Raw genomic sequence first — 144,179 nt, forward strand, 5'->3', positions numbered from 1 at the left:
TATGTGACAGGAGTTTATGAGAGCGCTGCTTAACGCTGCTTGACGGCAGCTTGAGTTTTCCTTTAATGTAGCAAATCAGACGCCCTTTCACAGCGCTTGGGTTACTGTCTCCCATCCTCTCTCACTTTAGGCTCGGCGGCAGAGGCGCACTGGGTGAAAAAAGATCTTTATTGAATTAGCTCCTGACTGTAAAGTTAACTGCCATCAAGCTAGAAGCGTTTTCTCTCAGGTCTCAGGCCAGGAGGGCTCTGTTGACGGGCTGGGAGTCCAGACCTCTGCCCTGTCACCGTGCGGTGCTGGTGTGTGCAGTCACACAAAGGTAAATGAGGCATTCAACTTCGGTAAATCGTACAATTAAATCAAATAAACAAGATTAAACAATATTACATCAGCAAGATCATACAATAATAAATGCTGAGTCCTGAGGCAAATTACTTTAAGAGCCAAATACAGACTCCTGAACATTTTGAATGTGTTGTATTCACCGACACAAACGCAAAAGAACACAGAAATTACAGAACATGCAAATCGCTTGCATACTGTAAATAAAAGGAGTCTGTATTTTGCTCTGTGCTAACTCGCTCATTAAAGACCTGTGTGGCCTCTGCGCAGGTCTACCTAACTTGACGTCATAGGTCTCCCACTAAATAGGAGGCACATGGGCGTTAGGAGGGGGGGTTATTTTGAAAACCCCATCGCCAGACTGGGGAAGGTTTGTATGATTTGGGTTAGACCTCACATGGTCACCACACCACTCGGTTGAAATACCCTGGTGTGCGAGTGGCTATCACAGCTCCTAGTGGCAGCGAGACTCCTAAATGCAGGTTTCAGTGAAAGGCAAAGCCATAATGGCACCTCATTTCCACTCAGCCAGAACGTTCCCTCACTGGCATCTGGCAATGTAGGTTATGGTGACATGAGGAAAATCCTTCACTGGTATTAGCAACAAAAAAAAAACAACACTCCTCTCACAGTCTGACTATGATAGATGTCTTTCAACATGACTGCACGGTGAGTAAATTATCAGAAATTGACAAGTACGATTTTGTGCAATAGGTGTTTTTCATCGGAGGTTCGGCCTCACCTAAAGCTGCTTATTTCCCCCGAGCCACTCTCGATATACAGCTGCTTTTGGGGCTAAATCTAAGATAAACTTTGCTCACGAGTATCGTATCGGTCGTTCCTGAAGACGGAAAGTGTTTTTCAAAATGTTTCTGACACGGATTTATTTCTGTCCTTCCAGAGTTTAAACCTGCAAATCCCAGACATACACCTGCTACACTCAGCCTCCAGCCTTTAGCAATTCGTTATACATTTTATCACAATAAAAATGCCATATATCAAAAATGCTTCCAGCATTTATAATGTATTAAAAAAAAAATTAATCAATGAATCAGATCTTGACTGTAGAGCCCATATTCACATATCACGATTTTCCTCACAGGTCTAAACAAGATGCAACATCCTCTGACCATAACCCTCAACGAGAGTAAGGAAAAACTACCAAAAAAAAAACTATTAACAGGAAAAAAGGTAGAAACCTCAGAGAGAAACATGTGAGGATCTCTCTCTCAAGATGGACAGGAGTGCAACAGATGCTGCTTGTAGCTGAACAAATCAACTTAATGACAATATTCACGACATTGATTAGAAGAAACAGTTTTTAACACAATGAAATGTGTGTCAATGTTCAAAGTATTTATACATAAGAAAATGTCCAATAGAAATAAATAGAGCAGCAGTTGCCAGTGATGGTGGAATATGTGAGAAGGCATATTGTATATCAAGCAGTCTTGTTGTAATCATTTGTGGTAGAATTAAAAAAGACAAGTGGACTGAAAGACCCCACCTCCTCAATCAATCACTCAACTAATCTACAAACATAATACTCTGGTTAACTATTGATTACAATTATAATTAGCTGACAGCAACCAGAATGTAGAAAATCAATCTCAGAAAAATGTAAACCCAGTTTTATTTAATACTTAAATGTAAAATATATGCGAGAAGTAGCAAATATGATTATTTATCAATAAATTGGGTTATATATTTGCAAATCAAAATTACCTCATGGGGTTTAACAATCTGTTCAAGGTGCAACATCCTCTGTCTTCAACAGTGGCCCCAAAGGTTCATTTTAAGTACTAGTATAAAGTTACGTTTATAAACAAGCATCCTCATTCTTTTTAATGAGGCATTGCTCTGGGCCAATAATCAAATGTCCGCATACTTACGTTCTTCTATTTTAATTTTTATATGATTTTTGTTTTTAGCCCTTTGCTGTTTTTGGTGAGAGAACACCAGCTCCAAATACTCAGGTTTAATTTTTATTTTTATATCACTTCACAAGAGTGACTTTTAATAACTGATTTTCATTACTCAATAAAAACACAGCTAAACTACCGCGTCCAAGAGCCTTTGCTTGTTGACTCATTTTCAGCAGCTCTTGGTTCGGAACATTAGCTCGATGCCCTCAAACCCTTCACCGAGCCTTTGAATTTCCTTTGTGGTCGTCCTGACACACATTCCTCGTTGTTTTTCACAGGAGTGAAGTAGTGACCTCACGTGGAGCATCTGCGGCTCTGGAGTTTAACTTCAGCTGATTCCGGGTTACATCACGTCCTGCGTGCAAGTTGGTCCTCAGACGTTTCAGTAGGAGTGATCTTTAAAGTGTTCGTCACACGGAGTAGGAAGCTGTTTTTCGTTCGTAGGTGAAGTAATTATATTACACCGCTGTTGTCTCGGCTTGCTCAATTTGTTTTCTGCTTAAACGCTGCTGTGTTGAATGGAACTTTTTCATTGGTGCTTGGGAATCAAATCAACTCACTTGTTTCCCACAAGATTTGCCATCTTTTTGATCTCCTGTGACAGACAGCAGTCTATGAGTGTACTTGTATGTACCTTGCATCACACCAATGATTATAGGATTGGGTTTCAGTGGAATGGTGCTAGTTGAGCATTGGATTCTGTTGAGCGCAGTTAAAATGACATATTTTACATCCTCATGACTCACGGCGAGTTTTAAAATAAATTACTCATAGATTCGATTTTTTGGGGAAGTACTGTTCTCAATAAAAAAAAATAATAATTAGGGAAACAGTGTGTTGTACTGTGTTTGTGTGGCAGCGTTGGATCTGCAAAAAAAGGACACTTCACTCGCAGTCAAGCAAATTATTTGAAACCTTGATCCAAGATTATATATCTGCGATGAAATGTCCTGTTTCCATGTGGTTTTGTCGAGGCTTGTGCCACCCAAACCCCAAACATGCGTTTTTCCACATGGGTTGAGAAAGACAAGTGACACACCAGTGTTAGAGTGGCTTAGAAAAACATTTCTGCCACCAAGTATGTGTGGCAACGGCTGTGAACGCTGGAATAAATGCTCTTTAAAACAGTCTGTATATATCCACTTTTATGATTTGAATAGTAATGGTAACTTTGGCCGTGTAATAATAACAGGGGAAATTTTAATCTATGAAAAATTATCATGATGATTGAAGCTATTTATAAAAAAGAAAGATGCCATTAGGAGAAACATGCTGTCACACCGTTATCATTGGCTCAGTATTTAGCGATGTTAGCAATTTGCGTGTATGTGCCATCGCAGTCATTTCAGCTGCAAAACACAAACCCAGTAAAATAAGAGCCAGACAGCATCTCTTGTGGTGCAGAAAACAAAAAATCTACAAGAATAGCCTCTGACCTAAGAGCGTCTTTCATATATTCTTTCTTTGTGCCTCCGGATCGGAATGTTTTTCCAAATGAGGCAACATGACATGAGAGCAGAAACATGACACACAGGAAAGAATCTGTGGATTTTTTGGTCAAATGAGTTAAAAAATATGTTATAATCTGTATATTACATGGCGTAAAAGTGTTAAGTCATTACAGGTAGAGCAGTATTTCTCTAAATTAAAATCTTCAAACTTTTCAGGTTTTCTTGGAATTCAGGGACGATTTTCACCTGCATTCCAGCTGTTTTATGAGAATATGAGATCTTACGTCTGCACAGACAATTTAAAGACAACTGATTTAACTTTTTCCGCTTTTTAATCATCTCAGCGTCTGCTCCAAAGTCATCGTTATATTTTGGTTATGGAATTACAATAAAGCAAAACACAAGCTTATGTTCTGGAGACGCAATAAAACTGTATTTTTTTCATGTGACTATTCCACTTGTGGCTTCTTTGTCCTTTGTGTTTGGTTTCATGCATGAGCAACACTGAACAATGTTTTGGAGGGTTCCACTGGTCTGATGAAGAGTCATCTGCCAGACTGTTGCACCTGCGACTTATAACTGACTGGGCGTCTTAATATCCATCCAAGAAAATATGTAGAACTGTGGGTTTACAACGACGAAGTGCAGTTAATTCCTAAATTAAGGCCTGAAGATCTCCAGGCGTCCTTGTGTGATTCATTGGGGTCCTTGGCAACTACCAGTGATCGTGACTTTCATAAGAGTTCCTTCGAGTTTATTGTCCTGGTTGCGAAGAAAAGTGACTCTGACCTTAGAAGATATTGCAACAGAAAATACTGAGCCACAGAAAGACTATCGGGAAAGAAGAGGAGGTTAAAATCTGTGGTATCATCAATTATATCCAACAGAGGATAACCAAATCTGAAAGTGAGAAGAGAAAGAAATGTGTCAATATAGCTGCTTTCAGTCACTTACTCAGGACACTTTCTAGAGCTGTTCCCAGCGTCTCTCCAGTAAAAAATCTAGAAAATATCTGAGTGAGACTGCAGGAGAATACAGCAAGACAATCTCTGAAAGTTCTCAAAAGAGGTGCACCTTTTTTCCAATTCAAATGGATAAACTGCAAAAAAAAAGATTTGTGCATGTGAGGGTTGTTGTATTCATCCACTGAGAAAAACACAGGATATGTGACTCTCAGCACTGGTGAGAATTAAAATTTTATGTAATTTTTCACAACCTTCCAAGGAGAAACTAAGCCAAAAAGAATCTGTGTCTGTGTGTGGCTTCAAAGTCTTACTGCAGACAACACATATCCAAATTTAAGCTCATCATATTCCCAAATAAGACGTTTACTGCACTTAAACCAGTTTTGCACCTGAGATATCCAGTCAAATTGTTTTTTACTGCACGAAACCTAATTTGTATCTGTTAATCTTACATGAAAATCTAATTTGTGCTCTTCTTCCACTCAAAGTAAAACAAATACAACATTTGTTTGCTCGTTTAATCACGAACAAAGTTCAATATGACCCTGGTATGTGTGAATACACGAGTCTTGAGTAACTGTCCCTCGCCACTGAAAGCAAGTCCATAGTTGGCACTCAAGAAAGCCTTCAGAGCACTTGTGTAAAAAGCATTAAAATTCCCCATGCAATAAAACTGTTATTTATAGGACCGTAACAGCCTTGTAGTTTGTCTTACACTAACCCCAGAGAAGAAACCAAGACACTCAATCCTCCCATAGACACTCACATCGAGGGCTACTGCAACACACGGCCACTCCACTGGTTTGTACGGCTTCCTGATGCAAACCAGTCGACGTGCTTCATTCTTTCTCTCGGCCACATGAAAGCTAAAAAAGTTTATTGAAAATTAAGCGGATAAGACGTTGCGGCGAAGGCAGAGCGAGCGAGGGAGGAAACAAAAGGACAGAGCAAAATAGGTGCTCTCAGTAACCCGTGTGATGTCATCGGGAAAAGTGCGTAACATTGTTAAACGGCCCTAAAAAAGACAAACATGTGACACAACACTTGCGGCATTAAGGAAGAATGTGTCACTCGTTAAAAATCAAAATAAAGGGATTAGCAATAAGAAAGAAATGCTCGTCACAGACTCGAGGTCAGCAGGGTTCGCCAGCTCCACGTTGTTGCCACTGTGAAAGTGAAGTTTACTGCACAAATAAGTGAGATATGAAGCGGTTCTCCCATCGGAGGCAGCATCCTCTACTCCCTCTCACTACAGGTACTTCAGTGTGTGAGTGAGATTTTCCAGCTGCAGTTGCTGAAAGGGACAACCCCTCAATTAGTTCTTAGAAAGAGGTCAATGAGGCTTCCTTTCGCCTTAAGTATGGGAAACAAAAGCATCTCTCCTGATGATAGCTGGCACCGCAGCACTGCACTGCCACAAAAAGCTGCAAAAGAGCACGGAGCCTGTCATTTTTGGCCGAATTCTCGATGACAGGGCAAGTCCAGGTCTGGAAAACTGCACAAGAACATGTCAGAATCTTTCATTGGGCTTTTGCATCTAACTTTCCCAGCTCACTAGCAAACATATCGTAAGCATGTCAGTAAGTAACTACTGTACAGGGGTGTAATATGGTGATTTTGATGTGTGTCCATAAACCATATTCTTGCACAAAAGAGAAACTAGCTTCCATATAGAGCTACTGCACAATTTAAAAGATTTTAGATTGTGTGCGACCTGTCTCTGCTTCCTCACGTTTTACAAAATGTCAGCTAAAATGTCCTGGATTCAGGTGTCGTCTTGCCATCTTGAGCTTTTGACATCATTTGGCACCAGGGTCTGCACAGCAGTGATCCTGGTAAGAATCTTTGGTATCAAAGCTCCGCCTATACATTCACTTGACCAATCACGAGTCAGTTTCAGTTGTCAATCATGGCGTTTCACCCCATTTTTGTCGCATCAAATGACTAAATAAAACCAAACTTGGCAGAAACATGGTTAGAGGGTTTGAGGCAAAACACCTTAATTTTACTCTATGGCAGGAAAATGTACAGTTGCAGATTGAGGTAAAAGACACTTTTTGTCACAATCCACATCTCAGAGAATCCCTTCTGGATGTAGTTGTTTCTCTTTTTTCCTTTTTCTGAGATAGAACACACACAAGAGCTCAATGGCAATGATAAAACATTCATCAGACTCAAACTTAAGTTATTTTGCAGACAAAAATGTAAAATGTGTCTCTTACCCCAAGTAAATGAGCGGAGCTGTTATTCAGAAAGCCACAGGTTTGCTTGGTTTAGGGCTGCTGGCTTCTTATCACAGTAGATATCAGATATTGTCCAGTTGAGTTTATGATGTTTGTCCATCAAGAGTCACTCAGCAGAAAATAGACCAAAAAATGACATAAATAGATTTTAAAACCCTGTCAACTTATCCACATTCATTGAAGTAAGGTTTTTGAGGCGCTAGAAGATACTCGCCTGACTTTCAATACGATATAACTTTCATAAAACATTCAATAAGATCACACTTATCGTAACTTGGAAGACAGTAGGGGACAATTTTCCTCATCACGCATGCCCTGGTGGTGCAACCAAAGCAAGATGGCAGTGATGATGTGACGATTGATTGAGATCAGTATATTGGCCTCAACATACAAACATCACCTATGAATGAAAATAATATGCAGTAAACTTTCTATAATCAAGATTTAATACCGTTAAAACTGTGGAGGTAACATATACGACAAATCATCAGAGCATTATGGATTTATAGATTTTCTATCAAACAATTAAAGAGCCCTAATCTTCATATACTCGTGATCAACTGTGAGCAATGACTTCTTTTTACAGGCTGGAACTGAGCCAGTAAGCAGGCGACTATACGAGGGGTATTTTCTTTTCAGCACAGCAAATACTGCCACTCTGTGTTCCAACACAGACGGTGCTGCCTGCGACTGCAGCTCCGCTCTGCAGCACCCAGACATCAGTCCACACTGCAAAAAGTGGCCGCTGTAAAAAGACAGTCTGCTTTGACTCACAGGGATCACATCACAAGTTGATCAATCTGAGGCTGATGATCTACTGACACCAGTTAGATGTTCTGTATTTATACAGCTCAATAATGTGCAACTTATTTGAACACATTCCTCCTCTAAATAAAGCTGTGATTGTGGCATGAATTAGACAAATTCAAGTGCCCGTACCTAATGTCATATAATATAATAAGAGATTATTATATTAATACTTTAGATTAACACCTTCCTGTCATAATATAATTGAGAATCAAAGTGAAAGCTGTATCAGACTGTGGGACTTTAGAGTTCTACCCTCTTGGTTTCACTGTGAAAAAACTAAAAACATCTACACAGTGAAATCTCTTCTGTTCAGGTGCTACGAAAAAGATTTTTCTTAAGTTTTTATCATCACTGAAATGAAAAATTGTGGCTTTTGTGTTGCTATACAAAACTTTGGAAAAAGGTTGAGACTCTTTGGATCTTTAGCCTTTTACTACAAAATTAAGTCTTTCTTAGATATTTCTTTCGAGCACCAAAAAAAAAGGTAATTTCATACCACCAGGCTTCAAAGAGCTCTTATATAATGTGTTCTTTAGTTTAAATCATGCTTCTTTGTGTGTGTGACTGTATGGAGAGAGACACACGCACACACACACACAAACACACATACATCTGAGGCGACCCCAGTCAAAACACTCAGCCTGATCTGCAGCATAGGTCTGTTTTGTTCTGTGGTTCCACTTAGCACATTGTGTGATGCAGGTCTCACTGCAGTGAAAACCAAAGAACTCCCAAGATCCACAAAACCAGACAGAAATCCCAGATGAACTTATTCCATCATCCATCCAGACACATTAGCATTTCTTTATGATGAGGCTTCTTGCTCAATGTGACTCACTTCTGTGGTACAAACCATCACATCCAGTATTGTGGGGACCTGGTGGTTTATGAGTTGTTTGTTCAAAAAAGTGTTTAAGATTAAGAAAACTTAATATAATCGTATATAGTGCATTCCTGGAACCTCTTTGAAAATGAGCTAAATTATTTAATTCCACTATTTGAAATACTCACTATCAAGAAAAGAACATGTCATCCTCGCTATAGCACAGAAGAGAGAATCTGACTTGTTCAGATGTTTCGCAGGGCAGGCGGCTGGCATCTTCAGGAGTCCCGGCTGTGCCAAAGTCACTCTTCAGCTCTTTACGCACAAGCCTTTGAAACCTCAGCCAGAGGTCTGAAGGTTGGAGGAGAAAAGACACATAAGAGACGGTGCGTTTTGATCGCTCATAGCCTATCTTGTTTCCTCCGAAACCCCGATGACCGGAGCTTGTATCATTTAATTAATCCCTGGCATGACGCGCTCAGAGGCAGGTAGAGAAAACAGCGGCTGGCGAGGAAGGAGGACCATTACGCAGGTTGTCATGACATCACCATGGGCTGGCTATAAAGGGCTGAGGACCAATACACAGGGTTAGAGGAGCACTTGAGCAGCTTTGGAGTAAAGGACGGACTGAAGCCTCTTATTTTGAACAGCTGACTGGCTGCTGTTCCGAACTTCAGCGCAGAGGAATCTCTTAGAGAATACCAGACCTGTCAGAATGAACTTGTCGTACTTGGTAGCTTGTGGACTTATGGTCACGCTGCTTTCAGTAAGGATGGGCGCAAAACCTTTATCTCAGGCGCAGCAGAAGGTAAGAAGAAGTTTCTTATGGTCTTATTAATGAGAACTGAGGCTTCACACTGTTAGCTGATGGGAGATTGGGTTGGTAGTGAGCGGCTGTTACGTGGTTCCATTTCTTTTACGCATCATTTTTCCAGATTTATGTCAATTTCCTCACTTTCTCTTGGTCTAAAACTTTGACGATCTTTTTTTTATAATCTTGGAATTTACTTTGCAGTGTTTCATAGTGTTTTTTCTCTCCAGCATCATTTGTTAGTTTTTGCATTTTAGCGCGCATTGAAATACAGTGGCAAGCCTAAGACATACAATACGTTAAAGCCTGTTAAAAGTGAGGTATTATAAAATAAGATAAATGTTTTAGCAACTTTCATGAGCAACTTTCTAGGATGGAACTGTTCAGGTTCAGCTTGGACTGGATCTTTTCCAATTTGGGTCAAAAGCTGAACGTCTTGTGCGTAAAAGTCCACAGAATCGACTAAATAACACAAAGACTTCAGAACTAAGTATTTCAATTATAGGTTTAGTTACATGACTACAGTTTGGGATGACAGCAAGTTGATGCTTCAGTGTTCAGACCAGAGGAGCCCAGTTTTCACGCACCTGTGCCTATTCAATGACGGCAACAGCGATGTCTGAAGTAACAGAGCCGATCCGTGCACATATAGTAGAATGAAGGTTCAAACCCCTCTGGGGAAGTAAACCGCTTTAAGAAATTACTCTCAGGTTTGATTCGAAATTTCCTTTGGGTCGGATAGAGCCATCAGGTACTCCTGCGGTCCCGTGCGTAAAATGGCACAAACAAATTAACTCCGGTTCCCTTTTGGTCACTGCACACGATGTTTGGAGGTGCGCAAACATGCACAAGGCTCAGGTTTAAAAGAATCTAACTCTATGCAAACTGCTCTGTTCAAACAAGCACAAGGCGCGTATTGCAATTTGATCAAAAGCGTACATCATTGCGCAACCCATTGCCCAAAGGGATACATCATTTTATTCATTATGTCTTTTTCAATTTGTGTTCCAGTCTCTTAGAAGTTTGCTGGGCGAGGAGCTGGCGGACTTTATGGAGTCGGAGGAGAGGGAGAGGCGGCTAGATGCTGTGCGCTCTCGGATATTGCGAGATTTACGCACGGACACCCGGGCCAGAGGGATGTGGGCTCGCCTGCTCAACGACCAACCCGCACCGAGGAGACACAAGTCGGGGAACAAGAAAGGGGGCTCCACGTCGCGGAGTGGCTGCTTCGGACACAAGATGGACAGGATAGGGACCATCAGCGGCATGGGCTGCTAGGAGAGTGATGGTGAGTTCATAACACTGCAAGTCTCACTGTGACCTGATATGTTGATAAATGAACAGAAGCAGGATGGCTAAAAGGAAGTTAGAATGTCAAGAAATGGATGAATGAATGGTTGGAAAATGGGAATAAGAAATGAGTGGGAAGGGTTCTACAAAAGAATGAGACAGAAGAAAGAATGAAAGAGGGATTTGAGTAAAGAAAGAAGGAAAAAAAGGATGGAGAACGTATATGTTCTGTTTATCACTGGTCAAGATTCCTGTATATTGAAGGGATGAATGGATGAAAAGAAAAAAGATGAACTACAGGATGAATTAACGGAGGAAGGCATTGACACTGTTGGTCTGTACGGTCTCCAGACACAGAAAGGGGACCAGTAGATATTAGGGAGGGCGAGAGGGAAAGAGAGAGAAAGCGAAATTAAAGAACAAATGGAGAAAAAAGATGTTCCAGTGAGATTATGGATTTTCTTGACGTCGTCTCAGGACACTGAGCTTTGCCTCCAAAGTTAAAACTAGTTCAGAATAAAAATCCGATCTTAGTGGCGTCATTGTACAGTGCAGCAAGTGGAGAGTGATGACTGTGGTTGGACTGTGTCAAAGGTCGGGTCAAAGGTCGGCTTGGCGGAAGAAATCACATTAAGCACAGGACATTTGTACATTTGGACATATGTCATAAACCTCCCCCTTATCAAAAGAGTTGATTCTTGAGATGAGGTTAAGCTGCGTTTTATGTGTGTGTGTGTGTGTGTGTGTGTGTGTGTGTGTGTGTGTGTGTGTGTGTGTGTGTGTGTGTGTGTGTGTGTGCGTGTGTGTGTGTGTGCGTGTCCTTGGACAGAAACCCCCTTTAGGACAGTTGGATAGCCCACTTAGACTAATGCAGACTGATGTATGAGAAACAGTGCGGGTGTTTAGGAACTCTGTTGTGTTAATGTGCGTCACCATGAATGGTTCCGCCTGCTTCATGCAGGAAACTACAGGGTTACATCAAGTTGAAGGAGAAAAAAGAAGGGGCAGGGAGAGACGGGGGAAGTGGGGATGCAGACGGGCAGACCCCCACACTTTTATATGCACAGCACCCTGTGGTGGCCAGGAGCGTTCAGGAAAACCTTTTCTCTGAAACCAAGGGATTTTGACAAAAACAACAAAAGGGACTGGTGGGGGTGAAATAAGTAATGAGGAAGCTGTGGGTGACGCACAGGCAGTCCTGTGGCTGGAGGCCTTGTTGTGGCTGTGAAGTCCTGATGGGGGAGTGGGATTTTCTGACTAAACTTTAATGAGTATGAGTGTTTTTCATCCGTTTACACCTATCTGTCCTCCGCCGTGCGCCGCAGCGTATCACTCATGTGGAAGTCTGTGTCGGACACATGTTGGTCAGAGGAGAGTCAGGGAGACGAATTGAACTCAGCAACACTTAGAAAGTACATGTGGAGATTTTCAGATGGACCAGAGGCTGATGAACAGGCATTAGATGAAAAATAACTTGTGTTAATTGTATTATCATCTGAAACCTGCGTCTAACCTCGCTTCTCCCTTTTCTTCTCTTTCTCCAGATCTCTGGACGACAGTTTTGGTTCAGTTTGTTCTCAACTGACGAACAAAACCAAGACAAACTCACCAAGTGACAGATTTTCGGTACGAAAGTCAACACGACCAGCATAAAAACAAAGACTGAGATGACAATGCTACAAAACCATCATATAAATATATACATAATAAGTATTCAGTATATATACATCTATACATGTATGTATACCATACAGAGTGGTCAACAGATAAAATTGCAGACGCATACGACAAGATGGCGGGCAAAGGTGTAAAAACTACAAACTGCAAAGCTGTACATTTGTATGCTGCTGCCGCTGTACATTCATGTACTTCATCTTCCCCTGCATAAATGTATTTATGTTTTAAAAACTATTTATATGTTTATAAAAAAGAGATATTTATAAATATGAGTTTTATTTATGTAACATTTTGAAAATGGACGCAAACTGCAGGTCAATTCTGTTTGTAACTTTTCTTTTGTCTCAAATAGTTGTCAATGTTTTCAAAAATGATAAAAAGAACATTCCATGTGCACTTACATGTTTCCTCTCAGGGTTTTATGTTTCAATGGAACTGGTGAATTCTATTAACTGAGCCTTTTGCTGGGAGCAGCATGGTGATGCGATGTGTTTGTGTGGGTTTTCTCCCGATGCTCCAGCTTCCTCCCACAGTTCACAGACATGCAGAATGGGGGTTAGGTCAATTGAAGACTCTAAATTGACCTTAGGTGTGAATTTGAGTGGGAATGATTGTCTGTCTCCACATATCAGCCCTGTAATATGTTGGCAAACTGAGCAAGAAGCTTCTCGTCAAATATCAGATTGGCTCCTGAGATCCTCAAAAGATAAGCGTTATAGATAATGGATGGCTGGATGGAACATATTCTGCACGATACCTGTGGGAAACAGCCTGACCATCCTAATATTTTACTTCGGATTTTTGAAAATATGTTATTGTGGCGTTTCTGCACCAGTATGGGCACAAGTGGCAGAAATATCACTAACCTGAGGGATAGCATCTACTATATGCTATGTGAGTGTCTACAAAACAAATACTCAGAGAGGATTATTCTGTTTAAGGCCGAGTTAGATCACTTTTTCTCTACATTTCACCTGAACCTTCGAGAGTTGGAGCTGAATAGATGACATCATATTTTAAAAGTTTAACACAAGTTACCAAAAAACAAAGAGTTTCAAGCCATTTAAATAATAATCTACTGTCTGAGGCAGATGAAGTTTATAATTTAACGTTGTACCATTACATTTTATAGTAACACAATTACCTAGAATGAGAGCCACACTGTAAAGCTCGGTATAAAAAAATCACCAGTCATGTAATAGTCAGGAATTCAGTGGGCCGGAGTCTCAAAGTCAGACATATCTATGATGACGTGTCTCTCCAGAAGATGAAGCAGAAGAGATGAAGAGATTCTCTGTGCTGTGTCTTCTCAGGATGTGTTGCAGAGATTCTTGGAACTTGGATCCTCTTCATCCTCTTCGTCCTCACACCTCTGCAGTTTAAAGTTTCTTATTTGAATAGAGCCTTAAATAACAACATCCAAAGTAAACAGATTAATACAAATACCATTAAGCAATCTATGAAAACAATGACATGTCAGGTTGAATGACTCAGCTGGGGATTATTTGCATCAAAGAAAAATCTTCGTAATAATACAGCAAGGTTTTCTAAATGAAAATGCAATTCATTATGATCATCATGTTTCTTTTTTAATTAAGCAGTCACTGACAAAATTAGACAATAAACCCCATTTTACACACACACAGGTGATGTGGTTCAATGGGAAAGAGGGACAACAGCAGTGGACCTGCTCATTACAGACTTGTGACAATAGAGGCTACAACTACACTGAGATACACAAAGATAACACACGCCTCGTATAGTTGGTGTACACATTGAACGTGGGTCATAAAAAATCCAGAGAACAGAGAACAAGCAATGTGGGCAATCATGATAACACCCGTCACGCAAGCTTCTTACAAGCTGAAGAGAAGAGCAGCTGAGAAGAAGAGAAGAATCATCACCAGTGCTCCTTGTTTGTAAAGCTGATATTTCTAATATTCATTTAAACATTGGGTCAAAGGCCTTTAAAGATCTGACCTCCCCATTCAAAGACCATTCAAAAGAAACACAAAAAAAACCAGAATGAAACTGAACCCCTCTGCCCCGGACACCACAACACACACCAGAGGTTTTATGGCCCTTCTTGTGTTTCTGGAGTATCTTTATTTGAACCAAATGGGGCTAAATTGGGTAAAAATTAAAAAAATGTGATGCTGTTACCTTATTAAGTTTAAAACCTAACAGTAACTTCATGGTTTGTATGGGTCAGGGAAGAAGCCATTACATTTTGGTGAAGATCCGCATCAGGGGGCAGATAGAGGATGTTTTCCCTTTCTTCAACTTTGCGTTACATTTCTACATTTACCATTTTCCCAAGGGAAGAGTTCATGGATCTTGATGAAAAGAAATTGTGCAACCTGATTGAATGTAGGACGACTGTGGGCCTTTGCAGAGGAATGTTTTCCACTGAGTGCCATTCTAGAGTGTCACAGTTATTTTTTTGCCGACCCAACGTGCCGGCAAGATTACATGATTATAATCATGTAATACAGCTATTCCTTTTGGAATTTCTACTAACTACCCCACATAACTTAGAGTAAGTAAATACACTGGCAATAAATATTGGCAATTTAAGAAACACCACCAAGGATTTACCTCCATATGTATAAATAAATATGCCCTTTCCTGGAATGTAGAAAGTCCCTTCCCACCTAAAATCCCTTGTGTAATCTATTCCACTCTATTACCTTCCTATTCATTAGATTCACTCAATTGATCCCTCCCTGGCAACAGCAGTGAACAACAGGTACAGACAGGATGTAGTTTGAGGAGGAGATTTGCTTTCTTCCATTCTGCTAATTCAGCATAGTTCCATGAAAAAAAACAACAATTAAACGCATGAAGGCGACAGTAATCAATATACACATGTTGTGTCACATAGCCTGAAGGAATTCAAGTCACAATAGGGGTGGATTTTCAAACAAACAAACACTAAAATGTAAGGAAATTTTAATCGTGAAACTCGTCGATGTCGACTATACTGTTTAAATCACATTTGCTGAACCTCCGTAAACAATTTCTGCTGCAACAACCAAATCAACTTGACCCATGAGAAGGTATCTTCCCATCAACCAACCAGTTATTGGATTGAATCACTTTTCTCTTTGAAAGATATCCTGTGCTTGCTTGTGTGTATCATCACGTAAAGAAAGGTTCAATCCACAGCTCATCGTAAATACTTATTCAACAAGAATGAGTCTCAGTAGAGCGCGCATGTCAGCCAAGGTATAAATCCTACACATGGTCGTCAGGTTTTTTAAGTATAGACAAAACAACGAGGGGAAGTGACCTCAAAACCCAAAATAATTTATTTGTCATAAAACACAGTTAGAAAAAGTGAAACAAAATCCTGGATCCGCCCTTCAGTCATCACCAAAGGGCGATTTAGCAACAAATGTCATGGGTTCTTCTTTGGCCCCATCCCTCCATCAAGTTTGGCTGAAATCATCTCTGTAATTTTTGAGTTATCCAAAACAAATAACAACAAACAGACCCAGAAGAACACGTAACCTCCTTAGTGGAGGTAATAATTTGCATTGAAACCTACAAAACACAAGGAAGATAAATACTAAAGTGTTAAGACTTTATGAAAGGATGAGGATCACATACATGTTCTTGAGCAGTTTTATGAGAAGCTTCTTTAACAGAAGGTCAGAGTCGGACAACCCATCTTCACAGAAGACATTTCAACTTGTGATTGAACACAGACAGACACTGATGACTTTGATTCAAATGTCCCACATGAACGAGGAACAATGAACAACACCACATTGAAATACCTGAAAAATACTTATTATACGCACCACTTTATCATCATCAACACTATACATCAATACAATAATAAACTGTTGGTGGGCTTATGTCTGTAAGAGACTCCAGTAATATATGTGCAAAGAGACGTGCTGGTGGAGGTGGGATGGAATCCTCTGCCCAGCGCTCTGTGAAGTAAGTGAGGGATGTAGAATGCAATGCTGCCTCTGTGTGGTGTTGAGGGTTAATTACTCAAATGTGCTGCTCTACTCCCCTGGGAATAAACTGACTGAAGTACTTTCTATTTCATACACACACACAGGCAGTGTCTGCTTTATCACAAATACTGTTCATAAAAAAACAAGTTCATTGTTTTCCTTTGGGCTGGGCAATCAAACAATGTCATTAATTATTGGACCATGATGTAATAAGAAGGCTGTATAACAAAAGTCAAACAAATATACTCCAGAAACAGTTTTTCCTCACTAGGTCGTCAGAACCCTAAACTCCACCACCTCAGTATTTTGATATATTTATGTAAATTGTTTTTAAGGGTTATATCTCTTCTGTGCAGTAACTACAATGTCATCATTTTAGATTAAATTACTCATATGTATTTGTCTGTGTCTTATTGGGATTTTAAAGTTGTTTTTTAAAATAAATTTGCTTTGTTTTTCAGATGTACCACCTCAAACTTTGTTGTTGTACACTGACAATAAAGGATTTCTATCCTACAAAAAAGGTTCACTATATATCTAAGATATCATCAACCTCTGATTTGTAAACTGTTTTGTTTTGCTGTTTGTCATTCACTGCTCATAAAAAAGACTCTGTCACTCACAAGCAAAAATCTTTAAACATAAACTAAATAGGAGCATGACATTCATTGTGAGAATTATCAACACAGACTGATAGGGTTGTATCTTGATTAAATATTTGCCCATATTTCTCTCTTAGAAATATAATTACACAACATCACAAGTGAAGCGTGAACGTATTCTAGCTTTGACACTGTGTCAAAGTATTCTAGCAGTTCAAATTCGAAACTACTTCATAAAAGGTACTTATAATTGCACAGTGAGTGGGTTCAACACATGTTGAACACACTGTTTTGTTTTGCTGTTTGTCATTCACTGCTCATTAAAAAAAGACTCTCACTCACAAGCAAAAATCTTTAATCATAAACTAAATAGAAAACTTGACATTTCCTGAAAATTATCATCATAGACTGATACCAAAATTTGTATCTTGATTAAATATTTGCCCATATTTTCCTGTTAGAAATATAATTACAGAGCAGCACAAGTAAAGTACTGTGTCAAAGTACTCTAGCAGTTCAAATTCGAAAGTACTTCATAAATGGTACTTATACCACTACTATTGGGCAACAGAGTTTACAACGCAGTACTACTCCACGTGGTGAGAGCCACATGTGGTTCACGGCAAATGGCCCAGACCACGTGGTTCACATAAACAGCTGCGAGGGACATAAGGACGCTTTGTGCTGCGAAAACACACAACAAACAACAGCGTAGTCGCTTTTAAATGTTGTTTATCTAACAATAAATATATAATATTCGATAATAAACTACCAAGTGGAGATAAAAGGACTGTGTCTTGTGCTTTTCTACGACACAGGACAAGATGGAGACTGTCCTTTGTGCCTTGGAAGATCTTAGCAGTGTCGGTGCTTTTCATGCGTTTCACGATATTTCACCTGAAACCTCGTGTTTTTTTTTTTATTCCACGAACACGTTTCGTCGTCGCACTTTAACAAAGGCGTGTTTTGTTTTCGTGCCGCGTTCGAACCCCCCCCCCCACGTCGCCTTGTCTCTGAGGGAAGCGAGGGAGGCGCGGGCACGAAGCGCAGACGTCCCCCCCCCAGCCCGGCTCGCTGATTGGTCGGGACGCGGTCGAGTGGGCGGTACCCGCGGGAGCGCGCAGGGCAGGAGAGTAAGAAGCTCGTCTCCGCCTCCGTCTCTCTTTCCTGTCTCATGTCCCAGCGAGTCAGTCGAGCCACGTGCCTGAGATAGACGCTTCCAGGCTACAGAGTTCATTGTGTGCGGCAGAAACACACGACAGCACCATGGTGAAGTTGGCAAAGGTAAGAGAACACACACAGACCACACACACTTTTGCTGTTTGACCCACAACGACGTGTGGGAACCGCGACACACAGGAAGCTGTGTTTTCCGCGCGAGGCCTCCAGTGTCCGGAGGAAAAAAAAACAAAACGAGAAAAAGAAACAAAATGTCTTCTCTGCTCCCGCGGCTCGTCCTTTGATGTGTGTTGAACCCACGCGTTTTGATCGGTTGAATTTTTAAAATGGCGAAATTTTCCACCTCTGCACTCGACGTCTCCTCTCGATGGGGGGAGCAGCCATGTTGGTGATGTTTAGCACACTGTTCTCTGGCCTCCTCCTCCTCACAAAATGGCAAACACATGCGCGATGGCGACCTCACCGCCGAGTCTCCACCACGCACGCAGTTGATGGATTTAATTAATCAAACCATGTGATCGGTGACCCGCGGCCCAGGTGCTGCTCAACACGCACGATCCGCACGAATTAAGCTAACGCGTAGTTGGTAAACTGTTAGCTGCTAGCATTAGCATGGTGGTCAACAGCGCGGAGCGGAAGCGACTCCGAGTCGAGCTGCTGACGCACTTTAAATTAACCCCGCGTTTCTGTTTGTGAAGTTAAAGATGCACATATAGGCCAAGAGCATTTTTTCACTTGATTGGTGGGTTTTTAAAAGCTGGTTTTCCCGGTGCAGGAGGTGGGGATGCTAACCCAACACGTTAGCTTCCCCACCTCCTGGGCTCCACGTGGGCTGTGCGCCTGCTCCGGGTGACACACGAGGTGGACGAACCACAGCAACACATCCACCCCCCCCAACCAGTCAGCCCAGCTCGGCTTATGCCCAACAAACCTGATCAATAACTGTTTAAATTATAAAAAATGTGTTTTTATACCGAAGTGAGAGTTTGTCTAATCTGTGTAACACATGGTGTAGCCTCCACCCCCATGTAAGCAAACACGCTTGATCAACCCCCTGATTACATTATCGTGATTTTACTCAACTGGATTTGTGCTTTTAACTGTTCTTATTCTAATTTGCCTTTTTTTTCTTTTACCATCCAGGCAGCAGCAGCGAAGCAAGGAGTTCAGAAGAAGAAGGCCGCTCCACCCCCCAAAGATGTGGATGAGTCCAGTGAGGAGGAGAGCAGTGAAGAGGAGGAGGTGCGGTATATTTACATTTGCCAGATAAATGTTTTTGAGTGTTTTTCACAATGTATGTAACCTGACCTATTTTCCCTTTCTTCAATTAGGTTGCTCCAGCTAAAGTGGTGAAGAAAGCCACTCCGGCCAAAGCCACACCAGCGAAAAATGGCACTACTGCCAAAAAAGCAGAAAGTGAAGACGATGATGATTCTGGTGAGAAATTGTTATAAACATGTCAATCAATTGCATTGCTCATTTTTTTTCAATTTAACCAGAGTTGAACTACTTGACTTGCATAAGTGTGGATTTGCTCATGTTTTGTAATTGGTTCATTGCTGGCAGGTCTGATAGTAAGACATCCAGAGTTAGCTAAGATGTAGCCTTTGTGATAATTAGGTGACCTGAGGGGGGTGCTGTAAACACTCTACCCTTTTCAGAAATTTCCATAGTCATTGAAAATAAATGTACTTGAGTTTTCTTGGTGGGGATAGTTTAATTAGTGTAGACTGTCCAACTGCATGTTTTAAATAGCAAATCATTACATTCAGAGTGTTTTAATCAATAAGTGTACCAATATGTTGTCTTGACTTGTGGGTTTATCCCGCATCATCAAATTGATTTTAACATTGTGTTCATTCTACAGAGGAGTCTGAAGAGGAGGCCCCCCCACCAAAGAAGACACCTGCAAAAGCCAAGGCCGCCCCTGCCAAGGCCGAGGAGTCTGATGAGGATGGTAAGACCTGCAGTATGGTGTTCTGTGCAATATCAGAATAAACAAGAGTTTGTTTAACCTAGATATATCCACATACCCTCCATTTCTTGACACACATGTGATTGTTAAGTACACATGTGTGATATTACGGAGGAAAAGTGAATACAATGCTATGTCTTCGGTACCGGTGTGTGTTATTGTCTGCCGGTTCTATCCTCAATCGCTGTAACATTCATGCCTCTGTTTGCTGTAGATGCAGTCTGATGAGGTTGTACCTCTTACGATTTGTCTCTAAGAGGAAATGTTGTACACTTTTGTTAAAGTTACTAATATCAATGCATATTGTCTAGACGATGAGTCAGAAGAAGAGGCCCCACCACCCAAAAAGGCAGGAAAGGCTGCAGCTAAACCTGCTGCCAAGGCCCCAGTGAAGGCCGAAGAGTCTGATGAGGATGATGATGAGGAGGAGTCGGAAGAAGAGGCCCCACCTACCAAGAAGGCTGCAAAAGCAGCTGCCAAACCCGCTGCAAAGGCTCCCGCTAAGGAGGAATCTGATGACGATGATGAGGAAGATGGTAAGAACCTTGTAGGATAATCAACAAGGGAGTTATACTGATGTGTGATGTCAAAAGTCTGATTTTGTACTAATGATGTGACTGTCTGTTTTTTAGACTCTGAGGAGGAGATGGACACTGCTCCTGCTCCACCTGCTAAAGCAAAGAAGGCAGGCATGGTCAAGGCCAAGGAGGAATCTGACGAAGAAGAGGATGATGACGATGAAGAAGATGACGAGGATGATGATGAGGGTGAGTTTTGTTTATCGAAATGTCTACAGGCTATTCTACATCTTTGAAAGAAAGACTACAGGATGTATGGACAACCATTATTCCAAAAGAAATTGCCTTACTTAATGTTTTGAAGGCAGGGTTGAGATCTTCTAAGTTTTTTGTGTTTAATTTGAAAACTAGTGCACATATTGTAGATACTCACTGTTCTGAAATAATATCAACCATTGTGCATGTTTGAATTTAATTATGATATCCTCACATTTCCAGATACCCCAGTGGCTTCTGGAAAGAGGAAGGCAGACAGCAAAAAGAACACACCCCCAGCTAAAAAAGCTAAGGCAGAAGGAGGAGAAGGTAAGAGTTTAACCCGCACCGCAATCAAATTTCAACATTTTGTGATGACAAACAAGGGACTTAATACTGAATGAAAGTGATGTCACCTTATTATTCTGAATCTCAGAGAATTTATTAAATCAAGAGAATCTCTCAAAAAGAAACTAACTGAACTTCACTCTCATTTTTTCAGAATTCTGTCTGTTTATCGGAAACTTAAACTCCAACAAAGATTTTGACGAGATCAAAGCAGCCCTGAGGAAGTTCTTCGAAAAGAACGAACTTGAGGTTGCTGATGTGCGGTTAGGTGGATCCAAGTAAGCAACCAATACAACACACTTAAGCTTTAATCTATGTTTACAGTCGGGTCAGAAATGGCATAGGGAACTTCTAAAAAATGTTAAATGATGATGGTAAGACCTGCGGCATGGTGTTCGGTGCATATTAGACTAAACCATTTCACCACCACAGATTGTATTTAACCTAGCTAGATATATCCACATACCCTCCATTTCTTGGCACACATGTGGTTGTTAAGTACCGATGTGTGAAATGTACGGAGGAAAAGTGAATACAATGCTATGTCTTCGGTACCGGTGTGTGTTATCGTCTGCCGGTTCTATCCTCAATCGCTGTGACATTCATGCCTGTGCTTGCATTTATTTAGGTTTACAGATACGGTCAGAAATGGCATAGGAAACTTCTAAAGGTTTAGCAATCACTCCTGGTGGTGATTTATACTTAATCTAGGGTGAGATATACATGCACAGATCAATACTATTGATAGTTGGTGTTGATTTGACTTTTCATAGTTGTCCTGTTATGGAATGGTTGTTTCCCACTGTCATCCCTGAAGTCAGCCAAGGAGTGTAGATTAATAAGCCACGAAATGAGTCTTCTTTCCCTTTTCAAGCAATAAAGTAATTGTTTATGACTTGCCTCACCAGGAAATTTGGCTATGTGGAGTTCAATACTGAGGAGGACATGCAGAAGGCACTGGAGCTCAATGGCAAGAAGGTCATGGGTCAGGAGCTGAAGTTGGACAGGGCCCGCAGCAAAGAGAACTCACAGGAAGGAAAGAAAGGTATGAATCCCATCAGTTTTTGCACATCTGATAAAGCGCTGGTGCACTTCAGGCATTCATTCTTGTCAGTCGATTAACGTTATGAAAGAATATTGATCCAATATTACCGTTGCTGACATTGTCTTATGTCCCACAGAGAGAGATGCACGAACACTGTTTGTGAAGAACCTTCCCTTCTCTGCAACACCTGATGACCTCAAGGAAGTTTTTGCAGATTCAGTTGATGTCAGGTTACCTCCTGGCCAGAATGGTTCAAACAGAGGGTAAGAGCAAGCAATTTCCTGCTAATTAACCTTTTGCTCAAGATTACACCACTAATTTTAAATTAAACAGCAATCTAGTTTTTGCTTGTAGAAATAATCTTTAACTTTCCATGTACAGCATTGCCTACATCGAGTTCAAATCTGAGGCCGAAGCAGAGAAGATGCTGGAGGAGGCCCAGGGAGCTGACGTCCAGGGGAGATCCATCGTCGTTGATTTTGTTGGAGACAAGAGCCAGAAAGGAGCCAAGGCACCAGGTAAATGAGAATTTTTATAAAGCTATGATACCTTTGGATATCAAAGACAGGAGTAATTGAAAGTTGTGCAATTAATTTACCCATAATTCTGGGAGTTGATGTTGAATGCTAATGCACTTATTACACCTAACCGAAGCTAATGGTCATCTCCTCCCTTCTCTCCCTGTAGTAACGGGAGCCTCCAGTAAAACACTGGTCGTGAATAATCTTGCCTTCAGTGCCACAGAGGAAGTCTTGCAAGCATCATTTGAGAAAGCTGTGTCCATAAGGATTCCACAGAAAGATGGCAGGCCCAAAGGGTAAGCATCAGATTATATTAACTCAGGGACTATCTTTCATCCAATAGATTTTTTAAAATTTCTTTAAAAAGTAAATTTCAGAACGCAACCTTCTCAAGAGCTCCTCTTAATCATACCCATGATTTTGTAGGAGTTGCCCGAGAAGCAGATCCAATGCACAGTTAGAAAGGGCTTGCCCTGGTTGCATATGGGTGTTGCCAACAACTAGAAATATAATTTGAGAAATTGTTTGAAACAACAGATGAATATTATTTGTAAGATGTGGACTTTCAACTAATGCAAACCTATCTTCTCAGTTTTGCTTTTGTAGAGTTTGAAACTGCAGAAGAAGCTAAGGAAGCAATGGATACCCTCAACAACTCAGAAATCGAAGGCCGGTCGATCAGACTGGAGTACAGCCAGAACAGTGGTGGCAGAGACGGTGGAAGAGGAAACACAGGTAGGTTGTCATAGTGAAATTCTAGGACAAATCAAATAAAAAAATAGTTTGATGATGATTAGACCTGCAGCATTCTTTGCAGTATTAGACTCAACCATTTCATCACCACAGACTGTTTTTTACCTAGGTGGATATATCCACATACCCTCCATTTCTTGGCACACATGTGGTTGTTAAGTACCCATGTGTGAAATGTACGGAGGAAAAATGAATACAATGCTATGTCTTCGGTACCGGTGTGTGTTATCGTCTGCCGGTTCTATCCTCAATCGCTGTGACATTCATGCCTCTGCTTGCTTTAGATGCAGTCTCAAGTTTTACAATCTGTAGATTAAAATTATTTGCTTCCCTGTTCAGGTCCAACAAAAACCCTCTTCGTCAAGGGTCTCTCTGAGGACACCAACGATCACACCCTTAAAGATTCGTTTGACGGCGCCGTCGCAGCCAGGATAGTCACAGACAGAGACACTGGATCATCTAAAGGGTAAGAGACGACATGTCCCCTCTGACTGTTGACGCTTCTTGTGAAAACTGCTCTGTCCACGAGTGACAGAGTGGATTCACGTGAGAAGTAGAGCAAACTCACAGTTAAACCGACAGCTTCCTCAGTGGAAGGTGCCTATGTCTGATGTGAAATAAAAGCAACACAATAGACCTCTGTGCAGCTAAGGGGAAAAAAATAATCTCTAACAGTGTTAATTTTCTATACTTGCAGCTTTGGCTTTGTTGACTTCGACAATGAAGATGACTGCAAGGCTGCCAAGGAGGCGATGGACAGCGGTGAGATCGATGGCAGCAGAATCACCCTGGACTATGCCAGGCCCAAGGGCGAAGGCGGCTTCCGTGGAGGCCGAGGCGGTGGTGGATTTGGCGGTGGTGGATTTGGCGGAGGTGGATTCGGCGGCCGCGGTGGTGGCGGCAGAGGAGGTCGTGGTGGATTCGGCGGCCGTGGTGGTGGAGGCAGAGGAGGCCGTGGCGGATTCGGAGATCGCGGCCGTGGTGGTGGCGGCAGAGGAGGCCGTGGTGGATTCGGAGGTAAGGGAACATGGTTGCGTTGGAGGGGCGGGGAGCATAGCAAAAGAAATCTCATACTAAAGTAGATAAGTTGGCAGTATGATTTCTGTTTTTGATGAGCAATGATAAACCTGTGTAAAGGTTTAAGTGGCTGACTATTTCACTAAAATCAATCTATTTTCATGACATCAGACTTTGATATAAGTTTGTGCTTGCAGTTGAACTAAGTTGTCTTTTTGTTTCAGGTGGAAGAGGCGGCGGTGGATTCGCCAAACCCCAGGGGAAGAAAATCAAGTTTGATGACTAAATCATTAGTCTATTTTACTTTTTGAATGGACTCTGGTTTCATCAGTTTTCAGAGCTTTTGGACATTCCACAAAGCGTCATTGATAAATATTTAACTGTTTATGGGCATTTTAGCCCTTTATTTAGATCCTGCAACTTTCCCCATCCTTGTGTGCCAGAATGGTACTTTTGACCTTTTCAACTCGAGTAGTACGTGCGAGTACTGAATGTCCCAAATGCAAACTGCACCTCTCGCCCTTATTAGCTTACTTTACCGAAGGAGTAAAACGGAATGGGTCTGGCAAACAAGTTTGCTGTGAAAAAATGAGTGTCAGATACATTGTGTAAATTTAAACAGTTTGTATGATTTCATTTTACCTTTTGTAAAAAAAAATACACTTGTATCCATATGTTTTGTTTTTATTTTGTTTCGTCTTTTAGTTTGCGTTAGGTGCCACGTTTTACTGTATTGTGCAAAGCATATTTTGATAGACTGCAGAGTTGGATATTAAGAACATGGCAAAGCTGTTCATGTCATGTTTGTTTGGTGGGGCGCAGTCTGTGTCCGAGTCAGAGGTTGAACGAACCGTATCTATGTAACATAAAATATTTGTAGTGCATTGACTAATTTTTTCCCATCAGAGAATCTCAAGATTTTCATGTGATTGAATAAAACCTTGTAGGTGGTGATTTTTAAATGTCTGTCATTGCACTCGTCAATGAGCTACTTGCTGCCTCTGCAATACAACATCCTTGAAACCAATTCTGCTTTTGTCAAGATTGTCATCTGAGTCAACTTCAACACTTCTGCAGTTTTTTTTCTACCTGTGAATAACAAATGTGAACCAACCAGGTGGAAATGTATGAACTATAAAGCATGTTTCCATTTTAAACTAATCTACCATTAAGAATTTATTGAAGATGGCCGTGTCTTTTAACCCAAAAAATACACAAGCAACTGATTGGATGAATTTGACATGTTCACTAGGGGGCAGTCTCTGATATCATATTTTGTCAGCCACTTCAGGTTTTGCCCACAAGGGGGTGCTCGGCACTAACTACCTGAATCTAGGTACAGTCATTTCATGTAGGCTGCACTGAAGTGGGTTTTCTCCTTTGGTTTTATCGAAGCAAAACTTCCATTTTCTGAGGCTATCAGCATAACTAAACTGGAATGTGGTCAAATGGCAACTGATTATTGAACATTTCTAACCACCAAAATGTTGGGTTGCAGGCAAATGTTCACACTGGAAATACAGACATTCTAGGCTTCTTTCATTATGCCCTTGGTTCATGCAAATCTCATGTTGAAGTAGAAATGATGATGGACCATGTGCAGATTCAAGCCCTCTAGTATATGTAAATGTGCCCCTAAAGATCAGACATTACCTCATTTCTCAAGCTAGGCAGGCTATTTTAAAATAAATCAATCTTAATCAATTTGTTGGATAGTTGAGACAATCTAAGGAACTTAATTTTATATATAATTCATTTTGAACATTTCTATCCATTTCTCGAATAATAATTAATGGATACAGGTGAGTGATAGAATAAAACAGGAGGACCTGAGTGTTTACTTTTTGGTGTGTGGAGCCATATGTAAGGCGTAGTGAAGTTAAATATGGTTTGGGCTGAGATATGTCATTCCAGTTCCTCTTTGCTGTTAAATACAGGACATGCAGACCTTTTGAGGCAGTGATACCTCCCTGCAGGTATTTTAAAAGAAAGCTTCACATATATAAACAGTCAAAACCTTAAAGGTCAGATTCAGAATAAACTGAAACGATGTTGAATGCTTTAGATGTGACTGTGTATGTTTGCCAACACAGTGACACTTTGATTCCTCACTGGTAAGAGGAGCACATATCAGTGACCACACAGGGGGCGTCAGTCTGCTGTCATCCGGCTGCCCTGCTCTCTCAACAGGGCCCTTTGTTGTGAAGGTGTCTGTGCTAGAGGCCCTGATGATGGCACTACTGAACACCTCTGTTTAGAGAGGAGTCGCCCCCAGACTTGAGCAAGGACAGAGGTCATGCTGTCTTTTCTCTGTGGCGTTTTGTCAGCGCATCATAACGACGCGTGTGTGCTGGCTTTTCGTCGTCTCGTGCTTCAACAGTCAAATCCACAGGGGCGAGCTGGAGAGCTGTGTTATCTTGATGAGCAAGTTCTCTTGTAAATTCAAAATAATTACATGAGGAGCAGGTTCTCAGAAAAATCTATATTTTTTACAGCACAATACAAGAACCAATGCCAGGGTGCGCTACTGTATCCTCTCTCGTTTACTCTTGTTATTCAAGAGTTATTTATATAGGCCTTTGTGTAGTGGCTGGTCTAAAATGAGCTCTCTGTAAATGGCAGTATAATGCTCAGAATTCTCTTCACAATGCTCTTTTGTCGAGCACACGGTGTCCCGTAGCACAGATGTACTATGAAGTCACATTGGCTTTGTCTGTTTTCCGATGTGATGTATGGAGACAGGGTGTGTGCTGTCTTTATCTGCTGAGCGGGTACACAAATAATAATCTATTTCCTGAATAAAGTTAATACAGAACACACTGTGCTGAGTTTGGAGGACAGCTAATGAAAAAATCTTCATTGTTCTGACCTTTAACATTTTGATCACTTACAGTCTCATATTTCACATGAACAAAATCATATATGTCTTTCAAATAGCCACAGTGCCACATTAGAACTTGACTGGAACATGTATGCATCACATGGGGTAAACTAACATTATGTTTGCATACACCATAAGATAATTGTGTTTGTCAAAAGAGGAATAGGAAGTCGGTTTGTTTACGAAGCTCAGTGCAAAGAGTCAAAAGGTCTTCACAGATACAGAAGCCTGGTTCTACCTGATGGTGGTTTCCAGAACTATTAGTGTATGTTGGACACAACCTCACAATTCATTTGTTGTATCAGTTGCAAAACAGTCTCTGTTTATTCATGATGTTTATGATGAATATTTAGTTCTTCAGTCTCAGGTTTTCCAATTGATTTCAGGATGTAAATGATTTGTGAGCTCTTTTAGAAGATAATGTCTTGCTCTTCAGGCATTTGTTACCACACTGTAAAAGATAAAGCTCGACTGCAAAGTTGCTGGATAATTTACATCCATTAAACTATGCTATTTATATTGAGTGTCAGATCTAGTGATATGGAAGTAAAGCAGCTAGGAGCAATCTATGATAGCACTATAAATCATTGGTAATAACTGTCACTACATGCTTTATAAGATGCCTTGTGATTCCTGAGCTTATAAAAAAGCTGTCGTCAGCAGCCTGTAGGTTGAGGAATGTATTTTTTAACCCATGCAACAACGTTCCCATCTCAAACCTAATGATGGTGCTCCGGAGGCCTTGGAGGAAACTCGAGGGCTAGTGTGAAAGCTTGCAGTCCCTTCCAGCTGATCCATTGACCAGGCTGACATCAAAAGCTTCCTCCCATTGGTGTCAACAAATACACAGCTGCTGGTTTGCCGGCAAGTTGGAAAGCTGGGTATCAATTCAGTACCAGTGTTCAAGGCTCATGTGTTACACAAAGGCAGGGCAGGAATTGTGAGTTGTAGTCTTCATTGAGGATTTATTCACCTCTTTAGTTGCAGATTTAGTCTCCAAAGCTTTGAGGAAGTGGTTGAGACTTTTTCCTTCATCGGGTAACGACCCCGGATCTCGAGACTCATATAGTACGCAATGGCAGCAGTAGTAGCAATGGCCATTAAACCTATGACATCCTTCTATAAAACTTCTACATCCTAATGTACCTTTTTAATCTTTATTTGTTCAGGGTGGTCTAACAGGAACACACACAGATGAGTCAAGAGATATCACATTGACTTACTTTAATTTACTGGAATCCTCCTCACCTACTTGACTTCACCCTTGTTGAGATTGCGCGATTTCTTTTACAACACACAGATATCGTTGTATTATCACCTCACAATCTCCTGACATCTTCAGTGGTGTCTTCTGTATGTGCGTCACCGCTTTTTCACCAGGTGATATTCGTTTTCGTCATTTTTGCGTCTGTCACGCCTTACATCATCAAGAAATATTGAGTAAGGTACTGACCTTGACCCATTACAATGGAAAGTACAGCTTATTGGGCTTATCAGCTATGCATGGACTATGTATCAACTCTGTATAAATTATTTGTAATGATTTGTACTTTATTACCATTGCATCAAAGAACGACGGCAACGCACTCATTTTACAACCTTTAAATTTACGACATCATATCTGATGTGAATGTGTAAGATTCAAGTTGCGACACAGTTTCTCACGCGGTAACATCCTCGACTAGATTCTTTTCTTCAAATGTGAAACAGAAGAAGAATTCACATCTTCCCGTGACATACTTGACACCTCAATTTACACCCTTGTGTCGCCAGTAACTGTCCTCCCCCCGCCCACCCCCACCCCATTGAAACCCAGAAAACACAGGAAATAGACCTTTGTCCCACAAGCCATTTTGACATGAAACAGTAGGTGAATGCAGGTGTTGCCAATTGCATCGATAGCTTCCTCTCTATCCAGTTGTTAGGTGTGTGGGCCGAAGACTTCAGAGGCTGAATTGGAAGACTGATGGCGTCACAGTGGTGCGACATGGCCGTCCCATTTCAAAGGCCTCAGCAAAGGGAGTGACAAGTGCGTCCTTCCATCCCTGGAGTGACAAAGGATCCAACAGGTACATCCTCCTCATGCTGAGGATGCAAACGGGAAATCCTCCGTGAAGGTTTGTCTTGTTAGTCCCCCATTGTGATCAGTAACACGTGTTTACCCACTGTTTCATGTCAAAATGGCTACAGTGAAAAAGTTACATGAGAACCAATGAGTTTAAAGCTGTGAATAAAAGATCTCTCTCCTATTGCTGTGTCCACTTGTGTTTTGTTCGTGTCGGATGATCATGTCGCATTAACCAGATTGATCAGTGCACAAAAACGGAGATGATTTCAGCTCTTGTTCAGGATAAGTTTGACTTCGTGTTGGGCAAAGAAGGCTGTTGAAAGAGATAAACCTTCTTAAGCTGTGCTTCTGTGTTGCCGAGTGCGTCCCAGCATGAAACACAATACAGAGCAGATCCTGTTTCTCTATGGGCTTTCTTGTCTCTGTCCTGGGAGAGATTTGTGAGGAACAACGGGAAGGTTTTTGTCTTGCGTTGCCCTCTTTGTCTTTTTGGGCCAACTCAGAGCTCGGAACAATATCCCCCGTGTTACCTGGTGTTATTAGTCCTGCCCGGTGAAAAGACGCACAATATTCGGCAGGGACGCTTAACATAAACAGTGCGAAATGTCACACCCAGTCGGGGTTGATCTCTGAAAATACCAAATATGACCATAGTTCCTGAATCACAGTTCAAATTGAAATTTTAAAAATATCGCAGTTTTGAGAGCACCATTAAGGCTGCCGTGGTTGTTTGTCGCTGCTTTCTTTGCTGTTAAGTTGTGTAACCGATACCCCCATGTCAACACTGGCCACTACTGTTGTGTGTGAGTGACCTGTTATGGATTTTCACATAGATGTTCAATGCTGATAAGGCTCAACACAGAAACAGCCAATCACGGATGGAAAAGACCAGTTTGTCAAGTTGTTTATTTACAAGTGACATTCTCTATACATTTAGATTGTTTTTTACACATATTTACATCACCAAGACATAATCATCCCCCACTACAATAATAATTAATATGCTTTTAAATTAAACATAAGAAACCTCCACGCATGGGGGGGGACGCTGATTAAATTAACATGTCATATGCTCGTACCAGCAGTAGTTTTAGTTCACAGTGTCATTGCAAAACCCCTAAAGACTCCATGTCAAGTATATCAGCACATTCCAATGCACAGACAGCATACATGTAACAGGTTTACACATTTCCAGTAGAAGCCTTTAGGAGAAGAAGAAGTCCAGATCAAGACAGTCACATAACAAACAATCGAGCGAAGGGCCTCTGCCCAATGAAAACGGATTCAAAATGTTCAGGAAGAACGTGTAATGTATTTGCAGATAATGCTAGAATGGTTATTTCAATAAAAAAAGGAAACCAAAGTTGAAAGTTTTTGGACCAAAATCCAAAAATGTCCACACGGACAGTGAGCGTTTAAAAAAAAAAAAAAAGCCAATATAAATACACAATTCTAGGTCAGTCTTTTAAAAAAAATCTATAATTTACTTGGCTTTTAAAAATGAAATTACTGTCCAGGAACAGTGAAATCTAATATTTTACTGCTCCCTCTCCACACAAAGGAGAGTTTACCGGGAAGTTTCCCTCGAGCACTCCACCGCACTTCCCTTTAGTTTCCACCCAGGTGTAGCTCAGCATTGCCTGTGCTGTCCTTACCTGGTGTGCTCGTTCAGCTATAGGATGACCTTCACCTTCTGTGAGCACACCAGGTCACCGGTCACCAGCTTCCACATGTGCATGAGGTCTGATGGGAGCAGTTTGTGCACCACGATCATGCTCTTAAAGAAACAGGGTTCTCGGTTCATCTTGCTGCTCTTATTTCTCACCAACCCGAATGTCTTAAAGGCCGTGTGTTTGATGGGAGTGACCCGAAGCACCTCCAGACACATGCCCAAGAAGACATCGTCGATGGGGTATAGCTCCAGGGTCTCCGCGACCGGGTAAAGCCTCCTCGCCAGGCTCCCGTCCATCAGAAAACCTCCTCCACCTGCATACGGAGGGTATAGTGTCTTATTATACATGGCCTGGGGTATGTAGTATTTACTATCTTTATTACGTATGGGCCTCGCATTTACAATCACGTGCCCCACAAACAGGTCCCTGTCATGCTCGCTGCCCTCCAGGTACTCGATGATGTTGTCCAGGCTGACGAACACGTCGTCGTCCCCTTTGAAGACGTAGCGCACGCCGGGACAGTACGTGTGGAACCACTTGAGGAAGTGAGTCTCTTTCAGTGTGAGGTTGAAGAAGCTGTCCAGGAAATCCCACTGGAGGATATCCCCATAGATTTTGTTCTCATACTCCACAAGCTTCTGGTGGTTCGCCCGCTCCGCCTCGTTGGAGGGTTTACCGAGAAGGAAGAGGGTCTTTATCCTCTTGCCATCCACCACCTGCTGCTTGCCCCAGGTTTTTCGGATGACCTCCCTGCGGTCATGCTGGGTGGCCACTGATTTAATTACCATGAGCAAATAGATCTCCCCTCCACACATCTCTGGGTGGTTGTGGACCATCGGAAAGTAACGGCAGTGGCGATAAAGCATGAACTGCTTGAAATTGTCCTCCAGGCTCCTGAACCAGTCTTGGCCGGAGAGGTTGTGGTTGGCGCTGCAGTTGGAACTGGTTATATCCCAGTTGCCAGTGATTGCTGGTTTGTTCAGTGTGGTCCTGAGGGTTTTGGGCTGTGGGGGGGGTTTAACAGCTTTCCAGAAGTTTTTCCTCCCCAGGGACGAGTCCATCTTCTCCTCCGCTGCAGCTTCAGGCTCCACTCCCCCCATGCGAGCCCGCCTCTGGAGTTCGAAGGGCGCCCCGATGTTGATGCTCCCCCGCTGGACAACGGTCAGCGCCACCGCAGCCAGGAAGAACACCAGGCTCACCCTCTTGTAGACCCTCCAGCGATCCCTGTTATTGAACCTGGGGGAAGACAAGGATCACAGGTGTCAGTCGGATAAGTTGGACACAAATATCTCCCACAGACGCCTCTGGATGGACGGAAAGCCAAAACAAAGCAATTTTATGATTTATTTCATGTTGCACCGTCTGGAGGCAATTCAAATTCACACAATACATTCCTAAAAGTGACTCAAAGTATATCTGATTTATTGAGTTGGAAGTATGTTTAAGAGCAAACAGCCCAAACTTAACAAATGATCCAAGATTCAAGATGTTTATTGTCAAATGCACAGAGATAACATGAAGCAGTCGCTGGCAATGAAATACTTGAGTCACAGGCTCTCTTAAAGCAATGCTCAAGTAATTACAACCAAAAAAATAAAATAAAAATAGAAATAGTATAAAATAGAATAAAATAGAATATCAAAACTTGAAAATATAAAATAAAATATAAAATATATAAATCTAAATATATATCTTGACAGATGAAGAGAAACATAAAACAACAATAGTGCAATTTGTGCAGTAGTGCAAATATTCAAATATGCCACGGTGCTGGTTTGGGTTTTATCCCTGTTCATATAATTTGAATTCCTTCAGTATGGTGTGTTGAAAGAAATAAAGATTTTATAGCTCTATGATACAGCGTTATCTTTTCGGCAGCTGTTGCATCGCAAACATAATAACTAATCATGTAATGTAAAGGTTGCCTCCTCTGAGTTTTCCTGCTTTTACCCTCATGGATAAACATGTGGCTCCTTGAGTTTGTTTTTAAACACGCTCGGATGAAGGAGCGCTTGTCACTTTGACTCAGTCACTGTCACTTCTGGAAGGAGGCTCGGAATGCACTCGGAAAAAATTAGTAAAACCTCCTGCAACTCAAACTCTCACATTTCCATCATGTCATGCCGGGGCTCGTCTTCAGTCACGACCCCGGAGAAGATTCTCCCAGGGGATGGGCCCCTCTACCTTTGAAGGAAAGGTAGAGGGGCCCATCCCCCTCCCCCCCACACACACAATAACCACAAACAAGGTAAATCCACGTCAAAAATCAAGTTGGGTCAAGACGCCTTTAAAAATACTCATCTTGATTAAAATTATTACTTTTATCTGGGACAGTTACTCTAAACATCTTGAGACAAAGTTAGAGCAGCTTTTAAAACCTGCAATATCCTCAAAAATTAAACATATATATTTTCTGATTATTAAAAAGGTTTAGGATATAGCAATCTTCAACAGCTAGTTGAAATTGGACAAAAAAATCATAATGTGCCTGATATTTTTTCCCGTGAAATTCTTGTTCCCTCTTTAAGAGGTTTCACAATCTGCTTTAACAATCATAAGAATCATTGATGTTCTTATGAGACTTTAGTTTGAATTAGATTTTCCAGCTTATTAAAGCATTTTGAGGACTGACTTCCAGTTAAGCTCTGTAGTTGTTCTATACAACCTCAGGATGGAAACTCTTCCAAACAAAGGAGGATGGAACGCGTCGGGTAGAACAAGTCATGTATCTACAATGAAGAAGAAGATGCTACTTACATTTTCTCTTTTCCTCCGACGATCCCGCTCTCAGGCGACAAACCAGCAAATCAATCAATCAATAAATATCGCAGCCTTCTGAAGAGGATCGAGATAAAAGTGACAAAGTGGAAAAAAGAGCTTTCACTTTTTGTTTCTTCTGCTTCTGGACAAAAAGATAAAGATAATCCTTTCCATCGAAACGAGGTGTTGACGGCGTGTGTGTGTGTGTGTGTTTGTGTGTGTGTGTGTGTGTGTGTGATGCAGATGTGAGCTTCTCAGCACTGAACTCACTCCCTCACTCGGATCCTCTTTTAAAACCTCCGCAGACCACACACACACACACACACACACACACACACACACACACACACACACACACACACACACACACACACACACACACGCACACACACACACGCACGCACGCACGCACGCACACTCCCAAGCGCACGCATGCACGCGTACGGGACGAGGATACGCGAATGAACAGGGAGGAGACCATCCGTGTACATACGGTTTCTATACCTGCTCCAACTTCTAATCTTTTCTACATTAACGCTCTTATCATCATTGAACTATTGTATTATATCCTTATTAAGATACATATATATGCGTTTATATTGATTTATTATGCTTATATATAAACTATAAAAAAAAGTCCTAAGTCCTTAAAAAAAAGTCTTTAGGTCCTAAGAAAAGACCTAAAAAAAAGAGATCTTAAAGGTTTGATAATTACATAATATCACAAAATTGGAATAATAATAATAAAATAACTATTTCACCCAAGGAACTCCATCTTTGGTGTATACATCTATGGAAAAAAACAGGATACACCATCTATTTTTTCCCCTTCCTCCAGGAGACAGAATCAAAGCACACAAGACCGAATCCACACTAGGAGTCACAGTTCTCACTGAACTTTGAATAGAGCCGGTGAACAGCCTCAGAGCAGCGGTGGAGACGCTTCAGGCTGAGCTGAGTCCTGCATTAGGTCTGTATGTGCTGCGGCTCAATTACTGCTGGGCACTATGACAGCTTCAGGAAGAAAGCCGCAACCAGCACTAGTACAGGCCAATAATACTTTTAATAATAGTACCTTGCATTTTTATATATTTCAAGGTATCCATAATGCTGCGTCACAAACTGATATCATTTTACTGAATGTGAAGTTTCCTCATATTCACCCAGTTGGCAGAGTTGTGAAATGGGAAATGTGGTGAAATGACCCATCATGGTCACACGTTGATGACTCAGAAGATAAGGCCAGCCTGGGACTTCTTCCCCTCTTCTTTCTTTTCAGGCGAACAGATATGAACGACTGTAGAGGAAACGAAAGTGAACACTTGATGACTGACAATCAGTTGGTGACCAGAAACACGAGTCGCCGTGCTGCAAGTAGGGAAGCAGGAAATACGGTTTCCCATTACAGTGGTCAACTCGTCATCAAAATTGTAAAAATGTCGTTGTATGGAAGTTGGTCTTTATATATAATATAGTAATATATATAAATAAATAAAGGTCTATCATGATTTTGTATAAAACGTGAATACTGAAGCTATTTAAAGATCTAATCCAGCTACTCATACTGCATCTCACTTTGTGTCTAAATTTGAAAATGACTCAGTTCTCTATATTTGCTCAAGCGAAACTTCAGGAAGTGTAATTTAATTTCGATAAGCTGAGTCTGCTTTTGTTATTGGTCCTCAGGGTTAATCCTAAATAAGTAATGGTATCATAATGATTTACTAAACCGTTAATATCACTCAGTCATGTACGGTTAAGGCATATTTCTGACGTCACTGCGGCGGCCTGGTGGTAATAAGTTGTGACAGAGCAAACATTCAAGGTTTTTATCAGCTTGTAAGTCTTTCACAGCCAATGTTTGACAAAGGATTTCATATGTTTGAAGGCCCATAATAGAGCTATGAATGGATTCTGAGGACATGACGCACAAGTGCTTACAGATACTGAAAATCAAAAGGAAAGACAGATTGACGTCCAGTCAGAGAGACAGTGTAGAGTCCTGTCTCTGTCCTGAGTGGGACTGATGTCTCTGCTGGAGAACAGAACAAGGACTGGTGATGGTGGACAAGCTGATTGCACAGCTGTCACAACCACAACCGCACTCAACCCTGGCTGCTGGTGGCAAACTGGGTTCTTCCGTCTCTTTCTGGTCTGCGCAAAGAACAACAAAATGGCTCCCTGTGCTTCTCTCTTTTTTTTTTCCATTTATAACACAGCTGTGGTCCAAAAAATCTCTCCTTCCTCTCCTTCTCTCTCCATTTCCTGGATCCAACCCGCCGTCCTTCTCAGGGCCATGTGCATCCTGTTGCCTGCCGGTCGTGTTTTTTCCCGTTTTGTCCCCCCCCCCCCCCTCTCTCTGTGTGTGGATTCTCGCTCTGAGGAGAGAGAAGCGGTGATGGACGCCACATTCCCTCATGTTTGTGAGGCAACATTTAGTCAGTGGTGAGGAACAGGGGGGAAACAGCCAGGATGAGGTCAGGATATGACCTCTGTTGCTCCAGTGTTGTCGATTGTAATGTTTAATGTTCCTGTACAAATTGCAGGGTTTGCGACTGAAAATTTAAAGTGGCTCTGATCGATATATTCACATTTCAAATTGATCCCATGGGAAAGGCCCCAGTCATCATTATGCACCCACTGAACATCATCATTCCACTCTTCATTTGTCTGCAGCTCTACGGAGTGATTTGGCATCTTTCAGCTCATCATTTTAGTTTAGTCTTTAGACTCTAAATGTTGCTCCCTCTGGCTGATCTTACAACAGGCAACTGTTTGCAAACCTGTTCACTATAACAAGCGGTTGAAATATCAATCTTGTATTAACACCTGATTCTGCTACGCCCAAAGTGACGTATATATATATATATATATATATTTATTATCAATATACCCCTTACCCTTAAATTCAAACTCCCCTTACTCACAAATAAATGTTGCTCGATGCTGCCTCTCTTGAATGTTTTGGACTTTCATTACACAGAGTCATGAATGTTTAGGGTTTCACACGAGGAGGCTGCGTGCAAATTAATCTGCTGAATGTCTCAATTTTATCTTTGCTCGACCGAAGTCTGAGTTTAAAGCATTTTACCCTGAGCAGGATTTTTGTGATGAAAAAACCCAGAAATTATCTTTGTTATTCAATATTAAACATCTATAACTAAGCTAAACAAATAAGCTGTGCCTTCATCCTTCATTCTGAAATCTCCATAGCAGCGTTTCTCATCAAAGAAAAGCTTTAGAATTTTTATGAGTTAGGTGGCACATGTGTACAGCTATAACACAAAGGTCCAAAGATCCTTTCTTATCTAATTTATGACTTTTAATGAATGCATTGCTGGGAAACTGTAGCAGAGTGGGGACATCTTGTCCGTCACAGGTGGAGTGACATAAGTTGACCAATCCTTGTCAAACTCTGACCCCCCCACCCTCTCTATTATGCCATCAGCGACAGTTTTCTCCTTCGCACCTTTAGTGTTGATAAGAAATGGAAAAGAACGTGCACTGCTACTTCAGGCTCAGCGGAAGTCTGCGCTAATCCCCTTGTTGTGCTCTACACACCTGAAGGGAGAGGAACACCTTTGGTCCGTCCCACTCTCGTGAGCGGTCTTGACTGGAATGAATGAGCTCATCCTTCCTCCGTTTGGATAAGTGAGGGGCCCTGAGTGCCACGAAAGAATTTACTGGGGGGGGGGGGTAGAAAGAAGTGGCTCGAGGGGATCTTCATTCCACTCGGCCGTCAACTGAGGACGCTCCTCTCCGAGAAGGCCCAGAGAAGAAAGGAGAAGTGATATGAAGGGTCCCGGTCAGCTGGGTTATAGGTAAACAGCTTTCTGAACTCCCAGAGGCCCTCGTTGGTTTAGTCACACACTCTGGTCACAAGCTGCACAGCTTGATCTGACCTGGACAGAGCGGACACACCTTCCTGTTGCTGACTCCAATACATCACTGATTCACACCCGTTTAATGATGTCAATGATTGGGAAATCCAGAGCTTTAAAACACATCTCATGACCTTCATCAGCTGAGGCTGGTTTGGTCGACTTCTGTTTCCAAAGCCAAAGATGTTGAACTGTCAAGCCGAAACTCAACCCGACTGTCGTGTCTTTCTGTGCATCAGTGTGACGCACTAAGTTGTAACGGGCTAATTACTGGCCGCGGCAATCAAAGAGCAGGAACACCCAGTTACAGTAGGTGATAACAGAGGTCAGATTTATGCTTCACCTTTGGAGTTTTTTTCTACCAAAGAGTTTTATGGTTTTACACAGGAAAAGACTTCAAGGATGACGACTAACAAGGTGTTGTGTCAGACGCTCCTCTGGTTCCCTTCCCGGCCCTAAAGAGCAGCATGCGTTCTCATGCCAGTGAGACTCACTGGAGCGTTTGAACATCTACAGCTTTGAGCTAAATCCAGCAGATGAGGTGAAAAGCTCCAGATCAAGCAAATGAGTGAACTGTCAGTTCCCGAGACGCCTGTGTTGTCCACAGTAGGTCCCCCGAGCTCCGTGCAGATCAGCCCCAGGACGGCGACTTACGCGTTTCGTTGATAGGCTGATTTATTATTATTTATTATATCAATTATTATTAGTATCGGTCATATGTGTCAGTGATTAGTATTTCTTTCAATTACTGAATAAACAGCCTCTGATTGGCATTTTCCATGTCCCACAAAACATTAACCCACTATTTGCACTGGTGTACGTAGAGAGAAGGTGCAGCGGTATTCGCTTCAAAGGTTAATGGGCCGTTTGCGAGGACATTCCTGAGAAGGTCAAAAAAAGTAAAAGGCCAATTGCAAATATGCTTTAGATTTTGCTCTGTTTATTGAGTGGCCTCTTTTTGAAATCATCCAGCGCTTTGACAAGAATGTGCTCCATCAATATGTCATGATGTTGATTTTTAACCGGTGTCTTTAACTTAGTTTAGGGCACCAACCAAAACAGCAGGGCAAAGGAAAAGTCCCACAACTCTAAGTGTTTACAACCAAAGGTCAACCGTGGGGGTCATTTCGATGCCTCTGTTCAAAAGAACCGGTCGGGAGGAAACAGGAGGTTCAGGAGACGGAGACACTGTCTCCTCGTGGTTGGCGTCAATTTTATCAGTTGACCACATGGCTGCCTTCAGATAAACACATCTGAGGAGCGTGTGGGTGATCCTGATGACACTTGGGACTCCTCGGAGGATGCTTTTGTCTCAGCAGATAAATCGTAGAGATGTGGTGCAAAATAGAGCAGACACCTCCATCAAGGCCCAACAGTCACCTTTGAGGAAATCTGTTATATAGATTTTGTGTAATGCTTATGCTGCTGACAAACAAACCAACCAACAAGGCCGAGGTATTTCCTGGGATCTCATCTGTGAAATATGTGTGTGAAATGTCCATGATCCTGGCTGAGATGGCCAAAACTACCAAAGACCAAGGTTTTAAAAAGTACAATTAGATCTGGGGTTGGACTGATGGACAATAAGAGCTGAATTAACTTCCGAGTACCTCTTTTAACCGCCTGTTCCTCTTAACCCTTTTGCAGTTGGTTCAGCTTTGCACTTGGTTTGGGATTTTGTCAGGAACCATTTTCAAGACAGGGTCTCAAAACAAAGTAATATGTCAAACCCACTTTAAAGTTGCAGTGTGTAGAATATGGGTGTGACACTCGACTGCCAACTCTCCCTTTCTGCCAACATTACTGCAACAACGCGGTCCTGTAGATTCATGCTTTACAACATCCGGAGAATACGCCCCCTTCTCACTCAGAAGGCGGTGCAGGTTCTGGTCCAGGCCCTGGTCATCTCACGCCTCGACTACTGTAACTCCCTCCTGGCAGGTCTACCTGCTACTGCCATCCGACCTTTGCAGCTCATCCAGAATGCAGCAGCTCGACTGGTTTTTAACCAACCTAAATTCACTCGCACTACTCCGCTCCTCCGCTCCCTACACTGGCTACCAGTGGCTGCCCGCATCCGGTTCAAAACACTAGTACTCGCATACCATGCTGTAAACAGATCAGGTCCAGTTTACATCCAGGACATGGTCAAACACTACACACCAGCACGTTCTCTCCGCTCTGCTTCAGCTAAACGACTCGTTCCTCCTTCACTGCGAGCTAAACACTCATCAAAATCACGACTGTTTGCTGTCCTAGCTCCTAAATGGTGGAATGAGCTCCCATTCGACATCCGGACATCTGAAAGTTTACACATCTTTCGCCGAAAACTAAAAACACACCTCTTCCGACTGTACCTTGAATAATAAAAAAAAAACAAAAAAAAAACAAAAAAAAAACTAACCACTTTTGAAAACTAACACTTTGGTAGCACTAAAATGGCACTTACTTATAGCACTCTGTAGTTTTGCTTTATTTCGAAGAAATTTTACTGTCTTGATTCTTGTTGTTCTTGGTTTGTACCCTCAGGGTTGAATGCACTTATTGTAAGTCGCTTTGGATAAAAGCGTCAGCTAAATGAAATGTAATAATAAAAAAATGTAATATAGTGACATAAAGTGGTGAAGTTTCATATTGCAGCTGAACACCCCTCGCCTCACCCCTCGCTTCAAAACATGACAGAGAACCTGTGGTAACCTTCAGTTTTCATAAAAACTCAAAGGGTGTTTAGTTTGTCCACTCTGAGATACTACAACAAACATGGCTGCCTCCACAGAGAGGACCCGCCCTGATGTAAATATTAAGTATTAAAACACAAAGGGCCCATTTAGAACACATCACTAGAATTATTTAACATTGAATTTCTGTCAATAGATCCATTTAAACCTAAATCTTACACAATGCACCTCCAAGGCCTCTGAATAATGTAACGTTTTACAGCTCGAGGGAGTTATTAATAAGACTGTAAAGAGCGGATAAAGTCTGAATCATCCGTCTGATAAAAGCCGCATGAACAGTTTGAAATGTCCCATATCTCCGTGGCCCAGTCTTTATCCGCACTCGTGTTTTGATAGCGAGCAGCACTTTCCTCCCTGTCGCAGAGTTAGTTGGACAGGACCAGCACGGCTCCAGCTCGGGGAGGGGGGGTTACACGGCCACCTGGCTGCGAGTGCGTCAGTGTTTCATCTGCAGCCCGTTTCCTCGCATTGTGCTGCTGCTCGCTTGCAGCGTCCACAATATTAATCTCTGAACATGTCATCTCTCCAGGGGCCGAGTGAGAGATAGTGAGACCAGCCGGGCCACAGCCAGTCAGTCCTGCAGCCTTTACACTGCATGTCAGGGGGAAGTCATTGGTGTTAAAAAAGTTGGTTCGAACTTCATGATCACAGGAAGTGAGCTCGACGGGCCTTGTGAAACAGTCTATTAGTGTTGTAGCTTAGCTCAAGTGTGACATGTGAACTACGCCTTTTCATAGTGAATTTTTAGACTTGTTCCAGTAGACGGATAAAAGCACATCAGCAGCAACAACGGCTCTGTTCTATTCACGTGTCCTGGTAAGCCATGATGAAAGTGAAAAGTTCCTTTCATTATTAACACCAGAGAGTTGACAGGAGGGTCAGCACTGAAGCTACAACAAATACAGGGACAGGTCTCACTCCTGGAGGAAGGATGGGACATTGGCAAACACAGAGGCCAATTGGTTGGGATCTGGACAAAGGGGCGGATGTAGGATTGTTTTTTAACACTGCGAAATTGGGTGTTCCTACTTTTTTTCGAATCACATTATTCGGCTCCATCCTGTTGTTCTGTCCAACCTGCTTCTTCACCTCCGCTGGCGGTTTCCAACAAAAACAAACTATATCTGACACACCACTTTCACTATCATGAGGCTCGCTGTGTCGGACCTGTCTGACATGCACAACGGAGATTTGTACAGATATCTGAGTGAGGACACTCATGGGCATAATGCATTCCCTAGCCCCTAAACCTAACCATCCAAACTAAATGCGGCACCTTAACCCTTAACCTATCTAACCTAAACCGAACTCTAACCCTAAAACCAAGTCTTCACCCCCAAACAGTCCATTAAAGGGGGGGTCACACAAGTATTGACCGCCGAAAAAAGTCCTTACTTTCCCAAAATGTCCTCACTCCGTAGGTTGTAGGCTCAAACTGGTCCTCGTAAAGATAGCTGTACAAGAACACACACACACACACACACACACACACACACACACACACACACACACACACACACACACACACACACACACACACACACACACACACACACACACACACACACACACACACACACACACACACACACACACGTCCTACAGCCAATCTTCACATGACTTATGACTTAAGTCTGGTCACAGATTCAGGATTTTAAAACAGAGAAGGGCTTTGTTCCTTCTGCTGTGGAGTCCCAAATAAAACCCATATACCTGTATCACGTAGCCCTGTTGTAACCCAGTGCCCCAGTCCACTTTCTGTCAGAGCTGCCACTACACCAAGCACCACAGTGCAGGAGTAAACAGAGAGGAAGCATGAGGCAGAAACGCCTCAGTGAGGTGGCCCCGGGTGCTGTAGCTTTCAGTTTACAACTCACAACACGAGAGCAGACGTCCTCCTGCTGTGAGACGCCTCGGTGAGTGGAATTAGTTTGTTCCTCCAGGCAGAGGAGGACAAACATGCCAATGACTCTCTGACAGGGATCATATAGACGAAGATGATTTATGATTAAAGACCGAACTGCAGATGGAAGCTGCGAGACAGATCAAAGGCTGCCTCTACAAATGTTACTGAGTATTTGTATAGGATATCATATATGTAATGTATATAGACATACACATCTGAACTCGGGTGACATGACACATTTATTTCAAACCACTGACAACATCAGTCAACAAAATCAGTTTCTCTCAATGCAAATCCACAAATACATGCAGTAGTCAACATAAATATACATCAAGACACCTGCAAAACTGGATTTAGGACATTTACATTATATCAAGTTCCTTGTTAGATGTTGTACTGATGGTAGTTTTCAGTATATCAACAATAACAAGCCGTTTCTATTATCATTTAAAAATATGCACTATAGCCTGACAAGATATGTGAGGACCTGATCTCGTTCTGTAAACATTTCCGGAGCATAAATTAAACACGAGCTACCATGATATGATATGCATTTATCTATACAAGTGGATGGATATGTTTTCATCACAGTCAATTCATACAGAACATGATGGGAATTCAGATGATTATAAATTTGTAGAATCAAGATGATTCTAAACCCCCATAGGTTTTAGAATCGATTAAAAGAAAACAGCTGTGGCTGTTCTTAAATAATTCAACTTTGTGAAAGTCATAGAAAGATTTTGAAACATCCATAAGTCGTTAGAAACATCCAAAAACCAAACTCTCATACAGTCAAGTGACATTATTGGGTTAGAGTTATCCAACTGTGGGGATATTTAGGTGTGACAACCACCGTCTGGATGAGGGAGAGGAGGAACTGGGAGGTTAGCTCGGGCTACAAGGTGAACAGTGCTGCACGGCTGGGGGTTGTGATCGGTGCCCGGCTGCATCTCAGGTTACAGAAGGAAGTCTGCGCTAAAGACGAGGGAGGAGGGAAAACGCAGAGCCACAATCCTTCACATTGTTCCAGCCCCTCCTCCCTCCTTCTCCTCCTCCTTCTCCACCCTCGCTGCCGATCCTCGAACATCTCTGTAGCTCTGACCCTGATCGCAACCGGGGGGTATGGTGTTACAGGAAGCCCGATGCTCGTGGGGAGATAGCGCTACTCCCCGGTGACAGCTCCCTCTTCACCTCCTGCTTGACTGGCTGCCTGGAGGAAGAGAGGGGTGGGCGGGGGGAGGGAGGACAGGAGGGAGGGATGTGTTGGGATTACAGGAGAAGAGAAGGTACAGGATAGTCAAGATTTCAACATATCAGTGAAAAGATCATTTCTTTCTCATATTTTTTTTTTTAAGGCATCTAAAAAGAAACACATCTCGGAATCATTGTTTGCGTATATGTGATGCTGTTTTTTTCCACATCACAGTTCAACTATTTTGTTAAAAGCCCTCAAAGTATTCACTCCAGAGTCTATGGATACGCAAACTGTTTCGATATTAAATTATTAGCTGCTGAACATCCTGATCGTGCCCTGGAGGTTTGATTCCAATTAGTTTCTAAGCTTCCCTACTTATCTGAGGAAAAAAGACAAATCTGGTTTCCTCATCACATGTATCACTCAGGAGCAGCGAGCACTTCCTCCACCTTCTCAACCTCCAAACAACACGGAGCTGTCATCACGTGAGCTCAGTGTTGTCGACGCCACTCGGGTGGAATAATGCAGTTCTCCTTTTCTTTCCATCCTCTCTACAAGACAGGGCAGCAGCAGCAGCTCCCCTCCTGGTTTGTGCCGGCTGCGTGGGTGGCCCCCCCCCCGTCAGCTGCACAAACGCCTCCTCTATCTCTCCTCGGTGAAAAGGAGCGTCTCTGTCAGTCACAGCAGACGCGCTCGCCAAACACGATCCTGCCTCGGCGTGTAGATGTTTCCTCTCAGTCGGCAGAGGCTGCATTCAAGTGCAGTTAAAAAAAATTCTGAGCTTGTAAAGTCATATTTACGTAACTAATTACATCAGTGCTGTGGTGAATATTGGTGTACAAGATACAAAGCAGAAAACAGTGTGTAACTCTGACTCTGATCTAATCCAGGCATATACTAGGAGATCTGTATATATCTCAGAGACTAATTGTATCCACAATTTAAGTACTGCAAGCTAGACTATTATGCAGTTGTAGACACAACACAGGGGGTCCCTGGGCCTGAGAAGGGAAGGAAAGGAGTTAAATGTGGCTATAAGATGGACTATTAAATGTGACTTAAACTAGACAAAAATGAATGAGTTTTCGTCAACTAAAACTAGACTAAAATGTTCTGAGTTTCCATCAACGAAAACTAGACTAAAACTAGGAAGTATAAAAATAGATGCTGCCAATCCTGATGTGCTGGATACACTGATAACCATTCCTAAAAAGCTCCACTCAACCGTCAGTACCAACATCCACTCTGCCCAGGAACACCAGGGGTCTCATTTATAACCGTTGCGTACGCACAAAACGGGGCCTGAAACGTGCGTACGCCACTTCTCACGCCAACGTTGGGATTTATAAAAACAAACTTGACGGGACAATTTGCGTATTTTAACGCAAACTCTGACCCACACGTTTTGGAGGCGGGAAAGTGGCGATGCAGACGTGAGGTGGTGAACTGAAGCCTGACAAAGCTGAACCCCCAATAAAATGTTGAAAAATGAAGTAATTCTTGTGTATATCATTCAACACTACTGATATCATGGGGGTATAATCTGGCCTGAGGGGTATAATTTGGTCTAGGCCATAATATACCCGGGGTATAATCTAGCGTAGGCCCCTTTAACCCCGGGTATAGTCCGGCCGGGGGGTATACAATGGCCTGTTACACCGGCACGGTCGTCAGGGGCGATTTGGGGATTCAGTGTCTTGCCCGAGGACACCTCGGCATGCGGAGTGGAGGAGCTGGGGATTGAACCACTGCAGTTCTCATTAATGGACAACCCGCAACCTGTTCGAGCGTAATAGGATCTTAAGTGAGACACAATCAGACTACACCCTGTAACACGTTTACAGGGATATGAATACAATATTGTATTAGAAACTCATGTCAACATTGTAATCAGACTAATGTCAACAGTCGGTAGATTGCTGTACGTGTGAATACAGTCATTGCCTGAATGATGAAGTGGCTTATCAAGATGGGTGACTGCGTGGCTTCTTCCGCTGACCAGTGTGTTTGCATGTGTTCAACATCATTTCCTGCAGTGTCAAATATAACTAAAACCACTGAGCTTTTTTTTTTTTAACAAATACATCTCTTTTCCACACATGGAGAGACTTCAATTTCTCATGCACATTCATTTTACAGGTTAAAAAAGGCTGATTTACAGTTTCAAGTTATATCTCGACCATGATTAGAGGCCACAGTATGCAGCCGAAAGGAAAAACAAATACAGATGCGTGTCAATAAAATCTTGAGTAGCTCACAGTAAAAGTGGGTTTGACTTTTTGTTCGGTTTGTTGTGCCGTCCATGTCTACTTAATGCCCTTTGAGCCGAGCAACAATTAAGTGACTTCCCGATTAATCAATAGATGCCTGACACTTGCCAGACCTCAAGAGCACAACGCACACAGGCCGAGGATGTGGTGGCTCGGAGTGACCATTAGCCACTATTACGGGCTTTTCTGGTAAGAGCAGCCAGCGTAAGAGCCGGAGGTAATCGCTCATCAAATTCAATTCGGACGCATGAGAGCATCGGGAGATGTTATCACCCGACTCGGAGCCCCAGAGCAGCCGACCAGGCAGTCCTCCCTGCAGTGACTCAACTTCTGTGTCTAGGACGTGAAGCTGACAGCAAATAAATGTGAGACACGGTCATGTTAGTCTGACTTGTGCCTTTGTTGAAAAAAAAAACAACAATTAGCGTTTCATATTTTGTAAAAGATTATTTTTTTGTTAAATGCAAGCATCGAGTGATGGTCGAAATTGTCACGTGTTTCCAATGGATGTTAGCAGACTAAAAATGTATTCTCATTCACTTATTTGACACTTTTTCTAACCCTGAATGAATATAACCACCATATATATCTAGTTCAAACTTGTCCTAGTCTTCTTAGAGCCATCAGGATTCATAGACTCTGCGGCCTAAACAATCAACGTATCTGCTCACGCAACATAAAAATGCCCATTCCTGTATCTACAGTCGGTCTCTGCTCCAGTTCTGTGACTCATCATGCTGCATGTATCATATTCTTCTGGGATTGTAAAGGAGAAAGTCAAAATAATGAGGTGGGAAGAAAACGAAAGGGATCTGTGATCATTTATCCTCTGTCGGTTATATTGTGGAATCTGCTTCTGAATTCAGACCTGGAGTGAACTGTTCTGGTAGAACAGGTTTGAAGCAATGAAGCAAGACTATCAGGATATTATAGGGATGCAAAATAGGTGGTGAGACACATCCGCTTCACATTATCTACCTGATGGTGGACAGGTTCAAGTTTCATGCTTTAAAATGTGACAGGGGACTGATGGGCAGTTAGCTCATCTTCGATTACAACTGGGAGTTTCTTAGCTAACTTGATTTTCTGCAAAAAAACAAACAAACATGGACTTCCAAAGTTATTTTTCACTGCGAGCGTCAGACAAAGAAACAAACTGGGGCCGATATTCACCAACGCAGTCCGCCTCACTTACCTCCACTGTGCGATCTGCCTCCTTCCCCTGGGCTGGCGCTTCCTGTCTGGGAAAACTGAGGGGACAGGTCTGGATGCTGCTGAACGCCGTTTAGGCTTTCCTCCGGGCAATATCGGGGAATTTCATGCCTGCTTGTAAACCCCTTGTTAAAATCCTCACTGTTGACAGATACAGAAGAGTGAGATAGAGAGGAAATAAATTAGGATTTAGGCTTTATAACTTTTACAGCTCACATTTCTGCAGATCTTATTCCACAGACGGTATCACAGCACCGAGGTCATGGATGCCCTGGGTACAGCACAGATCTTGCACAAGCTTCTTGCTTTTGACACTTGACACAATCAGTTTCTCTTGTTTCAGTCAATAGCCCCAGAGCCAGACTATGATATCGATGGCCCTGTAATACCAAGTAGGGGCAGCTACATTCTGTAAGTGTGGACTTATTACGTGTGGCATTTCTATAATATTGTAAATTCATATGATGCGTATAAAATATGTTTAAATGTTGAGAGGCAGCATGTATGCATTTCTGAACTAGAAGGGCCGACATAAGAACACCAACAAGACCCGCTAGTCTCCTTAAATTCAATCAAGCTGCACCGATTTGGACACACTTACATAAATCAAACAGTACCCTAAATATACCAAAAAGGTTTTCATCAAGGTCCAGAATTATTCCCGGAGAAATTGCAAAAAGGCCCATCTCCTAATGATGCCCATCCTTCCACCAAGTTGGTTAGTTAGTGGTAATCCATCTGTGTAATCTTGCTTAAATACCAACCAACAAGGAAACAGACATGGCTGAATACATAACCTCAAATCAAAACTGATTAACTAAGGTCCAACTTTCAAGAGTCCGATGTTTGCTCTTTTGATATTTACTAAGGTGCGCCCGAGTGCTGTTTGCCAAAAAAAATAAAATAAGGAACATTTTTTCCTTTTTTTTCAGATAAAAATTCAGATGGAGCCAGAGCTTCGACCTGACTAGCTTCCAGCGTTTTAGTCAGTGATCAACCTACAGTATGCGCTAAACCTGTATTGTTACAGTAACAACTGTCAAATTCAACATATCTTGAGTTGAATGAACAGAGACTGAGAAATGGAATTAGCCATGAAGCAAAACACTTTTGTACCTGTCACTCTGAATCCGTTGCATGTGAGTGACCTTTGCATGATCTTTTAACTTTGTAAAAAATAAAAACTGCCATCACCTGAATGAGCACATACCTCCCCAATGGTTCATCAGTCCCCTTAAATTCAATCAAGCTTTTTTCATCCAATTAAGATCCATGCACTATTTCTTGGGAAATTCATGTCAAAATGTCACAAAAATCCTCTTACTTCTTAATAGCAAAGAAAAAGAAAACAATTTTTTCCTTTCAAGACAAATACCAAGATTAAATAGGGTCTCTCTTGGCCTATGTCCCCCTCCCCCAGAGTTTTGTGGAAATCTATTCTGTTGTTTCTCTGCTGACAAACAAACCAATGGACGGGATGGGGGACAAATACTCCTCCGTGGAGGTAAATATCGCTTTGAACCACTCAATTCCTTCCCATAAATTCAGCCACCACCAGAGCAACATGGTGACAAGACTCCAGTTTCTAAATGTGACGTCGGGATGGAAACCAGCCTGGACACCCAACGTGTTACTCTGTGGAAGTGAATGTGCTAGAAAATAACAAAATATGTTCATTAACCTCAAAACAAAAGGCCAACATAGACATCTGCCCCTTCAATCATTGCCAACTCGCTGTGTTGCCAAGACTCTATTCCCCTAACCATCAATGATGATCCTGAAATCCCTGTCGTCCCACTATACAAATCTCAGTCTCCAAACTGGGGTGAAATGAGGCGACCGGAGTCGGACTCAGCAAGGCTGTATTGTAGAAGTGTTTTACGTTCCTGGGGGAAGGGGTGGGGGACCACAGAAGTGGTTTCCTGGGACTCATTACTGCTGGGTGGGATTCAGTAATCAAGTTCTCCAGGGATTTTAAGGAGAGGAGAAACAGGGGTAGGTTTTGCTGAATAGGTCTCTTTGTGGGTCCTCGTTTAAACGCATGTCACAGCCTCACAGAGCAGCTTGGCAGTGCTGAGTCACCGATCGGTGTCAAACAACACTCATGCCAAGTCTTCACACACACACACACACACACTAACACACACTAACACACACATCTCAGGGTTTCACGGGAGCCTCGGCTGAGATAGGTTGTTTGTTTATATTTGCATCAGTCCCTGAGCTGATGTCCATTATGATGTTTCTTCCTCTTAATATTCAAAGTTGTGGGTGATTGCTGAACAGTGAAGCAGGAGGCCTCAGTTTCCAACTTCTGTGATTGGAAACCATCGCAGTTTGACAGTGTCAAACTATTCTAAGACATTACAGTCAAATCTAGCTTCCTGGGGAGCACATCGAGACGGGTTTCAGCCATTACCACACAAACAGGCTCATTATGTATGTGTGTTTGGATAACATTTGTGTGTCACTTTACCTGTTAAAGACATTGTGTTCCTCCAGGGGGCGTCCTTTTGTGGCCTGTCCTTCGTACGGGCTGTCCAGCTCTGAATCCTGGGACAACCGGCCACACTGTGAGTCTGAGGGTTTTGCGTTTTTGCAAGGGAGAGGGCGGGAGATATTAGAACATCATTTTGGATTGAGACCAAATCGGTTGGATTTCAAATTTAACCTAAGCTCAAAACAGCAGCTCACAGAATCAGCGAAAACACTGATGCCAACCTGACATTTGTTTTTATGGAAAGCCATTTCGCTGAGTCCTTCTCCCTTGTGCTCTCTGAGGAAGTGTCCTTCTGTTCCTCAGAGACACTTGGCATTCCATCAAATAAATCCAAAACAAACTTAATAAAGAGCAACAGTTGGAAGGGAAAGTAAATACGGTAGGCCGCTGATTTTAACTGCATGCTGTAGGAAGCAGGAGATATCTGACTGAAAATATCTGATGAACAGCCACAACCACACTTTTAGACATGGTCACAGCTGCATTATTTGGTGTTGATGTTCAAAACCAAAGGAGGAAGGACACGAGGCAAAGGCAGAACCAGATCTACCCACCGATGCCTTGACGTAGGGACTCAGAAGTGCTGGGGCGACTGCCGGAGCGCGTAGGAGGTCTGGAGTTGAATCTGGAGGGTACAAGGCTTCCGTCTTCACTCTTCTGTAGACTCAGAGAGTTTTCGCTGTCCCTGCTGACCCCACACCACGGACTACCAGCTCGATAGTCACTACACATGACACACAAACACAAACAACATGACTCAGGTCCTGTAAGATCATTCACTTTCCCAGCGCAATAACTCGGCTCAATTTGCGCAATATCTTAGCATAATTAACTTCTGTAATTTAGGATTGTGGTGCTGTGATGCTGCACTTTTTGTTCAAAATCTTGCGAAATCATTAAGTATGTGATAGACGACATCTACATAAGTCTGAATGTTTTAAATATAAAAATCAATAAAGATCAATATTGCCAGCAGGTTATAAAACCACTGTATCAATAACCTGCTGTGATTTGATGTCTTATCTCGTGGGCGAGGTCATGTGTCGGACACCGATCCCTCATTGCTGTCATATCCATTTGGCTAAAATAACACGGTCTCTTTTAGCCAAAACGTAATTGAACCCTTTCTTGCTGTGACCTACTGCACTAGTTTAACTTTATTATCCATGTGGCCGAAAAAAAAAGGCAGAACGATCGCCATCTATTCGAGCCGATAAAGTCTCGAGAAAAACAAGGCCACTCTCTGGTTTCTTCATGAATATAGAGTTGTGTGGTCAAATATAATAAGTATAATGAACTACTATGTTTTTGTTTGAAGGCAGCGATTTCAAACTAACACGATCTCTGTCCACACAAACATTGAGAATGCTATTATGTGACACTGGGCCTGCACGTGGTGATGTAAACAGGAAGGCATGCGTGTGCCGTTGTACACATTTACTCAAATAACAGCTCATTTCTTACACGTTAGCAGTTGTATCGTTGTGAAATACAGATTTAAACTGCATAACGGCTGCAAACAAAGACAACGAGGTCTGCGGCATAAGAGTGGATGCAGCCTAACTTGAACTGTGCGTGTATTTCACTTACGCGGCGTTGACATTACGATGAGAACCTGGTGTGACCGGGCGCTGTAGTGGTTCGTCAGCACTTGGCTGCGTCATAGGGATGGATTTCCTCTTCACTTTAGCCATGTTGGTCATGATCTACACAAAACAAACACTGGGTCAGTAACTTAACAGCAGCGTAGGTTTGACCCTGCGGTATCATGATGTGAGAAAGCACTATGTCATGGGCTGGACACAAGTACTTTATATGTTTTATTTATGATGTCAAGGAGAAGTACTACAGTACCCACAATCCTCAATTGTAACAGAACATCCTGATTTTTTAACAGATGAGATAAAGAAAGTCTGAAAATCACCCAATGGTTTATGTGATGCCAGGTTTTCTCACTGTAAAATAATTATGTACACAGTCTTGAACCTTTACCTTTTTTTTCGGTTTTCTGAAACGTCAATGGAGAAAATAAAATAAAAGGCAAATTTACTCCCGGAGGAACCACCATTCCAAAAGTGGGAGGTGACTGTTAAGCTCCATTAAAACCCACTGGATAGAACGTCTCCAGTAGAAATTCAGATAGAAAGTTGAAAAGTATGTCTGTGTTTTCAGCTCCTCAAACAGTCCTACAGTAATAATACTCATTGTCACTGCTTATTATGAATTCAGCCTTTTTTGGGGGGGGGGGTATTCTTTCCTTAAGAAAATGAAATGGTCTCGTTCACAAATTCCTCACATCGTCACGTTGATGGAAATATAAGACATTTTATATGCTGATGATTTCGTCCACACTAGTATTTAGCAGCACAGTGTTATGAAACCCAGTACAAACCCTCTCAGTTCCCCTTGTCTGATGTACGGGAAGGAATTGTGAAGCAGACACAATATCCAAACTCTGACAATAGGTATCGTGCAGCGGGTTTGTCAGCAGACTGTCAGCCTTTAGTCAGAAACTGTTGTAAGTTCCTGATGTTAATTGAGGGTTCAACATTATCTGTGTGTAGCTACAATTGGCATCTTTAGTTGAGTTTTATACAGTGCATATACACACATATATGAATATAAATATATAATCACTTACTCCCAGGTACTCGGTGGTGAGCAGACTCTCTCCTGACAGTTCCCTGGGCTGCGGTTTGAGAACTTCCTCTATGTCGCAATAGGTCTCACATATATCCTCCTGTCACAGGATAAAAATAATGAAGCAGTTAAAATGATGTGATTTGTAGGGGGACAACATACAGTGTTTTCGGGAACATATGAAACATAAAGGTCTTAAAAGACATCCTAATTTGAGCAGTTTCAATTATTCAAATTTGTATTATATCTAGATTTGTTGACAGTATAAAATGTAATACAGAAATCAGCCCAGCCAACACAATGGCCTCTGGCTTGTTTCTAAACCAATTGTTAAACACCAAAACGTTTAAGCCCCTGAGGTGCTAACCCTAACCCAACAAGGTTACTCGACAATGGTTCAAATGAACTTGTTCTCAATAACATTGATATGAGGCTACAAAGGTGTTTAAACACAAAAACAATGCTTGGCACCGACAAGAAGTACCAACAAGAGAACATTGTGGTCTATACCCCTGGGACAACTTGAGAGACATTTCTTTCAACTTACTACCGTGTACCTTATCTTGATAACCCACATTCTCACTTAATCTGCCAGGATCATCACCCCCAACACTGACACACACACACACACACAGGTCGGTGACACCCAATATCTGTGTCAGGCTGAGATTGCTATCTACAGTTTTGGGAAAGGTGTCCAAATACGAGGTGTTCTTTTCTTGTCGCGATTCCTCTTACCGGCAGTGTCTCTCTTCCTCAATCTTTTGATTTGTCCGTGGAAACATATTCCTATGGTTCTGCTGAATAACATAATAATGGACGTATGCCATGATGGTGTAAAGCACCAGCTTATCAGTCTCTAATGGGTTGAGAGGTGGACTTACATCATTTTCGTCCTCTTCCCCGTCCTCTTCGTCGTCTGATTCTGGCCCCTCTGCCTCAGCTGGGTGGAAGATAAACAGAGACCAGAAGGAAAAATTCCCCAAAGCAGTCATTTTCGTTCACTGCCTCTCATAGCATTACAATTCCAAAAGGCACATATAATGCAAATTATAATACATAATATATTAATAAAATCTATATTTATTTATATGTAAGAATAGACTTCACTCACTTGAGTTCAGATGTTTGATGATGTATTCAATCTGTCTGTTCAGGTGTGGGTTCTCCCCTTTGCTGTAGAGGCGAAGAATCTCCTCGACACTCTGCTCACGAGAGGGAAACACGTCACAAAGACAAAATGCAAGGACCGGTTTTCTACTTCGCTTCCAGATTAAAGATCAGTGACTGAATGTTCAGAGAATACAAACTCTGATTACATTGAGCTGTGAGCAAACGGGATCATTGGAAAACCATGCAAGTGAGTTCATTGTGATTGACCACGAGCAAAAACCCAGCGGTGTCAGGGTACGGTGACTGTATCTCATGACTGTGAACACCTGTTGTTTCCCCCCCAAACACCGGCTGTGTGATGACATGAGCGAAGACAAACGTGGAGCCAAACACAAACTGCGTCGGTTTCTGTGCTATCTCACCATCTCTCTGGCTGCCTGTCTCACAGAGGGAATGGACAGGATGCTGTACAGGGCTCCGTTCACATATTGTTGAATCTGAGGAAGGCAAAGTGACATCTATCTTTATGGTCTAGAGTGGTATAGACATATGCATTCAACAAGGCTACAGGTGAAACAATTGATGTTTGTGTGTGTATTCTGTGAATCCTGTAGAAACATTAATTATGTTGTTGTCTCAATATGTGTGTGCAAATGTGTTTTTAGGCCTGTGTTTGTTGTATCCATGTTTTACACCCTCTATGAATGTCTGTGCCTGTTGTGTACATGGTGGTTGTACCACATCTATGTGCAAATAATGAGAGATGTGTGCATCACCCTTTGGTTCTCATGTCCGAGGAGGTCAGTTAGAACCTTCAGCACATGCTTGGCGTTCTCTGCACACTTCTTTTTTCCTGTTAAAACACAGCCACCCAACACACATAGACACACACACACACACGATTCAATTTAATAACCTAGAAGTCTTTCCTGCTTGCCAATAAAATCTGATTTAAAATAGGATCTCCTTTCACTCAGATTAATAATTAATGAATCCCTCCAGCCAAGTAGTTTTTTCTTTCTGTGAGTAAAAATAGTAAAACCACTCAAACATGAAATGCACTATCTCACTGTGTATTTTATAGAAAGCAGACCCCAGGGCAACAGAGACAAAATAAAGGAAGTACTGAAAAATAGAGTATATCTTTGTTCACTGCATATGTGCAGTAAAGGGGGCAGAATGGAACTAAGATGTAGATATGAACTAAGAGAAAACTACACTAAAATGCTGCTTTGCATTCAAGCATAAGACGATAATGGCCTTTGCTCTGCCCATAATAAAATCTTCCAAAAGGATCAAAGTGCTTTGAAAGATAATGGCCTATTGCAGTGCCATCCAAATACTGTATAAAGAATAGGATGTTGGATTAAGGTTGTGCCAATCGTACACATATTTACTCTTTCTGGTGATACCGCTCTCAGGCATTGTAAATAGTAGGCTACAGCCAGAAGTTGATAAGCTTAGCTTACCTTAGCCTATCGACTGGAAACAAAGGGAAACAGGAGTCTGGCTCTGTCAAAAGGCTATACAAAATGTCCAGCATCTCTAAATCTCACAATTTAACACGTTTTATCCAGTCAATTTCTTGGATAGGACCAGCTATTTCTTGGAGTCTCCTATGGCTGATTGGAAAATACTCAGATGCAAGCAACAGTCCCCGAATAATAATCTACCCCTTTAATTGGCCTGCACTTTACCTTGTGTGCATTATCCAAAATATATATATAAAAATTGAGGGGGGGGGCTTCTCATTAAGGGTTTGGAGTCTCGTCTTCACCTTTTGTGCGCAGACACAGGTTCATAAGCATAGCTGCAATGAACTCCAGGTTAATGTCATTGAGGCAGTCTGGGTCCTGCAGCTCATCCACCAGCAAGCCAATCAGATTGTCTGCAATCATGGCCATCTGCAGGCTCCTCCTACAAAGACATGATTATGCACAAGGGATATTCACCATCTTCTCCTATATTCATAAAATGAATTAAAACAAAGATACATGTGTTCCTTAACAGAACAATAATTTAGGTAAATTCCTTTAAATGTGCTTTTTTCTGTCTCATCTAATTTTGAGAGACAAAGTATTAAATGAACACATTTTACTGTTTAAATTTAACATTAGAGATTTTAAAAGAATCTGATTTCAAGATAACACTGTAAGGTTCCTAATGGCATGTTTATTGTAGGTTTATTATGACTCTTGTCAAACTACAAGTCAAAATAAATTGAAATGACCATTTTGAGGAGGAAAAAACACTTTCTCTTTGCTCTATGAAAGCATGCAATAAAATTAAACGAGGATTTCAAATGGCCTTAAGTGAAACAAATTAAATATGTCAACTTCTCATTAAGACTTCTTCCTCACTGGTTACGTTTAAAATTTGACCTTAGACTGAGATGAGGTGATGACTGGTCACAGTGTAAGGAAACTGCAATACAAACACTGGTCATTTAAAAATGTACCTGAGGCTGAGTTTGTCCAGGGCAATGACCACGATCTCTCTCACTAGGGAGTCTTTCTCCTCCTGCTTGAAAATCTCTGTCAGAAGTTCCAGAAGAGTGGGGATTTGGGAGAGGTAGACCCGACCTGTAAACATCAAAATGAGATTATAATCCAAAGGAAAGACAAGGACTAGTTTATTTTAATGCTTCATTACACAATATTAAACAAAAAACATATATATACACCATTACTCAACACTGAAAAGGTGGTGGTAATTTTGGTTCCAATGCTAGGGAGTAAAATATTTCTGATGCTGGCAAACATCTAAACATTTTTTTATGAAGACATAAAAACCCTTGTGACAAAAACATGTAGCTGATGCTTGATATTTATCAGATAAACTATAACCTTATCATAAATAACTACAAATACAACCAGATATGTCAAACTTTGAATTAAGAAAAATATGAATGCACATGTTCTGCATTATTTCCCATGTCTGCGTAAGGCTCATATCGGCCAATCTTTATTGCCCGACTGATAAATCGGTTGCACCTTCGACAACACACGAGAATTATCACCTTAACAAAACCAAAAGCAGATATTTCTACCATTCCAATCTCCATTAGTTACTGAGAAGGACTATAGCTCTAAGGAGTCCAGCATTTAGCAGTTTCACATGTTTCCTGAGCAACCACTTCAACTTGTCCTTGTTGTTGACAGTAAATTATAACTGCTGGCTGTAGAAACTAAAGTTATGTCTCAGCACAAATGATACTTGTCTTTACATCATTGCCACTTTACAAGATTTCCTCCACAGCTACTGACATTGTGTTGGAGAGAATCATTAATGGCTTTGTGATAAAAGCCAGGTCGCCCAGGTCAGACCATGAATCAGTACATCTTCCAATGCATCCATTTCAGACACTGACTCATCTTACAAAAGAAAAAAATGCTTAACCAAATGTAATGGCAGCGCAGCACTTACCCTCTGCAAGGGATGCGAATGCATTGATGAGACGAGCCATGTATTGCCGGACAATCTCGTTCTTTGACCTCAATAGATGGACCACGGTTTTCTATGGAGACACAGAATGTGGGGTTGTTTAAGGTGACGTCTAACGGTTAAAGACATAGTAACAATTTATTCTTTTTTTTGAAGAAAATAATGTCACATCTTCTGCCAAATGTCAATCACTCCTCCTTTGTGTCTCCGCAGGTTTATTAAAGTGATTTTTTTAACTGTTTATGTTTATGTTTTTTTCCACATAACGACATTATAGCAGATAGATGACAGATGGAGGGAGATTTGGAAAGTGGAAAATTACTGAAACTAATGCAAAGCTGTGATCACATAGAACTATTTCTACATAAGTTGTGTGGTTGGTTGTGATTTGATAACAAGACAGTGACAGTGGACCACTGTTATTGTGTCTCTCTGCAGTAAATGATTCTAGTGTCATTCAGAGGTGGCTTGGAGCACCCTGGCAAGGACGTAGGCCAAAAACCCATCTGTAAGGTGAGGATCAGTTACTCTGTGTTAAAGGGATTATCTTGAACATCAGGCCCCGGGGCTAAAGGCTAGGTGAGGGGAACGTGAAAGGGAAAAAACAATAAAGTGTGCAAGAAAAAGAACATGTGATTCTAAGTCTGCTTAAAACCTTTTGAGAGGGGGGAAATTTGAATACTATGTTTTGTATTCTGGCCTTTATTCAGTAAAATGGACAATTTGCTCATGAATGAAACTCATCTGTGGCTTGGAACATTTGACTTAAATATCCATAGAGGTTTGGAAAATGCTTTAATTAAATTCTTAGATCAATCATATTTTGGTAAACCGGTTGTCAAAACATCGACTAGGAAAGTCACAGTCTGTAAATCTGTGCAAACATTGGTTTCAGAAATTTATCAAACGATTGATTGTTGTAATATCAAATATTAATCAGGTATTATCAAAGCAATTTCATGTCCTATGAGTTCAGTGCTCTGTTAACAATACATTTTATTTTCTAGGAAATAAGAATTAGAAAGAGCTTCATCTTGCCATCTGTGGTGGATGATCACAACGATCACACAACAGCCACTGGTCGGTGTTTTTACAAGTTTATACCATTGTTCCTTCTTAAGTTATTTTAAATCATATGTCAAAGTTTAAAGTAATAAAATACAGTATCACTTGTACAGTATCCCAGAAGGATATGGGTTACTATCTGAGATGCTATATGCCGTTTGCTCGTCACCCACACGTTGTGGCGTTTCGTTGTGTGCACCAACAAAATGTGCCAATTCACCAGATCAGATCAGCATGAAATTAGAGCCATGGGATTAATTAGATAATGTGGTCGGTGGACGAGAAATTATTTTTTTACTTTGGCTCTGATGGTTGCACCCTAACTATGGAACAGTTCACCTATTGAAATCAGACAGGCAACATTCTTTACTAGCTTTAAATCTCTCATGAAACTTTTTTTAAAAGAAGATTTTGTTTGATTTATTTAATGTTTTTTTTCTTGTATGTAACTTCTTTTTATTCCCCTCTGTTTTATGACCAGAAACTGTTAAGCACTTTGTAACATGTTAAGAAAAGTACTACATAAATATAGTTTGTTGTAGTATAATAGTTGTTATGAAATATAGTTTGGGCCTGGAGATGTGAAGGAAACATCTTAATAGCAAGAAAACCTTCATCTTAGATCCAAAGTCATTTAGGAGAAATGTGCTATAAAATAGATTTTTAGTCATTAGACAAAAAAAACCATACATTACTATAAAGAATATGACAAACACCATGCAATGTGATTAGAATAAAGCTTTAAGTCCCACCTGTTTAGTGCTGTAGCATTCCAGCAGATCATTGCTGATATAGGCCTGAAGCACGGATTCTCTCTGTTCATTATGTAGCGAGCGAGTCAGCCTCTGAAAAAAACGTGAGAAACGAACACAACAATCAAGTCTGGACTCGCAAACTGACTGTGAATGTGACTCTCCTCTCCTTAACTTATTCTTTTCTTCTCCTCTAAACTCTCTAATGAAACTACCTTTCAAAAATAGGACAATATCACATCTACACCTGCTGTAGTACACTAACATTTGTGTTACTATCAGTAGTTCAGTGGATAATATACTGTTTATCTTGAAAGACTAAGTATGATTCATTAAGTCTTCCCTGAGTCTAACTGGAGTCAAATTGCTTGCGTGTGTACATACAACCAAACCGATTGTGATCGTGTCACCCTAATTGCAGAGGCCCCTACCCAAACATGTTGAAAGACATTTTTTTAAATCCACCCTGAATAACTTTGGGCTTTCAATTCAATCAAGTTGCACCAAATTTCACACACTCAGAAATGTAAATCCACTAAACATGGCAAATGTTTTCCATTCGCCCACTAGGTTGCACGATAATTTGTCCATCAGTGTTTGACCAGGAGCAGGGGTTGAAGATATTACAGATAAAAGACTGTGAATGTGTGACACATGCAGTAAGACAAATAGGATTCTGAATCCTCACCCAGCGCAGGGCCTGAAGCAGCAGAGACTGGAGGTTGTCTGCACCTTCAACCAGGTCTTTCTTCAGCTTCTCGTAGTCAAGGGAGGGGAATATCTGACCCTCCTTTGGTCTCCTGGACATTCATGAAAAAAACATGTCATTCATGTTTTATCAAGAAACCGCATACAGAAAAAACCAGATCAATTGTAACACTTACTGTGGAGCGATGGATGCTCGGAGCATTGAGGAGGCCTGCAAGGTAGAGGGAGAAATGGAGAAAAGGACAGTGAGGAGCAGAATGTATTGTAGTATTTCATTATTTCAAACTGCATTTATCACTTTTGTGCTAAATAAAACCCATGTTATATAAAGACGTCCCTTTGGTAGCTCAACTCACCCAGTCGTGTTTTCCATGTAAAACAATCAAGTTAGCTTCTGTCTAAATAAGTCATTTGTGTTTAGGTTTTTTCATGCGTTCATGCTCTCGGTACATGCTGGATCCCCAGGCATACAGTGTTGTACTGTTTGGCAACATCGCCCATGCAGTCAGTGACAAAAAGGTGATGACTCGATAGATAAAACTACCACAGAGGATGGGTTAGTGGAAAACAGTGATCCCTTCTTCTGTAACACCTCAGTTCACTTGTACTGCAAAGCTGTATGTAGTTATTTCAGGAAAAAAGTAAATGCTGGCGAGTATATTATTGTGGTGGGTGGTTGTGTGTGTGTGTGTGTGGGGGTGCCTGTGAAAGACGACCAATTACCACTGTTTTTTAGGATTAAAAGAGGAATTTTAAACCCAACCCGGAGCAGTGAAAGGTCAGGGGAGTGATCTATGTCTGTTGAGGTCTCGGGTGGTTCGGGACACATTTTTTTCTTTGCTGTGCATCAGGTAATATGGAAGAGGAGGAGAACACTGAAACCTGGATTCTTTCCTCTACAAAAAAATGTAGCTGCCCTGAAGAATGCCTTGGGGAATCTCTGACACTGCAGCAGAATGGTATCCAAATTTAGTTTATCACAGATACATACTGCAGAAACAGAATTATTCTCTTTTATCTGTGGTTTTTTAAACAAGAACATTCCTTAAATGTACAACCCCTTCAGTTCAACTTCAGGAGGATTTTAAAAGTTTTTGGTAACAGATTGATTTTTAAGGTCACATATCAGATTTCAGCCACTGACACAAAGCAAAGGCTTGACCTGAATTCTCTGACAAAGCTCAATTTACACAAGAAGTGACTTTACCCTGCTTAGCTCTTAAGCACGTCCTCTCACTATTTACTCCTTTACGACCATGGGGACCACGGGAGGCCACCTATTGTTAGTGTAATTGTCTAAATAGACGGCTCGGCTCCCTGCTCTCATGCAGCTTTATTCCCTTCAGCCTGATAAACTCTAGCACGGGTGCCAAAAAAGATTTGTGACACTTCATTATACATAATATAATCTGATAATTATGGTCAGTTATGGTTTTATGTTGTGATAAGAGGAACGGTTGCTTGTCTATTTGAGAATAAACGGGTAATGACTCAGCTCTCAGCTACAACTGGGACACACATATTATATTCAGATTACCAGAAATGTTCATTCAACATGTCCAACCGGCTCTCAGCAATCCAGAGCTAAATAATATCAACTAATAAATAATGTTTGCCAAAGCTCTTTTTGTTCTCATATAACACTTTCTACAGTTATCCTGGTGGCCGCACTTCCTCCTCCATGTTAGTAGACAGTAAAAAGGACCATAAATCAGTCATATACCAATTAACATTATCATATGTTGAACCTAATAGCCTGATATAATCCACCACAAGTATAAAGTGTTCTTGTTGTCTTTTCAAATGACTGTAATTTAATCCACCCTGTCTGTCAACCTGAGCGTGAGAGAAGTCCCTTCACCTTGTGTTGGCCCTTATGGTTCTCTAACAGTTACTAAGACCCTTTAAATAAACAGTGAGGAGAGAAAACTGAACCTGAGAACATTTGGCTTAAAAAGGATGACCTGTCATCGATAAGGTGACTTAACGATGACCTTTGGTAACAAGTGAATGTGATGATGAGGCACCTTGTTAAAGTGACGCTCTTGTTCGCCTTAACTGGTGATTCGTCAACAGCTGTCATTTTTCCAACAAAGGAATACATCCTGTTAAACAAGGTCAACATATGTAGTAAGGACCAGAGGAAGATGGTAAGGGATATAGTCTGACTAGAAAGGCAGGCAAGGATATGTATAAGTACAGGATGAGGGAGGCAGACATGAAGACGAGGAGAGGAGGAGATGGAGGAGACACTTCGAGGCACAAGCAGGACGAAAGGGGGGGACCCGAGCGATGACAGGGAGTAAAGATGAAAACATATGAAACTTACATAGCCATCATCATAGGGACTCATAGAGTAATATCCCTTTGTGGACAAAAAGCATCACACACGCACAAACACACAGAAAGAAGTTGTTCAGTTCAAAACAGAGAGAATTTCACAAGCCAGAGTTCAACAGCACGATGACAGCCACTCACAGGAAGTGTGATTGTTGAGGTTTCAGAGTGGAAACTTTTGTTTCAATTGGGGGACCGCTTTTTGTGCGTCTGTGTCATACAGCCACAGTTTTAACAGTATTGAAAAACAGCAACGTAAATATGCTATATTTCATTTGCTATATTACTGTTTACTTTAAATATTGCTGCTCCACCAGTTGGTTTCGGATTGCAATCCACCAAAAGGTTCATTTTCATTCTAACCATTAGAATTAAAGTAACGTTTTCAAAATGGTTGAACTTCAAATGACTCATGTTTGGAATTGTTTGCGTCTTTAAAATTTTGCAGCAGGTCCTCCAACTAAACCCGGATCCAGTCATCTTCTTCCAGGAATTAAACTGCAGGATTACTACGTGGAGGGATTACTACACAGCAGCACAATGTACAGAGGGCAAAGGAAAACTTTATGATAGCGAGACACTCCTTTTTTAAACATCTTTTAAATTCCTCTTCAAACACTACTTATGTATCTGTGACGTACGGCCCCTGGAAGCAGCTTTAAGATCCTGTAGGAATGTGATGAAACTGTTCTACCTTGGGGCCTAGCTCTGCCCATAGACAGTAGATGAAGACGGATGACATCTCGCACCATTTGAGAATATTCGTGTGTTCATATTTACTGTAAGATTGGTTTTAAATTTAACAGGGCGAAATGTCATGGTTGACAGCTAATGTTGGCTGGTCGACGGCGTGCATTGGCGGGACCTTGACACGCTGCTCCATCCCCTGATGGCTACTGAGCAGAATCTGATGTCATCAGAAAATAAAATAATAGATAATTTGGCTTGTTTTCTGGAGGAAGTGGAGAGTCTCGTCGCCCATTTTGATTGACATTGTTTGGTTTCTACCAGTGAGGTGTGGAGGGAGAAGAAGGGAGAAGAGAAGCTGTATGCTCTCACTCACTGTGCCAGGTCTGGTGAAGTCCGTGCTCTGCACCACGCCTTGCCTCATCTGGTTGTTGAGCAGACGAACACACACACTCTGCAAGTACTCGGGGGAGATCTGCAAACACACAGAGTGCCCCTTGAGCTTTTTGGGAAGAGGAAGGAAGGGCAAGCTTGTTTTTTTATAACACGTGTCCTGTAAATAAATAATGTGTGAAAAAAAAAGTTGTCATGTAAACTACAAACATGTATGTATGCGCAGGGCATATAAGAGAAAAAGTCTAAACTAAAATGTCTGTCTGGTGTTTGTGTGTGTATGCCATTCATTGGCTCATTAGTTTTAGTGTCTCTAGTAGTTTCTGCATGAAGCTTGTGTGTTAGAATGTGTGTTTGTGGGCCCACAGTCGAGCTGAACTACCAATTTTCCGCTGACAGTGGCCACCAGCGAGTCGACCAGCTCAGCAGTGATTCCAACCAGGTTGCGGTAGTCGGACTGCATCTTGCTGAACTTCCGCACACAGCTGGAGATGCGCCGTTCTGATTCACTGAGCTGGAGCTGTAACTGCTGCATGCTCTCTTCACAAACACACAGGGAGACAAAAGATTGCAGGAAAAACAGACAGAGAAATAAAATACATTCAAGTGATATGTCTGTGTGCAGCAGTCTAATTATCAACGTTAATCCACTTTGTCTGCAACCAACTATAAAACTGACCGAATTCATCTTCAGTACAAATCTTCTTTAATCTTTAATCACAGTTTCATCGCAGGAAAATCAGTTATCCCCCCAAATTTTTTTTAAATGTGCATTATATAAATCAAATAGAGTGCCTTTTCCACCGGATCAAAACACCCAATGACTCCCCCTGACATCCGGCTGTTGTCTGCAATGGAATGGATTCCATCGACATTCATTCCCTGGTCAAATGATTCCGCAGTACCCAGCTTCGGCTCTTATCGGTATTGGGGAGATGTACGAAAGCCATGAAAAACCTCTTTGTCTTTTGTGCTTGTTGTTAGGGAGAGTTCTCTTTACCCTGGAATATTAATCTATAACTTTTAAGTGTGGTGTTCAGATTTCAGAGAGGTGAGCACTTTGGGTCCTTTCCAGAATATGGATTAGAGAGTGAAATGAAAGGCAACAGTTACAGCTCTTCCTCAAGAAATCATTGACTCAATTAATAATGTTTGTTGTAAAGGCAGTCTGCTTTTGGTGCCTCTCAATTTCAACATAGTGGAGGATCAGATAAAGTATTTGCAATACACTGTAAAATGAAAATTGAGATGGATATTTACCTTTTGTACTCTTTCCGCCCTCCTTAGGGATGGTGATGTTAAGGAATACACATTAAATCTCAACTGAACATTGGTCAAACATTTCTAATGTGTATCTTTCCTCACCTCTCCCGTCAAGAGCTACACACACAATCAAAGCGCGTGAGTCAAGAATAAGATTGACGTTGGACAAAGATGGTAATTGAAAGGTCCTGTTTGAAGGGGGACACTTCGTCACGGAAAGTTTGTTCACATTAGTTCACAATTACGGTAATCAGACTCAAATATTGCCTCTCCCAACTCCCAAGGCAAACACAGCTGTCATTCAGCAGCAAGGTTACGACTGAGTTGATTCCTCACATGCATTTCAATCATCCGCGTGCACCCACTTCACCCACAGTTCATTTCCTGTGCAAGAATGTACCAGCTGCCAAAGGTGCTGCCCATCGATGAGTTTGCACATTGAAGGATATGTTAAATAACCTCACTCTTTATATATGTACAAACTAGTCCGATTATTTGCTTTAGTCAGTCCTTAAGATGATGGCTGTGATGTGATTTATGCTTTTATCGTCTGCCACTAAGGGAAGGTTTTAGTTTCCTGAATGTGCCAGGAGGAAGTTTGATCTGATGAGCTTCCAGTAAAAAGCAACAGTTCTTGCCCTTCTACTGTGAAGGTGTTAGGCTGAGTTAGTGCCAGATTAGGTCCTGCCATGCTCAGATATAGCCATTTATAACTGCAAATCAGGCAGGAGTTGAGTGCAGGATACTACAACCAGATCTGGGCAGCAGTGAATTTGGAAGACTTCTTTTGTCACCTACAGAAAGGCTGTTGGGAAACAGGGATGGAAAACACTCTGTTCTTGGCCTGTGTTAAATCCCTGAGTTATTCCCCTCTAGGTTCTGTTGTGTTTATCCCCACCCGCTGATTTATTATTTGAAAGACCTTTTTTTGTCCTTTTGAAGAGTCGATACAACTTTGACTTAATGTTGTGCTGTTTTGTAAGCCACCTCTGTGAGGGCTGTCAGGTGTTCCGGGGAGTTACGAAACGGGCGATTTAGCAGGACACCACTGCCAAGGAACCAAATCAATGACTGTGTCAGAAGTTGAATTGAGCGCCTCGTTAACTGAGCAAACTTTTTTTTAACTAACGATTAAGGTCTGGTGAAAGTTTAAATCATTAGTAATGAAGAGAGGTTTTGACACTGTTACATTTACGTGACTGCAATTCATATCAAGTCACTGTAAGCAGCAAAGACACTGAAGCTAAATGATTGTGTTACCTTGTCTAGAAACAAAAATGCAAAGTCACCCACTCGGATGATTTTCTCAGCAGTGACTTGTCATTGTTCAATGATAAAGGATACATATAAATCCAGGAGCCTGGGGACGAAGGTCGGCTTCAGTGTCGCCGTCAGAAATTGCTCCAGCTTATTCTTCAACTGTGGTATCCAGGAATCCTAAATACAAATGCAGTTAGGATCACTCACTGAGCAGTAATGTTGCAAAGGTGAAAACTAATTGTCAATAACTAACTGGATAATGTTTGATAATCAACTGCTCACATGAAAAAGATATTTGAAGGAGGAGTGGACGGTGGGGTTGGGGACGTAAGGCAAGGCATAGTAAGGCAGAAAGTCTGCGGCCTGACTCAGCGCTGCTCCTCGAGTCTCCAGGTACTTTTTGAAGAGGGAAATCCTCTTCTCGAACTCGGCTCTGTCCTGGAGACAGATTTAGGAACTTAAGTTAATGGATTTATCTTATTTTGGCCAACAAAATATGTCAGGAATGCTCCTCTTCAGCAATGATTATCTCACTTTCTCTGCCACCAACAAAAAGCAAAGAAGCTGTTGACTACACAATGAAAGGCAGATCATTACTTACTAGTGCAACAACATTAGATAGAACATACAGAGAAGCCTGCAGCACAGCTTAGTGGACAAGGTGAAACACTGCACATGTGGTTACAGGGCAGTTAGATTTTGTCGGCAGATAATCTAATCCAAAATAATTTAAACTCGTAATAAAATCATTTCGACGAAAAGATTGGATTTACATACATGTTCCTGAGGGTGCCTCCTCAGAGGGTAGATGGAGAAATGGATTTTAAGGTAGAACTCCAGCCTCAGGGCCTCAGCATCTATGTCTTTTACCTCAGAGGGAATGTTCTCTGACCACAGCTCGAAGAACACTTGTTGATCTCCATCGTCAAAAGAGCTAAGAAGGTCTTTCTAGAAAAGCCGAGTCAAGAAAAGGAATGGGTTCAGTGAGAAGATGTCATCCATCAGCTATAAAAGGTTGCCTTGTTTTGTTATTATTTTATTTACAAATGACAAAATAATAGTTGAACTAAAAAAAGCCCAATATTTACAGATAAGAAAAATTACTAAAAGAATAACTTCAGAAAAATAATGAATTGCCGAGCCTTATAAAACTGATTAAAAACATAGTATTATATTCAGTTTCATTTCCTGCATGTTAGTTATTAGCAGTTTGAGGACTAATTTTCACCAACTTCCTGCTCCAATACCTCCACAAATAATCGACCAACCAGAGGAAACAACAGGTTCTGAGAATTGAATCATTTACCTGAATGGCTCTGATCTTTGAGTCACTTTGAGTAGCTCCTTGAGGCTCGGAGACAAGCTTTCCTTTTCTTTCGCAGTCCTTGTCGAAACTTTCAATAGTGTCTTCAAATTCCTCAAACTTAAGGTACTAGAAAAAATAAAAAAAAGACACATAACAAGCCCAAGTTGCATTAACTCAACCTTAACCAGTGCAGAATGGATCGCTGTTTCAAATCTTACAAATTAAACAATCTCTATATCCTGCATAAAAGGTCCAGTGTGTAAGATTAAGGTGAAAGGGATCTATTGGCAGAAATTGAATATACAATAATCCTAGTGATGTTTTCACTAGTGTGTGGTCCTCTAAATTGTACAAGTTGTTGTGTTATTTACCCTAGAATGGGCCCTTTATACTTAAATACTGTATCCGGAGAAGGTCCTTTCTACGAAGGCCGCCCATGTTTTTACATAAGGAAAAAACTAAACACTTTTTGAGTTTTCATGACAACCGAACATTACCACAGGTTCTCTGTCCTGTTTGGAAGGGGAGGGTCATGTGAGGGGTATTCAGCCACAACATGAAACTTCTCCACTGGATGTCACTATTTTCTACACACTGAACCTTCAAATAAAATGTGTGCAACTCGATGAATTTTTATGTCTGTTGATGCTCACTCTGGTCTATGCATTATTCCTGGTGTATTAATACTATTAGATTTTATTTACCTCCTTAATCATCCCAAGAAGATCTGTTTCAGTTTTCAAGAGGTCCCCCATCTTGGCTGCCTCCTGGGAACTCATGTGAGAGCTCAAAACCTTCAAAACAAATACTCGAAATATGAAGTGTGTGTGTTGTGGTTAAGAAGATTAATGCTGCATTAAGACCTTTGAGTTTCAGTTTTACCTGAATTGTAGTTTGTGAAACACAAAGTGTCATGATTAGTTTAAACAAATGTGCTTTGATAGATAGATAGATAGATAGATAGATAGATAGATAGATAGATAGATAGATAGATAGATAGATAGATAGATAGATAGATAGATAGATAGATTGATTGATTGATAGATAGATAGATAGATAGATGGATAGACGGATAGATGGATAGACAGATGGATGGATGGATGGATAGATGGATAGATGGACAGATATAGACATATGGATAGATGGATAGATGGATAGACGGATGGACGGATAGACGGATAGATGGATAGATAGACAGACAGACAGACAGACAGACAGACAGACAGACAGACAGACAGACAGACAGACAGACAGACAGACAGACAGATAGATAGATAGATAGATAGATAGATAGATAGATAGATAGATAGATAGATAGATAGACAGACAGACAGATAGACAGACAGATAGACAGATAGACAGATAGACAGATAGACAGATAGATAGATAGATGGATAGACGGATGGACGGATAGATGGATAGATGGATAGATGGATAGATGTTCTTTATTGATGCCAAATTGTTGAATTATTGTGTTACAGCAGCATGTCAGGGCATTGCAAATAGAGCATAGAACAAGACTCAATACAAAAGATGAGAAAAGAAACCAGCATGCAAAAAATGAAGCAGTTGTTTGAAAAGGTAAAGTTGGGAACATGACTAAAATAAATAAACATGAATATAAGCTGTGCAAACAAATGAAATCACAGTTATTGCAGGAGTGTTCAGAGAGCTTTTGGTGTGGACAGGAACTACAGGGCTCATGGTTTTGAGGGTTCATCTGTTGAGGGGAGAAGTTGTACACTCCAATTTGTAATAAAGCCCACTGTGTGCTACACTCTCTCTAACTGTCCTGTCCCTGTCCCCGTCCTCCTCCCCCCCAAGCTCAGCAGGACACTCAAACAAAACACAGCTGGTCTCATCCTCTCTACCAGTCAACTTCAATAACAACACCAACCCATGGGGACAAAGCGAGCTAGTAGCTACATGCGTACGAGCTAATCAGATAGATACGTTCCCTTACGTTCACATTGAATACAAATCTCATCCTCACCTCTGTTGCTCGTCTGTAACTTCTTCACAAAGACTCACATCGCGTTAATTCCGAACTGAGACTCACACACACTCCATTTTCGTCCGGGTTTACAGGCGCAGTGAGGACAAGCTCGATTAGTGGCAGCGGTAGTTCGGAGAGGCACTTCCGGTGTCACCAGGAACTGCCACTGACACGTCAAGGCAGCTGCCTGTGATGCGCCGCACTGGGTAAAGACATCTGCCTTTGATGCCACACTGTTGAAAGGTAGCTGCCACTGGGGCAACAAGTGTTTGGAATCTGCATCTGTTTCAACAATGGTTTGGGTGTTTGGGGGACTGGTATTTATACTTTCCTGGCTTACAAGTACAAATTTCAAGTACATCGTCATTCGTCACCAAGGTTACCAAGTACAACTTGAAAAATTTATATTTTTTCTTTTGATGACAGATAGACGTTCAAAATGTGTAAAAAACTGCCTTTGATTTGTTTATGTTTGGGTAATTTGTGCAAATGCAGATCATAATAACTAAATTAAAGCATTAAATTATAGCATTGTCTATTGTAATGACATATTAAGGTGTATAACTTAAATAATGGGACCTTAAAAAGGGCTACAGAGCTGCATAGGTTTTACATGTGTCAAGATAGCAAAGGTGTTGTCGTACGGACTTGGTTAAAGAGACTTTAATATCAACAAATCTTTGCGTTTCACAAAGAGTAAAGTCACAGCTAATTTGAGTCTTTGTATGTAAATAATTGAAGAGAAAGCAGTGATCCAGTTTCTGTCATTGAGCTTCATGTTCCATTGACATCGCTGCCATGTCCTACCACATTCGTGTAGGACCAGGTTGTTATACATCGTTTTAACAACTGCTCTCTATCTAAAAATGATGCCTGGATAAAGGTGATTACACAGAAACACACACATTCCAATTTCCATCAGTCAAACATTGCACTCCTGTTTTGCATTTTATTTTACTTTTTACTTTACTTTTTATATCTTTTATTTTTTACATATTTTTATTTTATTTATTGTTTTTTTTCTTTGTGTAGTACTTATTGTGTTTTTATGTTTTATGTTCATTGTATGCACCTTCAACCAAAACAGATTCCAGGTAGGTGTAAACCCACTTGGCAATAAATACATTCTGATTCTGATATAAACGAGCATGTTTGACAATACAATTGGAGAAAAACAGATCAATTATTCGTGGTGCTCAGAACAGTAACACGCTGATAAACATGCATACACTATGTACATCTCAGGGAATAAGTCACAAACAGCGGTAGTTGCCCAAAAAACTGCCGTGGCACCTGCCTCATATTGTGGCAGCTGCCTTCACAAATCAGTGGCAGTGTCTGTTGCCACCGGAAGTGCCTCCACGAGCTGCCACGATTTGAGCTCGCTGTCTCTCAGGGGTTAGCCGCTAGCCTTTAGCTAGCAACCGTACACAAACAGGACACCTAGCAACCAAACGAGCGGGACAATGGCTGCCGGAACGCGGAGGCGAGTGTCGTAAATGATGACAACGCCGCCCACCTTATATACAGCCTATGGGACCCACGTGTTTCTCCGATACTCCAACAAGATGGAGTTGTGATATTTGTTTAAAAGTCCCACGGGCCCCCTCATTAGATAGATAGATAGATAGATAGATTACTTTATTCATCCCCGAAGGAAAATTAAGTCGTCATAGCAGCCGGTATATTTGAATACAATAAAATACAATACAATAGTATAAAATAAAAAATATTGAGGTAGAAAGAATAAAAACAGAAACACAAGATAAATAGGTAGATAAGGTGCAGTGGCCAGATGATGGTAATAGTACTGATGATATGATGGTAATGTTATTGTTAGACAGTATATAAAAATAGTACAGTATATAATATAACATAACATATATTTATATATACAGTAATTATACCTATATAATAGCAGTATATAGTAATAATGGCAGCAACAGTATATATAATAATAATAGTAAATATAATAATAATAATAACATGTATACATGTATAAATATGTGTATATAGACCTATATATACAAAGAATATACAAAGAGTATGATATAATATGATATGATATATAGTAGAGGTATAAATATAAGTATTTGACTATACAATAGATAATATAATATACTATGAGTGTAAGCATATGTAGACAGAGTGTGCAAAAGACAATATTATTGTATAAAATGATATATAATATCAATATGGTTTATATTAACACATATCACATATGATGTGAAGTAAGTGTTCCAGTATGTATTGGCTTTGTACAAACGTAACGATGTGTTTCCATCGCTCAGCAATGAAATCGACAAAGCGATGGTAAAAAAATAACATTTACCATATTCACTTAATTGCTTGCGTTCTGGTTTACATGACCGCGATTCACTAAACAACCAATTCAATCATATAACCAGCAATACTCGCAGGAGCGTCATGTTGACCCGGAAGCAGTTCCCTGACGTCCCGGGTCTCGCACATTGTTCCTGTGCGGCACGGCGCGGTTCACGTTGTAATGAATGAAAATCAAGTCCAGTAAGTTTTCTAGCTTCAAAACAACAGAGAGTGACCGAGTGCCTGGGACCAGTCGCTGTGTGTGAGGCGAGAAACCAGAGCTGCATCGTTTACCAGGTAAGTTTCAGGAAGTGTGGGGAACAACATGCTAAAGCTAACAGCTAGCCCGAGCTGCAGACATCTCCTTATAGTAAAGTCTATGAATAATAAGTTTGTGTGGTTGGTGCAGCGTGTGTTTGTTTACTTGTATAATGCTCGTGTTGTTGGTCAGTGGGAGTGAACAGCCTCTGTTTTTAAAAGTAGCTTCATCTCATTCAGTTCTTTGGTTTATATACAAATATGTTCTAGTGTTAGGAAATGATTCACGTCTGGGCTAGGAACTCACTGTAAACTGTTCAATGTATTTTGGACGAATTAAATAAATAGTCGTTGTCATATTTTCTGTACTGGTTGACTATTATAGAGTGGCGTATAGATATTCAAGGCTAAGTCCATAAATCGTTTTATTTTGGTAATAATTGTGTATCTGTGTAGCATGAGGATCTTCCTTTTGTATGTTAATCATAGCACTATAATGAGAATATATATATATTTTGTCTTCACAGATGTTTATAGTTTTTCTTTAAATGAATGACTAAATGAGAGCTGTTGATTTCTTATTAATCTTTGTAAAATCATAAAGTCTCCATCACAAGATGAAATGGTAGCATTTTTCATTGAAGTCAAATGTTTCCAAGGCATGTCCTGATGTTCTCATTACCTTTTTTTAATATCCAAACAAAAATGACTTAATTGTATATTTCTTTCTGTTTTCTTTCCCAGTTCATAGACTGCAACAGAGATGGCTGGAATTCTGTTTGAGGACATTTTTGATGTAAAAGACATCGACCCAGATGGCAAGAAGTTTGACCGAGGTGTGTATGGAATGTGTGTATGTAAACAAGTTTGAAGAAGCCGTGTTAATATGTGAAAGCCAACATCAGAGTGCTTGTATGATGTAATAGTCTCCGGTCTTAAGTAATGTATTTGACATTTCTGAAGATAATAAATGATCATGCACCATCAAGCTAAAAACACAATTTTTGATTGTCAGTGCTCATACAAACAAAGATAAAACGGGGAGTGAATACTGACTTTAATAAGGTTCTAGAGACTTAATTCCAAATTAATACTGATATTGATTACTCCTTCATAAATGCAGCCTCAGTTTTTTACTTCTGAATCGTTCGCTGTTGATCACGCTTCTTTCCCTAGTTATGGTCATGTTTTTCCCATTCATAAAGTATTCACTTTTATTGAGTTTCAGATATTATAGTGTGGTGTCCTTCAGTCTAAAATGTCATATTAAGTAATCTCTACCGTGGTTGTTTCTATCCTCTACAGTGTCTCGTCTTCATTGTGAAAGTGAATCTTTCAAGATGGACCTCATCTTGGACGTGAACATTCAGATCTATCCTGTTGATCTGGGTAAGTAGGAACACTTTTGTTCTTTGTTAAGTTGAAGTCCAGGACTTAATCAAAAAGTTAATTTTGTTGATATAATGTAAAACTAGCCTGTTTACATTGTATGGCCACAACAAACTTTTTACAAAGTTTTCAAAGTAAAGCCACTGGTTGGTCACATTAGTCACAGTTGATAATTGTTTGTAAACTCTGGCATTCCTTCAAGCAAGCTGTGCCATAGTCCTCTTCCAACCAAAGTAAACTAATACAACCTATAACTATGAGAGAACCATAGAATAAGTTATAATAATATATATGTCAAACTCACCACACACCCAAAGTGTCCAAGTGCACAATGATATTAACCCAGTCATCTGTTTCCATTTCATTAAGGTGATAAGTTCCGACTGGTTATTGCCAGTACGTTATATGAAGATGGAACCCCAGATGATGGAGAGTATAATCCTCAGGATGACCGGCCGTCCAGGTACGACACCTGCTTCTCATACATTACTGCCGTCACATGTTTTGTGAACATTTTTAATTTTACATGATCCAATAACATCTGTCCTTGTGTTCTAAGTGTATCACTCCCCAGACGTATACAGGTTTTGTTGGCTGATTTATAATTAAGCTTTCTCTTTGTTTAAATTTGCAGAGCGGACCAGTTTGATTACGTGATGTACGGGAAGGTTTACAAGATCGAAGGCGACGAGACTTCAACAGAAGCAGCAACACGCCTGTGAGTGATACTATACTGTTTATAGTGTAGCCAAAAACACCATTAGTATAATTACACATAACAATTAGCAGTGATTGACTAATGAATTTAGCATTAATGTGATTAGGTATGTCGTTTTTATGTGATGTGTTACTTGGCCTTATTTGGCACCTCACATAGTGATGTGCATATACATAACTACAGTAACATGTTAAATTTATTACTCTAACTACACTAAAATACCGTAAATTTAAGATGCATAACTTAAAAATTAGGTTTTTCAGTTTCGATTTTCATATGCTGTTTATTTTTTCCCTAAAGAAAGATATACAGGTGTTGTATAAGCAATCATTACCCTATTTGTTGACTAGTTATGGAATGTTAAGGGCCAATGTATACACACATAACTCCTTGGGATAAACATAATCTCTCATTTTAATCCATGGACATGCTTCTTCTTTCAGATCGGCCTATGTGTCGTACGGTGGCCTCCTCATGAGGCTGCAGGGAGATGCCAACAACCTTCACGGCTTTGAGGTGGACGCCAGGGTTTACCTGCTCATGAAGAAACTGGCCTTCTAAACCCCAACTCGGCTCACCCACCTAACCCCCCCCGGTCCTCCGACGGCCACAGTCAACCGGTCAGTCTGAGCTGCAGACTGAAAACATTAATATTCAAGAGTCTGCAGCGCACGGTCGTCTCTGAGAGGAGCTCGCTGACAGAACCCGTGGAGGCTGTAGAGAAAATATTTCATTTTTTTATTCTCATAGATAAGAAATGTTTTTTCCAAGGAGATGGACGACAGACTAAAGACTGTGACACTTAAAAAGTACTGCAACCTCCATCTGCTGGCAACATGTAAATAAAGATTTCTTTTATACAAAGTGATTCTTACAATCAGTCTCAGGGTCTTGCTGGCTTACTCTCATGACTTACTAGGATACTTGAACATCAAATATACAGTCTTCTGAACATAAGTGGTAAAAGGTCTCTTTTTTTATATGACACTTTTCTGGTCTTATTAGCCGCTCAAAACACTTTAAAGTACATACAGCACTTGTACATGTTGCGCTTTTTCTATCACTCTCTCTGAGCAGCACAGCCGTCATGGCCAAGTTACAGTTCTGTCTTTCCCAAGGAAACTTTAGAATGCAGGCTTGAGGAGCTGGGGATTGAAGCACTGACCTTGTGGTTAGTGGATGACCCGCTTTACCTCCTGAGAAAATTAATAGAATATATTGATATTTATAGTAAATTCAGTTCTGATGAGCAAGACAGCCAGAAAAGCTTTATGAAGTTAGAAGACAATTATTGTATATTGTGCTACACATGCAGTAGTTTTTAGTTGTGGTTAGTTATGGTTCACTCACTCTGGTGTTCGACCTACTCTCCAGGTCAGAACAATTGAGATTGTCCCACATTTCACATTTTGAAAATTTATATTTAAAGAAAGAAAGTGTTGAAAAATAAAATTTAATTCAGGTCCAAGTTTTATGGCTGGTTCAGATCAGTTTTATTCACTGCATAATGACAACAGAAAATCACAGCAAGGCAAGTAAAACAATCAAGGTTGTGGGCCGGCTATTTAAGAGGTCTGTGTCACAGCAAAATGTGAATACAGCATAGGAAGTCCCCGGCAGATGTGTTCCAATCTGACCTCTGCTGACCTGATACCTCTGGCTGCAGTGGTGGATTCAGGGAAATTATATTTACATTTAAAAATGAAAGTAGCTCCAGAGTTTTACACAGGAATCTGATATTTATTGATTCAACACAAGCTTGATGTCATGTAGAAATGCGCGAACTTGATCTGGATGCGTAAAGAAAATCTCAAGCGAGAAATGAAACTGATAATATTTTCTTCTACAGTGGCACAGTCGACCATTTGTCCCAGGTGAAGGACCATGGGTGCATTGCTTTCCATTCGTGAACAATCCTGAGACCGAACGGCCTCTCAGCCCTGAAACAATTTGAACTTGAGATGTCGACATGAAGCTCTGGCAAGTATTATTGGGAAATCTAATAAAATTGCTCCCAGCTCCCAGTTGGGACATTGTTAACCAGGATGCCACAGTCAACTGTTCTATATTTGCTTGGAGGGCAGCAAACTAAAGTGTTGGCACTCAGGACATTGAAATTGAATTATGGGAGAAGAGGCCGCTTGTGTGCGACACAGGCTCCCCAGTGTCAGTGGTAATGGTTGTCACAGGACGGAGAGGAACACACTGCCAGTGACTCACGCGGACGCACGATGTGTACCTGAGAAGTACATTCCAATGTAGTGGTTCTGTAGAATAAGCTCTGAAAAACAGTCTAAGAAACTCTGATACCAAGTTAAATTACCATCACGTCCGTATTAATACCACAATAACACTGTGGATAGATTCAAACTATGATGGCTGGTACTGAGGCCCAAAGTGTGACAATCATCATAATTTTGAAGATTTTATTATTTTAATAATTGTATTGTATTAACATCTTAATTTGTATAAGCTTCTGTTCATTTTTATACTTGGCAATAGCATTAAATGCAGCTCAGGTTGCAGAGTATTGTTGTTCTTAGTATTGTGCATCGCTTCAGGGCCACAATTTACCATCTTCTCAAGGATACTTCCAACATGATAATGTAGTGTGTCCCAGAGCAAAAGCCAAACTGGTTTCATGAACATGACACTGAGGTAAGTGTATTTCAGTGTGTGGCTCCTCAGACGACAGATGTGAATCCAACAGAACATGGATCAGAATCTGATTAGTTGTGTCACAGATTGTTTGATCTCCTGTGACATGTGACCAAAGGATTCCCAGGCATCCGTGTTGGACCTGATATGTTGACGTTTTTCACTGTAACTCCATATGCAGGTTATGAATCGTTTGAAAATATATTTACATGTACATTTTTATCTTAATTTCTTTTGACTTTGACAAAACTAAACATTGAAGGAGATAACTGAGTCCTTCTTTTGATCTATTTACTAAATAATTACTTTGCAACACTGCTGGCTTTTTTCCAGTCTGTCTTTCGATGATTTACATTCATGTTGCTTTGGATATCTGTTCAAAATGACTCATGAAAGCTGCTTTTGTTTGGTGTAAATTAGGTTATTTTTCAAAATTGTAACGCCTTTAATGCACAAAGCAATCTACTGTGTCAAATCCACGGAGGACTGATTGGGCCTCAGTGTTGTTTTTGTTGTCATTTATATATATATATTTATGTATATTATTTATATTTATTCTAAGATATGTCTACTTATAATATAAGAAAATGTACTTGGAGTGAGGCAGTCATACATCACTATTACAAAATGTACTAAAATGTAAAATGAACAGTACATACTAGTAGATCATATAAATTGTATACATGTAGTCTATTTAAATATGTATCTATATATTCATACAATGTAAAATAAGGAAAAGAGAGGGGAAACCGATCCAGGCTCAGTGTCCGTCAGTGGGTCAGGTTGCATTTGGACTCTACCGGAAGTGATGTAGTTGCAGTGCGCAGGATTACACCTCCGTGTGGTTGGTTTGTCCTATGGGTTTGTCGGTTCCTCCGGTTCTCCCACCTTTAAACCTCTCCCGGCCGCGCGCGTCACGGACACGAGCTTCCGCCGGGTTCAGGGTCACAGTGCCGGTGTGGAGGAGCAGAACAACCCGGGTACCTGAACAGAACAACCCGGGTCAGTGAGCAAAACAACCCTGGTCCCTGTGTGGAGCTTGTCCCATGTCCCCGAGCTCTAATTGGAAGCATTACACGGAGCATTACGCCTGCCCGCAGGATGCTGGAGCTCAGACTCAGCTCGGACACTTGGTAGATGGACGAGCGACGGAAGAGGAGGCTGACGTTCTGCAGCATAGGACTGATCTTCCTGCTGAGCGGTGTGGAGTACGGTAGGGTTCCATTCTCTGTTCCTCCGTCAGTATAAACACACACACGTTGTGGTGGTGACGCAGAACAACACCTTGCGTGATGTTTGATTAGTGGATGAATTAATGTGCTTCTCCCTGACACACCTTGAGTCTGTGGGGAGGTTTTGTAATTTAACCGGTTAAGTCTCTGTTCGTCTGTTTTGAACACATGTTTGAAAACAGACACATGTGAGTCTGTATGATCAGGCTGTTTAAACCCCCCCCACCCCCTCCCACACACACACACACAGTCAACTTATTAAAGATTTCTCTTGTGTAATTTGTGTGACTGAAGGTTAGAAACACAACAAACCAGTTACAGGGTCCTCACCTGAAACCTGCTCTGGTAGACCTCCTCCAAACCATGGTGGGGGGTTCCCTTTAGATATTAGCAACAATCAGGTTTGTAATATCTTTTAGAATAAATGAAAAAAATCCTGCTATAGATGCTGCTTATAGCACAACACATGCTATTTATTATTGAAACTATAACTTTTTTCTGTTTGACTCGTGTTCATATATATTGAGGCTTTATTTTGAAAGGAGCTTCTCACTACCATACTGTTAGTATGGATTAGCACATCCACAGGAGACGCCTTATGATGAAATGAAGTCCCATAGAACAGCACCACATCCCCTTTTGCAAAGAGTTAAGTCAGCACATAGTACATTCTTTTAAGAGAAACAATGTTATGTGCAGAACTACATGATTATATTACAGTACACAGGGATTTCTACGTTTCTCTGCTCCCTCAGCGTAGAGATAATGTCCGGAAACGTGATAAAGAAGCAAGAGTGCAACTGTGGAATTCCGTCAGACAACAAGAAAAGTTGTGGAATTATTTCCTCTCTGGAATTTTTGCATAGCAATCCCGCATTGTGTGTCTTCTGACCCACAAATTGAATTTGGATTGCACTGGATAAGCACTAGTCTTTGTCTCTGTGACGCCAAGGCTGGAAGCTTTGAACGGTAAGGCTATGACTGCAGCTCAAGTTGAACATTGCAGTGTGTTCAGGCAGTTCTCCTGGTTGTGTAGATTTCCTACAGAGGTCATCTAATGCCTTGTTTCACCCTCATCTCACCTTATTTTTAGGTTTTCATTCAAGACATTCAAAAGTTTTAAAAGTTTTAAATCACCTCCATATTTCAATTTCCATCAAATCCGGTGACAAACCTTACAAAGTACAAAGGTAGGAAGAAAGGAAGAGACGCCTGTGACCGAAACATTGTATAAAAAGTTTGTGGAAGCCTCGACTGGTCTGAGACAACTGAGTAATTTAATAGAAAACCTGCCTTCTCAGGGATTAAGACAATTAGTTGAGTAACAGCTCTCCTGCAGGGTTGGAACTTAATGTTACTGCATCAAGACAACACTGCACAGCAGGGAGTAGTAATGTGAATTATATGAACATTGTAATACAACCATGGCATCTCTTTCAATAAGAGATGCCATGGATGTATAAAGAATGTTTAATGTAGTGTTTTTTTAATGGTCTGCTTGGCTCCATGACTCCATTTTGGGTTAGAAATTAGACGTTCAACAGATTTGCAATAGACAATGTCCACATCGTATGTGTTGGTGTTAACTTCAGTTATGGCCTCAGACACATTAGGCTGTTTTGAGTCCATCTTTCTAGTTGTAACATGACAATTTCTAAGATTTTAGCCAAGACATGTGACAGCTTATCTTTTCAGTGACTTAAGCATTTATGTGATTTCCAAGCAAATATTGAAAGAACGTGTCCTTGTCTTCTGTCTCCTCAGCTGTGATCCTGCCCACAATATGGAGGTACCTGCAGACTCTAGATGCGCCGCCTTACTTCCTGGGTCTGGCCCTGTCGGCATTCAGCCTGAGTGGCCTCCTGTCGGGGCCTCTGTTCGGCCACTGGTCCGACAGAACACAAGCCACCAAGAAGATCATCTTGTTCGCCAACCTCTTTGAGATAATCGGTTTGTCCTTCTTCTCCTCCACTCGTGTTCTCTTTACTTCCACCTGCCCTGTTGTAGTTAACACTCACTTCATCCTGTTGATGTTGTCCTCAGAGTTCAAAACAAAGAATGCACTTGACCCATCCCATATCAAACTTCATCTGAAGTACCTATGTGAATATTATGCGAATGAGACCTGACCTTATTTTCCCACTTGTTTCCACTCTCCAGGTAATTTCATGTACTTCATGGGCTACTCCAAGTGGCTCTTACTGGCAAGCAGATTGGTAGCAGGTGAGTCTACTGCCAGATTCTTTGAATTTGTTAGTTAGTTAGGCGGTCGTCAAGTACAATTCTTTTTCTTACCTGTTTTTATAAATGATCAATTTTGAACTCTCAAATATATTGTAGTAGCAATTATTTTATAAACTGGGCCTAATTGTCTGATGCTTTTGATCAGTCCACTATTGAGCAGGAACAGTATACCTGGTATAGTCATGGTCCCTTATTTTATCGTTATTGTTTGAATAGGGGTATTCCTGCCTTTGGATTACATTGCAGCGCCATGTTGTGGTTGCCGTGCACACTGCTCTTGACTGAAAGTACAACGCCGATCCTGGCTGATACACAAATCACCAGTGTGTCGCAGGGCTTACGAACAACCATTCACACTCAGTGTAACACATGTGGTTAAGTTAGTGTCTCAAATTCAATTAGTTTCTAATCTTCCCCGAACTGCATCTGATTGGACTGTGGGAGGAAGTCGGTGTACCGAAGAAAACCCATGCAAACTCCTTCTTGCTGAGGCGACCACTGCACCACAATGACACCCACTATTAATCATTTACACCCAACATCATAGGTAAATAAGACCATGTTTAAAAAAAGGGCCTTATTATATGGAGCCTGGAGTTAACCTGCTATAAAATATATAATCACTATGTATAGTTCCCTCTCACTAATATGCAGAGCTCCAGTTTATAAAGATTTTATTTTCTTCAGGCATCGGATCAGGTGCTGGCTCATCTATCTTCGGCTTCCTGACCAGGAGCACGGCTCCAGACGACCGGGCCACAGTATTTGCTGCTGTGATGGCGTGTCGACAGGCCGGCCTTCTGATTGGTCAGTGCTCCTCTGCTCCTGGCTGATCATTTGAGATTGTTATGATGTACAATGGATTGTATTTGCATTCTAACGCATAATATATCACAAGCATCCTAAAAGCCTGTCCATTTCTCTTTGTCGTTGACGCAGGTCCAGCATTTAACATCTTCCTGAGGCTGTGTGATTTCCAACTGGGACCTTTTGTAGTTAATAAATATACGGCACCTGGGGTAAGGACCCAAATATAATAGTTTGGCCTTGGTGGCATTTTCTTTTTTCCCAACCAAAGAAGAGCTAACACTTGCGTTCTGCCTCTTGCAGCTGTTCATGTGCTTGATGTGGATCCTCCTTCAGCTGGTGGTGGTCTTCATGTACTCTGACCTGCCACCTCTGGAGAGAAAGAAAGTACAGGAAGGTTCCACAGCCATCAAGAGCGGGGACCAGGAGGGCGAGCCAGGGCTCCTGGAAGACGAGGAAGAGGACGACGATGAGGAGAAGCCCTTAATGACGTCCCAGGAGCTGGTGGGGACCTACGGCTCAGTGGTGCCTCCCAACCACAGGAGAAACAACATCCCTGTTGCCTCTAACTCCACGCTGAGTCACGTCTCCCCTCCTCCCTCACCCCCGCCATCAGAGACCCGAGAGTCCTCCAGCCCCATCAAGGAATTCAGCATCTCTCGAGGTGGGTGGCGGTGGGACCGTATCTGTGTGAGATTTGGATTTGGTATCCTGCCAGTTTATAGAACGTCAAATAGATAAATTGCACAACATTTTCCTCTGAGAGGATCAAACCAATTGGTTCACAAGCTTTAACTCCTTACTGCAGACCATATAATTTACAATGTGTTTGCAATTTAACCACTTTCAAAATACATCCTGTACAGTTTTAGGTTTCTGGGTGAATTTCCCCTACATGGCAGGTGGCTGACAGTTTCTATGAATTTATTAATATTTAGATTTATATGGTGTGTAAGTAAGTGTCTCTACCAGTAGATGGAGCCCAACTGACTTGAGCCTGTCACACACATGAAATAAATGGCATCTATGTTTACCGAAATTAAAATGTATTTCAAATATGCATTTATATTTGAATTCCATAGAAAGAATATTTTTTTTAATTCAAATTCTATGCATTAAGTTGTGTGGTGCTTTTCTTTTTCTTTAAAATGATTAATAATAAAGTTAATGGTTAAACTGTAAAATATCATTAATATTTCTTTGCCATAAGACATTTTTTAATAAAAATATATCAGATGATTTATTGGTATTGGGAATGTTTTACTCCCCAATACCCTTATCCGCATCAGCCCTCAAAAATCCATAACGTTCAGGCTCTACAGTATAATTTACCTTGTACCCTGCACAAAACATAATTTATCACTTGTTTAGCTCCATGTTCTCTCTCTCAGCTCTGGCCCCGTGGTTGGTCTCTAACTCTTCTCTCAATCTCTCTCTGAATTTCTCCCCGTGTCTCTGCAGAGTTCCTGAGAGAAGAGGTGGTTGTGCTGTTGGCTGCTCAGTTCATCACCCTCTTCAATCAGACAGCGCTGGAGGTGCTGCAAAGACACACGCACGCACACAACTCATTTATGTTAGCTTTATATTTCTGTGGACAGATTTCACCTTTTTTAATCTCGTGCAGAAATGTCCAATTTTTTGAGATATTGACTCATTGAAATAAAACAGTAGAACCGGTGCTGGACCACGAGTTAAATATTGACAGTGACATGTTCACCATTCCCTCCTCAGACGATGGTGACTCCACTGACTCAGAAGTACTTTGGCTACGGGGAGCTGGAGAACAGCGTGATGTACTGTCTCTGTGGCGTGGAGGTGATCGCTGGCTTCTTCTTCGTGCGCTGGCTGAGCCGGCGAGTTGGGGAGCGGGTGGTCCTGGCTGTGGGTTTGGCCATCTGCAACATCTCTGGGGTCTGGTGCCTCATCTTCCTGGCGACCCCACTAGGTCAGACGGCACAGAATTTGCACAAACTCAGCATATTTGTTGCGCATCCAAATCATTAGCCGAGTAAATGATGCTGCCAGCTCCCAAATGATTCCCTGACCTTTCCATTAGGGACATATACAGACTTGAATGAAAAAACCTGTAAATATGGCCACACCATAGACTGAGTAGATCAAAATAACCCCCAGTTGAACAGGTTTTACAGTATACTTAATTAACCATTTCTCTCGTTTTCTGTAGGGGGTTATCCTTGGCCGCTGACTGAGTTCATCATCGGGGTGTTTCTGCAGGTTCTGGGTTTGCCGTTCGTGGCTGTGGCCCAGGTTTCCCTCTTCTCCAAAATCACCTGTGAGAAAACACAAGGTGAGAAACAGCGCCATCTACAAGAAGCGATGAAACATTGATTTTCTTTTATTTCTAGCTCATCGAAGGTTTTAAAATTAGCATGTTTAAATCTGGTGTCACTGGACACTGACATTTCAACATGTCACTGTAAAAAGTTCCTTACATTGTGTTCTCAGTATGCGTGTCCTCAATGTGTGTACAGCTTGTGAGTGTTTGTGTATCGTGTGGCGATTGCAGGTTTCTGTCAGGGAGTGCGTCGCTCAGTGGGAGGTCTAGCCACCATCCTGGGCCCTCTGTGGGCTGGGGGCCTCATCGAGAACATTTATATCATGTTGGGGGTGATGATGGGACTGCTGGTGCTGCTGACGGTGAGTGGACGTAGATGAGATGGAGAGATGCGTGTCTGTGAAGAATCATGGTTGTGACTGTTTTGGGAGAATTTCCAATATTTAAACCATGTAAGAGTAAATTTGGAATTAATCTCCACTCACAGTTTTTGCTGTTGTGGCATTATTTTTGTGCACAAATTTGACCCATTCAGAATGGATGTTCAGATTGTTAGATTTTGTTTACTTTATGAAGGCCATCAATTATAGTTCTAATAATAAAGTATTGATCAAAAAAGTCAGGTATTGCAATGACACCAATATCGTTAATTTGTAAACCATACCCAGCTACAGCAATTATTCAAAAACAGATAAACTATAGAGTTACTCACATGGTCAATTTTCTGGATTATTAGATGCAGGAAAACTCTGATTATCTACACAAATTTAACATATGAAGGATCATTAATTTGCCTAAATAATTTTCATTTAATAGGTGAGTGATAAGACTCGCTGAGCAGATAATGATTCATCATCGACCCTCTTTTCACCCGACTCTTTTGTTTATGGGCTCATATGTATAAAAATTGCAAGCGCTCATTGATTTGCCCTCATTGCCCATGTGCACTATGTCGGCCGAGCACCATAATCTGTCTAAATGTGCATCTTGTTCCTTTTCTGAACAAAAATGACTGAGACTCTAATTGGAACAAATAAGAAACAAACAAACCACAGAAAGGGGCTTAAAGTTAGGATCAGGAGATGAAGGTTGACATTTTATAGCCAGCAGCTCCTCTCGGATTAAGGAACAAACAAGCATAACTAAAATGCATGTAAAGCTTGTAATGAAGCGTGAGGGGGAAACCGCAGCTTGACAACCAAATGCTTCCACTGTCACTAAGAAATAAGAGGAGAAAAGCTGGACTGGTAAAAGAAGTTCACCTCCCAGTTTCTTTCTGCTAAATTGAGTCCAACAGGAACTCTGTGAACATCTATGTTCACAAAGTATTTCATTTTGAGGTTTCACTTCACAAATTGATAGTAAAAGTTTACTTTTTAAGTAGCTTTGCATTCTGGTATTAAATAAAAAAAGAGGTGTTTCTTAGTTAAAACCTCAAAGTCACAGAGGAAAATAAACCTTTGAATCAATCTGTAATACAATTTTTGGGGAGGGGTATTAAAAAACCAGCTCATCACATTTTGCATTGTATTAATTATGTTCTAATATGTGAAACGCAGATTATGCTGGCGTTCTCATTCGAGCGTATGGTTGAACCTGCTGCTGAGGAGGAACCTGACGGCCCAGACGGCCGTGCTTAATCCAACAGGAACAATCAACACGGAAGGTATCTGTTTTCAAAATGATAACAGATGCAGTGCTCAAGGACTTGATATCACATTCGTAAAAATCTATTATATTTGTTTTTCATAAATGTAAAATATATGAATTTGTACGAGACGGGTAAATACCACTAGTATTATATCCTGTCTTCCTGCATCTTACCTTGTATTTTCTTGGCACACACTCAACAGCACTTGTCACCACCTTAGACTTTGTGTGTGGAGGCAGATGAAAGTACTGTTTTATATTTATATACATTTATATATTTCCCATGGAAATATAGCTTCTCAGTAGCACCACATGTGCAAGCCTCAGCAGTCCCTTAGGATTCTGCAGAATCACAAATTATGTTTAACTGTTAAATTAATTCACATGCTAAATGTTTCTGGATTTAGTTGAACTGACCTTGTGTTGCAAAATATATAATCTTATAACTTTATTAATTTAATCATTACTTTATATTTTTGAAAAACTGAAATTAGAAATAAAATAAGCCATATTTCTATAGTAAGTTTCTGCAAAGATGACTGGAAAGTGAAATATTTAAAGGTTTGACTAGATTTTTACTTTAACAGAGATGATAAAATGATTTCAACTTTGATGAAACATTTCAATCTACGTCCATCTCATGTTTATCTCCTTGAAAACACCTAAATATTTACAAAAACTCAGATTTTCTTTGCAGGTTGTATTCATTAATTTCATTTTTCAGAGTGACTTATGATGTAACAAGAATGACACTAACACAACATAATTAAATATACGTTGTACCAGTTTAATGGTGATGAAAATGTTGTTTCAAAGCTTTAAATGCACAACTGGATATTACACTTAATATCTATTAGTAAATTAAATCTAAAAATAATGGGACCTTTACCATCTATGGACAGATATTCATTCAAACTTAATTGAAAGTGGCTCTTAAGTTATAAAAGTTGTTAAATAATAAAACAAGTTTTCTGCTTTGAAAAGAGCTGAGCAGTGCAAATACAAATTTGTGATGTATTTGTTGGCGGTGTAGTACATATTGTTAACACTGGTGGGCGCTCTTAGTCTTTGTTTCAATCTACTGTATGTGTTTCCCATAACTAATGAGTCCGATGAGATGAATGAAGATACTTGTTATCTAGTTTGCACTTATACCAAAAACACACTTGAGGGGGAAAAAATCTTTATCGGCAATAAAAATAGCCGTTTAGGTTTTGAAGCGGAAAACAAATATGTCAATCACTGTATTTTTGCTTTGTTTTGTACACCTTGATAATACTTTTTAGCATTTATGTTCACAACAATGTTAGTATTTATTTCTTTATTTGTCACATATTTCTTTATTAAGTTTTTTTTATGGCAACCTAACATACATAAAGTTTTCTATTCCTTGTGTCCTAAAAAAAAAAAACTTTCATCGTAGTTCACTGGCATGTGTGTTTTGTCTTTCTCTGTGGAAACTGATTTTGTGTGCACAGAAATAACAAGATCTAAGCAAAAAATACTATATTACAAAACGATATCTGTATATAATTGTAGTATATAAAATCAATAATTAAAGTTAAACTTTGATATACTTATGGGGGTGTTTATTGGCATCTGACATGTTTCCATTATGGCATTTTGACACTACCTCTTTACATTTTTTATATTTTTTTAGTGAAATATGTGTTTTTTATAAAAAGGTCAAAGAATATTTCATTAATACTTTATTGTGTTGATTGCTCTATTGAATAAAATACTTGATATTAATTTATGCTAGGGGGTTTTGATATTTCTAAATAAATAAATATTTATTTATTAAATAAAGTGTTGCCTGTTTTAGTCATCAAAACAAATTTTATATATTGTTCATCCAATTAATTTTTTAAATTGTTTTTTAAATTTTTATTTATTATGATCGATATTTGTTCATATTTGATGATTTAATTTTCAAGTAACTATGCACAACATGTGTATATATTTATTTTTATAAATCATGTCAAGGAAAGTTCAGAGCTCATAATGCACTTAGAATTAATTTTATATTTTTAGTTTTTTCAAAACAAAATGATATTTGGAAAATCTTAGGGGTCAATTCTTTTGTATTTAAATACAAATAAAAAAGTACTAAAGTAAAGTAATAAAACTCTGGCCTTGTTTTTTCTAGAACCTTTCGGTCCTTAAACATGACGGGGTCCAACGGTTGTCATGACCAGAGATAATGTTTACTTATTTAATTTATTATTATTTAGCTAAATTATATAAATGTAATACAAATTAAATAACTTTAAATGAAATAGTATACAAAAAATTCTTATGTCTTTGTTTGTATTTACTGTATAAATGTTTTAATGAGAGTTTAAATAGTTCCCTGAATATAAATAACCGAATACGTTTGACTTAAATTAATAATTAAAAAATCACTAAAAATTCAAAGTGTTTGCAACATCGTATTCCAAAAGCATAATTTTCAAAAACACAATTCTTATTTTCATATCCAAGTACATTTATTAAATAGGCAAAAAGTAGTTAATTTATAAAAAGTTCATTCATACACTGTGTATATGATGTTTTTAGTTGCTGATAAAATAACTGAATTTGATAATAATTTTTCATATAGAAAAAAATAATAGCCAACAAGAAATGCAATACTTTCATAGTTGATATACTTTTAAAAATAATTTAGAATAAAAAAAAAAGTGCTACTCGAAGCATCAGATTTTTGAAGCTACAGGCCTCATCAATCGGACAAGGTGGCACCACGGTGGGTCGCTGTGGCCTCGCTGACGGAACCAGCAGAGACAGCGTTACCGAGGTATTTCTTGCCCATGACAACACGCCATCTCACCGGTGACGTAGTGGCGAGGGGGCGGAGCCTTCCCAGTGAACTCTCGTTGAACCCGTTTTTATGTTGGGTGGGGCAGACTCCGAAATGTTATGACACAGCCAGTAACAGAGATATTTTGGGGTTTAGATTTTTTTTTTAATTCTAAACTGGATTGCCCACTCATCCCTCATCACACCCCCACCCACACACACATCCACCGCACTTGGCCTGCAGCGGCGGTCTGACCGAACAGCGACCCTGCAGATCAGGGTCAGATGTGGAGAACACGCCGTGTGTCATATTAACAGTAGTTGTCAGGGTAAGTTCGGCGAGCTCGCTCCTTCTCCTCCACTGCCAATCACAGGGATATGGTTACGAGGCACATACAGCCCAAAAAATCGCCAACGATAACAGACGTGAACTTTCGGTGAACTGTATTTTCGTGCGACTGCAAGGGCCAACGAGGGCAAGTGGAGTTCAGTGGGACTTTGAGGTTTTTTGTTTGGTTTTTGTTTTCCCTTCAATCTCGATGCTGATCACAGATTGACCCTCACACTCTGGGCTGGGATGTAGCGAAGGGATGAATTTGGATGAAGCACTGCGACACTTGGGCTTATGGGACATTTGCGGCTCAGCATTGCATACATATTTTATAATCAGGAGTGTGGACAGGGCCACACCGTAGCACCAGGCACAACCTTTCCCACATTTCCTTCCCTTTCTTCTTGCCCTTTCTCTAGCACTTTACAAGACCCTTCCCCTGTTCATGGGACAACTTAGCAGTTCAAGAATAATACCATCAACGTGGTCATAATAAGACTTTCATGAAGCGAGAGGAGATGGGTAACAAATGGAAAGAAGTGCTCTCAAGTTAGAACTTCTGAGCTTTTGAGATGCCGGGTGTATGAAATATTAACTCGCGCTCTGGTGTCACAAATTCTTAATGTTTGTGCAAAAAACTGCCGCAGCCACGCTCAAATCAAAATGGTGGCAGCGACAGAAACCCGTGAAAGTCTGTGAGTGTCCCTGCATGGATCGCACTCGAGTCCCGCTTTAATAATACATGCGTCACTCCGAAGAGGTGCGACATCTCCAAAGCGAGGCGCTCGTGGAGATGGGAGAAGCAGAGTGCTGGAGCTGTGGTATAATGGGGGAGTGGAAGTGTGCACTGGTACAGAAAACCTGCCGTAACTAAGGTTAAAACACCCGACGCTCACACTCGAAAGTTAGACTTTACAGGCCGGCTTCTTCACAGTTGAAAAGGTCAAGTGAAGAGCGGGAGTTTTGTTTGGTTCCTGGAAAACACGGAAGTCCTACGGCCAACTCAGCTCCATTTCTGTCACCCAGGGTTGTGTGAAAAGCAAAGTTTTTCTTCTTCATTGGTCCTGTCTGGAAAGCAGGGTGTAATGCCTCTTCTGACTGAATGAATAATTAACTCTGCGTGGCCTATAGCCGGGTGCACCCTGGGCCGTGTTGTGTGAGCTAGGCAGCTGCTATTGCTCTAAGAGTTTTCTGTTTGGCCAGATGGGTCACGCTTCAGCCATCTTCAGCACAGGAAGTTTTCTACTTCTTCTAATTGCGTTCTTCCCCCCCCTGACACTTTGATCCCGCAACATCATACACTTAGTGTGGATTTGTAATTCTGATGGTCTCTTTGACCTTTTGACTTCACACTTGTTCCGTTTCATGTCCCTGACCTGTGGGCTCCATGGGATGAGAGCGGCAGAGATCTGAAATGCTTATGGCTCTATAAGAGAATACTGACTTCTGCTTTTCATTACTGCACCGTTACTACATTCTGCCATTTCTCTGTTGAGATAGATAGATAGATAGATGGATACATACCCACACTTCTACCCCAACAGTTGGTCACATGCCAGTTGTCTGTTATTGAGGCATCTACAGTAATTCATTCTTTAAGATGAATGTTGATAGCTGGAACCAAGAAGCTGATGTTGTCGGAGGCAGGAGCTATTTAACAGTGAGAACTTGTAAAATACATCATTGTTGTACATTATGCACTATTTCATTTCATTGTCACCTAACTTTACAATACTAACTTGCAGTATTTCTAAAAAACTAGGGGTTGCCAGCAAATCCCGCAAACGTCTTTATTCTCTGTGTGCAGCCCCGCCTCCAGATCTTAAACTTTCATCTCCACTTTTCATCACAAACTTTCCTCAGTTCAGTGTCTCTGTTTTAATTGTGTCCTGACCGCGACTATCCCACACTCCCACACCCACCCAGCAAACCACGATGTACCTCCGCCCCTCATCTGTCCCCTCTGCTCCCAGAACAGATTACTCGCCCATCTGTATCACCAGAGCCAGGCCACGCTAAGCCGATGGGAGCCCTGCTCAGCAAGGCACTGCCGCAATTGTTAACCCTGATTAACTTGATGTGGCGTTCAGTAGAAGGAACAGTGTGAAAATCAAGCCAGTGCCGTGACCCAGTGCCCTGCCGCTGAACCGAGGGGGTAATTGGGCAAACTCGGGGAGGGCAGATGAGAACGGCATCCAGGAAAAAGAGAGAGAGAGGAATGCAAAGAGAATAAAAAAAGAGAGACAGGGCACTGGCAGGGAGATTAAGGCGGCTTGAGGCTTCTACCGTAGATTGCACAGGAACAGTTAATATATGCACATGAATATTTTTCTCTGTTCTACTGCAGTGAATAACAGGGCGTCGGTTTGCGATACAGGCTCCCACCATCAAACATAAATTGCTCTGACTTTTAGTGGCTTCTTCAGATCTTCCGTGCACAACAGAGGACATGAAAGATTGAGGTATAACGACTATAGTACGATTATAATCACACAGAGAAGAGCGTGCAGATGGTTGCTGCACAGTATGAACTGGAGCGGAGCTTAAAGATGGGAATGTATAATGCACACAATGTTCATTACGTGAGAAGATTTCATTTATGTTTACTCTCCCATGCACAACAGACTCTGCTCTGCTTTTGCTTGAATTACAAACTTGATAAAAAATTGAAATGATGCCTGTCCCTTTAAATATTAGCATCTATATATATGCACACATTTATTCTGACACGTTCACATATAATAGCTCTGAATAATTAAATACAATAAAATTCCTCGTCAGATAGAATTTGAACTTCTTATATTAGCTTTAACTCGATGTAACATTTCCTTTTATATCGGTACTGAGCCACAGATAATGTTCCTCCCTCACTGACAAACAGTGCTGTTTGTCGAGATGCATTTGAAAAGCTAGTTCTATGTGTCACAGCCGATGGCTCGGTTGGAAAGGTCAACTCGAGTTACATGACAACAGTAATGCCAGCTTTGGTATTTTGCTTGTGACATATTGTAGTTGTCGGGCAGGATTTCAGCATCTGTGTTCACAATCTAGTTTACAATGTAGATATGCCAGAAATAGAATATGGGCCACTGCGGCTTTACTTTTATAATCTATAAGCTCTGATGTGCCTGAATGAAGATATAGTTCAGTGACCTTTTATATTTAATTTCTACAATATAGGTGTAACGAGATGATTTATGAAATATAGGCCTGTGCAAATTTCATTCAATGATTAAACAAGACATTACCTGCGTTCTTCCCATGCCCCTCTAGTAAAAGAAGTAGTTAAAGTTTTTTGCTCAACATGACTTTAGCACTATGAGGCAAAGTGTGATTTGTGAATATGGACTATAACTAGAAAACTATACACATTGAACTTTGTAATAGAAAGATAATGCCAAGAGACGTTTTCGCTCGGACTGACCACTGATCATCTGTGTGGCTGTGATTGTCTGAGGTGCGAATGGCCGTGACCTGTGAAAGACTGTGACTACAAACTGCAGCTTCTCTTTACTCCGTCTCTATCCATCGTTAGAAATATCTACAACATTTGCAGCAGGGTGAATTTTCCACAGACACTGATAATACAGTTAATTGAGGGGGGGACATATTTATAGAAAATTGTTATGTCTACAAGCGTCCCCATAAAATGTCACCTACTTTACAAATTGAAGCACTCAATACACTTTCCCCTTGTATATGTGAATTTAAGCACTGCATGAAATTTCACTTGGATTTAAGCATGCGATAAATTGGATTGGCTGATGAAATAATCATTACTTTGTAAGTTCATTCCTATTTAGCTTTACATTTTAATTTTAAGAAAGGTTTTCCTGTTAGGACCCCCAAAGGATCAGGTGCCGAATCTTTATTGGAACCCGTGTCAACATTAATCTGATCGAGATTGAATTGCAATTTTTTTGATATATTGAATGAATGTGCTAGAATATGTTGATGTGTACTCGTAGATTTGTCTTTATAACTGTTTGTGTGCTAGAGACTTTGATGGTGTTTTATGCGAATTAATGTTTTAGTGTTCGTTGTTTAACCTGCCCAAAGACTGCAGATTAATGTTTTTGTGCATTATCCTTTATTAAAATGAAATAATAAAATAACACTGTAGCTTTAGCAGTTTTTTTTAATACAGAAAGGTTTTCCTACAAATATATTAGAATATTCATGTACAAGTTTTCAATAACATGAGCCACGAAAGAGGACAAACAAAAGGTTTCCTTCCAAAAACTACTTATTTTGTTTTACAGTGTAAAATGAAAGGTGTAGATGATTGCATTTATAACAAGGCTGTCTGTGTGGTGGGGTGGAGGAGTATTTACGGATTAGGACTCTTTCAGAAAATAATACATTGGTGCGTTTGCAATGACACCCCCAAACAAATGCAGGGATAATGACATGTTGAACCTCGCAACAACCCCAACAAGTCCCTCCCTCTCCGAGCTCCTGGGCCTTTCTCCTTTGACCTAATAATTAAGCTGCTTTTGGCATTATAAGTTGAGAAGCAGCTTTGCCAATCTGCGGTGACAAATCTCTCCCAGCTGAACCACGACTTCGCCGTGAGGCTGCCACCGTCTTCGTCCCTTGCGATGCATGGATGCTTCCCGGCTCCACCGTTTTAACTCCAAAATCTTTTATCATCCCACCGAGAAAGTAATCCTACATCTGTGAGAGTGGGAGTGGGAAAATATCATAAACAGTAAAGTGCTGAGCGGGTTTCATAAGCCCGACCGTTTTGGATTTAACGTCATAAATGTGAGAATTTTTAACGAGGAGGGAAAAAACCTGCAGCTTTGGAGTCATGTTTGAGTCACGGTTGGGCTGTAATCAGAAGCCTGGATCTACTGGAAGTTATTAAGACTGGAGGAAAGTCAGAGGAAAGTAGAAAAGACGGGAAACATGTGGAGCACAGAGTGTTTAGATGCTTCGTGCTGAAGTTCAAACAACATCAATGTGCGAATAAATGTGTCTTCAATTGGCCTTTTTATCCCTTTTACTTCAGATCGTATGTGCTCCTCCATAGCAACCAACAACCAATGACTGTAGTCGTACAGATTTTTTCTAAGTCCATGTTCGGCCCTCTACAGGCAGCCATTGGTTAGCATCCATTTCCACATGGCATAAAAAAATCAAGGTCTGCACTTGTAATAAAGTTTCTTTATCGTTACGTGGTGATGCAGTTTTAAGTGTAGATTGATTGGAGAAGTCTGGAATGTGTTATCAAAGCAGCATGGTCTGCATGAATGTAAAGGAGGGTTATGTGTAGTGAAGGGACTATTAGTCCTTCAAGCTAAAAGTTAACGTTATGATGAGTTGAAAGGTTTATTAAATGGCTGAAATACCAAAATAGCATTAAGGTGAATTATTTAGTGCAGTCCTGTCAATTTTTTTCGTACAAATTTATATAAACTCTCCTTTTAACGGCAGGTGACATGTTGTAGGAAGCGTTGCTCACCCTTTTATTGCCTCTTATAGAACAGAAATAATCAACAGTGGAAAATCAACAGTCGTAAAACTATTCATCAATTAAAAACTTGAGTAAAAGCTCACAGACTCCAGCTTCTCATATACATGTCGATGGAACGTTTTGCTCGAGGTCACCATTCGTCTATCACGTCGCCACCAACTCCAACTTCTGGAGATGACATGGAGGTGTCGGAGATCAGAGTCCTTTAGACCCATAGGTGTGATCACACCCTCTGCTCGGCAACAACCAGTCAAGGACGTCCTTCTCCAAATACAAGTGGCCTGGTGAAAAGACTTACTTAGTGCATGGATATGGGGTTTTCTCAAGCCTGTCCTGGTTTCATCAGGTCTGGGCGGTAAGAGAAACAGACAGGGGGGTGAGGGAGGAGGGGGGGGGGCGGTGTGAGGAGCCCCGCGGAGAGGAGCGTCCTGGGACTCGCTGGCTTTACAAAGCAGTGACCCAGGATTAAGCGTGGCAGACAGTAGCAGTTTGATTTGATCGGGCAGTGCTGTGTTGTTAAATCGCTCATTAAATCCAATTAGGGGGAGGTAGAGGGAGACAGAGCAGGGGGGGGGGAGGGGTGTAGGGGCGGTGGGGCTTAGGTCCTACTGCTCCTGAGCAAGATTGCGTGCCGAGCCGAGCAGGTGACAAACTCCAGCTCTGAACCCCTGACCCGGCCCGTGAGACTCCCCCCCCACTCCTCTGCTTTCTCTCACTCCTCTCCCGTCTCGCCGCACGCCCACAGCTGTCACCCGCGACCTCGTCGGTTTCGTCCACCTACGGCGAGCTGCGAGGGCGCCGGACATCCCGCGTCACGGCCCGTCACGGAGCAGAGCATTCGCTATGCAAAACAGGCCAATTAACGTCCGGTCAAATTAAAGAAAACTACGGCAGAGTGTTGCTCTCATGCGGCGCTGAGATAACACCAGTGCAATCACACCGGAGCGGCGCCAAGACAAATACCACACAATTACACAGCATAACACCCCCCCCCCCCCCCCCCCCCGCTGTGGCCTCTCAATAACCTCGCTCTAAACTTTCACAAAAGATCAAATTAACCACAGATAAATGCCCCTAACCCTCCTGGATTCAATAATCCAGCCACAGTTTCCCATTTCACTTCAACTTAATCGTTTTCCTCCAGTTTTCATGCTCTCTATAATGTTGTTGTGTCAGAAATTGACTGCCATGGTTTTGGGCACAAACAAACAAGAAGGGATTATAAGAGACTTTCACTATTTAGTCATTCTCCTCATGAAGTCTCCTTTGGTTTGGTGATCCATGACTTCATTCTTGTTTACTTCGCAGACTTGTCACAACACTGCTGCTCTAATGCTCTTTGTTTTTCAAACTCTTGCTCCGCTGTCTGTCCCTTATCCGTGATTCATGCATCAAGTCTCTATCCTTTGTAGTCCAGGTCCTCTGCACTTTTTTTGAAGGTATTTTAGCCTCTTCCTAAAACCTCAACTTTGAAAAACAAGTTATTCTTGATCTGACTTCACAATGGATATTCAAGATAAATAAAAGGGCCTTGAACAACTGATCATTTTGTAGTCACGTGACGGGATGAGGGGATACAGCTGCACACTAGAACCTAGAACGTACATGACATCAAATCCGTCCTCTTTAAAAAGTCACCGGGCAGCTGCATGTGGTTATTGGAATATGTTTTATAAATAGTAAAGGACAATGGACTGGACACTGTATTAATGTAGTTTACTCTATTTGTAATGTCTGGAAAAGCAGGGCTGGTTAAAACAGTCAGGACTACAGAGGCTATACTGACAAGCTGGAAGATATTTTTGAAAAGGCCTAAAAAATGAGTAATCTTGGCATTTTAAATTCAAATGAATCCAATTAATTAAACAGTTCTACTATAGATAATTTAGATAATCTTTTGTGTTCATTTGATCAAGTTGATTCCCCTACTATTCTATTTTTAACTAAATAGTTCTACATTTGTATTTCCTTATAAATATTCCCCAATGCAGCTACTTAAAAGTGTGTAATTGTCTTAGTATCGATCATTTATTATCTTTAAATAACAGATTCATAAATCAGCTACATCACATGTAATGCTGAGTGTTACACATGATAACTGATAAAAAGTATTACCAAACTAAAACTTTGTAAAATACATTTTGACAAGTGCAAAGGGCCTGGAGTAGAGCCCTGAGGAACCCCCCATCTTTGTTTTTTAAAGTACATTTATAATAATCCTGATCCACTCAGGGCCATTTCTGTCTGAGAGCATCTCATGTAGCACTTGAGCATTTTATTAAAATATTAATGTCTGGTGTTCAAATCAACTAAATGAAGAGAAACCAGGGAGAAACACAAACTAAAGCTGAACTCAAGGCAGAAATCACTAATAAATAATTTTTGGCATGAAGCAAGCACAGCAATTTCAATAATTTATAAAAAAATATTTCTTAGCATTTATATTGGAGCTTAAACATAAGTGATAACTACCATGATCATTGACTATAACTATCAAGCAACAGGTGTTTAATTGCTTTATATCTTGATCATGTTTATTTTATGCATTTACCTGAATAAATAATGTTATTCTTCTCACTCAGACAAAGATCAGTTTTGACACAAATTAGTCTCAAATAATAAATTAATAAATGAAGCTACATACTATCAACTTTGAGTGACGACCTTGTTGAGTCTGGTTTTCATTAAACAGACTCATTTGCTTTCATGTGCTGTGCTTAATTTCTTAGAATCTGCATTCCTATCTCAGCCTTTATAATGTCTCAGCTTTACATGTGTATCTCTAAGTGCGTTTATCACTGACTGTAAAACATTCACTCTTGGTTTTGCCCCAAGTTCTCATTTATCTTCTCGTCCTTACTTTTTTTTTTAGCTAGACATTTACTGGTTTGCTTCTGGGTCTGCATGCAGATTATAGGGGCTCTCATATCTTTAAAATCCTCGGTTGAAATGACTTTTAATGTCCGTAGGAGCCACGTTGGTTCTCCTCCTCAGGTCAGAGTGAGTTCCTCCTAACAGAAATGCTTTTAGGGTCTCTTCCCTCATGCAGGAGCCACAGCAGTGATTTGAAGTCCCACTGTATTCTGATATATTTAAACTGACAGTGAAAGATGTTTTTAAATCAAATATTTACTTGTCAAAAATAAACATGCATTGTTCACATGCTGCTGATAAGTTTAGGTGTAGTTAAATAATATCTATATTTTAATTTATAGGTGTGATTTTATGTATAATACCTTTCTGCTTTACATGATTGTGAATTTGTAATTTTAAATGAATGGAAATAAAACAATGATACAGAACTCAAGGACTTTTAATCTTATGTGCAACTTATTTCAAACACAAATTTGCATAACAGAGTGATTCATAGGAAATTATATTCACTTCAGAAATAAACAATAAATTAACTGGTAAAGTTGGAAAATCACTCCTCTCCATTCCTATATTTCAGGACAGGTTACAGGAGACACATTGCGATATCCCTGAAGTTAGATTTGTTATTTTTCATCACTTGATTTAAAGAAATTGATACTGAAGCAATGAAAATCCACAGAACCTCCGACTTTATTACACAGAAACAATGAAATGTCTCATTATTTGTAATTTGGAAAACCCATAGAAAATAAGAAATAACTAATACTATATCAACTGAATGAAAACTACTATTAAATAAAATCAATAAAAACAAGTATTGAGTTTATTCAAAAGTGGATTTTGGTACATTAATATTATTATATAATTGCTACATTATTTTAATTATATGTATGAGATATAAATGTTTGTTTATTTTTATTCAACATAAATAATGTGGAATAAATGTAGGTTGCTGTTTTGTTTTTTTCTGTCCTTTCCATTTGTTTTACTTAGTACATACCATTGTGAATGTGGAAAATTCATATTGAGAAATCTATATTTATATAAACTGTATGAAATACAAACTCACAATTCACAGAGATTAACATCCCTGTCTCTTACATAACTGCTATCAATTCTATAAATACAAAAATGTACATATTGAAAAATATACTACTATAATATAATACAATTGTGAAGGTGGCTCAGAGAGCAGCTCCAGGCGCACCAGGGCACAGCTGAGACACGCGTGGGACAGAGACACACAAAGGCTGAGACGCACATGAGAGAAGCTCGTAAAGGACAGACAGAGACAGAGACGAGCTGAAAAGCTGGATACCGGCAGAAAGTGCTGGCAAGTTAGATTGTGTTGAGTTTATGTTTTCACCTGTTTAACTAAATAATAAAGATGCTGAAAAGCAACACGTTTGTGGGAGACCCCAGCGGCTTCGGACATTGACACAACAATGCATTGAAATAAACTGTTATATCTTGATATATTGCTCTGGTAATACCAAAAAAAACCAAGTGCCTATAAATAATTAAAACGTTTTGTCTTACAGCTGGTCACATTTGTAAATCAGATGTGATTCCTGTCTTATCTTTGGGGACCTAAGTGGGTGTAATAATGAATAAATAAATACTTACATAAAACAATAAATTAATAAAGTTACATGTAGATTTAATATATTCTAATCTAACACAAAGTATCATCATGTCTCACAGTAGCTGAGAGTCATTGACTTAATATCTGTGGCAAAAGTGTTTTGTACCATAATGCATTTTATTTAAAGTCTTATTTACTTGTTTAACAGAAATCCAGTTAACAGTTGTTGCACAAGGAGAATTTTTCCATTGTTTCCTGCACACTGTACATACACTTGTTTTTGGTTTTTATACATACTCAGCCTTATATAGATCAATATTCCTATAGTGGCAGTCAATATATAAGAACTTAGTAAGTAGTATTACAACAGTCTTTTCCCAATGCTTTTGACAAAATAATTCCTTTTAATGATTTGTCATTTTTCTAACAGTATATGCAACTTTCAGATCCATTCATCACCACAGTAATCCCTGTCTCAATGAATACATGCTGACTGTAATGTAACCTGATGCTTCGACTGAGACGATATGTTGCGTCTGACCATCTAACTGTGAAGTTGTGAAAACGGAGTCACGCAGAGTCAAGTGTTCCCAGGCACCCTGAGTCTAACGACGCGGAACAGGAGAGTCACCAATATAAACTGTCCTGGGCGTTGGAAAAATGTTAAGTACGGTCGAGACACATCTGAATCTGAATCTTTAATATCTCTCACTGTAGCTTCCCCCTTTTCATACAAAATAAAAAGCTTCGGTTTAGTGTTTATAGGGTTTCTTCTTCTTTGCTCTCTTTCTGCACATGATGAACTAAAACCGCCCGCCACAAGACCAGCTTCTTCCCGGCTGCAGTTGGCCTTATCAACAAGGCCCGTGACCCCCACCTGACTTGGACTCTTATCCCGCACCCACGTCTCAATTCTGTGTTACATTAACACACATAACATAACATAACAGTATATTGCATATTGCACATCCCCATTTCTCTCCTGCTTTGCATTTTACTTTTTATTTAACTTTTTATATCTTGTATATATCTGTTTTGGCATTTTACTCTTTATCTAAATATTTAGGTCTTGTATATATATTTGTTTTATAAACAGTTATTTCTTTCTTATGTGAAGTACTTATTGTGTTTTTATGCTTTATGTTAAATGTATGCACCTTTTTACCAAAGAAAATTCCAGGTAGGTGTAAACCTACTTGGCAATAAATCCTTTCTGATTCTGATTCTGATTCTGATGTCCTTCAGTTAACTTTTTGCATACTTTTCGGCCCCAGTGCTGCAGAGCATCAAGTTGTTGTACACCCAGGGAGAAAAGGTCTGAGGTGCCGCACACATATGGACTCTTCACCGCGTGTTCTTGCCGTCAGGTCGTTGTTCTGTAAATGGCCGCCAGCATTGAGAACATGGACTGAGGTGGACTGCGGTGGTTGGAGATCAGTGGGTAGCGGAGTAAAGGTGGAAGTCTTCCAGTTAACAGTTCGTATATGAGCAGACACTGGTCTTGCCGTACATATAATGGATGACTCCGTGCCCTAGTTACATCTTTCATGCGCTCACAGAGGAAGTCCTCCAGGCCTTTGGAGTCACAATATAAGTCAGCGGAGCAGCCCTAACCTTTTCCCGACCTTTGCCATTCTGTACCGCGTTCACTGGGCTCTGGATCTCCAGCCCTCTTGTCCCTGACTCTCTCCAGCCCAGGAAACAGACAGACATAACAACTGACAACTTCCTCTCTATGCGTAACATCACAAACGACCCGGAGAGGCGGCTCGCTGGGTTTTCACAGCATATTCAGAGCACTGTCTTGTCCTCTTTTCCCGAATATGCATCAGGGTGGCTGAGGGGGACGGTTCTGCCAAATCTCTTCATCAATCCCTCAAGAAGACCGGAGTGATCTTTCCTAACAGGCTTTTGGTCCCAGAGAAGACGACAACTTTGACACTGATGTATCATGTCTCGGGAGTCGAGACGCAGGCAGCGAGCCAACGGAGGTGCACGAGGAACATTGGTGGGGGGGCTTATTTAGAAACAATCCTATCTGTGGATCCGCTGTGGGCTAAACAGAAGATTGGGCCTCATTAAGATAAGAGTGTCCACGAAAGCAGACCAGTTGTTATGTGAACATGCTTTCAGGGAGGCCACTCAGAGGCTGTGGCCCATTTTCTCTCTCTCTCCCTCTCCCTCTCCTCTCTCTCTCTCTCTCTCTCTCTCTCTCTCTCTCTCTCTCTCTCTCTCTCTCTCTCTCTCTCTCTCTCTCTCTCTCTCTGCTGAATAACTGTGTCTTTCCAGTGCATCACGTTAACGCTCCCACTGAGCTTGCTCGTCAGTGTGTTCCCTCCATCCCCCCTCCATCACAGCCATGTTGCTGCCGCTCGTGTTTATACGTGGAAGAGATCGACTAACAGGCCGGGCTGTTTTTGCTGAGGGCCACACAGTAGAATGAATGCCTGGAGGTCGGGTACGGCAGACTGCACAGAATAAAAAGATAAAACAATCAAAACAATTGAGACAATTAAAACAACTGATCTGTAAAATTCAAAACTAAAACTTATTTTCCAGGTCAGCTCACTTATGTCAACAGTATTCGAAAAAAAAGATCTGGATTACAGTTTGACATCCACTATTACAATTTAGTTTGCTTTTTATTTGACTGTTTTTACTGTTTAAACTATAATTATATTTAGATTTCTGCTTTACAAATAATAGCACAAGATGGAAGAGTAATTTATTGTCAGTTTTTTATTCAGAAAATAGAATAAGGTCACTAGATGACAAAGCATTAGAAACCCTATAAATTAAGACACATTGTGCATTTTAATCCCTTAATAAATTATGAATGAATTAAAATCGAATGAAGTAGCATCTTTCTACACCTTTAAGCGTTACTGAGGCAAAAACCTAAAGCAAAGATATTCTGGGTATAGTCAAGGTGACCTAAATTTGTAATCTCCTAAACACACTATTGTCTTATAGAGCACATTTAATTACAATGGGATTGAATGTTTGTACATCATTCATTTAAAAAATAATTAAAGCAAAAAGTAATTAAAATTAAATTGAATTCAAAGAGCAAAATAAAAAAGCAGCTATACCAGGTTGTGTATAAGTACATAAGTATAAATAAGGTTTTCACTTCAGCTCAAGTTTTTTCAAGTTTTTTGTGTTTTCTGAATGTTGAGATATACTTTTCCTAAGAATGTGTTTTCCGTCATCTTTCCGTTCGATGTAAGCTGACAGCTAGATTTACCAAATATTCTGCACAGAAATATGCTTCTTATATAACCACCAGTATTAATATTCAGACTTGCTATATTGGTCCTTCTCCTTTTTTTTTTGTTGCTAAGGAAATTTTAGAACATCTAAAATGACCCAGGCAAACTATAGATGTAATGCTTTTAAGAATAAAGTAACTCAGAGGCTTAATTTTCTTACCTTGACAATACTAGCTGCTAAAGAAGATGCGACCCTTGTACCACCGTAAAATGTAAACGGAATTTGTCATTATTAACATTATTAGTATTACTAACCTATTTATCAAATAGAAGGTGAAAACTGTTCATATTTAAGAAAAAAAAACTAGATCTCATCAAAAACACGATTGTTTATGCTCATGAATAAATCAGATGTGCTGAAAAATTTATTTAAAACAAATGAACAAGAAGAAATATTCTAAATAAACAGAACGTGTTTTTTTCTATTCTCTGTGAGTATTGTGCATGTTTTCCATAAAGTGAGTGGACCCTCAGTCGCAGCTCACACTGGGAGCCTTGAAGCGCTGCCTACAGACATGAATAGGATGCTCAGAACGAACAAAAGCTTTCCGCTGCTGTGGTGTATCAGACATGTGTCTAAGCTTTATTATTAGAAAATAAAAAGAAGCTTAGCTGTTAACTCAGACACCGTGAACTTTGAATGACACCGGGTTCATGCAGAGGTTAGTGGTTCAAATTAGCTGAGAAATCTGGGCCCACACAGGTTATTTGTTATGTGACAGATATGCTCCATTAGGGGGCAGTGTATTACCTTGTCTTGGTCTATGCTGCTGTTAAGGGGCAAAGTAAATGAATGAATAGAGCGAGAGAGAGAGTGGGAGAGATATGACCCTCTGATGAACCGCAAATTTGCTCAGCGGGGCATTGCTGACTGGTTGAATGCCAACACTCCACCTGCGAGAGCAGAGCGGTGACAATGATGCATCTGTATTCGTGCGAGCGGCTGTGACTTCCCGGTACATGTGTTTGTGTTTGCGTCTGTCTGTCAGTGCCTTCAGGAACACTGGGTGAGTTCTTGGGTGTGGTTAATCGAGCTAACATGTGGCCGGCAGCACAACGGACACGACGTCTTATTAAACGTCCCACAGTTTCAGGTTTGTCGACTTTTACTCATTTCTACAGACGTAACCCCGGCTAACGTTTCCCATGCAGATTAAATTAAGATTATTTAAGGCCTTTCGCTGCCAGAACACTTCTCTAAACAATGCCGTGGCCCCTCTTTTCTCACTTAACTCCTTGGACTTTTTTCTACCTCCTCTTTTTTGGCTCTGTCCCTGTCTTTTCTCCAGCTCTGTCGATCGTTTGCTAACAAAAGCCAGTACCGGGAGGCACATGATTAGGCCGCCGCTAATTGGTATCAGATTCGTAGGTTTGGCCCACTACAGCGCCGGCCGGCCGGAGCCAAAGTCTTGCTCACATCTGCAGGGAGTGGGTCGCTGAGAACCCGAGTGTGTCGAGCTGTTTGGCCCACCATCAGTTCCCTACCCCCCCACCCCCACCACCCCCCAAGCAGAATCATGGGCCATGACATCACGCACAGTGCCAGACGAGCCCGGAGCACACGCATGTTTGACAGCTTTCATGTGCACGCTAAGCTCTGATCAGAGGACCTCCGTATTGACACCTTTCATGGTTTGTTAGCACCTTGACAGTGAGGAAGCGGGACAGCTGGGACGTCTGCAGTGTGACGGGAAGAGCAGATACGGCGTGGGGAGAAAAAACGAGGTTAAGGGAGGTGGGGCGGACATGCGGATTAGGAGTCTGCCTGCCATATTTTCGGTATCCACTTCGCCCCCCAGACTCAGGACCCAATTTATGCCGACTCACAGGGAAAAATATAAACATAAAATGCAGACACACACTTGCGCTTGTCACAGCTGATGAACTCTGTCAGTTAGTTCTATGTTTCCCATGTTTCTCGGTCAACAAATGAGGAATTTTTACATTCGGCCTCGCCACTGAATTTGTTTTGGCTAAAAAACCCAGTTTGTTTCGATTTTATCGCGGTGACATGAGCTGGCAGACTATGGGGGGAGTGGGTGGTGGGGTATTGCATTGGCCAGAAGACATGATGGAGGTTACAAGGCAAAGAGATTCGGAAAAAAGGAACAAGAAGACAAACACATGCTCTTATGATGTGACCTCCATCCCCAGGGGACATCTGTGACCCAGCAAACAAGCACCTGTTTGGCCAAAGAACGGTCCGTGTCCATTAGAGAAACGATAGCTACACGGACACCACAGTACACGGACTTTACCAGCAACAAACACTTGGGAGGCTGCCATTGGATACGAGACCGCAGCCACAAAGTGGGGTTTCCTGCCAATAGTCTAACAGCGCCCTGACGTCAAAGGCTTGGCAGGTTCAGCACCCCCCTTTTCTTGTAGTTATTTAACCCATGAGAAATTCAAAGAAAACATGTTTGTTTACCACAAAGGTGATGGCTGAATACACACAACTGGCTTCTCATACCTGTGAGGCTCACTGTGCTTTAAGTTCTAACCACACCTAGTGCCTTTATGAAAAGATTTTAACCACTAGAACCTCAGCGTCACCCATAGGTTTGTGATTTGCCGTTTTGAAGCCCTTGAGATTTGCATTTTGGCCAGCGCCATCTTTATTTTTATCTTTTTTTAGCTCAAGGACACTCCCTACCTTCCTGCACCTGCGACTAACACCTTTATCATCCATTTGACTCTACATGGGAAAAATAATTCACTAAATAAAAACCGGTTCATTGAGGAAGACCCTTAGGACAATGTTTACTGACGATATAAATCAAGTGAGAGGTCGAGTCATTTTCTGATGGGCTTCAGTAGAAGTGGACTTCTCTTGTAGAGTCGCCCTCTGCAGGTGATTTAAGAGAGTAAAGAGTTCAGGTACTTCAGATGCTTCACTTCCTACACCCGGAGTATATGTCCATTTTTTAAAACAGTTTGTGGTGACTGTGTTTTGTCAGGTTTGTGACAATTGTAAGAAGACTCACACTTATAATAACACAGTTATTACAGTAAATTTATGAAAGATAAAACATTGATCTATTATATGATATAATTCAATTGTTCTTGCCTCTACCGGTCTATTAAGTTGTTGCAATGAAAAAAACTATTATCAAAAATAATCTAACTCTATTACTTAATGGCAAAAGTCAGACTCTAATGAAGTTCATGACAGATTCCATCATGTTGCAGTTCACGATGGCCGACAATGGTCATAAATAACTTAATATTCCTTCATGAGAGCAGACGACATCACTAATTCATTCTGCAGATCTTTGGAGTCGGCTGGATGAGTATAAATGACAACTTTGCAGCTTCAAAGACACAGTCTGGAACTCATCTCACATTTCCTTTGTTACACCCCCTGCTGGTGCCCTTCTGGAAGCTTCCCACCCGTCTGAGGACCTCTCACTGCGTCGCTCCCACATCCCTGCTGTATCCTACGGGTATTGTCTGTGTCGCCCTCCTGCTGCTTCTCACCCAACCTCCTGACACGATTATTTTTTCCCGCCAGCTCCCTGTCGCACCTATTTACCCTTTGTTCTTCCGTCAGTAAGTGATGGCAGCCTCCACCTTGGGGAGCAGAAGTTGGGAAGTTGGATGGGAAGGGAGAAGAGTTGAGTTTAGGACATTCCAGTGCTGAAAATGACTGAGTTGTGCTTATAGGTATATTTAAAATCTGGTGAGTGGAAATCTTTTTGTAAGAACAGAGTAGAGAGCGAAACAACTTTGTATGAAAATCAAAATAAAAGCAGAAATCAGGCAAAATATGTCACTTGTTTGCTGTTGCACGAACATTCAAGTTGGTTCACATGTTTAATCTTTAGTCTGAGCCGTGCTGCAGCACATACACTTTGTGCAAGAGATCCTACAGAGTGGGGCTTCCCAAACTTCAGAGGCTTGAGGCCCCCGAGAAATTCAGCAAAACCTCAGAGGCCCACACCCAGATTTGTACATTAACAGGAATGTAGCAAGACACTGAACTGAAGGCAGTGCAGTGTTATTTATGAGTTTGCCAATTTGGCAATCTTGCAGCCTGACTTTCTGTTCACAAATAAATTATTCCCAAATATCCTAAATAGGAATATTACAATTTACATTTTATCAGATATATTTAACTGTCTTTTATCCCAGAAAAAAAACATATGAATTTGCTAAATGAAAATCCCAGTTTGAGACCCACTAGCAATACCTCCAAGGCCAATCAGTGGGCCACGTCCCGCACTTTGACAATGGAAAAAATCTTCTAGACGAAAATAAGCATCTTAATTGGTTTTCATAACTCGTTTCCATCCTCATATTTTGGCAAGCAAACCGCCTCAAACAGCCACAGCGAGTACAGATATGAAGCATTTGGTTACTTCCAGCGCCGACTCACCGCAGACGGGTATTGGGCAGCTATTTGTAGACAGCTCTCCGTTCCAGCCCTCCATCAGATAACGCAACAATACAAATTGGGGGAACATTGATTGGATGGGACAATTTCACTGCTGCACTTTTCATGTGACGGTGCAACCCATGGGAGAGAGAGGGGGGGGTGGTGACGTTTAAAAAGTATCGCCCTCACTCGTTTTTTTGACTGACGTTCATCTTGCTTGCTCTTTAATTAAACCAAAGTGAGGTCAGAAAGATTGCAGTGCCACTCTTTTAAAAGCTTTTCGTGGAAACACAATCCTGTGACCATTGGACTCGGCGGGAGTCACCTTATCCCCGCTCTGCGCTCCGTGGCAGACCTCTCACACTCTGAACCTCTTCCAAACACAACAACCAGCGAAAGTACACAGCAGGCGGTGAAAACGATATAGCGATGTCTGCTTTTTTCCCCCCTTGTCACTCCGTCACTCCCATTGTAAGTCCCGGCCTCACCCCTGCCAGCACATCCAATCAAATTAAGACTGGAGGGGAAAGGAAGGGAACTGGCGCTATGGGGCCGTGTGTCTCTGAACTCATTGAGGAGAGAGAGAGAGAGACCGGAGGCCGGAGACCGGAGACAGGAGTTTATAGCCGCCCCTTCATCCTTTTGACTTCTCGTAATCCTGGGTAGAAACCGAAGAGAGGAAGAAAGGCCAGCGCCTGGTTCCCGGAGACGTTACAATAACAGAACGAAAACCAACCAGCCTGAAACGACAAAACCCTTCCGTAATCTAGGCGACGGAGGGAGGCCTTTTGGAGCAAGTGACAAGACTGGTGTGTGTGTGTGTGTGTGTGTGTGTGTGTGTGGGTCGGTGTGCGTGGACGGCCCACCACTTCCACTCATGGGTAACAGATGGCGCCTTATCATTGGCCAGGATCGGCCGCGCAGCGCACATTCCTAGACATGGCGGTAATGCCGTTTTTTTTTGATGTTCAGTTAATGCTAACTTCACGTAGAATCACACATCAGATTACCGTCAGAGCGTGCGCAGTACCCCGTGCACTGGAAGTGTAATCAGACGGAGCACACTGGGGGGCATTTGTTCAGCTAATTATCGTCTAATGATTGAACAAGCTGTTGCTCCTTCTTGTGCGAGCGCACTTTTTAATTACACAGCCACACATCCGTGCCCGCGCAGCCATTTGCGACCCGCAAACGAGTGCCCATCATACGAGTCACCTGCTCGCCCCCAAAAGCTGCTCTTTTAGCACAGCGCCCCCCACCCCCCCGCCCCTCTTTTAATAATGCTCTTTTATTCTCAAACACATTATTAAACACTGTCACTCAGGCCTAAATACCAGGAATAGTTGGATAAGAGCCTAAACAAGGGGGGGAGGGGGGGACGCACAAAGGAGGGCAAGGGTACACGGAGGACTCTGAGTGATGGATCTGCTGGAGTCCATAAATGCTGGTGTTGTGAATAGAGAGAGAAACGTAAAAGCTGGGATGCTGAAGGAAGGCTGGATGGAGGCCAAGTGTATAATGGTTGGGGTGAGGAGTTCACGCCGGAGTGCAGCGGGGGGGCCCCGGCGTTCGCTCCGGCTGCGCGCCGTGACGGCCGGTCAGCGAGCAAGATGACTGACACCTGGTGTAACTGACTGGATGATTGACACGCGCAGTGGGCATGTAAGAGTCTGCGGGCGGAACGACGCCGATGATGACGTGTGAATGCAAGAATATATAGCTTAACAGATGTGTGTGTGTGTGTGTGAGCTTCCTGTGGTATGAGCATATGTCTGTAACCACATCTACTTGTCTGGATACATTCATGCATTTGTATCTTCAGCTTGTCCCCGAACACATCTGGACTTTTTTTTTTTAAGAAAGAAGTTTGAGGTAATGCAACACATCCTCCAGCAGCCATACTGGAGTTCTGCTCAGCATCACACTAACTGGGATTATTTGATTTCTGTCTCAGCACACTCAAAATTATTTAAACGCCTAAAATGGTGACTTATTGTATTTACAATTGACAATTACTTGTTACATTTCTTTATTACATAAGTTCGTTGTACAGGGTCACATTTACAAAATAGTGTATTTCATGAATATATTTACTTTTTAAAAGTTGAACTTTATTTAATCAATTCACTCAAGTTGTTTGATTTATTTACTCTAATTCATGATAGAAACATTTCGTTAAATCACACTCAACTCAATAAAGTGACATGGAAATGGAATTTGTAATTGAAATAGATAAAGTCATAACTATTTTGGAGTGCAGAATAGAGAAGGGTTTTCTGCAGCTTTTTTATCCGAGCAACAGTTTGACATTTTTGAACGTTGGATGAGAAAATAGATCCCACAGTCCACACAGGTAGGCTGCAGATCTATTTATAACCTCCGCAAAGGACATTCGGTTTTCGGTGTTTTTGTTTTTCAGCAGGATGACACAATAACTACGTTGCACAAGGAAGAACCCATGAAATATTAGAGCAGATTTGAATAAATGGGCAAATCCAGATTTATAATTTTTTTTACCACAGACTTATTTAAATGTGTGGGAATGGAACGAAGGTAGCTCTCATTCGCAACAGATTCTGAGTGATGGGTACACAGACTTAAAAGTGACTGAAAAATTCAGAGGAGTGGTTAAATATGTCCAGCTTATATTATCATATATACAAAATACAGAGGTAACAGGGTAATTAACCAGGAATGTGGACTTTGTAGATGATATTACTGCAGTTTTCCTCTTACGTTTTGTTGTTTCACTCACAATAGTCATATTGACGTGAATACTGAGTCTGATAAGAGTTGTTGTTGTTGTTGATAACGTGTCAGTTTGTATATATATTTGTTAAATGAACAAAGTTTAAGTTAACTGAGCAAATATCCAACTAAATGGAAAAAAATGCTTGTTTTGTAAATTTGAAATTCAGACTGAATGTTGGAGTGAGGCAGTTACGTGTAGGAAGAGATATGAACTGTTAAGCCTCTGGACAGCAACACTACACTAGTTTTACACTACAGCTTGACACATTGACTGATGGCTGTACCAAAGTGGACTTGTTTTGATATTTAATAGCCCGAGTACCCCCCCGTGAGAGACACATGATGAGGCTTAACCAGAGCTGTGACAGGCTTAGCCTACTGGTTATTGCGTGGAGTGACAGGCTGATGGGAAAATGAGTTTCTAAACCATTGTGAGAGTAGCCACAGTTTGCTGATGTCACCAGTGCCGGGCTCGGCACAAAGACACACACACACACACAGACACACAAAAGACACACAAGGATCACCTGACTGGAGACAGGGTGGATTATGGGGAATTAGGGGGCACTGTAGGACTTGGCACTCAAACTGGGGGTCCTGTTGTTGCCGGTCCAGGATCTGATCTTCTGCCAAAACACACGGGCAGATACCGACACATGCACGAGGTAAAGAGACGTGCTTGTGTCCACGTGCTTGTGCTGAGACATGTGTAATGTGCACACCATACAATGCACACACACACACACACACACATGCAATCACATACACAACCTCCCAGCGGTGGGAGTGTGTCCCCTCTCCTACAGTAGCAACTGTAACAATGACAAGGCTTAGCGGTGCAATAGTAGCCCCCCTGCAGATTGACATATGAGACCGCTGTTCGTACAGTGCAGCCATTCACAGGCGCAGAGCTTGATAAATCTGTTTTAGCCGACACCAACCTGCAGCTGTGCACGGCTTTAATTAACAGCGAGGCCTTTACATGAAATGTCAATCTTAATTCAGGCTTTTAGCGACAAGCATGGCCAGCTAATATAAACTTTAATGCGGCACAGTGGAGGGTGGATTACGCAGATTTCACAAACCAGAGTCAACCCGAGGTGCACTTACTTTCTTTTCCAACAAACTTTAAACAAATATTTAGGTTTTCATTAGCCAGACAGTGTGACCGAGTTATTACAGAGTTAATATTACAAATATGAATGATAGCTAAGTGGCAACGTATGGTGGTAAATTTAGAATTTAGGTTACGTGGTAACAGAAAGTCACATATTGTTTTCTTTGTGTGTGTGTGTGTGTCAGTATGGCTGTAAAAGTTCCAGGAAAAAAAAACAGTAAGTAGACCTTGACTGTCAAACCACTGTTCCCAAGGTCAAAATCAAATTATACTTGCACCAAATTGACATTACAAATACTATGATTCAATAAATGTCATATATCAATAATTTCTCCAAGAACTGTAGATAAGAATTTAAAACAAGTTTATTTTACTTAAATTAGACCGATTAAATTATCTTCTTGACTTCTAACTCTTCCCAAAGATAAAAATATATTTGACTTAACGTTCTTCTAAACGAGCAGAATGACCACTTGTCTCTTCACGGTTGTAAAACACACATGGTTTTCACAAGAGGGGAATCCCGCGGGGAAAAAAGTAAGACTGTACAAACAAGTTAAGAGAGCACACACTGCTGCTGGAAGTTAAACACACACGTATATATCGTCTCATTACCAGTACAAATACACCAACAGTGTGGCAAATACACACACAGTGCACACATACACAGTGTTGGAGTAGGTATACTGTATGTAGGGAGCGACACTTGTGTGCACGCAGAAACACACACACACACACACACATACCAACACACTTACAGTACACCCAGTTATGCATATCTCTCACACTTGCTGCCAGTTGTCAGTCACTGCCTTTGAGCACAAGGCCTGAGGGACTAGATTAAATCCTTCTGGAGACAGGATGACGGGGTACAGAGGCCTGTGCTGAACACACACACACACACACACACACACACACACACACACACACACACACACACACACACACACACACACACACACACACACAATGAATGACGGCATGTCCTCTGCTAACTATCGCTACATGATGAAACTCAGCGCTCTTTGTGGAGATCTTCTGACAGATTTGCAAGAAGACAGGACTTTTCCCTCAGAAAGTGAATTACCAAGCATTCCTGTTCCTCCACTCCCTAATCAGAAATACTTTCAACCATTTCCCACGCCTGATTAACTTCCTCGATCGGAAACAAGAATCAAACCATCCAGAATCTTTAAACCTCTGATCGACCGTTACTGGAAACCGCATCGGAAATTAAAAAGCCACCAGTAAATATTTAGCTGTGACTGACTCGCAAATAACCAGAGACAAACTAATGTGCGCTTGTAAACATTTTATTGCTTTTGCCTCCAGACCTAATATAACCAAATGGCTGATTTAAAATGTATCCATTTGATATAGCAAATCGCAAATTAGAGGCCTGGTGTTGCGTCTCCATGCTTGAAAGACCCCTTCTGTTTCCCAGTCCATGATATGTTTGCTAACAGAGAAATCAATTTCTCTCTATATATCTTCCCAACCTATTAAACTGCATTAAGCCTACATGGGGGGAACCCTTCCAAAGCGTGATAGTGATGAGTGAAAGTGGTATCGTCAGGTGATTTCCGCAGCCGAAATACTTGAAATCGCCCAGTTGCTCCGCTGTTTGATTTGTGCAGCGTTCCTCCACTGGCTGTTGACAAAGTGCCGGCAGCTGCACATGAGTTACAGGCATATTTTAGAGGATACTTTGTTTTTGCCTGTCACATCACAAAATGGCATCAGCCAGGCGACCGCGAGCGAGAGCTGCAGTCTCCAGCCTTGAGAATGAGAGTTATGCGCAGGCAAACAGATGGTGATGAGATAGTGAAGTTTTCTGGCACGGCGCTTTGCGATTTTTTGATGAGCTCTTTTGTTGTTCCTGAACGCCAACGTCAACTATCTTCCTGGCTCGGCTGCGAGTGGCCATAGCAGCTGTAATAATATTACACTGACAGAATTATGAAGGGTTTATGACCTAGATCCTGCAGTGAAATGAGGCTGGATACTGCGGGGCAGTGTGAGTCAAAAGCTGACTACACAAATGCAACGTGTGTCTCAAAATGAACTATTTCCTTGTGAAATAATAATAATAAAAAAAAATGCTATGTGTGCTTACGATATCGCCTGTTATCGTTTGTCTCACTCAAAAGAGCTGAACGGACATATTTATCACCACGTGCATTATGGGTAAGATGATACACATTGCAATCTGTTCAAAACCGGATAGTGCTTGCATGGTTGCTGTGGGAGCAAGGAAAGTATTTTATCGACAGATGACATAACGTTATGGCTGCCCCCAGCCCCTCTCTCAGATGAAAACTATGCTGTGGATTGATGGCAGCAACATCTGAAAAATCCTCCATTTTCCTCACCCAACAAGCATTAACTGAACTGCTCCCCGAAGGGGGAACTTGCTGTCAAAGATACTTATGTGCCAATATATTTATGGCATTTATGGTCGTATATTTCTCCTGGGGAAAAATAGTCTGAGCATTCAAACATGCATTTTTCTTCAGTGCTGTGTATATAACAGTGATCTAGCTTCTGAAGAGACCTCTAGCACTTCTGTGTCCTTGTGTGTGCGTGTGTGTGCGTGTGTGTGACTCCCCGGTGCCATCCACGTACAGCATTGTATTTGTGATGAACAGGCCGCACAGTCCAAACTCAAGGGCACGGCCCATCTATCTGCCATCTGTCAGCGACTTGTCATCTGGCTTTAGTAATTACACAAGCGTAAATACGGCAGCCAGGAGACAGCAGTTTGACGGTTGAATGAGATCTATGAGATCTATGTGGAGAGTATTCCTGTGTGCGTCTCTGGTGGGTTGTAAAAAAAAAACACATAAGATCGAAAAATATTCCTCCCAAGAAAGGACCACAGCTTTTATGGGCCGTCTTTAGAGGTCGTACAGGCCTCTGACCTTTAATTCCACAACATGGCGGCTTGATTGGACGGTGACCTCCAGGGGCAGGTGGGGATTGAGGACTTGGAAGAGATGGAGACTCTACAGAGACTGTTTAAGTGAGTTTAGGTGTGAATGTAAAAGCTGAAACTGTGACAGATTTTTGTGTTTTCCTTGCATGAGTTAAGCAGTGAACCTCCGTGAGGGCGGATGCATGCAAATAAGGTCCTATTGGTCTTTGCACCTCAACTCAGGAGTAACATTACATGTGGTTTCTATTTTATTTATTCATGTATGTGTGATGTCCAGGTGTGTTAAGTGTGCTTGAGTTCAATAAGTGACAAGTTTTGTGTAACTCCCACTATCCTCGGTAACATAGGTTTTAGCCTTTTTCACCAACCTCTGAACCCAGAGCCAGAGAGAGGGAGATTTGATCAAAGTGGTTTGACCTTGTTTGATTTTTCTGACTCCATATTCCTTTTAGTGTTTCGAGAATATTCTGATGAATCTATTTTATATTATCTCTTTGGTGTCCACCACTGGGGCAGAGGGGTCACGCCAGCAAGGCAGAATGGCAGAACAAAAGGGATATGAATATATTCATTTTCTTTCACTTTTATTTACCCGGGGAAGATCCACTTTATAAAGTCGTAGCACATTTGCGGAGGTCGGCAGACAAGTTGTTTGCAGGATTAAATGTCTTCTTTAAATATGCTGCAGGGGTAGTTCTTCAGGTCAAAGACTTGTCACATCCCTTTCCAAATGTTCCTCGAGACATGATCTGACTTTCTTTTAGTGAAAAGCTTGTTTCTTTGAGCCTTAAATTGCCGCTGCCTCCAAATCCATCCACTACCAGCATCTTCCCTAAAGAAAATGGCTTCTTTTAGGAGGCATTTACTGCCTCATCAAGGCAACCAAATAGTGAAAGAGCCAATGAATAAAGATGAAGAGAGCCCAGTTTTATGCATGAACATCTTTGACCAGATAACCTGTGGGAAACAATTCGCGGAAGCAATAAAAAAGGGCCTATAAAGCAGTTGGGGGAGATCAAGGAAGCAGACATTTGACTCCGAGGCTCAGCAGGGAGGGTAAAACACCTTAAATCTTCCATCCTGAACACTCTGTTTCAGAGCGCAGATAGATTATTTATCTTTATGTGTCGGCGGTAGTAAAAGATTAAAGTTGTCTGCACCCAGTGTGGGTCAGTTGTAGGTGGTCTGGCTTCACAGACCTCACAGACGGACTTCCTCCGGTGAAATAAGCAGTCAAGCAGGGAACTGTGCAAATTTCAGATAAACTGTAAACAAGTCTACAATCCAACACACGAAATTCTCCTTAGGATGACTGATTCTTAACCATAGCCACTAGACTAGTCCAGCATATTACCCTAATGCATGTATATCTATATGAAGGTTAAATCCCTTTTTTTAGGCGAGGAAACAAGTTCTGGTGTTGATGAATCCCTTTTGATCTGAGAGTAGATTCCTCCTCTGTGGCAGGTGGGGAAGTAGGAGGTTACAGACCCGTGAGCAATGAAGCTAACAAAACTAAAGTTGTTTGGATTCACTGACACGGAAGACATTTGAGCCATGACTGACTGAACATGTTCGCCGTTGCTTCGGGGGAATTTAAGACGTGAAGATCTACAGTTCTGATGTTGACTGACAGGTGAACTCCACACCTTCGTACCCCAGGGGTCTTTACGGCGCAGACAGAGGGGCCGACAGAGGGCAGGAGACTCAAGGCCGATGTGTCTGCACCTGACGCAGTGATAGGATGAGGTGTTTAATGTCGGCTGGAAGCCTGAGACAGACAGCTCAGTGATAATATATTCAGTGATAAGCTCCTGTCTAGCAGGGGGGGTAAGGGCGCGACATAAGAACACCTAAGGCCCCAAAACCAAAGTCACGACATCGGATTAGCAATGTGTGAGTAATAAATTAACAATTTACTACTAACACGAGTGATTATAGAATGTGACCACAAACACAATTGAGGGGGAACAAAGGCCAAAACAGTAAACAAAAAGAAAATAACTTATGTCCTATCTAGACCTACGTGACATAGAACACACCAAAACACATTCACTCAACCCTGACGCGCGAAAACTACTCAAGAGAAAATGATTCAAAATAAAATGGCAGTTCACCCCTACAGTTTCTGTGGTCTGTACAACTTTAGTGTAGAATCCTATTGACAACAACACACTCCCAAACACTATTTCAAGAAGATTACAAAATGAGTTGCAGACCAGGGACAGAACCGGAATGCTGCTGCCAAGTTTCTGTTTCCGGAGCACGGGAACAACCCGGGGAATTCAAACAGCAGGATGTTGAGGAGGAGCCAACCAGCAGCCGACACTTCTCCAAAGCCGAGCCCACGCATCCAACCAGTCAGGACAGAGACTGAGACGCGAACCCAAGAATCCTGTGTTTTGTGTACTAACTCGCACACAAATGCATGGTCACCAATTACAGTCGCATCATGATCACACACAGAAACATGTCCAGTTGGGTGATATTTGATTTGTCTGATGTGTCATCACAAGCCAGAGAGAAAACCTAAAAAATGTCTTCTGCTGTCCTTCTGTGTTTATTCAACATCTTGTGCCACAGCAATAATCTGCTCCGCTGGGGTTCTTCAAGACAAACTGACACAGAACTGTTTGGTTCTAGCAGCTCTTCAGCAGAAACAAGGCCATTATTCCTAAATCCATAAGTCTGAAAGTTTCCGCTTCTTAACTTTTACCCTGCTCACCACAAAACATGTCTGCATTTTGTCTCTGATGGTTGAACAAACCGACTCCAGCGAAGAGCATTAACTTTATCCAAGCACATCTGTCTTTGCAACTCATCCAGTTTGCAGCTGAAATGATCCTTGCTATTGACACACCAGCCTCGTGTGTTATTTAATTTATCTGCCAAAAAATTGCTGTCATGAGAACCTTTTTAGGTTTCTCAGTTCATTTTTTTGTTCCGGTAGCTTTTCTTTATTATTTTCTTTGGAGCATTTCAAAACTTGTTTCCTGGACTTCATCAACACAGCTAACAGAATGCAGACTTTCTGGCTGTGTCAAACTTCCCAGTTCATTTTTTGGCCAAGACAGTTAATGTACCAACTTGACGAGACATTAGCCGTAACTGACAAAACACTGACTCAACTCCTTTTTCCTCATCTCTTTCCTCCTCTACTTCACCTTCTCCTTCTCTCCACTCTCCCGCTGTGTTCCCCACCTCTCTTGTCCTTCTCCCGCTCCACACCGCTCACTCTTGAATTCTCAGTATGCACCTTTGCTGGCCTCACTCCTCTCCTCTCACCATCAGCTCTTCCCTTCCTGTGTTTGTTTACCAGCGACTGCTGATTGCTGACCCAGCAGCCGGCTGTCTCTCCACCACCTGCATCTCAACCGTGAGAGGCCAAGGACGGCGGTCCGGGAAGAATCTGACGTATTAACCTTAATCTGATGGAGGTTTTCTATAGACGGCTCCTTACTGTTATTGTGTAATTGTTTCATTGCTTATCTGGCAAAATGTTTGAGCCCTGATGGATGTAATGGAAGGTTGACGGGTCAAACTCATGAGCGCTGCCTGAAATGCAAATAGAAACCTGTGATCAGCAGAGTGTAATGAATTTAAAATGGCTTATTTAGAACTTTTCACCTCGGGGATGTGCAGGCACTCTGGGATGTTGCTGTGCGAGGATTTTTCGCTCGATTGATGGATTTAGTTCAGACTGCTGAAAACTCAGAATGTAAGCTATAGTAAAAACACACATCAGTCACCTCATGAACCTCGATATACACCAATTGGCCCCTTGAAACTCGGAATATAATAGCTCTCATTCCTACAACCTGCACACACAAACAAAAACACACACACACACACACACACATCCACATTTATATATAGCCATACGCAGCATACATGAAATGATTCAATTCATGAATTCTATTAAACCAAAGTTAAACATTGATTAGTTTGTTTGCCAATTTCCCACAGCATTCTATCAAATGTCGCTCACACTATACCATTTAAAATGATTCATTGAAATTAATAATTTTATTAACATTTGAGTCATTACTCTCCTGAATCATAAAGCACTTTGTAAAGTCGGTTTCAGTCTGAGCGGTATAGATTAATCATTGATCATGATTCTGACGTATAATAATGATAATTAAAAGAGTGATAAACGACTATGTTACTATGTTTCGTGCCTTGTTGTGTGTTTTCTCTCTGCTCTCTCCCCACAGTGTCTATTCAGGTACCTCCCTTTTCCCTGCAGCTGTCGTGTGCGTGTGTGTGTGTGAGAGTGTGAGTGTGAGTGTGAGTGTGCACGGCAGGGCTCACTCACCGATCAGGGCCATGGTGGTTAAGAGGCAGAGAGAAGCAGACCCCCTTGGCCGTGTGGCAGCATTCAAGCTGTTTGTGTGTGTGTTGGATTCGGTGATCTCCTCTGCTTAAATTGTCTGTGCTGGTGTTGGTATCTAGTTTTTTCTTTTTGGAAGTTGTTTTCTGTCCATTTTTAATAAATGACTATTTTAGTTCATTCATCCGTTGCCCATGATTCTTTTCCCCCGTGTTATTTAGATTGTTATTCCCCACATCCCCTGGACTTTAATCAGGGAATGTGAACAGACCACCATGATGTTTTACAGGTATCCATGATGAAGTATTATTATTGTTGCTATAAATAGCCACAGCTGTTTGCAACCATGTAAGGTATAAAATTATTTCTGTATCAGTTTATGAATGATTATGGAATTGTGGAAATGAGGCTTGTTCATTTGAATTAATTTACACAATGAGATTTATGAAATAGAATCAGGTGGACATGGAGCTTTATAAATAGAGAAAAAGACATTTGTATGCATATTGCAGTATTTTCTGTTTCCATGTGTCAAGAAAATGTATACAGGGCCACTCGGTAGTTAATTAGAATAAGCTTTAATTGAAAATAAATTCAACAGAGTAGAGTTTCATAGATTTCCATGACCTTCACAGTGAGTATGGCCCTGAATGTGTGGCAGGTGACATGAGGACACAAGGGGCAATTCAATTCCTCTTCCGCTTGCCCTACAAAAAACTCCCACTTGTCCTGGAACAAACCTAAATGTCGCCCCTGAGAGCCGTCCTCTATCCTACATGAATTATTCATCCGCCCAATACAGTGAAAGTAAATATGTATGTATGTATAATATTGAGCGATTTAACAATGGAATGACGTGTGTGTGATGCTGAAAAGGCCTCTTGTGCCTAGCACATATTCAGAGAAGTTTCAGAAGTTTGATGTTGGCTGAACCTCGTGTACAGCAACATGCAGATACGGAGGTAGACTTGTCCCAGAGTGTATATTAAAGCATTGTGAGTCCAAGAACTCATGCATAAAGGCCTGTTTTTCCAATGCATACATTGAAAGTATTTTCTATGTACAGGCGCCAAAAAATAATCACAGTTTATTTTTTTTCTTCAGTGTCCTTTTTATAAAAGAACATCTATTTTTCTTTCCAATAGATATGTTAAGGGAGTAACTGCGTTCTCGAGCCGAGAAGCTTTCCCATCTCGGACCACCGCTATCTCTGCAGTGTGTTTGTTTAAATCACGGCTGTCAACTGTGTGCACGAGAATATTAATCTCTCTAACTGAGTGAACATGTTGATTTGACTGTAGCCATTAAAACCCTCCCCAACCCTATATCTCTGTTTAGGCTTTTATAGGCTTTTTATAGACTTAAACATCCCGCTGCTGTGTGCGCAGAAAAACGTTTTGGCCGGACGTTGGAGCTGCAACCTGCGTGCGTGGGTTAATGAATTCTATTAAATCATCCCCTCTCTTTTAATACGACCACATTAGAAGAGGCCAAAATCTGGAGCAAAGTACACAGGAAAAAGGCAGAAAAACAAACCACTCCATGCAGAATGGACCGGTTCCCCCGCTTTTTTCATTTTTTGGGAACCAGAAACAGGCTGCTCGTTTATCAGCTGTCAGCTCCCAGTCCACTACAGCAGGCAAACAGAGAGATGAAAAGAAGGGAAAGGGCATTGAGGACTTAAAGAGGCTCATCCGGATGTCCTGGGTGAAGCATGAGAAAGAGAGAGAGCTGGATGGAGAGGGAGTGTGTGTTAAGTGCAGGGTTCTTCAGATCTGCATGCATTTCAATGAGAAGATTCTGGTTTCTGGATTGTGCAATTGGAGTTTTTTTGTAAGTATGAGGAGGTGTGCGTGGTGCAATCATGGTGTTTACAGATGAATCTTGGGAGGCAGCAGTTGAAACACTAAGCAGACCTGCTATCGTCAGCTTTCACCCGCAGGCTGCCAGGAAACGTGTAAGTGATAGCCTGTCTCTGTAGAACATTTTCCAGATTAGATATGAAAGACAATAAAATGTGTCACTTTTGATATTTCTGGACTCATGTACGTGCCGTACAACAACTGCGTTTCCACTTGACTTTGGCTTCCTCGGCAGGTTGTCTGCAGGCACGGAGCGTGATTTAGACCTCGCATTCGTCTCTCTCTGTGATTTATTCCAGTTCACACATTTTTCAGGAGGCGAGAAATTGGGTGGCCGGTGCCAGAAATGTGTCATGTTTGAGCATGTTGAACAACTTTTACTGTTTGACACACGAAGAATTTGCCCTACAGTTGGTAGTAGGCCTTGTACAGCTACTTTTACAGGCAGCGTCCAAAGAGACATTTTAAGGGGAAAAATAAAACTGGCAATGAGAGCAGTATAATATACAGTTGATGTTAAGTATATCAAAAATGTAATCAGATTTAAAATGAACCACATTGCCTCATTTTTATCGAAATGTGATTGTTTATCGGGTTCACAGACACTTTGGTTGAACTCTCCAACTATTCACATATGAAATTAGTTTAATCCTATCAGGCAAAAGTAGCAGCAACACATATTGTAATATAACTATCATCCTCTGAAAGGAATTTTGTCACATGCTGAGCTTGTCTTCCGACACGACACAGCACATTGTCTGGCCAGTCATCTCTAGAGATGGTCGGTTGGGCCTCTGAGACAAGTGTCAGACTCGCCCAGCATGAGGCTCCTCACATCTCCCAAAACGCCAGAGCAGATTTCCAAACAGGCATCAAAGTAGCAGCACAACACAAGTGTCTCTGTTAATTGGGGACCGTAGCAATTGTGATTTTCCCGTCAAATTCACATTGCACGTAGTCTTGCACCAGCACATTGTTAGGGTATGGCTTTTTCTGAGGTCATCTTTCTAAACAAATGAGATTTAGGGGTTTGAAACCTTCTGGTGTCAATTTCTAGTTTGACCAATCATGTGTGAGCAGGCTTTGGTTGACAGTCCGTGTAGATCAAGAGCTAAAGATGAGCAACACATTGACTGAAATGCATCAGATATCAGCTGCTTTAATGTTTCTGTATTCATACGCAGATAGCTGTTAAAAGAGATTAACCAAAATGTCATGTGGACACCTGAAACTCCAACAAAAACATTTGTTTTTCAATCGTTTTTTTGTTTGTATTGTGTTTGTTTGTTTTGTGTGAACTGGTGTGATTTAAAAAAAGTATGACAAACGAATATCTACTGTCCGAATCGGAAGTCCAAAATATTGTCCGTTGCCCCCAGAGGCTTATTCATTGCCAGACGAAAGCTGATGTGCTCTGAGTTCATCTTAGAGGTAACAGAAAGAAATTCAGATTAGGAGTAACAAAAACTTGTTATTTTTAAGGTACAGTCACATGCTACCTGTCATTGTATGAGACTAATGGGCAGCAGCCTTCTTCTTTGGCGTACCCTCATCGCTTCACTCTCTCTTCCCCTTTCCCTCCTCTAGTTTCAAAATGGCTGAGCAGACAGCAGAGTCCACAGCGAGGACACCTCACCACCGACTCAACGTGCGTCTCAGAGCCCTTAATGCTTAGAGGGATGAAATGTCGCACCTGATTTTCTTTCCTCCTCCTTTCTAATAAAAGTTGGATGAGATTGAGCTGCAGCTCAGCCTCAAATCACTTCATTGATCTCTTTCTCCGCGAGACTTAGCTTCGATCCACGCATTAGCTGGAAAATGTATCTTCTGTCTCAGTTATATTGTGCTTTGATCCAGGCTCTCTATATTAACTTTAAGACATATGGTAGACCTGTGTGTACTTAGCTCGACAGAGGGCCGAGCAAACTCATTCCCGCTGGTTGCAAGGCCTGAGTAATTGGTCCCACGAAGAAGCCGTGAAGAACGAGACAACAAAGACTGTCCCTGTTCTATTCAATTATCTCTCCCCCCCGACCCGTCTCAGTGTATCCCCTAAAACGCTTGTGATATCCTACATCTCTCATGCTCTGTGCACCAAAGCCGCAATCTCCCTCACGTTCACTGCAGCCTCTCTTTCAATCTTACTCTTTCTCTCTCTTACACACAATAGTTCTCCTCAGCCCGGATTCCTGTTTGATGTTGGAGCTCCGAACAGCCAAGCCTCCTCCTCTCTGCCTTTTTATGTCGTCGTCTTTATTCGCCCTTAAAAATTCACCCGCTTTATTTATTTATTTAGGGTCTCACTCATCGCCTGCCCGTCTAAGCCTGTCCCCTCCGTGGCCTTTTTCTTGATAGCGGGAACCTGCCCTGGTCTATCACCACCTCTCACTCAGCCACGGACCAAGCCGCTGTGATTGACGCGGCCGCTCAAACTTCCCAAACGCTCCCCCGGCCCCTCCTGTCTCGGTCCCACCCGCGTCCTCTGTGCCTACCTTGCGTCCCACAATCCTCTGCCCCTGTCTCTCCCAGCCCACGGCCTCCTTCCATCCATTAACAGTTGTCCATCACCAGCAGGACTTGGATAAGATTAATTCATAATGACTCAATAAAGACGTATCTCTTATTGGAAGTACACAAAAGTCGCTGTGGCATTTTCAGCTAGAATGGCACCGAGCAGAGCACACACCGCTGCCAAGAACCAACATTCACTCAAGCTGCACCTAATTTCACACACTCATAAGCTGCTTTCAGACATGCACTGAACTCCGCCTGCCCCCCCGAGTGTAATGACTGTAGAAAAGTTGAAATATAGGAGAATTCAATGTGAGATCACAGGGAAAAAAAGCAGAAAAACCTCCTGCTGTGTTGCGCATATGTAGAAGGAAAACTCTGGTTAAACCAATATTCCGGATTTTACCCGCAGGTCACATCTGAAGACGGCTTATAGATATCAGTTCCCCAAATGTGCCAGATTTTGTATTGTCTGGGAAAACCATGGAAATTCAAAAGAAAGATCCGTCCCCTGATTTCGGATTTGCACTTCAAATTGAATGGGTTCTCTCCTGGCCCATATCACACTTCCAATTCTGGTGAAAATAAAACATTTTTTGGTGTAATTTTGCTTGCAAACAAACCAACCGTCAAACAAATTAATTTAGCCTTGACGGAGATAACTACAGTCCATAAAGCATAAATAGGGATTATAGTCCTATCCTTCTGCATGTGCCATCAAACATTTCTGCCTTATTAACTCACTACATGATAACTCTTCTGTTTTTTTGCAAACATTCAGATTTGTACCCGAGCAAACAATCAATTTGGTTTAATCTTGCACCGAGAAGATTAAATGTTTGAAGCAGAGTAAAAGAAGCAAGAGCCAGGATTCTTTGTTGTGCGATTTAGGAGCAAGAATGTGTTTCTTTTTTCATTTAAGTGTGGATAAGGAAAGAAAATGGCTTTTTTCATTGTCAACAAATCTTCTGAAAAGACCAAAACTACCAAGATTCTCCATTCTCCATTTAGTGTCTTTCAGTGTCGCCTCCTCCATTGCATGTAAATCTTTAAAAAATGGTAACAAATATATACTAACTTCATATCTTTTACACATACTGTATATAAGCGCAAACCATGTAAAAGATGAGCAAACATTTTTCAGGCAGTGTAGTATCAAGCATTAATTAAAGTAGCCTAAATTGTGCATTGTGAGATGGACCGTTTTTTGCCAAGAATTAATCAACCTTTGGAATGTTGGTGATTAATATCCAGATGCAGGAATGTTTACGCATGACCGACGCAGGATAAACTGCTGTACCCATGTTCACTTCGATGAAGGAGCCGTGCAGCTGTTGTGAGTCATTGTCCAATTCTTCTTTGTTGCAGATTAAATGGAAATCACAGTTATTAAATGCAGTTGTCACAACCCAGGAAAAGGTCGTCCACCATACCTCTGCATCTCCAAGATTAGTGCCTTAGTGTTTTAGTGCTACTCGGCTGCAACATACCCACATGCTTAAATCGTTTCCCCTCCTCCTCAACCCTTGTCTTGATCCCTTGGCCGAGTGGCTCCACAGTGAGTGATGTGTTTACGGTGAGGGCTTTGGCCCAGAGCACTACAGCACACAGATATTAATTCTACTGACGGCTTTATCTGCTTTGGGACTCCATGTGTGTACCTTGTGTGTGAGGGGATGCACATGCATGGGTGTGTCTCTCAGGTTTGTAAGTCTGTGTGTGTTTGCGAGCACTTTGCTGCAGTCCATGCTGCGATCCATCTTTCACCATGGAGCCCACAATACACACCACTTGTCTCCATCAAATATCTATCTGGTGCCGATTGTCCACCTGTGCTTTGCTTATATAATGTGCATTTGTATGCGGCCGGAGATCATTTCCGTAATGGCCAGCCATTCCACGTAGATCAGCAGTGACAAGCATAATCTGTCTGTATGGCAGCAGCCCCCACAATGCACCGCACCCCATTTACAGTCCCCGGACTCCTCGCTAGCGGAGGCTGGAACACCGACAGCGACACAGCAGAACCAAGATGTTTTGATTTAACGCTTCCTCCATGATATAACCTCCGAAGACGTCAGCCTGAACCTTTGGAAATGTTGTGACCCCCGATAGAGACTGGCCACTCCAAATGGGGAAATACATGCTATCATATTAACTTTGAAATGGCGTGTCGACATGAAATAAAAGCGGAGGATTGGTTGATAACGTTCCGTCATTCCATAAGTGAAAGCCTGCAGTCATCACTGAAGGAGAATCCCATTTTCTAAACGTCCCAAAGGATTTCTGATTGAGTTGTTTGGCCACAGAAGATGGCACCACTTAAAATATAAAATGTTTGAGTGCCTTTTCTCCCCCTCGCTGCTTTTGCTGTCTTACAGGAATCTATGTCCCTCGGCTAAAAGTTTCATTTAGCTTCAGATGACAGGGCCCGGCCACGCAGCACCGCCTGGTTTCGAACAGTGTATCATCTAACCAGTAATGCAACAAATATGTGCCGATGAAAAGTATCTTTCAATTGTTTTGTCTGGGGAGGAAGGAAAACAAGAAAACTCAAAAGCATACAGGACTACACACACACACAAACCAACGTACACACAGCCGCCAAGCTGCCACACCAAGTAACACAGCACTCCCAACAAAGCTATCTGGTGACACCCGGGAACGATAATGTTTGTTATTCATGCCGGAGCTTAAGATTGGAAGAGACAGCTGTTCTCCTCCCAAAGATGCAGATACAGAAAAAGTCGGAAAGGTCACGGATTTCTCTCTGCAGCGGTTGTCATCTCCGAGCTCTGATCATTATTCAGCATCTCCCGCTTCCTGCAGACGACTCCTAACACCTGCGGACACACACACACCCTCGCACAGTTTCTGAAGGCAGAGTATAAACAATAATCTCCCGGGTTGAGTCAAACCTCAGCAGACGGACCCACAGAACCACAGATTTTCTGGTTAGCTGACTTCTTTAGCAGATGTCTATATCAAAGCTCTTTAACTGTTGTTACCTCGGCGCAGCACAGAGGACTTTACATTTCTCACCAGGCGACACGCACACTGGACATGTGCAATAGAAGATAAATGTCTAAAGATTCTTTATCAAAATGTCTAAAAATGACAAAGCTATTATATGTTCTACTGACTTCTGAACTTACATTATTAAAATTCTTTAGAAAATGTTCAAACAGAGAAATTTGCACATTTATACAAGCAATTGATCAGCTGTTAATTACATAATTTCCAATCAGCTGTTTTTTCCGTCCACTGTTTGTATTGGTCCCTTGTAATGAATCAGGATTATTCATTGCCCGTAGCCAATTTACAAATGAAGAGTGGTTACCACAATCAAAGACTTTATTTTGCTCCCCAGCAGAAAACAGTGTTCTCTATTTTCAGTAGTTTTGCCAGAAAATCATTAAGCCTTGTTTTCTTATCCGTACTTGTTATTTTTCTATCAGTGACACGTTATTATGTCTCATTATTAATGGAATTCGCCTGCTGCTATTTGAAGCTGCATATTCAGTACGTAACCACTTGGCTTTAAAATTACATCCTTGAAACTTCCCTTTTAGGAATTCATCCCTCCCATTGTAGCTAAATCTAATTAATGGAGAATTAACTTTGAGCCGCTCAGCAACTAAAACATCCGCATATTTGCAGTATAATGAAAAGATAAAATTAGCAGGTTTAAGCCACAATGCATCTTGACGTTCAGCTGTCCTCCGCATCTGGGTAATATGTTTTCCATAATGAGGGGAATGGTCTGTGGTGCAGTTGTGTCCACTGTTTGTCAAAAGTGTGAATAAACAGGATGTAAACCACAGACTTCAGTGTCTCTCAGATCCCTTTCTCTTTCATGCATTACAGTAGAGTCCAGTTTGTCCTGGACATTTGATTGACTTAATCGAGGGGGACACGTCTCATTTTTCTGCCCATAAAATAACGTTTCTTCTCTGCCACTCAAATTAATCAAATTTTGTGTGTGTATGTGTTATTTTTGGCCATAAAAGCCACATTCTTATTTCCATCACCGGCTACAGGCCTGCATCTGAAAATACTTAACTATCGCTCAATCTGCTGGACATACGCACACACACGTCACACATAACATATATGCACAAATTGCCAGGCACATGCATGCACACACAAATCCTGCAGCGCTTGCACATTCGGTCACACATGCAAAACAAAAGCCTGATTCAAATCAGCCAACGCGGCAGACTGCTGGGATGGAAACCGAGACACTTGTGAGGAGCGTCCCCGGTCCAGACGGACAGAAACACAGACAGAGAGACAGACGGACGACAACATGTGTGTTTCCCAATCTTCAACAAGCCAAACCGTTTAGCTTGTCACTGCCAAGTTGGAACCAAGTTAAAGCCCAAGATTGAACTGTCAGTAAACACAAGTGATGGATGGAGTTTTAGAGAATGAAACAAATGTGTGTCTGTTTGGAGTTTGGGAACTGTGCAGAAAATATTAACCATCGCTTAAGAGACGAGAGATAAACACATGTCATTGATAGAATGGCACCAAACAACCCTAAATACCCTGTCTACTTTTTTTACATTCAGCTGCATACATTTTCTCCCAACTAATCAACAAAAGTGTTAAATAAAAATAACTTCTTCTCACATTTAATTTAGTTTGTGGTAGCTCCATGTTGTAAAAGTGGAAAACATCAGGCTCACAAAGACTCTGAGTGAATTAACTCTGGTAAAAAGACACAAAACAAAATACTCTGAGTCCAGGTTTCTTTGTGTGTAGCGCTCACTGTTCACAGATTTATTTTTTATTATCTGTGATCACACACAAGAATTTAATTTGAGCAAAGAGGAGCTAAAAAAAATTGGAGTTGATAAGAGTTCATGGGAAGCTCCAGCCTTTTGTGATCTAAGCTGAAAAGAGGGTTTTACAAAGAAATATTTTATGTTAGCGTTTATTCAGGTAATTTAAAGAAGTGAAATGTCATAAGCCACTTTTCCCTTTTATGTTTTAACTACACTTATCTGGCATTTGCCTACTTACCATTGCAAAAATGTTAATCTCCAATGAACAATAACCTTTCAATTTGGTCAAACCACAGCCGACCAGTATCCAGTACGAATATCCTCATCTAACCAGGTAAAGTGAATGTTAAATAAAGTGATGAGTAAATATATTACCGAAACAAAACCATTCAGCATTTTGTCAGCAGCAGATAGTGGTCAAGTTGAATCAAGTTTTTCTCTGTTCCCATTATGTGAGAAGAACAATGAGCTTATAAACAGTATTATAAATTAACACAGTATAATGTTTGTAATAAATCATGATACTGTAAGCAACAAATAAAATAAATAAGTTTCTTTTAATTAAGTACAAATAAGTATTTTATTAAGAAATTGCAAATTAATACACCCATTCCACTCTAATTTAATTGGTTTTATGTACACATTTATATATATATATATATAAAAACCTAATGACCCGGCAAAGTCTATGACTGGTGGTGTTGTGTTAATGAGAAATAAAATTTCTTAGAAGATGTTTGAAACTAACCCTGTTTGTGTGTGGGTGTGAGAACTAAGAGGAATTTAAGTATAATAGTAAACCATTAAACGTCCACACACCTTTACAAGTTTTGAAGATACCGAATGATGAAGGGTCAAAGGGCATTTTTTCCTACTTTCTCCTCAGTGAAAATATTGAGCATAAAACATTTCCTCTTATTATAACTGAACTGACCTCAGACTTGGTGGTTACACATGCTTCCACTTCACTGAATAGAGACCGAATCTGTTTCTTAGCTTGGAAACCATGGAAGCATGATTCACACTGCTCCCAACTATAAAGGTCAGATATTAAAAATCCACAACGAAAGACAGATCTGTGTGAAATCCTTGGAATGCAAACTTCTCTTTATTGTTTTTGCATTAGTTTTCAGTTTGCTCGACTGAATGACCCGTGAGAGACTCCAGCAGGTGAGTTCTTACGATACAATACTTTTAAAGCAAGAGTGAATAAATGAATCTGTGTTTTTTCAATCTGGTTTCTGGTTCTCACCCTAGTTACTTTACTCTGAGCTATTAGGAGCTTTGTGTGTCCCTGTGGGAGAGATCCCAATGCCAAAGTAGAATTAAAGCATTAACTTGAAATTTAACTTTTTGGTTGCACAACTTTATAAATCATCATCTTAGTTAATTGTCAGTCAGAATAAAAATACTTAAAAAAAAAAAAAAAAAAAATGAATGCAATTTCAGACGAGTCAAACTTTACTCGAAGGACTGGTTGGCGCTTGTTTAAATACAATGTCACTTACTGTGTGTGCGTGTGTGTGTGTGTGTGTGTGTGCGTGGGTGCGTTTCTTCCTCCCGGACCAATTCATTGTTCTGTGCCAAACTGCCTGTTTGAATTACGTTAGCTCTGTCTCTTGTTTCACTCAATTTGTAGAATATCATGCCGAGTTACGGTACATCAATTTTTGTGACTGTCAGTATGAATTCGGCGTTAAAACAGGCTCACAAATTACACGGTACGACTTCATTGGTAAAACTGCACGTTAATGTTTTCCCCCTTTTGTAAGTTCAGACCCCGGTTAAATGGATTTTCTCTCTTCCCCGTACCTCACAAAAGAAAGCTTAATCTTTGTAAAGTCGTACCATATGCCCTCGTTTATTCTCCGAATCCATCTTTCCTCTGGCACAGACTGGATCTGGGGTTTTATTTGCTGAATTGAACCAATGTGCAAGTGACATTTTTAGCAAATAAGATGAGGGACTAAAATCATGACACGTTGCAAGATGTTATTTTATTGTTTGGTTGCTGTTTTCTCTATTTCTAATTAATGTATAATAGTGTAGCTTAGTTTGTATAATGTGGACAACGATAAAAATAGTACAATATGATTAAATGTCGAACCAAATGTGTGTGTGTGTGTTTGTGTGTGTGTGTGTGTGTGTGTGTGTGTGTGTGTGTGTGTGTGTGTGTGTGTGTGTGTGTGTGTGTGTGTGTGTGTGTGTGTTTGTGTGTATCTACACAGTCAAATCATGGGAACTTGTCTTTCTTATGGAGACGATAATAAAGTGCCCTTTAAATCACAACATTTCAAGGTGAAGACATGTTTAAAGTCCATGGTAAGGTTTGGTTAAGGGTAAATTTAGGTTAAGTTTAGCTTTAGTTTAAGAGTTAAGTTTATCTTAAGGTTAGGTTTAGCTTTTGAGTTAGCTTTTGGTTGAGCTAGGGTTAAAGATCAGCAAATAATAACACGGTTATGGTTGGAATAGGTCTCCAGGAAATCAGTGTAAGTTAATGTAATGTCCTCTGGAGCCATAGAGACTCGAGTGTGTGTCTATTTGTGTGTGTGTGTGTGTGTGTGTGTGTGTGTGTGTGTGTGTGTTTATGCTGCAGTCAAACCAGATAGAACTTGCAGCTAAAATAATTGGAGCCGTTCATTAAGCCAGAACCAAAGCCAGCCTGTGTCAGCTGCCTTGATCTGAATTTAATCAGAAGAAACCCCCCCCCTTCCCACTCATTCCTCTGTCCAGCCAAGATCCAATGAGGCCGGAGCGGAGGGCCTCGCCTTAATTAGTCCATTGTTTCTGCGCGGCCCAGCATGAAACTCTCACAGCAGAGAGCTTCATGGGAGTTTGTTCAAACTGTCACCTGGGGCAAACTTTACTCACGTCACGACCCCGCTCCCCCCCCTCCTCCTCCTCCTCCTCCATGCCGACATATTTCCAATTCCCCCTCTTTCTCCTGGCTGACAGATATACGCTCAGACAGACACATGCACGGCCGTATCAAAGGCTTCAATCTGCTCTTTTCAGCATCGCAGAGAAACAAAGGGGAAGGCGAAAAAAGGAGGAAATCAATTCAGAGTTTTGATTGTTTTAGGCTGCGCTCATTCACCGCAGGCCTTCATGCACAATTCCAGACCGCTACTTTCTTTTTTTCCCCCCCTCCATTCGCGCGAAGATGTGACCCTTATCCGATGCCAATAAGAAAACAAAGAGATGCTGTAAGGACACACATGTGCAGATGAGCAATAACAGAGAAGCATCACATCTGCTTTCGTACCAACACTTGTGTCCAGATCCTTCTGGTTACGGTATGTGTCGGCTGAACCGGGGGGGGGGGGGGGCGTCGCTGGGCCTGTTTGCTTTTTTCCACCTCACTATCCTTCTTGCTAACGCTGCTCAGCCGTGCTGCTGTTTTTGCAAAAGCATTCTGTAAGACATCCAATTATTAGGAACAAACTATTCACAGTATTTGTTTTAACACACGGTGACATTTCAAACTCAGCTTCATGTCATAAGACTCCGTGTCTCATTATCAAACTCCACCACGGAGGTTATATTTTTGTCTTTCTCGATAATGTTGTAAATGTTGCCATTTTTTAATATGATCTGTTTTCCACAAAATCTTTGCATTTCTGTTAATCCCGGGAGAGCGATCTTGCGACTCTCTTATTTTCTTTCTTGTTTTTTTTGTGGTAGTTTTAATACACACAAGTCGAGGTGGAGGGCTGAGGGTGTCACATCTTGTTAAGACCTATGAGGCAAATTGCGATTGTGAATATGACCTATACAAATAAAATTTGATTGGCCTGCACAGTTTGTTTGTTAGCAGGATTACGCAGAAACTACTCAATTGATTGTTCTACATCTAGTGAGGAGAGGGGGCTTGATCCAAAGAGGAACCCTCTCAATGTTGGTATCTGGATCAGGGGGCAGATCATGGATTCTGTTTTAATTTTCTTTCACATCGCTTTACCACATTTCCCTTGATTTCTATGGGAATAATTCACGGATCTTGACAAAAAAATAAATGTAAATGAGTGTGTGCAATTAAATGCAGATCCAAATAAAAATCCAGATATGGTCAATTTAAATGTGCTTCTTACAGGGACTGTTGGGCCTTGACGAAGGAAGACTAGCTTTATATTATTTTATATCACTCATCCGTGCAGTGCAGATGTGAACTGGAAAAGAAAGTGAATCCCTGCACTTTTTTTTCTTGTTCAAACTGATCAGGAAACATTGGCTGTTGGACACGAGTGAGAGGAAACTGAGGACAGTCGGGAGCTGTGCTGTGAATGTGGCTGCGATTGAAGGGTGGTCCTCATCTGGGGGCTTTTCAAAACCAGGAGGAAGGCCCAGAAACACAGAGAGCCACTCACGCTCTTCCCATCGCACTCCGGCTGTCCAGCGAAAGGCATCAGCCTCTCGGGGTTTTCACAGGGGAAAAAGAAACACGCCAAACTTCATAGACATTGCCGGACAAAGGGAGCTGAAGAGCGGCGCACTCACGATTCAACTGTACTCCACCAACCAGTAATAACCCTCGACACTGAAGGATTTCCGCTGCTGTGTGGGCTCGGCAAATTGATATAATTTTCCTGTGTAGAAAAAAAAAAAAAGGAGAGATGAATGAGGTCCGATTCACTGTGGTTGAAAGAGGCAGCTATTGATGACATGTGAGATTGGCCGTGCTTAATTACAGTCACGAACGCCTTAATGACATGTCCGGCGCTGCTCTGTTGACTGGAACGTTTAGGGCGAAGCACAGAGAGCACAGATGAGGGAGGAAGATTACCGCCTCATGCGTGTCAGATGCTGGTCAGGACTGGTTTCCTGGCCGTGGTATCCATTACACGACAGAGCTGGGTTTGATAAAGCTGGAAACTTTGATCCCTGAAAAGCTCCAACCTGATGCGTGTCAGTAGGGGGAGCTGCAGTATTTCTAATTGCATAAGGAACAATTGAAGCCCTTCAGCAAATATATGTAGACTTGAAACTGAGCTTTTATTGTATTTGCGAAAGTAGTAAAATGACAATATGTGATCACTGCTTTTGCTCTTTTTCTGAAACACAATTATATTAGAGTGAATACATTTGTCCAAGTAAAAGGATACGGCTGCTCAACCTCTGCGTTTTACGAGGAGTTAACTTATTTAAAAGCCACTCAGATGAATTAATATTTATCACGGAGGGATCACATGCTGTCTGAACCTGAAGTCTATCAGAAATATATTCAAAAACTTTCCGCATATTCAACTTGGAGCCTTTAATGTCTCCGTGCGGGGCAGGATATATGGGCTGAAACTGGACTGCATAAAATTGAGTATGATTAAATTAAATGAAATGTAGCTCATTCATTTATTAAATCTTGATCACATTAATGGCCACGGACAGTTAGATTCTTAATCTCCCGTCTATTACATTATTAATGGGATGCATGGATCATCAAATCAATTAGTGATGATAACGATAACATTGCAAAATGATGGCTTTTGATGAATTGCAGGGCGGCTCTGTGCAGATTAATGTCACGAGTGGCTGGACAGAGGAGCACGATGGTATAGCTGCTCCCGTATTGAATATAACAGAAAGGGCCACAATGGGCTGTAGCACATGTTTAGGTGGAAGTTACAGAATAGTTATGAGTGTAATACTGAAAATAGTGAATGTCAAAAAACACTGAAACTCCCTGTTTACTCACTGTTTGTAACTTATACAACGTTATTGTGTTTTCTTCACTCAAAAGTTTATTTCTTCGACAGTGAGGTAGTTTCTCTGGTTTTATTATGAAAATGTAGTTAATATAATTTTTATTTATATTTTATTTTTACACACACACACACACACACACACACACACACACACACACACACACACACATAGGGCAGGTAACCACTTTCTGCTTCCAGTTCGCGAGTTCTGAATAACCCAAGCCTGTCGATATTGTCAGGTAACCGCGGAGCCTCGGCCTCGGGCAGCAGCACCTTTCTCACTTCCTGGCTGTGAAGGAAAGAAGCAGGTGAGAGGTGCCAAGAAGGAGGAGATAACAGAGACAACAGAGTAAACCAGAGCTGAAGGGCAGATGACAGCGAAATTGTTTGAACCCACAACATTTTCTTATTGGGAGCCAAGTTATTTTAAACCTACAAGGGTGGGATGTCTTGAGAGAACTTCTTCAACGACATTAGAAAAAGTATTCTATGTTTCCGAACACCCAGACGAGCTTGTGTGTTGTAAATGTGACTAAATGATCAAGTTTGTTGAACCGGCAAATTTAAATGAGCCATAAGATCTGTTTCATTTGGTTAATTTTGGATTAACACCATCTTTTTAATACTGTGCTGCTTGTTGCAGAAAAGTGCTGTGACATGGGAGAATATTTTAACATAAATTAACACAAATCAAGATTTTTGCATCTCTGAATTTGTTTCACTCTTGGTAAATTTGTTTTCTGTTTTAGCCTTTAATTGGATTATTACATTCACAGCAAATTACACCAATTCTTTAGCTAATTTACAATTATGCCCTTAGAGATACTTTACTCATTTAAAGTTTTTTTAAAACAATTTGCTGTAACATCAGGAGTTTTGTGAGAACAACATGAAAAGAATAAATTAAGTGACTGAAGAGTGGTTGTGAAGTGGTAACTGTGCATAGAGACCAACTGTTAGTATGGGAAGTAATGTGATTTGATTAGCAGCTAGTGTTTTACAGAGCAACGGCATATCATAATCTTTTATAGCTCAGACATAATACTATTTACTTATTTATGAGTGGAGCTTTAATGTGAAATCTGTCCAATCTTTTAGATTTTAATGTAAAACAGTCAATCTTTTGATGCCAGGCCTGCTAGCCTGACTGCTATTGATTTTTGAGGGCTGATGTCGATACCAATGTTGGGGAGTAAAAAAAAAAAAATGGTACAATCAATCAAATTAGATTTGTATAGCCCATATTCACAAATCACAATTTGTCTCATAGGGCTTAAACAAGGTGTGACATCATCTGCCCTTAACCCTCAGCTAGATTAAGGAAAAACGAATTAAAAAAAAATATATTTAATATAAAAAAAAACACAAATACAACAGGCTATGATGAAAAAGAAAATAATACAGACGAAGTTGTCATATCTGCAAACATTACAGCTAACATCAGTATTTCTGTGAAAGGCTCAAAGCAGTCAACTGATTATCATTCAGGCTCTGCTCGTAATACCATGTTGTACCTGAAGAGATGATAGTGAGTCAGAAACTACACTTTACATCTATTACTGAATGTTTCTCTTCTGCCGTGCTGGTAACCAAACAGCTGTTAATGCTAATGTTGGCTGTGTAGCGATAGCAAATACTTACATAAATCACCTTTAAACATTAAGTCAAAGCAAGTGAAAATCCCTGTGCTTGCAATATGTCCCGCAACATTAAACTTCTTGTCACACGCCCTAATATAATGACTTTTGGATATTGTGGTTTTTTTTCTGTACCTAACACACCCACACACACACACACACATGTTCCCACCTACGTCTCATGTTGGTAGCAGCGGGGGGGCCTCCTGATCTTTCCCATCACCACAAACCATTTTCCGCCCCGATCTCCCTCTCTCTCAGTCTCACAGCTCTATTCCCCCGGTGCCACAATCTACCACCACGCCATCAGACCTGTATCATAAATCTTTCCCACCCTCCCTCCCCATCTCCCACCTCCGTCGCCCATTTTACCTCCCCCACCGCTCAGCGCCAGCAAAAGGCCTATTAACCCCTCGCTAGGCTCTATATTGTTGTTGAATAATTGAAGGTGCCTCCCACCACTGTGAAAAAGCAGCTAAATAATGAATAAGATAAGGCGTCTTTTAAAGGTGGAAGGGCCCTGTGAATAATTCAGAAGGCAAATCTGTAGTAAATGACACCTGTTGCACAGAGAGAGATTTCCTGGAGCCAAACTGCTGTTTATTGATGCACCAGGACTCTGCAGGGACACTCGAGTGGAGACTTTCCTTTGACAGTTTCCACTTGGGGAAACATTCAGGCTCCAGATGAGTGAAAGGTGAAAAGGAAATATACATACAAAGAGCAACATTGCTTGATTGACAGTGATGATATAACAAATGTTAATATTTTATCAGTCAAACAAGACACATTTTGAAATAATTTCCTACCCTTTTAATATATAATATAAACATTTCAAATGAATTTAATGCTGTTTGTATGTCCATCTTTGTAAATTCTGCAAAGTAAACACCTGCAGTATCAACAAGTTACCAGTGTGCACCATTTGAAATATATTAACCTGTCAGAATTCTGCCATCAAGTTGTGGAAACCAGCTTTGCCATGAAATACAGTTCAAACAACATACTTTTCTCCAGCTGTTGTAAAAACATGCTACATTTTCTGCAAGCGAGAAAATCATCAGTGGGTTTTAAAGACAGTTATATTCACCTTTTCTGCTCTTAACCCCACTCATCAAATCCTGGTTGAAAGCAATGACATGTTCTTCAATGTAGAGCATGAAGAATATTTTGAAAACATGACCTTTATATACATTTTAGGAAACATTTGTTAATTTGCTTTGACCCAGTGTTGAAGTTTCTATTATAACACCTTTGGTTAAACAAAATAAACAAGTTATGATCTCAGTATTTACACGTCCATGCATCCATCCATTTCATGTTGGGAACTTGTTAGAAAAACAGTTGACGTTTTACACTTCCAGCAGTTGTGCAGTAAAAATGGGATTCAGTTGAATGTCCAATATTCCTTTTCTTTTTGACATGAAGCTTTTTTCTCTAAATTTTAAGGATAATTCTTGGTTCTTTTGTTGGTAAATGCAACGCGTTGGTAACTATGTCTGTCTGTTGTTTGCTGCTCAGCAGGCGGCTTTTCTGCTGAAAACGGGCGACTGCTGATACCAAAACAACTAGAATGGAATGAAAGACTCAGTGAACAAAAAGAGGTGAAGGCCACACAACCGAACAAATCAGCCAAAACTGTACATTCAGATGATAATTCTCTGTAAGTGATCCATCTCACATTTTTACATTTATTTCAAATTATCATTACATTGCTTTCATATTACAACACATTGATAGTATCTGCCTCAAGTAGTGTTAGAAGTTTGCAAGATAGGAAGAGAACATGCGTGCATATGTAAATCTAATGTACTAAAATGCCTGTGAACCGTACAGTGTTCCTGTGCATTAACTTTGACAAAGAGGAGAACAGTTGCAGTGGAGAGGACGATTGAGAAAATAAATGTTTGGAGGAGCTCTGTCGTTGTATCCCCTGTGGCGCAGCAGAGAGCAGCTCTCTGTCTGGGGTCACAGCCGCTGCTGAGAGCACACCTGGCAGCACAGATACAGCAATCCCTCCAGCACAGAACGTCTGTGTGTGTGTGTGTGGCTGAAAGACAGAGGAAGTTATCTATGTATCAGTGTTGGGAGAAGGTGAGAGGAAAGGCGAAAGAGTGGAGGTGGTTTTGTGTGCGTGTATTTGTGTGTGTGCACACATTCCTTTGTCGAGTATTTAAATGTATGGGTTGACAACAAAGGAGAAACAGTGCGACTTGGTACTTTGCATTAAATAACTATATGTTTATATTTTTAAAGAGAATTTGAACAATTGTTAGATAGACAGACAGACAGATAGTTAGATAGATGAAGAAACTGGGAAAAACTCATAAGCTACATGAAATTTTGTTTCTTTAAGCAATTGTGATTTACTCTTTGCCTCCGGCCATTTCCCCCCCTTTTTTGATGCGTGATCATCTTTCTCTTCTCTCCCACCCTCGTCCTCGGAGGAGGAAGATCTAAATCAGGAAGCACTTAACCAAAGTTGTCATACTCACTGTTGACATCAATGTGGGACAAGTGCGAGAGGACCCAGGTCATCACCTTGTGGCACTCCGCTGCCACCAGTTCCGGCGCCAGGTCAGGCGTCACAGATGTCATAGGACACTTTAATGGAAAATGGTAAATCATTCATAAAGAGAGAATCCTGAAGCACTGAGAGCCTCCTCATCTGCTCTGCAAATCTGAATGGCCAACGCGACCGTACAACACTGGCAGAGCTGAAGACAGAGTCGATAGAGACACATTGACATTTAATCCCGTTTAGCAAGCTCCTAATCGAGTGACTAATGTTCCTCATTTAACATCGCAGCAGAACAATCTATCAGACGTTGAATTGTTCATACCTACGTGATATCTCCTGCAAATGTCACTGGATTTCATTAACATTTTGCACAATATTGTGGAGGGTGATATAACAAATGTGATAACACAATCCACACTGATTCTATCTGCAATAACAACAGATATTTTCCTCGCACATTATTCAGATTATACATTATACAGAAATTGGTCCAGGTTTTTCCGAGAAGCTCCGAGTGCGAGCCTGTCATTCGAGCCGAGGCTGGTGGGCCATGCTGATTATCAGTGTGACCTGCATTGTTACAGCCACAGCCTTGTACTGTTTTGCAGTCCATTCCGAGTCTTCACACTTGTTCTCATTCATAATGAATACCCGAGGAGCTGCAATATTAATACGCCTCAGAGCCTTGGGTGCTGGGTTTATTTAAGGACTCAGATTAAGAGGACAACGGAGTTGACAGGATCTTGCTGTGTGTAAGTGTGTGTGTGTATGTGTGTGTGGATAGAGTTGTGTTCTGCTGACTGGCCTTGGGCAAGATAACAAATAACTGCCTCTTCTTTCACAAACTTGGGAAAGAAATATTTAAGACCCGCAGAAGCATTTGGGACCTTAGAACTACGAGGATGAAAAACTGTTTGATAAGACATTCCTGGATGAAAGAAAGTGGAAACAACCACCGAAAACTTCCAATGACACAGAGAACACTACTTTACTGGTTTCTATGGTAACATTTAAAGTGCTTGCAGACTCAAGAAAAGGTGTCTCACAACATGTTGGGCCACAATTTACAACCTCCCCACTCCAACATGCCGCTCTCCTTTGCTGTCTGAGCTGCTTTTGTGATTGAGTGACGGCAAAGTTGGGGCGGCACACAAGACCATCGGTTGTTCTCGAGAATGTCACTCAACTCACGACTTGAAAGGACTGATCAGAAACATTTTCTGCCTTTCCAGCTATAAGGGGGATACAGTCATTTCCCGGCCACATGTGGTGCATTGCTGATAAATCATACGAGATAAGGAGCTGTGAGAGCAACAAGACAGTTTAGAGTTTGGGGAAGTGCATTCAATTGAGGGTGATGCTGCCGATGTGTGGAAGTGAGGCAGCCCATACGACCCAGTCTTATTTGTATTTATGTGCTACTTAATCTCAAGGGAGCGCTTAAGAAAGTGTAAATAAGAGTGGTTAGAAAAAGGACAGGTAATTAGTATATATCAGAAAATTAGATGGCAATCAACATTACACATACACGTCTACATCTAAGTTTACGAATACCAGCATTAAAAAGCGACAACGTCTGGCCAGTCTGCAGGTTCTTCTCGATGCTACAACGCTTTCCCAAGGATTTCACCTTATTCTGCATATGTACCATCTCAACATAGGACATAATGCCTTTGATGGTTAACTCTACACTGGCATTTAATAATTCAGTCGGTTCGAATCCAAGGAGGAAGGCAGAGACTGCACTTCAAAAAAATTCCAGAGCCTGATTTTTTTTTTTTTCACTCACTTTGATCAAGCAGAACCTCAGATGTTGCACAAATCCAAACAGGCAGTCCACCAAGGATACACTTACATTTCAGACTTGTACTGGCTCAATGTGTTTGTCCAAATGTGATAATTTAGCTGTGAGAAGTCAGTATTATTAATCAAAGGGTCATGTCCTCGCAGGACGTCCTCGACTCCCTTAACTGCGCTGTCAAGCTCTGATATCGGGATACGAAATCTGCCATGTAAGACGCATCAGAAGAGCACATCATTTTTTCCCCCTCCACTTTTCAAAGAAATCACAGCCCGTGAATCTCAAGATGATGTGACAAGTCCAACAAATGAAAGTAAACGATCAAATCCATTACTCTGGGAAAGCAGTGCGAGAGCATGTATTGAACAGAGTTGGAATTTTCATTCTAAGCTGTTTTTCTTTTTCTTTACCCCCAATCTCGATTTAATTCAAACTTGCCGAGGTTAACAGCCGTTCCAGGGAGGAGTATTGGCTCCAGAGATTAGCCGGTGAACAGAGCTGATGTCATGGCCTTTTCATTCCGAGAGCTCCTTTTGTTGGCCAGAGGCTTACAAGGGACTTTTACCAAATGTTACACGTTCCTAATCGTGGGTATTACAGGAATGCACCTCGTGTTGCTGGTTCAGGGAGGAAAAGGAATTCTGGACAGGATTTAGTTTCTTAAATTAATGCTGGATTAATATTATTGTCCCATTGACATTGTGGCAGCAATAACATTATTATTATAATTATGTGTCACGGTAACAGCACTTTTAACAATATTACTGAATCAAAACAAAATTGACTATATTCTACCCTAGAGAACTGTTTTACATTTATATTCTTTTATAAGATAAAGAAATATTCTGCTCATCTCCAACCTTGGTATATCTGTCATACTTTGCCCGAATTATAACTGAATTGACTGTAGTCACACACAGCCACTCTGTAAACCATGTTTTTTCTATCATGGATCATTCACACACACAGGGTTCAGTATCTTGTCCAAAGACACTTTGACATGTGGACTAGAGAAGCCCGGGAATCGAACCACCAACCCGCCTGGTTAGCGGACAACACACCGCTCTCCTGATCCACCCCCAGCTGTCTATAAACTGTAGCTCTAGCCCTCTGGGGAAAAAGCTTTACTCTACTGAAAATTGACGGACAAATTGGGTTGGAGAAGTTCAGCCTTGAAAAGCAATCACATGGAGGTCAAAACGAAGGTAAGCATTGTGTTTTTATCCCTGGAAGAATCCCAGCTGCTCCTAACACAGCAGGGCGACCTCACTGTTCCACCTGCATGGATCCACAGCTCTGCGTGTTCACAATGGAAGGAGGAATGTGACCTGACAGACACAACCTGGAAACAAAAAAACGAATTGACAAATGCTAATACGGAAAAAATAAATAACTGCTTTCATACTCGGCCCAAGTGGACCTCACTTAAAGTTATTCGTGGGAAAGCTTTACAATGGTAGTGGTGAATACAATTTGATGTGATAAATATTTTATCACTGTAAACTTGGACAGTAAGATTGCAAAATGCAGAACGATGCATTCACATTGTTGCATTGAATGGGTCGAAGTCTATGGGATCAAATTAGGGTCAATCATATTTTGAGCTTGTAGAATGAGTTTGCAGTTGTGATTCAACCTTCATAATCCTGTAAAATAAACCTGAAAGGGAATCGAGTTTATCCATATGTAGAGACGCCTGAGAATAAAATCTTAACCGCAAGTTATGAGCCGTGAGGACTCTGAGATACCGTGGAACAAGAAGTGCCTTTGTTTACATCTGCTTCTTCACACCTGAATCAGATTGGGGAATGACAACCCCATCACAAAGCAGAGTCCAACCAATTTAATGTTTACTAGTTCCTCTGGAGATCCAAAGCCAACCATGCACCGACTCCCCTGAGCTCCTTCAAAGTGGATCCTTGATCCACCGTCTCTTTCCCGGCAGATCAATGGCGGTTGAAGAGTTCATTAACCAAGACAAATCCATATGCTTCTCTGCCACATCTTCAGCCATTCCTTTCATTCCTCTCATCCCTTCTTCCCTCTGCCTTTTAACTGGCCCTCTGTCATCAGTCATCTCGGTCGCACCCGTTCTCTTACCCGCTCTGTCGTTCCAGTCTAATGACACAAAGGCTAATTTTACACCCACCAGTCGTTCCGTTTAATTACTGACTGTCCAGACTCCTCTGGCTCAATCAATAAAAAAACGCGCTGAGATTTAGAGAAGCCTTGGCAAAAATAAAACGTCCACTGGGCACTTCACTTGGAAGAGGAAAGAAGATTCTTCTTGTCATGGCACCAGGAGAGTTAGCAGGGAGCAAATAGCAGGTAGGTAATTGGTCATCAGGGATGATTTGTGCAATGTCACTGACGCACTGTATCATCCGAATCACACTTCACCAAGCCTCAATGTGCTTCAAGGTTTAACTCTGTGACATTGATAAACTTTGACAGTGTAGAATGACTTTCAATAATTGAAGGTCTGTCGGGAGACTGAGATGATTTCACTTATTGCACATGCAAATAGCCCTCTGTTTAGAATGTTTATTAATGGCGGGCTATTAGTTTAATTAGTAGTAGAGCGCTCAGAGTAACTTATTAGAAAGGAACAAAGTGCAGACATGACATCATGCAGACAGACAGGTTGTTCATTGACATTGAGATGTAGAGCATGTTATTTGTGGGTGTTTTTATTTAGCTTTCTGTTGAATCAGTAGAAAATCCCTCCATTGAATCTTACGTAAATATACAGAGACCTAAACTGATTTCAAGACACAGCAAACTTGGGGTGATAACATTTGCTAGTCGTGTGTTAGTAACTTTAGCCACCAAACAACCATATGTTATTAAACATTAATTGATTTGACCGGTGTTCCCTCAGCTGTAAACGGAGCAACTGAATAACATTTGACACGAGATTCACAAATCACCCCGAAAGTAGCATTTTGATTCACTGTTTTTGAAGCATTGCGACAAAATGAGTCTTTACGAGTATAGTGCGACAAAATTGAGAGTTTACCCAACTCCGTTATCTCCACATTAGAAACCTGACACAAGCACATCTGAACCTGTCGGAACCTGAAAAGCTGCGTCATGTTCGAAACAAATATTTGATTAGATTTTCAGGTTTGGGTCGGATCTTTAAAGTTAACTGGGTGGATTTGTATTCCCTGCACATATCCCACCTCAGGGAAAACAAGCAATGACCATGCATGTCATGGACAGAGTGAGCTTAGAGCAGTTTATATAACTACATCCGGCGCAAGATGGGTTTGGAAAAAAACCCCTCAATACCTCGGATTGGGCTCAGCCAGAAAAATGTGTCCAGAGCCGAATGCTAATCCACATAAATATATATTTATATAGCCAGTCTACAATATCTCCAGACTTTTTCCATTAATGACTGTTCTGTTATCGCTCAAAACCCTTTGGAAGCTCCACGAAGCCTCATGAATGTGCCTCCTTCCACAAGAGCGGCCCATTCGGAGACAACCTCTCAGCGGAGTCAACTAACGATGAGGACCAATGGGAGTTGGCGTGCCGGGCGGGGCTGGAAACTGATGGTGGGACTGAGTGGCCGTGGCAGTGCTAATGGTAAGTGAGGGGTAATTAGAGAGAAAAGACTCGTGTGCGTCTCACCATCCGGCGAACAGAGCAGGGAGCCGGGCCTCCCCCCCGCCTCATTTATCATCATCTGCTTAGCAGGCGGCTCCGAATCAGGACAAACAGAACAACCCCCCTCCATCTTTCTCCTTCTCTTACTCTGTCTCTTGTTCCTTCTTATCTGCTGTCATTTTTATCCTTTGCTACTTATCCTACAATACTTCCATCTCTCTCTTTCATCGCATCTAATCTGCCCTTTTTTTTTGTCCAGTATGCATGCGCCGTAATCTCTCCTTCTTGTCCTCTGTCGTTGACTTTGCCACCTGTCACTGGTGCGCTGCCTTCATCTATTTCTTGGCGTCTATGCGTTGTCTCTTATTTTACTTTTCCATTCTTTTGTTAATGCTCTATTTACTACTTTTCCGTTTACTTTCACATCAACTTACTGTGTTCCAGCCTCCTCTTCTCTTTTTGTCCCGTTCTATTTATTCAATATGCTTCACCTTTCATTGGCTTGGTGCTTTCCACTCTCCCTTTCTGCATTGCAATTTTCCTCGCTGTTTTCCATCTTTCCCTTTACCACCTTGCTGTGACCCCGATGTTTTTCATTTTGACTCTTTCTACTCCAATTTGTCTCTTCATTCTTTCCAGTGATGTTATTTTTCAATGGCTAGACAACGATCTGTTGACCTTGTGTCTAGAAAAGTTCTGTAATTTTAGGCAGTAATTTACCTTGAGATTAAGTAAATATCAGAAGTAGTTGTTACTTCGCCATTATCTTGATCATCAGCACAGAAGGGACCACACTAACCATTGTCATTGGTTCAGACAGAAGTGAAAACGGAGGTACAGCAATTAGGAAATAATAAACTTTGGCAAAACAAGTTGCAGTCTGCAACCAAGTAGATAGATTAGCTGTTTCAGACCATTGGTAGACCATTCTGTTGTGGTGCATGATTATGCAACTGCTATATGATTTCACAGCAACAAATTAAATGAACCTTTTTTACGAATGAGGTTATGTCTTTCCTCACAGATGTTTGATGGATTGGAATCAGCTAATCTTCACAGGTCAAGCTCAGATTCATCAGCGTTAGCAAATCCCTCTTACGTTCAGTTGTCATTAAATAATGACTTCTCTTGTGCGACTGCAACAACATGTCAGGACCCTGGCAAGGAAACAGACAACAACGTGGTCCATGTCGATAATTGGCTGCAAAAGGTGACAGAGAAAAATAGAGTGTAACAAGAACAAACAAGAAAATAGAGAAATACAAGACATGGACATAACTCCGGGGTGTGACGTGCAAACGGAGCTCATTTGTGGAAGGAAAGTAATTTGTACGATCTGTCATGACCAGCGATAGTTGTTGGAGAAACAGGGAACAGATACATTCAGGTGCCCAACAATTCATCACTCCAACAATCGCTTTCCTCCCTCTGTCACTATCTCACAGCAGCCGTTTCTGTCCTGAGAGTTCAATGTGAAGTTATACTTTTGGATTTTCTGACTGAAAACTGGGGGAAAAAATATACAGTACATTCAGCTGTAAAATATTTTCTTCTGCAGTGATTCTTGCAGTACGTTCCTCCTTCTGTGAACACTTATTCAAATAGTATTAAGTGATGTAATCAGTAGCAGTCATAATAATCCATTAAACTCCATTCATTCACATTCCTTTGTTCTCAACCTTTTCCAAGTTCCTTAAATGGACTTAAACACTGTGTGCTTTGATTCTCGTGCACTTTCCTCTTAACTTGGGAGCGTCTCCTCCTGTGTGGTCCTGCTCGGCTGATCTCTGATTCCACCCACATGCATGGATGTTTTCCGTTCAACGCATTAGCTGCAGCCTGAATGTTGGCCGGTGCCGTCCCGCCAGACGTTCTCCCTCGTTGCTGCACTCAGTACTGATTAAAGCCACAGTCAGGTGAAAGCCTATGACAGGCCACCACCATGGCTGCACCTCCCACATCCAGGAGCAGGGATGAGGAGATAAAAGACACTAACTCTCAATGTTGACAATTCATATTGAAGCAAGATTAAAACGGTGTAATAGCAGATATGTGCTTGTTCATTTTGTAGATGCACACATATGCTCACACACACACACACACACACACACACACACACACACACACACACACACACACACACACACACACACACACGTTCACCGATCCATTACACCCTAAAACCCCCTGGGCTTTGGAAGACATCTGTGCGAAATTCTCCACCGACAGCAACTGACCTGGATACCACGCAGCCGTGTCCGTGGTATCCATGTTAGCTTGTCTGTTTAAATATGTAGCTGTGTTGATTTACTGCTCCTCGAAAGCAGCACTTCCAGTGACTGTGGTTTATTAAGGCTGAACTAATTTAAATGTTCTGCAGACTAAGTATGATTACATAATTTCAAGAATATGAATACAATCACACACAGACTCATGCAGCATGTTCATTTACACAATACTGTCAGCTGAGGCAGGTGTCTTAGGAACAAATTTAAATTATTTTATTTTGTAGTATTTCAATTTTATGTTATAAAATAGAAACATTTTTAACAGCTGCTGTTCGCTGACATAATTTGACAAGTTAAAACAAAATAAATACAGTGAATTTTCAAAACACACCTCTAACCCTATAAAACCCAATTCTCATTTTAGACGTCACGAGCAGTTCTGACAAAGACAGAATTCATCCAAACTTAATTTTCATAAATTCAGTTTGATGTAGGACCACTGCATTTAACTAGAAAAAAAAACATCCAAAATTTCATAAAAAATCAAATATCAAACAAAAAGCCACTTCATGAACTCAAAAAAACAACGTTATAGTAGCTCACTATACACTGATGCTTGAGTATTAATAATAAATTAATTAAAATTAACCGCATCACCAAGAATCATTTTGCAGCCAAAAAACTTAATTTGGTGATACTTGATGTGATTGAGTGTTATTAAATTCTCATAGTATTACTTCCGGTATGATTAATCAATATTGTTCATCAAACAAATGGATTACTTGTAACACTGAATGCTTCTCTTGACATAAAATCTTATTTGAATAAGGACAATGTACAATATCCAACAGTCACTGAATTGTAAATGCACTCGAGTTAGCTGAAGGACTGTTTATCATCAGCAGTCCCTTTGTCAGATATTGAAAGGCGCCCTGCAGTAATAAGAGAGTGCACTGATAACACAATAATACAATAGGAACAAGCATTAAAGAGCATATGAGTAGACAGCAGTCATTTGCAGCTGATACAGGTCTGTTTGTATGAGTACAGTCCTGGTAAAAATAATATTAGAGATGGAATTGTTGGTTCTCAACAAGCCATTTCTTAACACTTCATTTAAATATAAAATATGATGATGAGGTTTCTCTAATAGATCGTGGTACTGAATTCCATTGGTGTGATGCACTGAAGGAATAGACGGTCTGGCTGAATGCAGTTTCCGGAGTACAGTCCCAATTAGAGCAAAGATAAACAAGCCATACAAGCAACTCGGCTGTATAGTGAGCCAGTTTGTGAGCCGGTGGAAAGAACCCTGACTCATCTCGAGTCAACGCCTATTTGCCTTCTCAACGCAAACTTGACAAAGCTTCGACAGGAACCACAAAGAGTAAATTCAACAAATTGCTGCTTGTCAAATTCTATTTGTCTGAGAGGAGCTCTGCGCACAGTTATCAGCAGCCGCCCCATCATAGCCTAATAGCTACTGTGAATTTGCTCGTATCAGATGGCAAG

The 144,179-nt window shown here is 41.1% G+C and overlaps 6 protein-coding genes and 3 non-coding genes across 9 annotated transcripts; 7 read left to right on the top strand and 2 right to left on the bottom strand.

Moving 5' to 3' along the window:
* Nucleotides 1-9,167: 9,167 nt before the first annotated feature.
* Nucleotides 9,168-12,534, top strand: nppc (natriuretic peptide C). The gene is made up of 3 exons (XM_061078679.1): nucleotides 9,168-9,367; nucleotides 10,382-10,658; nucleotides 12,205-12,534. The coding sequence occupies exons 1-2, from the start codon at nucleotides 9,275-9,277 to the stop codon at nucleotides 10,646-10,648; spliced, it is 360 nt and encodes a 119-aa protein (XP_060934662.1). The 5' UTR covers nucleotides 9,168-9,274; the 3' UTR covers nucleotides 10,649-10,658; nucleotides 12,205-12,534.
* A 5,540-nt stretch (nucleotides 12,535-18,074) lies between these two features.
* On the top strand, nucleotides 18,075-25,548 carry ncl (nucleolin). Its single transcript, XM_061077567.1, has 16 exons — nucleotides 18,075-18,194; nucleotides 19,233-19,331; nucleotides 19,421-19,526; nucleotides 19,957-20,046; nucleotides 20,376-20,600; nucleotides 20,697-20,831; nucleotides 21,081-21,167; nucleotides 21,340-21,463; nucleotides 22,094-22,230; nucleotides 22,367-22,493; nucleotides 22,612-22,748; nucleotides 22,918-23,047; nucleotides 23,344-23,486; nucleotides 23,844-23,970; nucleotides 24,202-24,521; nucleotides 24,746-25,548. Exons 1-16 carry the CDS (start codon nucleotides 18,177-18,179, stop codon nucleotides 24,805-24,807), a joined length of 2,067 nt encoding a protein of 688 aa, XP_060933550.1. The 5' UTR covers nucleotides 18,075-18,176; the 3' UTR covers nucleotides 24,808-25,548.
* LOC133011251 (small nucleolar RNA SNORA57) lies at nucleotides 20,123-20,259 on the top strand. Its single transcript, XR_009680738.1, has one exon. It is a non-coding gene; the product is annotated as a small nucleolar RNA SNORA57 (small nucleolar RNA).
* On the top strand, nucleotides 21,652-21,789 carry LOC133011250 (small nucleolar RNA SNORA57). The gene has a single exon (XR_009680737.1). It is a non-coding gene; the product is annotated as a small nucleolar RNA SNORA57 (small nucleolar RNA).
* LOC133011249 (small nucleolar RNA SNORA57) lies at nucleotides 23,632-23,769 on the top strand. Its single transcript, XR_009680736.1, has one exon. It is a non-coding gene; the product is annotated as a small nucleolar RNA SNORA57 (small nucleolar RNA).
* Nucleotides 25,549-30,884: 5,336 nt separating the features above from the next.
* Nucleotides 30,885-34,096, bottom strand: b3gnt7 (UDP-GlcNAc:betaGal beta-1,3-N-acetylglucosaminyltransferase 7). Its single transcript, XM_061078520.1, has 2 exons — nucleotides 33,901-34,096; nucleotides 30,885-32,379 (listed from the first exon to the last, which is right to left on the bottom strand). Coding segments are annotated over exons 1-2 (1,239 nt in total). The 5' UTR covers nucleotides 33,903-34,096; the 3' UTR covers nucleotides 30,885-31,142.
* An 8,566-nt stretch (nucleotides 34,097-42,662) lies between these two features.
* On the bottom strand, nucleotides 42,663-68,638 carry LOC133010659 (lisH domain-containing protein ARMC9). The gene is made up of 25 exons (XM_061078260.1): nucleotides 68,570-68,638; nucleotides 67,281-67,370; nucleotides 66,577-66,702; nucleotides 66,048-66,218; nucleotides 65,553-65,708; nucleotides 65,355-65,447; nucleotides 64,008-64,029; nucleotides 63,130-63,287; nucleotides 62,731-62,829; nucleotides 59,507-59,541; nucleotides 59,311-59,422; nucleotides 58,623-58,715; nucleotides 56,788-56,878; nucleotides 55,820-55,943; nucleotides 55,139-55,278; nucleotides 54,138-54,214; nucleotides 53,784-53,858; nucleotides 53,363-53,453; nucleotides 53,133-53,191; nucleotides 52,250-52,348; nucleotides 51,199-51,314; nucleotides 50,163-50,332; nucleotides 49,585-49,687; nucleotides 47,092-47,249; nucleotides 42,663-43,641 (listed from the first exon to the last, which is right to left on the bottom strand). Exons 2-25 carry the CDS (start codon nucleotides 67,353-67,355, stop codon nucleotides 43,619-43,621), a joined length of 2,466 nt encoding a protein of 821 aa, XP_060934243.1. The 5' UTR covers nucleotides 67,356-67,370; nucleotides 68,570-68,638; the 3' UTR covers nucleotides 42,663-43,618.
* Nucleotides 68,639-71,037: 2,399 nt separating this feature from the next.
* polr2h (RNA polymerase II, I and III subunit H) lies at nucleotides 71,038-74,130 on the top strand. Its single transcript, XM_061078463.1, has 6 exons — nucleotides 71,038-71,194; nucleotides 71,900-71,991; nucleotides 72,461-72,544; nucleotides 72,914-73,007; nucleotides 73,179-73,262; nucleotides 73,706-74,130. Exons 2-6 carry the CDS (start codon nucleotides 71,919-71,921, stop codon nucleotides 73,821-73,823), a joined length of 453 nt encoding a protein of 150 aa, XP_060934446.1. The 5' UTR covers nucleotides 71,038-71,194; nucleotides 71,900-71,918; the 3' UTR covers nucleotides 73,824-74,130.
* Nucleotides 74,131-77,057: 2,927 nt separating this feature from the next.
* Nucleotides 77,058-84,493, top strand: mfsd8l1 (major facilitator superfamily domain containing 8-like 1). Its single transcript, XM_061078671.1, has 11 exons — nucleotides 77,058-77,133; nucleotides 78,917-79,102; nucleotides 79,313-79,375; nucleotides 80,084-80,203; nucleotides 80,336-80,415; nucleotides 80,507-80,867; nucleotides 81,665-81,738; nucleotides 81,935-82,148; nucleotides 82,389-82,511; nucleotides 82,731-82,861; nucleotides 84,059-84,493. The coding sequence occupies exons 1-11, from the start codon at nucleotides 77,058-77,060 to the stop codon at nucleotides 84,137-84,139; spliced, it is 1,509 nt and encodes a 502-aa protein (XP_060934654.1). The 3' UTR covers nucleotides 84,140-84,493.
* Nucleotides 84,494-144,179: the final 59,686 nt, after the last annotated feature.

Source organism: Limanda limanda, chromosome 9 (assembly GCF_963576545.1).
Source record: "Limanda limanda chromosome 9, fLimLim1.1, whole genome shotgun sequence".
NCBI classification, from domain to species: Eukaryota; Metazoa; Chordata; class Actinopteri; order Pleuronectiformes; family Pleuronectidae; genus Limanda; species Limanda limanda.

What these genes read in the sequence shown, in the direction of transcription:
- ncl (XM_061077567.1), top strand. An exon ending in TGACGATGATGAGGAAGATG is followed by an intron (nt 20,601 to 20,696) that starts GTAAGAACCTTG and finishes TCTGTTTTTTAG; the next exon opens with ACTCTGAGGAGGAGATGGAC. An exon ending in GACACTGGATCATCTAAAGG is followed by an intron (nt 23,971 to 24,201) that starts GTAAGAGACGAC and finishes CTATACTTGCAG; the next exon opens with CTTTGGCTTTGTTGACTTCG.
- nppc (XM_061078679.1), top strand. Translation starts at nt 9,275, where the DNA reads ATGAACTTGTCGTACTTGGTAGCTTGTGGACTTATGGTCACGCTGCTT. An exon ending in TATCTCAGGCGCAGCAGAAG is followed by an intron (nt 9,368 to 10,381) that starts GTAAGAAGAAGT and finishes TTTGTGTTCCAG; the next exon opens with TCTCTTAGAAGTTTGCTGGG.
- LOC133010659 (XM_061078260.1), bottom strand. Translation starts at nt 67,355, where the DNA reads ATGAGTTCCCAGGAGGCAGCCAAGATGGGGGACCTCTTGAAAACTGAA. An exon ending in CAAAGATCAGAGCCATTCAG is followed by an intron (nt 66,219 to 66,576) that starts GTAAATGATTCA and finishes CGGCTTTTCTAG; the next exon opens with AAAGACCTTCTTAGCTCTTT. An exon ending in GTCCCTACGTCAAGGCATCG is followed by an intron (nt 49,688 to 50,162) that starts GTGGGTAGATCT and finishes CAAAACCCTCAG; the next exon opens with ACTCACAGTGTGGCCGGTTG.
- mfsd8l1 (XM_061078671.1), top strand. Translation starts at nt 77,058, where the DNA reads ATGGACGAGCGACGGAAGAGGAGGCTGACGTTCTGCAGCATAGGACTG. An exon ending in ACAGGCCGGCCTTCTGATTG is followed by an intron (nt 80,204 to 80,335) that starts GTCAGTGCTCCT and finishes TCGTTGACGCAG; the next exon opens with GTCCAGCATTTAACATCTTC. An exon ending in GGAATTCAGCATCTCTCGAG is followed by an intron (nt 80,868 to 81,664) that starts GTGGGTGGCGGT and finishes GTGTCTCTGCAG; the next exon opens with AGTTCCTGAGAGAAGAGGTG.
- polr2h (XM_061078463.1), top strand. Translation starts at nt 71,919, where the DNA reads ATGGCTGGAATTCTGTTTGAGGACATTTTTGATGTAAAAGACATCGAC. An exon ending in TGGCAAGAAGTTTGACCGAG is followed by an intron (nt 71,992 to 72,460) that starts GTGTGTATGGAA and finishes TATCCTCTACAG; the next exon opens with TGTCTCGTCTTCATTGTGAA. An exon ending in GATCTATCCTGTTGATCTGG is followed by an intron (nt 72,545 to 72,913) that starts GTAAGTAGGAAC and finishes CATTTCATTAAG; the next exon opens with GTGATAAGTTCCGACTGGTT.